The sequence below is a fragment of the Agelaius phoeniceus genome, chromosome 1 (genome assembly GCF_051311805.1).
Source record: "Agelaius phoeniceus isolate bAgePho1 chromosome 1, bAgePho1.hap1, whole genome shotgun sequence".
Lineage (NCBI taxonomy): Eukaryota > Metazoa > Chordata > Aves > Passeriformes > Icteridae > Agelaius > Agelaius phoeniceus.
This window is the reverse complement of record NC_135265.1, coordinates 103,632,210-103,737,738: the sequence shown is the minus strand read 5'-3', so window position 1 is coordinate 103,737,738 and position 105,529 is coordinate 103,632,210. Positions and strand designations below refer to the sequence as shown.

At 38.2% G+C, this 105,529-nt stretch overlaps 1 protein-coding gene across 1 annotated transcript; it reads right to left on the bottom strand.

Annotated features, from left to right (window-relative positions):
• Positions 1–3,504: 3,504 nt before the first annotated feature.
• LAMA1 (laminin subunit alpha 1) lies at positions 3,505–102,497 on the bottom strand. The gene is made up of 63 exons (XM_077184316.1): positions 102,396–102,497; positions 81,772–81,942; positions 81,313–81,425; positions 74,190–74,432; positions 69,089–69,268; positions 66,236–66,325; positions 65,676–65,793; positions 64,426–64,604; positions 62,854–62,959; positions 62,194–62,354; positions 59,184–59,324; positions 58,064–58,237; positions 56,393–56,494; positions 55,474–55,685; positions 54,223–54,334; positions 53,204–53,314; positions 52,312–52,439; positions 51,623–51,709; positions 51,162–51,373; positions 50,555–50,661; positions 49,428–49,608; positions 48,029–48,165; positions 45,161–45,397; positions 43,921–44,064; positions 43,395–43,574; positions 42,601–42,786; positions 42,366–42,493; positions 41,218–41,338; positions 40,921–41,058; positions 39,084–39,205; positions 38,088–38,174; positions 37,650–37,843; positions 36,547–36,689; positions 33,606–33,704; positions 32,513–32,624; positions 32,182–32,344; positions 29,679–29,889; positions 29,333–29,449; positions 29,072–29,235; positions 28,320–28,458; positions 27,027–27,120; positions 25,731–25,847; positions 24,136–24,318; positions 23,713–23,867; positions 21,764–21,907; positions 20,340–20,473; positions 20,015–20,165; positions 19,375–19,499; positions 17,946–18,096; positions 16,697–16,841; positions 15,937–16,078; positions 14,696–14,810; positions 14,336–14,506; positions 13,750–13,901; positions 13,074–13,259; positions 12,467–12,629; positions 11,240–11,352; positions 10,004–10,193; positions 7,889–8,047; positions 6,552–6,705; positions 5,826–5,959; positions 4,526–4,748; positions 3,505–4,067 (listed from the first exon to the last, which is right to left on the bottom strand). The coding sequence occupies exons 1-63, from the start codon at positions 102,481–102,483 to the stop codon at positions 3,907–3,909; spliced, it is 9,300 nt and encodes a 3,099-aa protein (XP_077040431.1). The 5' UTR covers positions 102,484–102,497; the 3' UTR covers positions 3,505–3,906.
• Between the last annotated feature and the right edge of the window lie 3,032 nt (positions 102,498–105,529).

The window sequence follows — 105,529 nt, the reverse complement described above, 5'->3', positions numbered from 1 at the left end:
CAAGTCCTCCAGGTGAACTGGAGGTGAATAAAGTCTGCTGTCCTGCAGAGAAAGCCTGTAACTTGTGATGCTCTGCTGAAGATGTGCAATGAGTATCTGAACCAGAAGCAGATCCTCTAAAATGTGTCAAGTTGATCGTGTTCTCCAGTGGTGGTTAGCTTTCATTGTTAGTGGTCAGTGAAAGAAATCAACATTGAATCAGTAAGTTCACCAGCAACAATAATATCTACAGAGGGCAGATCCTGTCTTCTTTCTTATCTTCCTGATAAAAAATGATAAAAAAACTAGCAACATTTTCTTTAGAACAGCGACATTTTTAACTTGTTTTGGTGCATTTTTTGTTTTGGGTTTTTTTGTTTTGTTTTTTGTAGGTTTTTGTTGTTTTTCTTGTTTGGGTGTTTTTGTTTTGTTTTTCCTTTTTCTTCTTAACACTAAAGGAGAAGCAGTTGCAGCCAGGAAAAAAACAGGACAATTGTATTATAAAATACACTCCTTATTTTGAAAACTATTTATTTTAAGTATACAAGAAATAGTAGGCCCTATGGCTTGTTTATAGGACTAAGCATAAAAGTTTTGTCTTGTGCTTTGCTCCCGATACCCTTTAGGTCCCTCTGTGGCAATGGACAGCTCTTTGTGCTTGTGCTGCCCTTGAATGTCAGCTGTAAAGCAGGACTTGTGCTTTCCATATAAAGGCAACATGAGAATTAGTTGAGTTAAATTCTACTCTCAGATGTAGCCAAACAATTCCCTGAGCAGATCAGGAGTAATGAACATCCATCTGGGAAGAACAAATTCAGCAAAGGCTTTTATATGTGGAAAGTGCTTTGAATATAAAGAGAATCAGATAAATGCTAAGCATCATTGTATCTATAGCCAACTAAAAGGCATTCTGTGACTATACAGAAAGCCTAAACTTTAAGAAAGTAATTTGAAGTGTCATAGCAAATGAGCTAACTTCCTACAATACTTTCTGACAAATACATTGACCTCCATTTTGCCCACTCACTTCACTCTGTGTTCTCAATGGCTGTGCAAGGGAAAGGACAGAGCAGCCCTGTGTTCATGCTGCAACTTGCTCAGCATGTTCTGGACCTCATCAATGTTATTTCTGAAATAGATCTCCCTGCATTCTGTATAGAATACCAGGGGGGTTTGGAAGACTTTTACCACTTCACAACTTAGGAAAGTCAAATATGATGTCATAAAATCCACCCTGTGAGCTGTTGTTTTATGCTGAAACTGCCTATAACTTTGTAAGACATGCATATTAGCAGATGAACTAGATTCTACATAGAGTGGCCAAATACCTCCTGTCTCTGAAAAAGGATGTCAGGATTCTCTTTTGATACAAATGGCCCTAATGACCCATGTGTAGTGGTTAATACTGTTCCACATTAAGTTGTTTTGTATTGTTTTGGTACACTAACTTGATTTATTATGCAGCAGACAAATGGAACAAGCTCAGTGGCATTTTGAAATATGAGGTTTCAACTTTAGGTCTTGTATTTCAAGATGCTGGTGGAGGCATGAGGAATTTTTTTTCTCCTAACAGAAGCTGAAGTCAAAACTAAGTTGCAAGAGGATTGTCACCTAAAAAAAAGGAACATATGTGGAAAGCTGTTAGTAAGAAAGTGGTAGCAAGCAAAGAGAAATTTACTGAAATTCCAAAGATGCCTCAATCATTTATATACTCCATGGTTCTACAAGGACAGCATTTTGCATATCAACACATGGAAAGGGAGTATTGTAAAAAGCAGGTGTTGCAAAACAGACTGGAATACTTTAACCTGTATATGCAGTGAATGTCATTAGAAAGTGTGCGTGTGTGCAAATGTGTCTGTGTCCATGTATAATATTAACTACCTCACTCTGCATTTTCCAGGAAAAATATTTTGGCTTAGACATTTACTATTTAATCTATTATCAATTTCACATTAATGTTGACAAAGTATTTCTTTTTGTATGAGGCAAGATTTGAAATTACAAAAAAAGATCTAGTAAAATGCGTATTTCAGGATATGGATGAAATTTTATCCAAAACATGTTGCCTAAATTATGCTTCTAATGTGAATCTTGTGAGATCAGATGTTGGGGTTAATAGACAATGAATAAAAACACACAGTGTTTCATTTTTATTTTTCAATGGGTTTCTATTCATGTGTGTCTTCTCTGGAAAATAATACAATGCCACTAATCAAAGTGAAGTGTTTGTATGTACGTTTCCCTTACAATCCTCATTATGTTATGTGTTTTGTTGAAGTACGCCATGCAAGTGTATTTGTACAGCAGTGTGTCCACTGTATTGTATCCATGTCAAAAATAAAAACAATACAACAAAGCCAGCTCTTCAAATCTAAGCATGTGTGTTTTGGATAGAAGCAGGGGGCAGAAAAGCAACTTAAAAACTTTTAAAAGCAACTGTGTTGTTACAGCACTTGAACAGCTGTACAGAGGACCACTGTTCTGCCACCCTTGCTGAAGTGGAGAAGCTCTTTGCTCCAGGAGCTCTTCCCTTGGCCTACCTCTATGCAATGCACAAAACAGACTGCTTGGAATCCTGCCTCATTGAAAGCAATAGCTTTGGAGTTTCATTTCAGCCACATCTTTTAAACTAGTGTAAAATGCATAGAGAAAAACTAACATTAGAACAAATCGTACGAATGCATAGTAAAAGCCAAATAAAACTGGAAGGAGCAAACAAAAATACTGCTAGTTCAAAGAGAAAAAAAAAAGGGGAGATGGAAGTAACTTGCAAAGAACTATGTTTATTATAGATGGATATTAAAGTATGAGACACATTTGTCACTGCTCAGTGACCTGGCCAGTTGATGATGGATGTCCTTACTTGTTTGGGATTGAGCACACGTCCCCCAAACCTGGCTCAAGAACAGCTACTGGAAGACTCATTTTTGAAATAGAGGCAAGCGTGGTAAGAAAAAACAAAGATACAATTGCAGGCTGGCCTCAAAACTGCGTCCCAGTGTCCGTAAGAAATACTGCTTTCCAAAGAATGCAATGCAATAGTTTGCATTGCCAAAATGCATAGTTTTTCCCAAGTAAGACCCAAATTGTTTCTTTAGCAGCACATCACTTCACAGGCATCTCTGTGCCATAGAGATGCTGCTTGTCCTAAGCTGATTCCATGAAAGCATAAACAGGAACATAATCCATCTAGACAATGTATCTATAATGAGTGTCAGAAGTAAATGTGGATAGTAAGGCACAAGGAAAAGAAGCTGGAACTGCCCCGTGAAGTGTAACTAAGAAAATTCTATTCATTAAACTCTGAATCTGAGACCTTCAAAATTAGGACTTTAGTCAGTCTCCTGCTCCCTCTGCTGGACTACGTCCACTTACATGTCATATAATCAGAGTCATATAATGACCTAGACTGGAAGAAGCCTTAAAGATTATCTAGTTCCAAGCCCCCTGTAGTGGGCATACTTGTGACTTCTCAGCCTTCCAGCTCTTTTTCTTATAACTAAAATACATGGACAACTGAACTACTTGAAATAATGCAGTTTATTGTAGCTCTATTATGTGGTCGAAAATTATTACCTTCTTACAAAACTGCCAACACACAATAAAATGAAATACTGTCAAGTAATCAACAGAAAACATACTGTAAACACTGATTAATAAAAATTCCCAAAAGAAAAATACCCAAATAATGCCATTAAAATTGTTGTAGAGGTATTTGTTGTTTAAAACCATTTAATTAAAATGCAGACATGGAGCATCTGATTAAAAAAAATAAATGACCTGAGTTGGAAAACAACCAGAAAAATCAAATAGATGCAGGTTCTTATCAGTTCTTCTTTTTGTTACGAAATGAGAATGCAAAATAACAGATCAACCACAAAAAAAACTAAACCCTCTCTCAGTCCAGACGGGCTTTGCTACAGTTCAGTGCTCAGCCCCAGGGCAGGAATGAGGAAATACTCCACGCAGGTCAAAAGCTCTGCTAAAGTCAAAAAATTCTGTATGTTGGCCCCTGTTCAAAACAAGGTTCCTCAAACAGCCACGGAATGAGGTCTTGCTTGTGAGGCAGTTTTGCTTGACATCAGCTGAAAAACAAACATGAAATATGTAAAATCTATTTCCTCCAAACTGAAAAAAAAACCAAAATCCAGGTTATTAAAATTCTCCCCCTCTGAAATGAGAACTAAATCAACACCTGGGGAGCATCGAGTTCCATTCATGTTTGGATGAAGTGTGACATCCCAACCTGGACAGTCATTGCTCTTTTCAGGCATAAGTCATGCACAGCAATAACTTGGCAGAGTTCGCAGAAAGAGTTTTTGCCAGGGGACGTGGAAGATGAGAGGGGAAAAACAGAGGAGAAAGCCACTCTGCATGGATGTTTATGAAGTTAAAATAGAAACTAGCAGAATATGAAGCAACAGCTGAGCTGTACACAGTCACAGTTCCCATGGCAAACCAAAAGGGAGCACATGTTAAGAGTCATTCTTGTGAGAGTGAGCACAGGGGGGACAGGAGGGAAGGGAAATATTATTGTACCTACCAGGATAACCTCCAACATAAATGGGATTGTTTGTATCTGCAGATGTTGACTGGACGTAGGGATTATCAGTGTGAACCAAATTCCCATCAATTATCAGCGAAATGTGATGTTTGCTTTTGTTTGCTTGAAGCTTGTGCCATTTCCCATCACACAAGCTATTTGTGCCTCTTGGTTCGTAGGAAGCTGTTATCCTGCCAGCTCCATTGTTGACATGGAATAAAACCTGTGCAAACAGCCAGATGCCAGTGAAGATATAAAGTAAGAGTACATTAACTAATTTGCCTAGATAAAAGCACAATCACACTGGTGCAGAGATTTCCATTTTAAATGTTTGGCAATACACACAGTTAATGTTTACTTTGATGGGTAGAGCAGATCCTTATTAAAGTGTTTTTTAAAATTTTTAACAATAAGGTCTACCTATGCAATGGTCCATTGATACACTTCACTAGGGATTTCAATGTTTCTTATAAATACAAATCAAGACATTTTTCACAGAACCTGAGACTTCAGATCTGAGAGAATCACTGTATATAACTGAAGAGAAAGAAGAATGGCCTGAAAGCACTTGTCATTGCCAATAAATGCATTTATTTTTTTCATGTATTTATTTTTCAAAGCAGCAGACATTTCCTCAACTCTGTGGTGAGGATTAATATGTAAGTATTACATATTAATACTGGGAAAGTATGTCCCACAGAAACAGTGATATTTAACACTGTGTCCAGCTAGGAAGCTTTGAATAAAAAATGAGCTATTTCTGCAAAAACAAACACTTAAGAGCAATCAAGTGTAATATGTGTGCAATAATTTTTTATGCAAGAGATGACTGGAGAACTATGTATATTGATTGTTAAAAGGTTTATGGAGCATAATGGCCAGTAGAAGTAGAGAATGAGTTAATTGCTCATGAATATTGAAGAAGAGGTTACAAAACAGTGTGCATTGTATATGCAATATTTTTCTCAAGGACAAGGATAGCTTTATGGCAGGAAAAGTATTAAGCAATAAAAAAGATATATATTTGGTCTAAAATACAAGGTATGTAGTACAGGAGGTCAGAGTGGCTGCACACTAACATAAATTGCACTAATTAAAAATCCAAAAAGTTCCAGTGACTTCCGCTAATCGCACATTTTATCATAGGGTGGCAATGAGACAAAGTCTGTCCCGTATTTATTCTGTGGGAAGCTGCCTCCATCACACTTGGCTGGTGCCTATTTCATGCATTCCAAGGGCTCTAGCCTCGCAGTTTCTAACAAGCCCTGTGGCACCAGTGTGCCTGCACAGGGCAGCCTACCTTGCCGTGTACGATTTCCAGCCCAATTGCATCGACCCTGGCGCTGCTGACGCCCAGGAGAACGCCGTGCGCCGCCGTGGTGCGGAACTCCAGGGTGATGTTCACGTCAGACCGCACTTTGTAGCCTTCCCTGACTGAAAATAAAGAGCTTCTAGCAGGACACTTGCAACCCACAGTACAGAGCTAAATATATGCATTACCATTAAATGGTCTAAAAAACTATGCTGCTGGCATGTGACCTTGCAAAACCTTTGGAAAATAAGTTTTCCAAAGTCATAATTCCTGATTTTTACTGGAATAGATAAATTCCCAAATAAGGTGGTTTTTTTTCATTAATTCAGACTTAGTCCATTCTATCTCATCTGTAAGAAACAGTAAAGAGCACAAATGCAATCCTTCATGTTACCTCACAAGTCTTTTGTCTTCATATTCTTTATCAGACCTTAACATGATGAACATGGATATTCTTAGCTAATAAAGATGTAGTTCATTCCTTTTCCAGTGCTAAAACCATTATCTCTTTTATTTGTGCAAGACAGCCCTTTGCAGAAATGACCACTTTTGGATGAATGAAGTGAAAGGACTCAGTTAGAAATCCATATGCAGGGCATGCACTCACTGTGTGAGGAGTCAGTTAATTACACACAGTTCCAGTAAGACCTGAAAGGAGTATGTTTTCATTAATATTAATTCAGTAAGGCACTGTTTTCATTTAAAGACACTTACCAAGAGCAGCAAAGCCACTTCCATCAAAGAAAGTACCATCCTGCACTGTTTCATAGCATTTATTCACAGCAAAGATAGAGACAGGACTCTCGTTGTCCAGTTGTTTGCCATTAATTGTCATGCTACCAATGCAGGCAGGAATACTGTGAGTAACCTAAGCATATGGAGACATAAGAGACAATGTTTATACTAAACTGCTGTGATGCTCTCTTAGGGACTCACCTGGTCTTATTGTAGATAAAATATTATCTGAACAAAACACAGCAGAATCTAAAATACTTAATTAAATTTCTAGTATTACATATAATTATGTAAGGCACATAATGTCTTAGAGTCAAAATCAAATAGTTTAGAAGCAGAATATATACACTGTCTATAAATTCTTCACTGTATAAATTCTATAATATTTAAATATAAATTTAATAAATTTATATTTAAATTATAAATTCTATAATAATTCTTCACTGTACAGGAAGAATTGTATTTGCTTGACTGTGAGCAGGGATACACCCAACAATAAAAACATTCCAAACATGCTTTAGCAAATTAATGAGTAATCAAAATTTTTGTAGGACATTTTGCAAGTTCTCTTCATCAAAAAGATTCATCTGAATCACTCCAGAGGGTGGTTGGGCACTGGAAGAAGTTCCTCAGGGAAGTGGTCACAGCACCAGCCTGACAGAGTTCAAGAAGCATTTGGACAATGCCCTCAGGCACAAGGTGTGACTCTTGGGTGTCCTGTGCAGGACCAGGAGTTGAACTTTGATGATTCTTGAGGATCCCTCCCAAATCAGGACATTCTACAATTCTATGAAAAACATTATCACATCACCGGAATCCTCATTAATATAATGGGCTGCACAAGGAGGAAGGTGACAAAACCTACCCTCCAAAAGCATGTATTAAAAATATGCTTTCATCTAAACACAGCTAAATCCAGTCTTTCAGAGATATTTAAGGCACCTAATTTCTGCTTGAATGCAATAGGAGTCAGGTACCAAAATGTCTGATATTGTAGGTCATGTTTTTACCTTATACTGTGAAAGACAGGAATTAAGATTCTTTATTCAACAAAGAAACAGAATGAAAAAAAAAGTTCTGTTTAGGGCTATTACTAACACACAAGGATATAAGCTGTAGCTGGACTCATTAAGCCACAGAAAGCTAGAAAGATTTATCTGGTAAAGGGTCATTACTTTCCTTGTTGCTTCTTTCCCTAAGTATTTCTTTTTAGCCTGTCAGAGACAGGATGCTGATTTAGATGAGTTTGCTGCACTGTGCTCATTCTGGTCTTGCAAAATGCCAGAGGCACATCCCCCCACCCCAAACCTTCTTACATTCCCAAGATTCTTTGGCACATAGTCTAAGGGGAGTCCTCCCACATAGAGCTTCCCTTCCACGTCCAAGGTGCTACCATCTCCCAGGGCATTGACTGCTACCAGTTCCTGTCCATCCACAATGATTGTGCCTTTTCTTTTAACATATTCCGTCTTTACCTGGAAAAAAGGGAAGCGTGCAAACATAAATGAGTTAGCTAAATTTGTTACCTAGTCATCATTTGCCATAAAAATAAGCAAGACAATTGTTTAGTGGTTCAATTGCTTTGACATTCTGTTCTGAGGCAACCTCTTGAAATTCTTCCTGAGGCTGAGACCATTTCTGAATACAACTGAGCAGTTAAACAGCTTTCTTGCCTTCCCAAGGGCTTACAATGATTTCATAATGTCCTGCCCAAGGTTTTCAGTGTTTTATTATTTCTTTAAATCACCAGTTTATTGCCTTAGGATATGGGCAGGTCACTGAGTTTGCATGCAAGGCATTCTGTGCTGGCCTCCTGCAATTACTGTGCTGCCCAACAGCTGAGACATCTCAGGTCTCTGAAGTGCACATTCCTGTGCTGTCATTTTATGATAGGCAGTGCTACATTGGTTTTGACCAAAAAAGCTTTCCAGTTCTGTGCATCTTGTTCACTTATGTCCTTATGCCTGCCTTGCCCTAAAACAATTACTTACATGTTGCTGAGGGAAGTCAGCTAGCCATTTATTCTTCTCTATTTACTTTTAGCCCCACTCAGAACCATGAGTAGCTTCAACACAGTTTCATGAACATTTGGGCTGGTAAGGGGATAAAGGGGTAAAGCAGGGTGGTATGAGCAGAGGGCGGAGATTGAAAAGAAGTGGTGTTTTTTTTCAGTAGCAATGAATATTAGTTTGCATAGATTGCAGAGGGACTGCAATGATTACCCCCAGATGGGAAGTGGTGTGACTCAGCCTTAATCTCTGAAGTAGGCTGAAGCTCCTGCTTTGTGTCCTGGGTAGTAAAGATAGGTCAGGTCTTGTATGGAATCTGTTCAGCTCTTAAAATGTGGATAGTGTCAGTAGGAGTTTTATGTGAGTATGTGTAATTTTTAAACGTGCAGCTGTAAGTCCTGGAGCATTCTTCCTTTCAGGGTAGGCAGCAGAGCTTAACTGTGATATTTCTGACAGAAGTTCACATTTCCTTTCTTCATGTTAATTTTTGCTGGTTTTTCTTCTTGTGATTATTTATGAAAAGCAAAATAACTCTGCTGATTCCCAAGGGACCTAGGAAAGCTGGCAGCTTTGTGTCATCAATCACTTTGTCCCACAGAAGCCACTTCTTAGAGTGAAGGCTCCACATACGGATAAGGGAGGGGAAACTTAGCAGGATGAAATTGTCATCCTCACCTGCCTTTAGGAAAAGTGATATCTTCAGAGTTACTTCTAAAACTCCTGCAAACATCACAGTCACTTCTCACACAGAAAGCTAGAGCCACTGGCAGGTGGGTTGCTTGGAGGAATTGGGCCAGTAGAGACTGACACAGTCTTTGTGCAGAAGGACCTGAGTGCTATGTGACACCTCCAAGCTGTAGACGTAATTTCTCCTCAACTCTACTTAAGACAAGTCCTCCATTCATTTCAAATGTCCCTCTTTCTCATGTTGCCTCGACCAAGGAAAGGACAGACAGTGCTTCCCTGTTGTCACTAGCTGCTGTGACATGCTCAGGCAATAAGCAGTAAGTGGGAGAAAAGAAAATGCTGCACCCACAAATCTCTGTCACACTGTCACAGACTGAAGTGCAGGTCTTTGGTGGCATAATGCACTGAAAGCTCTCTGTGGAAAAGGTCAGATTTTTTATACCTTTCCATTAAGTACTTCTCTGTTGAAGATGACTGTCACTACACAGCTGGTGAACTATTTAATTCCTAAATAGTTTGAGATACTTGACAGTAGTTGGAAGATGGATTTGGTGTACAATTAATGGCAATTTTAAAAGGAAATAATTATCAAATAAAAGTTTTCTGAATGACTTCATGATTGGGTTAGAACCAGTGTGCTTTTGCAAAACAGAAATTACACAGAAAAGGCAAGAAAAATCCATACCAGTACCTAAAGGGAAGAGAAAATGGAGCACAAGATTGGCAACCACCTACCGTATGCCATTTTCCATCACTGACAACAGCAGGGTGAAGAGCTACTGCTTTTCCTTTGCCTAAATCAAATGAGAAATGGAGCTGTCCCCCATAAAGCTGTAGGGCTGCATAATCAACCTGGTTTTGGTGAGCCATGTAGTAAATCAGGCCACTGGAGGCAAAGGTTCTGAGATTCAGCTGGACGGAAAGTCTAGACAATAAAAATTCAGTGTTACTTAAAGGTATTTCTTCTGCAGTGATGAACAGCTTTTCTGGACACAGAGAACAGCCTGAACCAATTTATTGTTATGAAAGGAGATTTATTATTACAAAGGCCAGAACAGTAGAATTTGGGTTGATTTTAAGAAAGCATGACTTATAATGTATTTCATAACGGAAATCAGTGCTGCACCTGTCAGAAGTAGAAAAAATGCTTGTCAAAGAGTGAGATGAACTGTAAGAGGGACAGGCTCAGCTGTTTGTGACTGCAGGCTTGCTTATTGCCCCAAGAAAGGAACCCATTCCAGGATAACTTTATGGCATCCATTACTATTAGCCAGGCTTGCTGGGATATTATGGGCAGACTGAGAACAGAGGGAGGCTTAAAAGGTAGAGGAGATGAATGAGCCATTTATTATGGAGACACCAGGTTCAGACTACATGGCATCAATCCTCTGCAGTGTTCTTTGCTCAGAAGCTGTAACAGAAGGGCTAGAAGGAAAAAACACTCTTTTCTCAATGCCTGCAGAGACTTCCTGAGCTGAAAGAAGCAAATGCAAGTGACTTGCAGGCTGTGTGATGGGGACCTTGTTGGGAGCCTCTCAAACAAGTAAAAGAGGCAGAGGTGCTATCACACATTAGGTCCCAACAAAATTATTCTTCTCAGTAGTCTTTTCTCCTTCAAGTGCACCTTCAAAGATGGAAGGTGTACTAGCAGAAAATAGAGAGGAGAGGGTGAGATGTCACTTGCATCAGACAAAGGAATGGGAACTGGATGTGAGTTCTGCATGTGGAAAAAGAAATCAAAGTACTTACAGAAGGTAATGTGAGACTGAGGTCTGAGGGGATAAAAATGCAGAATTCTGACCATGAGTTACTAAACCTGGGATATGATACTTTCTTTCATGAGGAGTCCACAGAAACCTGAAGTGAGGACCATGTTCAAAGCTGGCAATCAATCATGAAAACCATCACTGCACTTCTTGCAGCTCAATACAAAATAACACTGTGTGCATGTGTAATTCAGGATACACTCACTTCTTCCTGACAGCAGACTGATTGAAGAGCAGGGTCAAATGGCTGCCTTTGGCAAGTCCAAACTGATGGGCACCTTGAACATGATCAGGCAGCTCATCTTTTGCACAAACTACCTGTTAATGAAAGGAATTTATTAAGTAGGATAGTGTCAGGTTCTGCCCAGCAACTGTTGAATGACAATGTGCCTGCATAAAGCTTTGTAGGAAGCAAAACTAAGCCACAAGAAAACAAAAAAGTACACAGCAAAACATCAATTAACTAACCTCATAATCATTCCAACCTATCTTCAGGCTCAAAAAGAACTGGTTCTAATGATTAAGCTGTATCTTTTTGCAGACAGCATTGACCTTTTCTACTGAGAAATGTTTGTAGTTTGAGACATATTCAATTCACTTTTTGTCATAATTGACAGCCTTTTTGATAACAAATGCTGGAAGTTCAATTTCAGTGTGAAAAATCTTATAAGTTTGGTAGAAATATTTTCCCATTTTATGAGGACACACATTTTTGTTATGATTTGGGGTATGGAGAGCTGAGTGACAGAGCATGAGCCAAAGCTACATTTTAGCTCTAAAAAGGACAACTTATTTCTTTTTATAGTCCCAAGCTGTATGCATGAAATCTTGCTTTCTGTTGCCACAGGAAAATGGTTTCAGGATACTTTGGAAACCCTTCATTATAAAGATGTGCAGCTGCGGGAGGAGAGAAGTAATGCTGCCTTCTCTCTTGGGAACAGGGACTGTGTGAGAGGAAACAGGTGCCATGCAAGCTGCATTCAGACACTGTGTCTCTCTCAAGTGGTTTGTGCCTCCTCTCTGACACAGAGCAGAGACTGCATGTGTGTGACCAACAAAATGTGAATGCAGAACTGCACAACTAATGCAAATCTGCACCAAGTCACGCTGGCAGGAATACACTAAAGATAATAGTTACTGTCAAGTCCTTCTGTTGGGAGATTATCATTCCACTTTTTTTCTCTTTTTTTTTCCTTTCATTATTGTTGCTGCCAGAAGAGTGATAAACCTAACTACTTATACATTCCAAATGGCCAACAGGCTGCTGCAAGGGATAGTATCAGTTTTTCTACAGGAAACAATAATTTCAAATCAACATCCATTGAACCATTCCATACTGAAGAGGAAGCAAATACATGCAATCTATAATTTGATAATTCTCCAGAAAGAAAGGAAAAAAGAGGTGGCAACAGAGCTTTGCTGCAATACATACTTTTTTTGTGTCTGTGAGAGGTCTCAGGGGAACTGGTAAAGCCTGAAGTTCAGGTTGAATCATGATGTCTGATGGCTGTACAGCTGTTTTAGGCTTCTCTGACAGAAAGCAGCTGTCCATATCCACATGCTCATACTTCATGGAAGTGGTAAAATATAAAAGCCTATATTAAAAAAAATATATACATTTTAAGAGGTGCATTTCTGCTTATTTCTGAAGCAGAAGGAGAGTAGTATCAGGAGAAAAGAAAAAAAGTGGCATCTGTGACAAACCAATTGAAAAGCAGCAAATAATCAGTTCATAGAACAACATAAATCTACAATATTTTTGGAAAACCATTTTGTCTGTCACTGAAGATGAAATTTTAGTAGAGAAAGCTGTGCTTTGTGCAGCATCTCCATAAACATTAAAGACATTTTTAATACTATTTAGAAATATAGCTGGTAATACCCATTTTCTGGCTGTTATAATACCCAGATCATGAGTATCATGCATATCTTATGTTAAAAACCAGGCAAACAGAAGCGTCATGGAAGAAATCACAAACTACATTTAACAATCACTCTATATGGTTTCCCAAAACTAGGCAGTTACTCTTCTGACTTACTCCTTGTTAAAAATAAGGTTGCTGATACAGCCATGAAAGGAGCCAGCCAATTTTAGCCCTAAGATGCCCTCTCCTGCTGGAATGCCACCAGCGTAGAAGTTGGAAATATTAATGGGGCTATTTTCTGCTGCTGAGCCAAGCCTCAATTCTGCAGGTTTACTTTCATCCACCTGTACAGTTATGATCCTGAAAAAGATAAAGTAGGGAAAACATTCAACAAGGCCTTAGAGAGTCATTTTCACATGAAAAGCATTCCTATCAGCCTCAAAAACCTCCTCTTCTAATAAATAAAGGTTCCATCACTTTGATAATCATTTCAATATCTTAAAACTGGAAGTCCTTCTTTTGATGACTTTAAAATGTGAAATTTTGTCAAATACCTTTCTAAACTATTTTGATAGCTGTGTATCTTTTTACTAATACTATTTAGTATGCTTTGTACTCAAGTGCCCCAAGCTGTTCTAGAGATTTTGAGAGCTTTTAGCTACACCTCTATCAGTGGCTGTATACTGTATACAATTACCATGTAAATCAGAACATCTGCATTGACAGCAGAAAAACACAGCCCTGATTATCCCACCTAATAAGCTAGCAAAGGCAATTCCTCAGAGAGTGCAGTGAACTGCCAACAACATGCAATAATTAAACAGGTAGTACTCTTTGCAGTCACATGTACCTCTTATTCCGAATTAGGATGACAGAGTGTTCTTGTCCATCACTGTATGTTCCATTAGCAGACTGAAGAACTACTTTCCTAGTACTTGCTCTATCTCCAGCATTAACATGCACTGCAAGATGACCATCAATCAGCATGATGGAAAAGAAGGGCTGTAGATTTAATCAGAGGATTAATTTTTAACTCTAGCTCTATTTTCAAGACACTCATTTAGTGTTTAAATAGAACATACATGGGAAAAATTTACCTCCAAACTTGTTGCAAACTTTTTAATGAAACTCAGACAAGTAGGAATTGTATTGGTCCCTCTCAGAGTGCAAAGCCTTCTAACAGCAAACACAAAAAAAAGCTGGACATTTCTCTGGTCAAACTTATTCTAGGTAAAATGCAGGACTTTTTTTTATACACTCACACCCACACCCACACACTCCTACACTCCTTCTCTTAGAGCAGAAATAGTAAGATTTTCTCTTTGGATTCTAGAAGCTCCAACTCAGATACACAATATATATAGCAAGCTGCCTTGATTTTACAAAATAAAAATGGCATAAATAATCCCCAAAACTTCTTTGTTTCTGGTACTTGCCAAGTGTGCTTGTCTTCGTTGTCGCCTTTCCAGTCCCCTGCTGATCCCAGCAAGGATGATGCCACTGCTGTTCTTTGTAGCAAAAGTCGCCATCAGTTCTGACTCTGGGCTTAAGGACTTTGGTACCAACTCAATATATCCATTTTTCATGATGCTTACACTGTGAATAGGCTATTTCATGAAGAACAGAAGTAATTACTCAATTTATCCATACATAGTGTCAGGTAAAAAAAAAAATCAAATACAGATTAGATTCTCTTAGAATTTTTTAAGATAAATCTGTTACAACTCACTGTAAACACCACTATTCACTATTCTATTAAAACAAAGATCAGATCACAAGACTTTAAAGTCTCCTACCTCCAATACACAGCCTTTTCTTACTCCATATGAATTTCTAAGCAAGTCAAAGGTGGAACGAGATATTTCCAGATTCTTGATGCATCCCACATACATTCTACTATTAAGACCTTTCCTGAAACAAAAAACAAGGCTTTCTTTCCAAGGAGTAGTACTTAGAATCTCCTGGGAGAAAAGATTAATTTCTCTTCAATAAGAAAAGAGAGATCTGTTTTAAAGGATGCAGTCAGTGTGGTGTAAGTGAAAAGAGTTTTAGTTTTCCTCTTAGACACTATATCGAATCTTAAGAAGAATCAAGATAGTGTTGTGCCCAAATTAAAACATACAAGTATGTAATGCTGTGCTGTCAGGTCAGGTAATTTCCCAAAGCTTTAACGTGAATCTTCAGCTGAAAGAAAATGGAGTGTGTAAAAGGGTAACTGTAGCTGTCTACTATGCAGTTTTTTAGTTTTCAAGTCTGGAGGATGCCTGATTTGGTTCCTGGTTTAAGGCTGAGAAATCTAAGGCTATCCTGCCATAATCCCTTAAAGGCTGGAATGCCAGCTAAGATTAACAAGTCTGCACTCTGTAATAACTGTGCAGAGACCAATAATGTACTCGAATTTACGTTATTGTCAAGAGCATGCAGAAAGTTTAATTAGATTTTCTCTTGCCATATTTATCCTTTCACAGTGAAGCCAGTGGAAGAAATGTGACTTTGCAAGTCCAGTACAGACATGCAATACAAAAACCACCCATAAAGTAGAGACATGCTATAAAATATGTATTTGCAATGTTTTCTGTTGATCTGTTCACAGTTGGTTTTCCTCTGTTCCAAGTTACTGAATTACAGGAATTCTGAAGTACAACTTCTATCCTTAAGTGCAGTTTTGCCCATAAATGCCATCTGGAAAACACAAGGCTTGCACAGGTAGAGATCAAAGGAGCATCACTGCAGACAGCAGTGCTGGATGCTTGCCCCAAAGAGCAGGGGAGGCTGCTGTGGCAGCTGCTGTGGTGGAAATCAAAACCAAAATTATTTCTGATTTGAACTGCAGCATCAGACCCACTAGTGGAAAGCACCATATCAGAGTCTGAAGTCAAAGGACAGATGTAAACTACAACTAATCTTCAGAACTTAAAATAAACTAAACTTCAGAATTCACTGTTTTTCTCTAATTTCAGAGGAGATAAGAGTGCGTAGAAGTTTTCCCCTCACCTTAGAAGAGTCTTAGCAAAGGTGCAAAAGTGACACACTTTACCTCAGAGCCCTCGATCTTGGCAGCCCACCAATGAAGATTGGGTCCTTATCAGAGCGGTTCAGGTCTGAGGCAACCCCAGGAGATTCTCCTTGCTTGGTTTCTTTATAATTAAGGTTATATGCATCCATGACTGCCAAAATTCCTGCAAAGAAAAGGGAGTAAAGATCTGGAGAAGAAAATGAATATACATTCTTCCCTTCTGGCAATCTTGTCCATAATAAAGGAAAATGTATTCATTGACTCGGACATGAATGCACAATCTTCTTATTCTTAGAATGAGCAATTTATTGTACTTCCAGCTATTCTGTTAATCTCATTCATTCCTCTCTGTCAAAACCAAATCTGGAGAAGTCTACAGGAAAATAGATACATATGAGAATATGTTATAACTATTAGCACATACGTGTTATTGCCAAAACACAGGCCCCCACAAAACAGTTGTGCTAAGTAATACTAACATGCAGGACAGAAAATGTGATCCGTCATCTATAGACTTGGACAAAAATCTTTCAGTCTTTAAAGATTGTTGGTATGTTTTTTGTGCAGCAGTTTCTACACTACCTGCTCTTTGTGAGATGTGCTAAACTAAGCACAAGATTTACACTGTAGTCCTTCTAAAAGCAAAGTACCCTAGGTGTGGCTGCTGAAGATACTGCATTGGAAGTGATCAAATTTGGTTGCAGTGGTGTTCCCTGCAGCTATCTTAGATATTTGTATTTGTAAGTGTGCAAACACCCAGTCTTGTCAACCTGCAGCCTACCTTGCTTCTTATTCCGATTGAATGAGATTTTATACCACGTTCCATTGTTGTAACGATTTTCTGTTGTAAGAGCAAGGGGTCCTGAACCAAGATCAACAGTCACCCTCAGTTTGCCATCAACAAGCTCAAGGGACAAGAAGTCTCTCTGAGAGGATGAAAAAAAACATCAAAACAAAAATCAGATTACAAACAAACAGATTACATTCCTGGAAATAAAATCTTCCTAAAGAATGCATGCCTGGCAGGTTTGGCCTACTGTGTGGAAAATATTTAGTAACTCTTGTACCTGGACTATTTGTTAGGCTCAACATGCTCATCTTTACTTTATTTAGGAAAATTAGGTTACAAGTACCTCATAAGGATGTATTTTTGTTTTGTTATTACCCTTACTTAAATGCATTGTGAGGTTTGATTACTCAGCAGAAGAATGGTTAAATAACAAAGTCACATTTTCCTGGTTTTGGATGAAGTTGAAAGTAATTTGATTTGACAGCATAATGATCAAACACTATGATGTTCTTCCTGCAAGAAGCGAAGACCATCCTCACAGTGTAAAAAAGACTTTCTGAATTGCATTGAAGGTTCCCCCTCTGAACTGTAAAGCTTAAATAAGATATTATTGTGCAATGTATTCAGGCAGTGAGTATGTACAGCAAATGAATAATGCAGTGACTCTGAAAGAATCTGTACCCAAACAAAGCTTTTCCTTCCTTCAGGAACAGAAAACCACCATCTAAGTATGCAGTAAACTGCATAACATGACAATGAAGGTCTGGTGATGGGTCTGGGTTATATTGCTTTTGCAGGAGTTTTATTTAATTTGTTTCAGTGTACTGAATTCCCATCTTATGGATTTAATTCAATATGGTTTTTCATTATTATATTGTCCTTCTGCAAGCTCAATTCCAAAACATTTTTACATTCTGAAAAGGTTCCTCCAACTGAAAAAACCAGCTTGCTGTCCTTACCGTTTCCTTTTCTATCCTTTAGCTAAGTAATCATTCATTTTAGTCTAAAATACTTTATTTTTATTCAAAAATTTAAATAAATTGTGAAGAATTCTTTTCATTGTTTAATTTTGACCTTAGTTTAGGAGGATATTTGCTCTAATGAGTTGTCCTCTAGGGTTCTTGTCTTTAGTCCTTTAGCGTATGATGCCAATCACAGGTGATGAATTACACAAAAGTAGTAATATGTTCTAATATATGCAAGCTGAATGACAGTTTAGGAATCTGATCCATTTTCTTACAGTGCCATTTGAAGCAAGATAGAGAAGAAGCCCATTTGGTGAAAAGGTACTGAAAGATATTAATATCTGAGTCACTGTTGACCGGAGTGCCTTCTCCACCACCGAGTATCCACTGCCATCAAAATGGAATGAAGTGTCCTCATCCTGTGGGCTACAGAAGCAGAAAACCAGTATAAAAATGTTAACTGAACATTTGTTTTTTCCCAGTTATTTTTATATAAAATATAAGAAAAGTTAGGTCATGGAATAGTTTGGGTTGGGAGGGACCTTAGAGCCCATCCCATTCCACTCCCTGCCACGTGAGGGACACCTTCCACAAGACCAGGCTGCTCAGAGCCCCATCCAGCCTGGCCTTGAACACTTGCAGGAATGGGACATCCACAACTTCTCTGGGCAATGTCTTCCAGCATCTCACCACCCTCACAGTAAAGACTTTCCTCCTAACTTCTAATCTAAACCTACTCTCTTTCAGTTGGAAGCCATTACCCCTTGTCCTGTCACTCCATGCCCCTGTAAATAGTCTCTCTCCATCTCTCTAGCTGGCTCCCTTCAGGTGCTGCTCAGTCAGTGCAGCCTCCAGGCCGTAATTTATAAAGTGTGGGGGAACACTTCAATCCTGATGTAATGAATAACTGAAGGATTCCAGCCAACGGCCACTTTCATTATGCAACCTCACAACACACGATTTAGCCATGGGGAAGGATGCACGCAAGATAAGTGTTCTTCCCTTATATACAAAAATGAAAGCCAAACTCAGTGATTTCCTAAGGGAAAAAAAATTGTAACAGCATACACCCTCTAAATTAACACATGTCATCCATTTCTCAAAATGCTTTGCATAATTGCACTTACAATACATGATCTATTAGCCCCTTTCCCTGCAGTACAAGACTAGTAAAAAATATCTCATACAGTCATGCAGCACCCTCTGCTGTTTCTGCATGAAATATTCTGCAAAGGGAATATGGACAAGCATATTTCTTTTTTATTCCTTAAACATAAAAATAGTAGTCTGCTAAAGGCACCGAGCTCGGTGGCTACAGTTTTGCTATCAATTTTTTTTATATGACTGCTTTACACTATTTCTTACCCTAGGAAAGAATAAATCTGTCTTACAGAAAACTACTGAAAAGCAAAGATTCCACAGTATTTTGGTTCACTGGTAGTCCCTACTTCCCATGCACAGAATAGAGAGCAACAATAAAACTCCTCTGATAAAGTGATTCAAAAATTGAAATTCCATGCAAAGAAGTTATTTGATACCACTGATATATTGAGATTAATGTGCTCAGAACTGTAAGTTAATAATCAGTGAAACACTGCTATTTGTCTGAGCTCCATATGCTTAGTTAACACAAAAATATAATATTACAAATGTAAATTACTCTAAACAAGTTGAAAAAAACCTAAAGAGAGTGAGACAAAATACCTTCCAAAACAGCCATTGCACTTCCCCTCTCTTTCTACGTAGTTCCAAAGACCAATAGATTTGCCATTCAGGGATGCCTCTCCTAGGCACCCTTTAAAATGGGTCACCTTAACAGCAGGTGATTTCTATAAGAAAAGAAATAATTCAGTAATACAATTAATGTTGAATACTCTGAAAATCATGCAGTAAAATTTTTGCTTGGTTGTTTTGCTTGAACTTCAACTTTGTTAGATATAAATCATAATAGGAGAGCAACATGTTTTAGTGTAACTATTAACAATTATAATTGAAATAATGATAGATTAGTACATCAAAAAAGTAAAATAATTATGTCCTTGACCTACTTACACACCCCTCATGGCATGAATAACAATTGCCATGGAAGAAGCAAACAAAACCATTTGATAATGTCTATACATGGTACATGTGCACACAGACTGCTCTGGTTAAACTTTATGCAAAAATTTCCAGGGAAAATTAACTTCAGGATCCAAGAAGACCCTTACAGCATCTCTGCTTTGTGCTTGGAGTACCTGGCATCTCTTAATGAAGTAACCAAATCAAGCAATTACTTCTAACGCAAAAGTATTTCTCAAACATGTTCAAAACAATTAACAGAATGCTCATCTCAGAATTTAACCTTGATTTGCCCTCCAAGTCCTCCAATAAACATTAGGGTTGACTTGTTAACATCCAATATGCTGGCTGTCCCCAGAGAGGTTCCAGATTTAGGTGAAGGCTTCTGATTGGAGTTCATCTCCTCTATGCTGAGTGTACCTGTTTTTCCAAACCTGCCAAATACAAATAAATAGTCTTAGACATCACCAGGCCTAATCAACACATACATACTATTGGCTTCTCCTTCTAAGGACAAGAAAAATCTCATAACTGAAAATGATGAGTGGACATCATCCAAACAGTGGATGCTTTGTGTACACCACTTATGACATTCTCATTTGAATTACCTGGTGGCATGTATTCTGTGCCATTTGTTGTTGTCGATTTGGAAATCAGGATATTCCACTCTTGTTGGTCCAGAGCCCAAATCCCAAAGAAGAGCTACCTTACCACGTCGCATCTCCACTGCCAGGAAGTCTGTCTGAAAAACAGCAGAGCCTATTCTAATTCATGGAATCAAATGTGTATTTTCACCAGCAACATTGAGAAAGTCTTTCCAGATTCATGTCCCCACATCCCAGATTACAGGAGTTGACATTTAGCAAAATCAGGCTTTTCACACACTTCTAATGAGACAAAACTGAATGTCTTATATATATATATATATACACACATACACTTACTAGTCTGTGAAAAAGTACTATCCCATGATAGCGTGCCACAAGGAATTAACAGCTGTGCATTTCTTGGGATTACACAGGGAATGAAACAGAGAGCAATGTGACAGTGAGCCATCACACTCCCCTCCAAGTGGGTCCCCCATGCTCATGAGGGACAGCTTCAAGAATTTTAGCTGTGTTACCAAGCAAATCATCTGATGCACTCCAGCATGCTATATGAAAGTGTCACAGGGGGTGTTACACTCCATGTAGTTAATGCACAACACAGGAAAAGGAAGGGGGAGTTTCAGCACAGGGCCAAGAGGCAGCAGCTAAGGAATCTGGTGCTTCTATTGTCTACCTTTGAAAATCTCTGAAATCATCTAAGGCACGAAAATATTTCCACCCCTATTGAACATGTCTGTCTGCAAGGGGCCTCACTTGGTTACTTAGTTTGAAATCAAGTAGGAAATGTTGGAACCCTAGATGCTGAGAATTTTAAACTTTCTATGCTGAAAGGCACAGACTCGCAAGAGAACACTGTATTTGACCTGAGGCTGTGGAGAAAGTTTCCAAAACTGATTGACAGCACTAAAATTACAAGTGTGTAGTTACTTAGAAGTGTATAATATCACAGAGTAGAAAACTTAGAGTTTGGGGTTTTAGAATATAGAAATAAATATGAAGCAAGATGGAGGTTTTAAGGCAGAGACAAGTTGTTCTTTACCTTCTTCCTCCTTTTTCTTCATGGGTTTGGGTGATGTTTTGTAATTGAACAGAAAAGTCCAGATTGAGGGCATCGAGGGATCAGTTATTAGGTTAAAAGGGAAAATAATCTAAGTATAATTTCTAATTAGATAGTTTAGCCTTAAATGACCTTGTAACAAGAGATAGTTAGCCATTTTTTGCCTTACTAATGAAGGACTACAAAACTCACAGTTGTGAGGCTGTAGCACTGATAAGAAACAATAAACACCTAAGTCAGAACGTGAACTATAGTCTCAAATGCCTTCAATCCTGACCCCAACAAAGGTAAAAAAACAAGCAAAGAAAAAGCATATTTAAAACTTTTGACTACCATCACCTTCAGTAAATGTACCCCAGAAACTTACCTTTCCATTGCTACCCAAGTAGAAAAGGAGGTTATCTGGTTCAGCAGTTTTCACATTGAGTGTTAAGGTGTTGTAATTTGTAGATGAAATTTGGGGTTGATAGGCACGAATGCAATCTCTGTCTGCTGATACTGCAACTTTAATCTGGGGGGAAAAGAAGAAAACAGAATCTAAACAAATTTCAGTGAACACAGCACACTTTTGTGGAGTATTTACTTAGTTTCTGACCAACAAATGCAAACCTTTCGCTGAGATCCTTCCATGCAATCTAAGTATTGCTGGCTGGACTACATTTTTCCAATATTCTAGGTATCTCATAACAAAGAGATTCACAATAGAAAAGCATGAAATCTGTCTCAATACACAAACTCAATTGGGAGATTTGAATCAGTAAACAAACTATTCAAACACCTCAGAAAATAACAGTAAGTCTTGGGGCAGAAGACCATATAGCTGCAGAAAGCCATGTCATAATATCAGAAAATAAAGATACAGAAATTCAAAACGTTTTAAAATAAAGGAAACCATTTCTAGTCTATATGGAGAGATTTTTTTTTTAACAAATTAAAAAGGAGACTGTCTGCAACAATTCAAGTTATTTCAAATTTGTAACAGTTTACACAATATTAAAAATACATTTGTGAATATATGGCAACTTCCACTTTTTAAAGATTAAATAAATAATATTCCTATTGTCATATCCCTAAGACCACTGTTTAGTAAACTGATGAAAAATTGATCTAAGCTAAATGCAACCAAACTTCCAGCAGCTTGGTAGTATAATGACAGAAAATCCATCTTAGCAAGAAAAAAAACCTTAATTCCTTTAACTTCATGGAATATACTTGTAACTACTAAATGCATACAGCACACGTGTGTGCATGCGTGTATCTGGACACAGATACATAAAGTTTCTCTTGTGTAGCAAAAAATTACCAACAAACCAACAAACAAAAAAGACCAAACAAAAATACAAACTAACAACTCAAACTCCCTCAAAACAAAACAAAACCCTTAAACCACCCCCCCCACCTTCCCCCCGCAAACAGAACAAATTCCCCCCAAAATGGAAAAAGGGACTCTGCTAACCCTTCTTTTCACCTTGCCAGGGACTTCTGTGGCTTATGACACCTCAGAAAATACCATTCTCTTTTTTTTTGCAGTGGATTCATTAAGCTTCAGTAGACTGTGACAGAGAAGCAATAACCATATAATTAAGAAGATTTGCAGAAAGAACTGAGTGCCTTTTTTTTTCTTAACCTTACAATAATATATCCACAAGTATGTCCAAGGCATACCAAAAATTACTCATTGTAAAGTAATTTTCATATTTCTCTCACAGTCTAATGAGATCCATAGTACAATTGATTCACTTTTGCTGTCTTTAAGGTAGAAGCAGAGACTTAAAAACAAGTACACTGTCTTAAAGTACTCTGGATACTCAGCTGCTTCTTGCAAAGAACATATGGACATGACAGGCCACAGATGGCAAACTTATTGATAGAATCAACACTCTTGACAAGAAGTTTGTAGTGGTATTTGATGTCATATGGGGCACCCCAGATCAATCTCTAAATAACCTCAAAAATTCACATCTCATACTAAAGAGAATAACAGTACCATCCTCCAGCTTGACTCTTTCTTATCAAAATCTCTCATGACAGTTCTCTGGCATACTATGTTTCATTATTTTTATAGGAAACAGGAGGAAATAGCAGATAAATTACTAGCTGGCTGTTACAACATACTCACAAATGCAAAAACAACCTTGATGCTAAAACCTTAAAATGTTGCCACTATGATTTTAGCATCAGTCAGTGCTCTTTGGACTTCACTGAGACTCAGCAACAACAACCAGGCACCTGGAAAGTAAATTTTAAGCTTCTTATCTCAAACAACCTCCCTGCCAAAAGTGAAAATTCAGTTAAGTCTGGGATGATAGAACTTACAGATGCTGCCTGCTTGCGGGCCTGGCTGATAAGTTCTTTAATTTCAGACAGGTTTCTGTTCAGGTTCTCCTCTAGCATTTTCAAAGGTTTGAGTCTATCCAATAAAAGACTTGCTTGTGCTTCAACTTCTTTAACTTGTTTTTCAGCTGTGAATGCTGTGGAAACATAAAAGAAATGTTGAGGCAGGTTGAAATTGCTAAAATACTTAGCCAGCTTGTGATCATTTTGGTTTCAGCAACTTGTAACATCAGTAAGGGATATACATCCCATGTGAACCCTCTAGAGGACTTTTTTTAAAAGTTAGCATATTTTTACTGAATTAGGAATAAACTCTCAGTCCATCAGACTCTTATTTAATGCCTGTTAAAACTGAATTTTAATACTGCTTCTGCTAGCAGTGACATTGCCACAGAGCAAACTTACCAGCTTTTGATGAATCAGTTATGAGTTCACTTGTTTTCCTCAAAGTGTCATTAACTTGGGACAATGTGGAAGATGTACTCATTAGCTTTTGACTGAACTCCCCAAAGTGACTTAAATCCACCACAGCACTGGTGTTTGCAGACACAGCCAGCTCTTTCACTTCAAGCATGTATCTCCTGGTATCTGAAACACAGTTCCAAGGTTAAAAAACATTCAAAACTTTCATACATTCTTGTGACTAACAAATGCCTGGCTTTGTAACAGCAGCTAAAAACATAGTCAAAATACTAGGAATGCTGTCACTTACATTCCTGTCATAGTAAGAATTTTTTGTTTCTTCGGGGAACTTGATTCTCCCTATCTCATCAGGAAGTTTTTATGAATGCATCAGGCTCTTGGTGTTTAAGTTGCCTAAACGAGTGTTGGTTCCCAGAGACACTTTAGTCTGAGACTGAAGATTTGAATCCTATGCAAAGCTGGTGAGGCAGAAAATCTGTGTATTACACCCTCTTTTTTTGGCTACAATCACCTGTATACTGAGTACATCACCCCCAGTCTCAGCCTGCCCCTTACACCCTCTGTCCACAAGAGTGGAAGAGGCTGCAGCTGGCCAAACAGGGCTGAGTTAGACCCCCAAGGATCCTCCTTCACCACTCTCTACACAGAGAGCAATGCCACACCAACAATCTCTGATCAGGGAAAAAAAAAGAGACAACTTCAAGAATTTTAACAACAAAGCTGAAATCAAACAATGTTAAACTGTGAGTTAAGGAGAACACTCCTGTGATTTTAATGACTTAATTTTCAATGTGTAGCTTTATGATAGATAGCACCCTGAAGTTCATATCCAGTGTAACATGATCACTACTATTACCCTTTAGCATGAATTAGGTCTCTGAACTGTAAAATGGGTATTTTAAGGCTTTGAAGTCAGCATTCTAATCCAGATTCACAGTAGAATCAAACAGCCCTAGCAAGAGGTATTTATCAGCGGTTTTTCTAACTTAAAACACATTATTTAGATTGACTAAATATTTTGGACACTCTTATTCACAGCTTTAAATTTATTTTCTCAATTAGTTTCCATGAGCTTTAGGTCTTGCCTTTATTCAAAATGATGACTGAAAAAAGAGGAATTCTTTCAATTTAGAAAAGCCCAGAAAATAGATTTTAATCAATTAAATGAAGTCTGCATTTACAACAAGAAAACATTTACATGCAAGCTGTAAAATTCATAGATTATTATAAACAGTTTTGAAACAAGCCAGAAAAGTGAAATGTATGAAATGTCTCTGCATGTGGGATTAAACATTCTATAACTTCACTCTCCTTACATATCAGTGCAATTATATTTCTATCAGAGCCCCTCCTGATTCACAGCAATGTGAAATGTGAATCAGACTACAGACCTTATATTATAACCCAATTATGTTTAATGGGTTTACTGAAAAGAATTTAAAATATTTAGGAGGCTAAATGAAGTCTCCAGTATGGATTATTGCTAGGTTTCTGCAATCAGATAATGAACAGGGTTTTATTACAACTGTACTAGAGAGTTCTGTAATAAGGAGAATGTCAATATAAATTTCACTTACTGCTACGCAATGCTCTGAGTATCAACAGAGAATCATTAAGTTGGTTGCCAATTTTATTTGTACTTTCCTGAATCTTTTCTACCTTTTTGTTCAACCCATTCAATCCAACTAGAAGTCCTGTTGAAAGAAATAACATACACATAAGCAAATACCATACAACCCACACAAAACCAAAGAATTCATTTATTTCATCAATGGAGCTTTTTTTTTTCCAACAGAAAGAGCATTTCATAAACAGGAATGCAAAATGAATGCAGTATAAATAGATAAGCTCCTGTGGGCACTGCTCTGTTCAAAGCTACCCTTTTTGGCCAATTTCATGAGACTGAATGGCTACAAACATAGCGAGGAAACAGCTATAAATTAAAATTATTCCCTGATTGTGAACTCTAATATTTTTACAGTGTTCTTCATGTTTTATGTTATCTAACAGGAGCCAAAGAAGTGGCTTTTTTTCCTATATATTTGTGATCTGCTTGCAGAATCCTCTCATTAGAAATGAAAAAATGAAGAATAGAAGGAACAAAAAAGGGTAATTCTGTCCATCTGAATTACATAAAATTTATACATACTTGTAAACCACCAGTATTGCAAGACAACACTATTTTACAGTTACGGTTTATCTTGGTGAAACATTCCCTTTCTGTCCAATTCTGTCAAAAATTTAACTTAGGGTTGGCTTCTGCTCCTACACAAAGCCATTGTTCAAGATGCTTTTGAATTTTCACAGTGTAGACTTCAATGCCTTGCTAGTATCAAGGTTCAGTGCCTTGCCTTGGAGTAATAGAAAAACCAAAAGTATTTTTAAGTTTATGGAGACAAAGAACTTCAGCTTTTTTTTGGTATTTCAGCTGTCCAGCAGTAACAAATAAAAAGGATTAGGATTTAAATATGTCATCTTACATACCTGTGCCATCCATGATTTATTAAATAAAAACAAATGAATGGAATTTTCAAGAATTATGCATTGTCTAGTACATGATCTCTAATGATTTAATTAATAAAGTTTGGAAAAACAGGCATTGCAAGCACTGCTTATAGGTAAATGGGGTATAGTGAAAGCCAAATGTTTAAACGTTTACAGAGAAAAATTTTATTCTTACCTAAAAAATGAAAGTACTATGAGAACCCATAAAATATTAATCTTAATTGCATGATAATATGTACATATTCATATGTATATATGTACCTTAGCTTATGCTCATTAAAAAAAAAAGAAACAGAAAAAAAAAGCAGCACAAAACAGAAAATGGAGAAAAGAAACAGAGGCAGAAATATGAATTCTATGGAACTGACCATCACTTTTTTTCTTCAGATTTTTAGCTTCATTCTGAAATTTGGAGCTAAGCAGTAGAGTTTCTTTTCCCAGAAGGCTGAAAGACTCCTCTGGCTAAAAAACACAAACATTAAGTTGCCACATATGCAAAACAGAAATTCAACTGAAAACATTTAAGTATTTGCAGACACCTACATAAAGTTATTGAATATTCTTGTTATTTATGAGATATTCTATTCATTACGTTATTAAGCATCCATTAGAAATAATACATGTTGTTATCCTTTATTCAAGAATGTGACATTGAGTGGCTTTGTGTTTAATAATAAAAAAAAGATTACTATGAAACAAAACCTACAAAATTTTAGTTTCAATACTGCTAGTGATTGTGTTGTCTTTAAGAAATTCTAATTCCAGACCTAATTCAAAATTTCCAGCCCTGAGCAATTTAAAGTGAGATATTTCAAAATCACAGTCTTAGAGGCATTCTTTTACCTTTCTCCTACTGAAAAAAACTGGAAAAACACCTTGAAGGATTCATGCTGTAGACAGCTTTAATAAGACAGAGTGCTATATAAAAATATACAAGCTCACAAAACAATGTGAATTATTTTGATCCCTGTCATGTAAAAATGCATTCTCATATGTTTGCTTGTGCAGGTATAACGTGAGTGACAAAGAGATATGAGGGAGGAAATAAAATTATAGGAAACTGTTAAGATCAGATTGGGAACTGGTCTGGTCTTTCTAACCTACTGTTTCAGTAACAATCAGATAATCTTTGAAGGCAGAGGGATGGTAGATGAGACACAAACATACATTTGTTATGAAATGTCCTCTACTAAGCAAAGTAGCTGTGGTTGGAAATACCCAGAGAGAAATGGAAGAGGGATAGGTAAAATAAGGAGATCATTGCATAATTCCACAGGTGGAAGGGAGCACTAAAGGTTTGGTAATTTAAGTTCTACAGGAATACATGTCAAATGTCTGATAAAAATCCTCACAGAATCAAGTCCAGTCCAGCTAAACATGCATTAGACATTAAAAAGCAAACAAAACAAAGGGAAAATGGTACTGTGGCAGAGAGAAAAGCAACGTAAGCAGAACTTGAGATGTGGTGTCATTACTGCCTTGGAGTAGTGATTCAGGATACAGTACATACTAGCTGGTGAAACAAAAACAACAGGCTGCCATCAAGGACATGCCTCCATCAAGAAGACTCAAGTTTTCAGCAAATGCAGAAACAATTAGAACAAGTATTCCTAAATGAGAAAGGAGAAGACATAAATTAAAGTACTAAAATTGGTACTTACTAAATCCAAGGGGCCATTCACAACTCTAGATGCATCATCTGCCAAACTTTCTGTTCTTTCAATCACACTTTTAACACTGGAGTGAGTGTAGATAGCAGCAGTTGTATTCAGAGTCACATTTCTTACTCTGGAAAGGTCACTGAAGAAACAATTAACAAGCAATCCTGTTTTCAATCAAGCACTGAGTTCCATATCTTTAATTACAACATGCACATCTTTCCAGAATACACGATGCATTCTGAAAAAATCGAGCACACCTTGCCCAAGGTTGCATAAGGGGCTTTCAATTCATTATTTTGAACTGAAAGACCAAGTTAAAAGGTTTTCAATTACAGGGCTTTTCTCTATTTTGTTAGTTGCTGTTCTGCTTTTTCCATTGCATCTCTATTTTTTTTCTCCTAATTTGTTCCCTTTTGCCTATGTTAATTTTTTCAATTTATAAAGACCCTTAGAACAAACAAATCATATTGCCTAAACAGAACAGAAACAAGCCCCTATCTGAAACTCAAAAACTAAGTACAGACACAGGTTCTAGGAGGAAATTATAAGCATCTGAAATCTCATCTACATTAAATTTTGCTTTATTGAATTTATCTAGCAGTGGTGAGGTCAAGAATTGCTTAATGTTACTCCTACCAAAATTTTATGTTTTCAAAACATGGGCAGGGAATGAGTTTAGTGAGTTAAGCCTCTACGTATTAAATCTGACACTAATGTAAACCTCATAATTTTGTAATTATTGAGTTGATCACCTCTCTAGTGCATCTGCAAGTCTTTGGAACTGGGTGGCATGTTCCTCAGCTCTGTATACCAAGTCAAGCACTCCTCTCACAGACATCTGCATCACCAGCTCATCCACATGATGTCGCAGTTTGGCGTTCCACAGGACCAACCCATCCTGGTGGACTTCCACATTCTGCAAAAAAAAATGTTTCTCTTTTTTTTTTGGTTTTGTTTCACTAGCAAAATAAACTTAAGAATCTCTAAGAGGATGTTAAAACTTTAGGACTTACAAATGTAGAGTTCTCTACATCTTGCGTAAGAACAGCAGCATCACTCAGTAGCACCTCCCCTTCTTTAATGAGCATGGTCGAGACTTCTTCACCTTCCTTTATTTTTAGCTTTTTGTCCTATAGCATAAATCAAGTGTTTTACAGCAGGCTGATAAGCCAGCTATACTGATGAATTCACATAAGATAATACTGTGGTTTTCAAACAGGGGTCTGGTTTCCTTTAAATTTTTAAGGTATCGTATATATTAAAACACTTAAATATGCTTAAAATGTAAAATATCAGCTTTTTAAACACAATCACATATTTGGTATTTCTTATGCAGCAACACTGACTGTCCAATCTTACATTTAACTCTGCCAGGTTGCTGGAGATGAGAGGAAACAAGCGATGGGTCTCATTGATGTTAGCGAGCGCCTCGTTCACCAGGTCCTGGGCATCCTGCAGTCTGCTGTTCTGCTTTGATAAGAATTGGCTGGCATTCATTATCAGTTCAGCAACTTCCTGCTGGGGTTTGAGATACTCTTTCTGAACCTGGGTCAACAATTTTTCTGCAGCTCTGAAAAAGGAGAGGAATCAGAGCTTAGAGAATCAGCAAAGGAGGAACTTAGGCATGGATTTCTTAAGGAGAAAATGGTGTCATGTGAAATTAATTTATATGCATCTTCCTGCTAAAGTCTTCCATTTCTTTCTAGAATAGCATACATGGTGGTTTAGTTATTCATCTTACCACACAAAATTACGACTGCCTGGGGAGAGGACAGTAATACAGTTCATAAACTTTGCTTGTAAGGACTAGAGGGAAAAGGGGTGAGTATGAATCGCTTTTGTTTGGACTTGATTTGGGACATACCTGTCCACATCAAAATCTCAGTGAAACTTTCCTCTGGGAGTACTCTATATCCTAATTTTAGTGATTTATATTTTGAATGTAGGACCAAAACATCATTTACAGGGATTGACATTGGAAAGAAACAAGTAACCAGAACTGAAAGACATATATGCAAGAGTCCAGAAAAGTTTAAATATCAAATAAAAATAAAGAGTCTCATTAAAATGAACACTGATATGAACAATCTCTGCAGTTATATTTTTAATCAGCAACAGAGATTATCAGGCAAATATTAAATTCTCCAAAATCTGTCAGCTGTTAAGTGCTTCAGCCATTCTATTTGGGAATATTTGCATCTTCATTTGAACACTTTCCAGAACTGAAGGAACAGAAATTATAATTATCCTGGAAGTTTATTCCTTCGTTTCTCTTCATTTCAGCACATATGCTGAACATGGCAACTCCTGAAATGGTATTTTTACATAAATGTTTGTCCTTGTTAATCTGAGTGCATATAACATAGATCTTTAGCCAAAGTGAAAGAAACCTACTTTATTTCACAGTTATACACAGCAAAATGCATTCCCATCTTTCTTACTGAATAGCAGATGTGCATTTGCATGTATTTCCTAAAACAAAAAATTCAGAGTCCCTTCAATCAGAAGCCACAGCCTTAAAAAATTACAAGATCTAAAGTATTTTACAAGTCAATAATGGCTTCTGTTTCAGCATAGAGTAAAAACGTTATATTCCAAATTGTCTGGGGCCTTTGCCTTTCATGGCAAATGTGTGGAGACCTCAGTTACAGATGCTGCCTAAAGTACATTATCACAAACTCAGTCCACTGTGACTCATGTGGCAACATCTACTCTCTAAAAAACAGACTAGCAAGCTGCTTATTTAAATAATTTTTGAATTTACAGCTGCATTTCTTAAGAAATTCTGCAGAGCAAACAACCTTATAGAACTTATTAGCTCTCTGCTTCGATCTGTCAAGGGCCCTTATCAGAGAGCTTTCAGAAATTTCAACAGAGACTATAATTGAAAAAGTTAATTTTCAAACACCTTCTATAACAGCTCAAAAGCTGTTGATGTTGAAAGTCAGAACATGCTGTTACTATGGAACAACACATTTGGAGACATATTTGTAGTTCCTAATAAGAATAAATGGTACATTTCTGGTCCATTTTCATGTCTGTATAGTTTCTATACAGTTCTATATTCAGCAGAAGAGTCTACACAAACACTCTATCCTGCTTAATCCAAAGCACTTTATAAAAAAAAAAAAAGTCAAATTTTCAGAAATATTCTACTCTGGTCTAAATCCTGGTCCCTGAAGCCAATGTTAACATTCCTAATGTTTTGGTGTGATATAGCATTTCTGAATTTCTGAAAGTGGAACAAAAGATTTGCTGACTTTTGGAACAGTAATTTTTTTATCTTGCCAAGTCTGGCAATAAGCACTAATAGTGACTATAAAAGCCATTTCAAAATAGCCTTCAACTGGGGACAAATCAAGACAACAGAATACAATCCTAAGTAATGGCTCAGAATGCTCAAAAAATGCTTTTATTTGCAGATCTTTGTGTTACATATTCCAGTGACAATCAATTGTCATGTCCTCACGCAGTCCTGACGTGTCCTGGGCTTGCAATTGACTGAGACAGTTTTCAGCCAAAACCAACACAGAGACGTGTATTAGGGTCAGATCTGAAAGAATCTGAAATCAGTGAGTCTTTTGACTTATTGCAAGGGAATTTTGTATCACATCCAAGTTAACAGCCCTTACTATTGATTTTACAGACTTCTAAAAGACTTTATTATTGATTTGTATCACATGGGATGACCAAGTACCACCAAATCATGTAACTTCAAAGCAAAGTTCACATAGCTCCACCTGGGCTAACTATCATACTGCCACTTATTATGGCAAAATGTTTCTCCAGATATCTCCTCAAAAAAGCAGTGTTGCATGGCAGAGACATATGTGAAATAAAGTTTTTGGTGCAACAGGCTTACTTTAGGACTGTGGTAGCATTATGGTGCTGCTGAGCAAAATCCTTCTTGCGCAATGCATCCAAAAGGGCAGAAATATCATCCTGCAGGCTCTGAGATGTAGCATTTGACAGTGGCAGATCCAGGCCCAGTGTTTCATTTAGTGACAAAGCAACTTCAGCAAGTACTGAGGAGGAGAATAAACAATTTAGTCAAACCATTTAAAAAAAGGAACATATTTGAATCCCCGGTGCAAACTATAGCATTTTCCATGTAGATAGGACTTTAGGAGTTTCAAAGGACATACCCTTACTAAATTTTATAAAGAAATGGAAATATCTTAAAAACAAGATACCTTTGATGGTTGTATGCACTGTGTCAATAAAGCCAGTCAGTTCTTGACTTTTATTCCTGGTTTTCTGAGTCATTGTGTCAAGTTGCTGAGCTTTTTTCAAAAATCTAGTTGTCTAGAATAAAATCAGAGATATTTCACAGTTCTCCTAAAACTCCATTGTACCAAAGATTAACCTGACTCTTGACTATGGTTTTACGCTTATTTTCTTAATACTGAGAATATTTTAGTTTAAGAAAACAATGCTTTTTTGGTAAAGTAAACCTAACTGCTTTCAAATCTCTGATGCTTTCATCCTTGCAGATGCCTTAATTGTGTTTAAAGTTCCAGACTCTCAGATCAGAGTTATCAATTACTTCCATAATCAGTAAGCTGATAATTAGCAAAGCTATTTCTTTAACTAAGTAAATATTATAGAATTTTTTTAGCTACAACTAATGTTTGTTAAGAAAATCACAGTTCTGGATACATCAATATTAATGCAATACAATAATAGCATTCAGTGAAGCACCTGGTTAGATTGTCTATACATGGCCAGAAAATTATAAGAACATTTGGTAAGCAAATGAGATCTAATGGCTGAAGTACTATGGTCTATTTCCTACCTACAATTATTCTTCTGTTAAGACTGGATAAAGAATACAGATGTTATCTATCTTTCCTGTGAGACTTTAGCAGATTTATTTCTCCTGAGACCATTTTAAACATAATACTATGGGTATCAAGGACTTTTTGGTGAACATTCAGCTATGACAGAACTTTTAATTAGCTCCACATATGAAAACCGATGAGAAGAAAATAAATCACTCTCTCCAGTTTTAGGAAATTAAATGAAAACAGTACTAAAAAACTTTTAACTTTAACAGAAACCATGTAAATCTCCTGGACAATATCATAAACCACTATCATTTGCAGAAGATTTCTACAAAGCAATTAACTCCCCTTTTCAGGAAGACTACAGTACGGACTGAATTCTTTCAATGAGCTCTACAGATTTTAGATGATTTCTGAACAAGTTTCTAGCATTACACTATTATGCTATGAAATCTCAAATGATTTCTCCAGATAGGCTAAGAATAAAGAAGCCAGCACCTACCTCTTCATGCAGGTAATCAATTCCACCTGATAAATTCAAAAGATTTTCTTTTGCTGTATCTAACGAGTAAGTTGGGTCTTCTCTAGGAATTATAGACCTCTATAAGAAATGAGAAGTGATAGCTCATTGTAATTTGAAGACTTTGTTGTGGGTCCAGAAAAGTTGGGAAGAAAATAATTATGCACACTATTTAGATTATTTATATGTTTGAAAGGACTGATTTTCAAAGCACACCAGATGACAAAGCAATTACATACATACAGTTCATGCAACACAGTGTACCATCTCTTTAAATAAGCAAGAATCCACCCAGGTTGTATTTTTAATTGAGTAAAAAGGAAGGAAGCAGCAGTTCTGCATTCCTGATTCTCAATTTCTCCACAGTCTGAGCTGCCCAAATAAACTATTTTGAGGAGTTCCAAGGCCCTTCAAATTAAATATTTCATCCAGTCCTACAGCTGCTATCATTTCAGCAGCCGGTCCTATCAGAACAGCTGCACTAGGGTGTATCTGTGAAGATGACCCTGGAGATCAGCAGTCCTGTGGGTCCCTTTGTCAATGAGAAAGAATAATAGGCTGCATTTGCCTTCAAGGTCACCTCAAACCTGCTCCATGCAGCAATAAATAGGTTCATTGTACCCAAATCTATTATATTTGATACAGTCAAGGCCTGCAACAGAATACCACTTCTCTGAAGATGCAAAGACACTTAGGGCATCTCTTACAGGGAGAGTAAGTCTAGCAAAGGTTATTTTTAGATTTTAGATGTTTTAGAGCCAATCATTGTAAATACAATAATAATTTACATATATATATATATATATATATACACACACTGACATATAAGTAAAATCCAATTTTTTTAAAAAATAATACACAAGAGTATCCAGCCTTGTGTCAAATGGAAATTTCAAAGTCTTTTCCTCAGCATGAAAAACAAGTGAAAGAGAAAGCTAAAGCTCTTGAGCCTTAAAGCCCAGCAGATTTCTTTAAAAGCCTAGTTTAAAAAAGCAGGACAGGACAGCAACAAAGTTACTCAGGAGGAGTAAAGCAGGAGGCTTTAACTAGAAAAACAGAACTACTGAAGTCTTCCAATGGACAATCTGATTTGATAATGTTGTCATTACCAAAGGACCCACAGAAAGGTACAAAACAGAGGAAGTAAAGTTCCTGAGCTGCCAGCATGAGGCAGAGGCAACACAGTGAGGGGACAGCCCTTCAGGGAAGATCTGTAATTCACAGAAATAACCTTGGGGATTTTCTGGCCTCCTGCCATGGTTTCTTTGGTACAAGGTAAAAGGCAACATAATCTTTAAATGTCCAGAAAAAGGAGAATACCTTCTTCTAAACAGAGAAAGATTTCAAGACTATCAACTTACCCCCACAATTCAGTTGTTTAAAAAACACCATGGCCCAAATAAATGAAATTTCATGAGTCACAAGAAGTTTTATATCACTTTAAGCACCCCACTTCTAATACAGTGACATCTGGCTTTGATTTAATTTTAATATTGAAAAAATGTATATACTAAAACTTAAAAAGTAAGAAGTAGAAGCTTACTTAACTACTTAAGGTGAACTTACTACAAACTTACAAGAGTTAGGAAAGCTAAACTTACTTAAGAAGTAAATAGAAACTTAAACTGCCCTTATTTTTACCTAAGATTTGACTTTTCTTTGCAATATAGTGCTCAATAAAAACTACATATGAATAATGTTTCCAAGTAAAAGATGATGATGCAGGAGCAAACAAACACAAACTAATTATAGAAAGCAAGTGAATCCTTGAAGTATTACAACAGTTCAGTACATTTATGCTTAGGATATATGGGAAGGGAAGCATAACCGAAGCTTTCAAACTAAAAGGTTAGCAACTAAAATTAAAGGATAAGAGTACCTCTGCTGAAGCATAAACATGTAATTTAATAAAGTTTGCCATCAATTATTGTAACTATTAACATTTAGAAGTACACTGATTGCAACTCAATCTGCCTTATATCTTAAACAGAAGAAATTATAATTCAATATTTTAATTTGCTGAATTTGACAGTGCAAAAAGACTCACATTATTTTGATTTTCCTCTGATACGGTGAAATACAAAGAAGATAGCTTTGTTTCCAACTCAGAGCTTTTCTGCTTGACTATTACTGAGAAGACACCAAGAATTGTGCTTATTTTTAGTAGTCATGAAAAAGGGAGGTTCCTGTTTATCTCTGTTTTTGTGCAGAGGCCACATGAACCTATTTCTCAGCAACAATAAATGACCTTCTGCAGTTGCAAAAAGTGGTATTTCATGCTTTGTTTAAGGGGGGGAGGAGCTGAAGGGAAGTTAGCCCCAAGCAGTCTGAAAGTGTCCAACACTGAAACATTCCACCTGACTTTAGTGTCCTGAGATGAAGGATAGAGTAAAGCACTTGGACTGCCACACAGCCAAAAAGAAAGCAAACTGCTGCACTCCAAGCACCCTTGCAAAGGAAAAGCAGTACATCAATCCAGGGAAGGACCCAGGGAACTCTAGGGAAACCCCCTAAATCTATGCCTTGGCAGCTCTTTAGCAAAGGGACCAAAAAGGGAGAAGACCTGGCCTGCTGTTTCTATTTCACCACTGAAAGTTAATCCCCTTGCTAGCCAGACTTAAGAAGGCACATAATCTACACAAAGCACATACATACAGCACATTCAGAAATTCAATTGGTGATTGAAAAATATATCAATCGATTTATTTAAATGCCAGTGCAACAGATGAAAAGAAACTTATATATTTGGCTGCCTGTATATTTCAACAGCAAACATAATGGTCTTAATCTGGCCTTAATCACTTACACATAATCAAGCTATGAACTTCAGGAGGCCTTCTGTCAAATTACTAGCACCTGTAGGTGGCTGCAAGTTTTGCTTTAAAAGTGACTGAATATTTCTGCTGTTGATGTGTTCATTTACCTTCAGATGTTGTGTTGCATTCTCCAACTCTGACAATATCCCATAGGGCACACGGTCAATGCCAGTGAGGTTCACTGAAAGCATGGCCTCATCGAGATTGTCCAAACTGTTTAATAAAACTCCTGTGCAGTTGTCATCACAAGCTAAATAAAAAATTTAAGGAAGCAGTATTATTATTAAAATGAAGGCAAAAATACTGCACTTTTGATTTAGATAGTATGTGCCTTCATCTTCTGAGTTAGAAGTGATAAAGTATAATAACTCTGAATGTACAGATTTGCAGTCTTGCCTTTCCCTTCTTGCCCAAGAGTGAACTTATTCCAAACACATTCTCCTTAGTTTAGCACACATTAGAGCCCTATTGGTCCTGCTAGCTATTGAGCTGCTTGCTGCATTATAAGCTTATTGAGCCTATTTAGCTTTTTTGCAATAAATCCATGCTGAAGCCACTCAGTTAAACAGGTATGGCAGACAGGAAATTCAAGCCTACAGTCCTGTAATTCCATTTATTTCTCAGATTTTTTTTTTATTTATACAAAATAAAACCAGAGTTCTAAATCCCGATTCATTACAGAAGCAGATTGCTGTACTAGATGTGCCTTTCTGCTACTTACACTCCCATAAAGAATTATAAGAGTAATTATTGGGGGAATATGACTTATTATTGGTGGAGAATGCCTATAAACCTGGCATAATTCCAAAAGCATTATTACAGAAACCTCACATCCAAAGGGTCAATGACATAGGAATTCAGGATTTTTCAATAAATAAGATATTATATGGTCAGCAAAATTCTTGAAATTATCTTTCCTTAAACTTGTTTAAGGCAGTTTAAGGATTAACTGCTTGGCTGATGTTATGATCTCTACTGTAGTTTCCTCTGCATTCACAGAATGGCTGAGGTTGGACGAGACCTCCAGAGAACACCTTCTCCAGACCTCTCTGTTTTACAGAAATAATAAGTTGTTAGGGTTTCTTTCCTTCACAGAGAGAACAGGGCCTGACATCATATAAACCCATCCAAGGAATAACCATGTGCACATAAACACCACTGGAGCAGACCACAGCCCCTTGGGAAAGCAAGCAATTTGAAAAGCACCTACAGACACACTCGTCCTCCAGCAGAAGGTGCCTGGGCTCACACTCCTGGCAGAGCTGTCCCGTCACCCCCGGCTTGCAGAGGCACTGCCCGGTGGCACTGTCGCAATTCCCATGAACGGAACCGCCCGGATTGCACTGGCACACACGGCAGCTGCCACCAGGGAGCTGCGGGGCACCGTAGTAGCCAGGGGAGCACCTACAGGGAGGAATGGCACACTGAACATCATGGAGTATTCATCATGACATCAGATGCTACATGTACTGACAGCTTGGGGTTGTTATGAATAGTTCAACAGAAACTAGCAAATCACTCCAAGTCCTTGAGCACTCATTTATACACTTATTTATGAACACTGAATAATCTGAGTGCACATATGGCTCATATTAACCAAACTGTTCTGGGGAGTTGGGAATAAATTGGAACATCATGTGTAACTCACCTTTCACAGTACTGTCCTTCATATCCTGGGAGACAGGCATCACAGTGGTAATCATGAGCACCTTTCAGGACACAAGTGGGACTAAAACTAGGGGAAGGATAAACAAATACCTGCTATCATATAATACCATACAAAGACAGATAACACCCTCAGCCACGGGTTAAATACTGTAAGCAACCTTCTGTTTAATCTGATTGCATTTCTCTTGAATTTGTACTTTAAATTAGTTAAGTTTGGTTGCCCAATGCAGCTCCATTACTGCAGAACATGCTAGAGCCCATTATGGCCTTCCTTTGAAAAGGTAAGACAATGTAAAATGGATGCTCTATGATATGGCTAATGCATGTATTTAATTGAGGCTGGCATGAAGACACAAGAATTGCTAGACTCTCATTCTGACTCAATTATACAAAAGCAAACAACAAATATGCTTCTTAAGCTTCTGAAAAAAACCAGCCTGTTCAGCATTTTGTCTTTCAAAATACAATGTTAACTGCTCCTCTACCAAACAAGCAGATGTATAAATTTCAGACAAAAGAGTGTTTGTTCTTCCCCATGGACTGATCTCATGAAAAGTTCCTGAATTGAGTGGGGATGGCTTGAATCTTTGTAAATACAAAAGTAGTGTTCTCTGAATGAAGAAGGAGACTCACATTTGATACTAAACAATGTCACAGGAACTTAGTCAACTATCAATAAAACAGTCTATGTGTCTGTTATAGTCTTAGAGAAAAAAATTACTCATCTATCACCTAATATTTTATTTTAAAATTTCATACAGTTCAGTTTAGTTTCATACTAATACAGCTCAGAATGCAAGCTCCATTTACTAAATAAGAATAGGCAGCATTCAAATGTATAAAAATTAAGAACATCTAACAGTAACCAACCCCTACTGCCATAGTGTAGGAGGAGCAGAAGGAGTAGGAGGTTGGACAAACAACACAAGAAATGGGAATGGTAAAATGTGCACTGGATTTAGTAAGTCCTGGTTACCTGATAGGGTTGGCTCTGGGACAGGCACAAGGAGAGCAGTCACTGGCAGATCCAGTTACTTTCCCATAGTAGCCTGGGGCACAAGCACTGCAGTAATCACCAACTGTGTTATCTCTGCAGTTCTGAGACAAAAAATTCAGATGGTTTAAAACAACAAGAAACAACAGGAATAACTTTATCTACTTTATCAATACATGTGTACAGATTCCAACAATGATCTCTGCATGTCACTACTCCCTGGTCAAAATTCTCTGAGTGAAAAAACTTTTTATGCAAGCAGAATATGCCAGCATATTTTCTCTTATGTGAATGCCCCTTCAGGCAGGCTGACCTAATTTCTTTTTTAAATTTCCATAAAGTCTATGTATTTTTGCTACTATTAATCAATTCAGGTCAGGACATCACAGTACAAAACAAGAAATCCTAAAAAAACCCCAAAACAAAAAATCCAAACAAAAGAAACAAACAAACAAAAAGGACAAATTAAACAGAATACCTAGCTTTTCTGTTTCAGTACTTCAGCAAATGCTGAGGACTATCCGAAGTTAGGATTAGCAGACACTGCATTTTATTTGTCAAGAGCACTTATGAATAACCAGTGCTGTTAATATTAAAACACTAAATTGGTATTATAAACAATTTAACTGACTAGTCTCCCAAGTGAACAAAAATATTTTTCTGCTTCCCCCCCACTTTTTTTTCTTTTAACCTTTCTTTTTTCTTATTCTGTATTTCATATACCTGCTGGTGAGTATTTTAGGTTGGTTGGTGAGGTAAACAGTAGCAATGCAACCTCCTATTTTATGGGAGCAGCAGTCAGGTGAAAAACAACTCTCTTGCCTACACCACTCAGCTGGAAATGTCTGAGCAGTAATCCCAAAACACAGATGACTTGCTAACCCTCAACAAGAAACTAAGAGGAAGAATGATGAATATTCACCTCTGTGAAAGACCTATGCATCTTAGCCTTGCAAAAGTGAGAACTTTAGTTCTTACTCATGAGATACATACTTTTGTACAAACCCGAAAGCAAAAGAATGGCTTAGAAATGCCTGAAGGACTAAGGAAACTCACTTAAAAACTAACTTCAAGAATGAATTCAGCAGAAGTTGACTTTGAACTAACCCAGTCACCACTGGAAAAATAAAGCTGCTGGGGGAAAATAATTGGAAAAAAAATACTAAGCAATGCCAGGGAATGGATTTAATATGTCTTATTTGGTTAGCTGAGAATTTGCTGTCCATAGCCTGTCAGACCATAAGAGAGAGGAAATGTGTTAGTCATATGTGACCCCTCTTTGCAACCTTTGGGATAAAATGAGAAAAGTGAGCAAATCAACTTAGCTGAGGCATATTCCTACAATACTGTAGTCTCTGTGCTTAAAAAAAAAAAAAAAAAGCCTCATTTAAAGCTGCCCAGAGGATTCTTTTCCTGAGAAAGAATTTATCTTTGATTTAAGTCTGTGGTGCAGTATGGCTTACGGCATCCTTTATTTATTTTTTTTTTGTGTGCCTAAGCAGACCTTGTCCAGAAGCCCAAAAAGTCTCACAGAAAAACAGACAAATTCAACCAATATAGAAATAATATTAAAATTAAAATTAAAACTAAAATAATGAATGATTTTGAGTATGTTAATGCCCCCAAATCTTCCTAATTTTACTGAATGGACCATAAGGGAAACTATTCAGATTTGCCATTTTTCAGAGTTGTAGGGGGGAAAAAAAATCACATTTTATCCAAGTAGTACAGCTGTATACTTCTCCTAAAAACTCCTTGGACAGGTCACTGCTATTTCACTCAGGTGAAATCAATAGAAGAATGTGTAAGATGTACATACCAAGCACTTCCCAGTGTCAGGATCACAGGTTTCACTGTGGTTGTTGCACTGACATGGCACACAAGGTGCTAGCAGAGTGTGAGGCTCTCTTACATTGAGTTCTGTATGCCTTCCCCTGTAGTATCCTGGAGCACAGCTCTAGTTGTAAGAGGAGTAAAATAAAATTTTAAAGAAATTATCACAGTTATCAACGGCAACAACAATTTTATAAAGCAATAAAGTGGGGTTTTTTGGGTTTTTTTAATTTTTTTTTCTTCACACTATTAGACATACAAAAAAGATTCAAGGGTTCAGTACCTGACAGGACAATCCAGTGTAACCAGCAGGACACCTACATTGCTCTACAAGATGAGCTGGAGGTCTGCCTAGATGCATTTCTTCAAACCTGACTGCAATTTCCATTGAGATATTTGCAATTCTACAAGATAAATGCATAAGAGAGTATGAACATCTTAGGAGGCATGAAAACAAGATCCAAAAACATTTTCAGGCTTCAAGGTCAGGGCTATAATACATAATCTTCTATAATGCCCCATGCAAACATCTCAAAACCTGAAGATTTTTTTACTTTTTTATGAAATTAAAGAATCTACAACCAAACACATCAGAAATTATTAAAAGTAATAAAAGCTGATCCCTCCTCTCTCAGTCTGGAAAACTTCCCAAACCCACCATGCAAGCATATGTAATTCTTCCTTATCAGAAATATTAGACAACTACATTTGTCTTGCGCCACAATTTTGGACAGAGCTAACAAAAAGCTCTGTCCAAAACTGAGGGCATGTGAATCAAAAATAACACAAAATCTGGAGGTAGAATCAGACTTCTTCAGAGCTGTGAAGACATAGAGACATTGGGTTTTCATTGGATGCACTTTGCTTGTCTTGTTTGTTTCCAGATTGACAGATGAAATGATGATATCTTATCCCCTCCCTCACATTAGTAACAGTTCTCGACAAAATGGTAATAAAATGCTACTATTCTTAGGTAGGACTATTTTATTGCCATTGCTCAGAGTGTTTCAAGCTACAGGAGACATCTAGATTGATGTAAACCCAAGAACTCAGGGTTCAACTGAAAAAAGAAACAGAAAATTCAACATCCATAAAAATAAGATGGAAAAGGAATATTTTAGAAAATATAAATTATTTAACTATATCATCAGTCCTGCAGAACAGTGTGTCAGCCTGTTCTCCTTTGTGTGTTTTGCTATCACAGTAAACAGCAGAGTCATTTAGTGCTTCACAAAAGATAATTCAAGAGGGATTTTGCTGCAATTAAAAGTCATAATTTTTTTTTTGTCAGAGGAAGAGCAGAAGTCATAAATAGGAAATTGTAAATTTCTCTGAGGTAAGTCTTTACTGTACAGCTCAGTTGGGGCTATTTGTAAATTAAATTACAGTAAATGCAATACAATAAATAAATGCAGTCAGAGGTTGCTTTACCTGCTTTGCTGTAATCCTTGGCCATAAGCTGCCTTGATAAGGATGTATTCAACATTGCTGAGCACAGACATGAAGTCAGAACGTAAGACAGGCTCATCAGACACAGAGTTAAAATACTTCCAAGAATCCTAGGGAAAGATAATACATTTATTATTATTATTTATTTATTATTAAAACCAGGAACATTCATGTTTACTTCAAGGTAATGCTGTGTTCCTGCTGTGTTTTGGCTTACCTCCTTCATTTCTACTTCCTTGTCAGTTCTTATTCCATTTTCTGGAGAAGGGATGTCGACATAGATGACCAGCTTGCTGGTGTGACCTCCTTTCATTAGAATCTGTGGCTCAAAATTTGAGGTTCCAAAGCCATCCAAAGCATAAAAGGCAACAGTATATCTCAGCTTCCCTCCATAGGCCATGAGCTGTTTGGATTAAAAATTATTACTGTTATTTATTCTAAGGTCTGAGCTACGAGTTGAAAATATCTTAAAATCATCTGTAGACTGGAAAACTGCCAGTCCATTGAAGAATTGGCAATAAAACATGAAAATTGACTTAAACTCTGTGGCTTTTCCATCAAGGTTAAATACATATTTCTAAAAAGCAGTCTTAGTTTCTTTACCTAGAACCTCTCAAGGTGTGCGCTCAATTTACATTCAAATCGTAAGCAACAGAGATTCCATGATCTATATACTGATTCTAGCATCAAGGTTGAAATTTTTTTTATGTTTCTAAAATGACACCAAATATATCATTTTTTCCCCCCCACAGAATCTGTGAAGTAATTAAATATGGGTGTTACCAATTTACAGGATCAAGAAAAATCTTGGTAGGAAAGGGTAATGTAAATATATTGTTTGTGCTTGCTATATGTGAGTTCTATCACTGAATAATTACAATATTATGACCTACAAGAATAGAACTAACATAGAAATATGTTATGAAGATAAAGTTACTATTCTAAAGTAAAGGAGTGTCTATCAGACAACAAGGTTATCTACAAAGCATTCCAATTATGTAACGGTCTTACCTGGTCTCCCTGAAACTGCTCTGGCAACTTCCAGTAAAATGTTTCTGTATTTAAGTATTTTCTGACTATGGCAGCATCCAATAAAACATCAGGAAATTGTGAAAATACTCCTTCCACTGTTCCAGTCAGGTTACTTTGAGCTACTATGTGCAGAATAGTCTGATTTGGAGTTAATGTTATCTGCAACACAAAGAGCAAAAGATTCATTCAACAAATATCCTGTTAACAATTTTAGCTGCTTTGAAACAGTCAATAGTCCATCTTAAGAGTAATAAATGCCCAACCCAAAAAACTGGAAAACACACTTGATATTTACTTTTTTAAGAAGTGAAGAGAGAAACACAAGGTTCCAGAAATAAGAGTATGACCATTTACCACTTGCTTTCTTTTCTGTTCAGACCTGTGACACTGACCCCATAAGCCAGTCAGGACACTCAGCCTGGTCCATTAAATGTGCACACCAGCGTGGTACCTAACATGAGGAGAACAGCAAATTGTCTCTGTGTGATTGTATTGCTTTACTTACAGGGATTCTCACATGGTCTTCTAGTTCTGAACAAGATGTGGACAACCCAAAACAGAAGCATGGAGTACATCCTAGTGCATTGTTAGCAGACAGACCAAAAGTACCAGGTTTACACTCACTGCATTGTAGACCAAAAACATTTTCCTGGAGGACATTAAAAAAAAAAAAGTAACAGTACACTCATAATGCCTCTCTATCTAAATGAAAGATTATTATTTTTTGAAGAAATCTTAGTTGTTACATAAACTACATAGCAGAATATCAATTATTGTATGCAATCTGTTTTACTGTGCAATACATTACTTTTTTCTTTATCTTCCAATGCTGTTTTGCTTTCTTTCTTAAAAAAAAAAAAAAACCAAAAACAAAAAACACACACACAAAACTCCCCACAAACAACCACAGAACATTTAAGTTAAGCTCATATATTTGACTGTCTATCAAAAATTAGCAGCTATGTCTTTCAACTCAAGACAGAATTTCCTCCCAAACGTGCAACTGGAAAATGAGCTCTAAAAGCCAAATAAACTGCTCAGTATGAATAGGAATCAAGGGATCTATTCCCAAGTGTCTATTTTTGCACTCAATTCCCAATTGGTGAGCTGAACCTCAAGAAACACCCAAAACTACAGTCACTGCCCAATGGTACCTTTAACCAGAGATTGGACAGACACTATGAAGGCATAAATTTGTTGTCTTGAAGTAAGTTTTCTATCAGTCAGTCTTTCAAAAAATGATTCCCATCTTTTCAGAAAAATCCATATATGTGTTTTTAATGTTTCCTCCCCTATATACAAGAATATCAGAGTTCACTATTAGCAATATATCTGAGTTATTCTTAAGCACTGTCTTTGGTTCCAGCAAAGGAAATTAATTCGAACTCGCAACATAAACGTATTTCAAAAAACACTGAGATTCTCCCATTCATATTTATTGGTTTCTTCCTACCATTATAATTTGAATTTTCAAAAAAGCAGGCTGCATCATCTAACTAATGTGTTGTTCCCTTACCTAATAAAACCAAATGTGTACAAACAGAAAAACTTCAATGGTTTTGAATTTTTCCTGACTAATAGTAAGATCTGTCACAGGAAATTCTTTAGCAATGATCTAGGTGTACTCATAAATGATGGAGATTGCCTTTTGAAGTCCTTTCAGGCCTGTATCTTCCCTGACTTCAATGCAATCAATGTCTAGAAAGGACCAATGCTTTCCTAGAAGGGGCAGAATGACTCGGTACCTTGCAGGTGCAGACACCAGTTTCTTCTTCACAACCACAAACTCCTTCGGTGCCATTACACGTCTCCGCTTTGGTTCCACTCAAATCACAGTCACAGGCAACACAGTCCGGGTAGTCCCTGTAGCCCAAGGCACACCTGGAACAGTCTCGTCCTCCAAATTCAGTTTTGCACTGGCATTGGCCTGTCAACACATCGCACTGGAGACTGGCTGAACCAGCACTGCTACAGTTGCAAGCCTTAGTGGAAGAAAAGAAAGGTTAATAAATAGCAGATCTTTTAAAAAAATTTCTTACAGGAGAAACAGCACAGTAAATTAAAAAATGACCCTTAAAACTCAGTGTTTGTCAACAAATACTGTACAATAATAAAAGGGAAGAAATTCCACACAGAAATGAGGTTGTTTGGTTTGGTTTTTAGCAAAGAACTGCATTTCCAATAAACAGTGGATGGCAAAAAGTTAAATAAACAGTGGATGGCAAAACCAACTTTGTTGGTTCCCAAATAAGGGTTGGGAACCAAAGGAGTTGAAGGAATCTGTTCCAGAAAACAAAAATATATCCAAAATACTTAATTTACAGTACTAGTAATTGAGTACAGCAAGTAAATAAAATAATGTTGTATAAATTCTGAATGAAAGAAATCTGTATCATCATTTTATAAATATGACAGAAAGGAAAATCTTAAAACTAACATTCTGTTAAGATTTCAAGAAGCATTAATAGCTTCTGCATCATGCTCAAGCTAATTTTACTATTTGATGAAGAACCAAGAATCTCATTGCATCCCAAAGGTGGGAAGCTCAACATGCAGTTGCAACTCAGTACTGAAGGAAAACTGTTTCCTGGCAGAATGCATCCTTCATTATGCAATCAGTAATATGAACCTGGTATTACAAACGTGCAAAGTGGGTGTACTTTATTTGTCATTTTTTTTTTAAGCAGTTTGGATTAGCCTTCACTCTTAATTTCTTATCTGTGGTTACTTCACAAATGCAGTTTTGGTCTGTGGTTATTTCTAATTGAACAGGCAAAAAGTACATTCAATCTATCACTATCTACTGAGCATTTTCCCTGAGTTATTTTGCTCATCAGCTCTCTGTGAGATGAAAAGCCTTTACCTTGCCAAGTCCTGCATGCCAAGACCCACAAGTTCCAGAAGAATTACTGTCTATACTTTTGCATTCCTCACAATTTTGCTGGTTACCCATGGCACTCTTTGTATTAATAAGTTTTTACTCCAGCACCAGGTACTATAATACCTAGTTTAATACACTTTATGGTCACACAGGTTGACAACTTCAGCTCTCAAGTATCAGTAAAGGTCCACAGCTCTGAACATCAAACTCTAAGTTAGTAATAATTTACATGTGTTCAATCTCTAGCTACTTGTGACAAAGATAAATAAAGACTCTAAGGTACAATGCACTGTAATCTAAACAAGACTACAGCTCTGCTACACTACTGCACCCAGAAATGGATACTAAATATCAAGAAAACCTCTAGAAACAGAGCCAGATGAAGTAACCACATATGCATTCCGTGTTGCAAAACCAGACAGTCTGGGCTTCTCAGCATCTCCCCCATTTTATCCATGTAGAGAGCACACAAAGAGTCTCTCCTGGATTTGCCAGAAGACAATGCTCCTCATCTTAAACTACCACATCTGACTATTCAGCATAGGGTATATCCCGCTGTTGGGACTATTATCTGGAGATCATGTTACTGTTTGTTGCATCAAGAAGTGATCTAAAATACATTATAATATTTCACATTTATTACTGTGATGTTGCAACAAAATAGGAATGATAAATAACCTAGAAGAACTAATCAACTGCATATTTAATTGCACCTGATCATTGGCAAGTGTTGTGGAATCACCCTATGAAATTAACACCTCAAAAGAAATGCAGAAGGACCAGCACATTGTATTTGCAGAATGTTAGGTAAGAATGACAGTAAGCTGACAGCTAACAAAGCCGTGTTTTAAAGACCAGTTGCCAACTATGTTACTATAAATCACTAAGATGGTTAACTCTGCAGACTTATTAGGACTACTTTATCATCCTTACTCTAAAAAATTAAAGAGAGAAAAAGGATACCAATTTGGCTGACACTTAAATACTTACTGCATGTAATGACAGACCTTGTCAAGTTGATTGTATTTGTGGTTTCTCCACTGAAGTTATCCATTACATTCATGTAATTGAGGCTTTTTAAAATCTCAACATTTATAAAATAGTTTGAACCTATGCCATACCTGACAGGAATTTACTGCATGAACCTAAAGGCATAAAAGGATGCTGTTCCTTGGATCTGCACTGACTTGGCACTTTATTGCTTAATCATAACAATTAAGCTGAGATAATGGGAGCTACCAATGTTCCATCCATGAAACATTAACTACATTACACCATTTAAATTATAAATTTTCAAAAAAAATGCCTGCAGTAACTTTCAAGACACTTCCAATATTCTTAAATCCGTAATACTATCACTTACTGATTTGCACAGAAACTATGTTACCAGTTGCCCCTTGCTGTGCTGCTATAAATCTGGTTTAGTATCGCCATTTAAACACCTAAATGTTAGAATACACACCTCACAAATTCTGTGTGAACTATGCACCTATCCAGAATAAGCACTCTGATAATATTTTCAAAGACAGCCCTCTTAGAAGGTTGCTCAATAAACATTGTGCCACCTGTTGTTTTGCTGTTTTTTGTTTTAGTGTGAGCATGTTGCATTAACATTGAGACAGAATAAAGATCATGGTTCTCAAAAAAAGAGTCCATTTCTGACATTTGTATAAGGCAAATTGTTTTTAACAATTTTTTGAAAAGCCATGGCTTTTCACCCAGCCTACCATACCTTGCAACCAAGTTTAGGAGAGAGTCCCCAGTAATTTTCTTCACAGAGTTCACACTTTTGCCCCTGAGTGTGAGGGGGACAAATGCATTGGCCAGAATCAGCATTACAGTTGTTTTGAGTATGGGCACAGTCACAGGCTGCAAGAGAAACAGGACCAAATGTTAATTTTATCCACACTTTACTACAGAGAAGAAATTCCAAGACCAACAATAGTCTTACTTTTCTTATGCAGTGCATTTGTCTGTTCCACTAGGAACTCCTTGCCATCTCTAATCACTGAGAAACAAATCATGACCGCAGTGACATTTCATCTTTTTACTGGAAGCCCATTATTGCTAATTGACTTAGCCTATTTGGTGTTTCAGAAAGCAGAGCAGCACTTTCACAGGGGAATCAACAAGACTAAATAAATTTACTTTTGGAGTAGCGTACATTTGAGGAAAACTTTTCTATTACAGAGGACACAAAACTCATCAGGAGATAAACTAATGTTTTCAAGCAGGTGAAAGGGTTAATACTCAAGAATTGAATAATAGAGATGGATAATTATTTTTATAATAACTCACTACTGCAGGATGTACTTGGCTATTTAAGAAACAAAATACTATTCCAGTTAAAAAGCAGAATTTCAGTGAAGTGATTTTAATAATCTTTTTGTTAACATTTAAGTATTTTCCAATAATGAAATGGTTAAAGGCACCCAAGGGATCTTTGATCCTTAGTACAGACAAATTATATTCATTTCAAAACAATCTTATCACAATCTCATTGCATATTTCATTTTAATGGACTGTTTGAGGCATGAAAAAAGTGATTTTGTCTGACTGGAGAAAAGGCAGGCATTCCTTTAGCTATACAGTATTGAAAAGGGCATCTTATTAACATGAAAAATTTGGTTTTGATGGCATGTTCTCCTTTTAGATGAACAATTTCTTCCTTATCATGACTAAAAATTGCATATGTCCAGGTGATGATGGGAAAACAGAGCCAATGACTTCATATCAAAGTATGAAACACATATTTAAGATTTAAATGAAAAAAAAAAAAGTAAAAATCTTTAGGCATAGATCTTCACTTTCCCAACTGCAGAAAAAAAGGTTTCATTCTCTTTGAAGGACTGAAGGGTTTTGTAATAAAGAGACAAAGGAGCCATTGAGGATGTAATATTTCTCTCATGCACTCTTTATGAGTTATTTCATAGTCACCACCTTTTACAAGGAGCCACAGAGTAAGCAAAGAAATGTTTTGTTCCCTAGCTTAATCAAAGTATTAGTAGACCTTCCTACAGATTCTTCTGTATTGTCATCACAACAAGTGACCTTTGCCAGAGTTCAACCTACAATATATTGCTGAAAGAAATTCCAGACAAACTCTGGCAGGATCATGGATTAGAGCTTACGTGTGCAGCCACCATCCTGGAATGCGTAAAAGCCATGAGCACAGCGATCACACTTCTCTCCAGCCACTCCTGGCACACAGTGACACTGCCCCTGGTCATTGCAGTCCTTGGACACTGAGCCAAACTGACTGCAGTTGCAGGGAACACAGCCAAGCCCAGTAAGCAGCCCATAATACCCATTCTGTTGGAAAAGAAATAAATAGATTTGTCCCGTTTCATAAATTTTTGAAAATACTACAATATACACTCTTGTTTTCTCTTGTTTACTCCCCACGATGTCTGACCTGCATGAATCTTGGCCAGCACTGTGTGACTGCTGTGGAAAGACTCCCTGGCATTATGTCTTCACTGCTGCCAGCTATAAAGCAATATGCCCTTGGGTGAAAAACTCAACCCTGAAATGCTCTCATGGTCCTTAATCTCACAAGCAAGACACTATGTTTTGAAGCCTGATGTTATTCTAATTTAAAGACTTGCATGAGGTGAGGGTGGGCTGTGCTGATCAAGCACAGATAACTGTGACTGTGAATGAAAGCCTAGAACAGGGCAGGTCAGTGACTCAGTATATCTGTGTGCTCAATGTCATTCAGCTGGGCTGGCACAAAAGGCAGTAACTGGGCACAGATTTCCTGCTCTGGTCTCTGATGTAGTTCTACACTTAGCATAGACTGGAAGCTGCTGGTTTGTATCACCAGTGAATATCTGCATGTTGCTATAACAGGCCTGCCTTTCAGCTGAATCCCTTGTTGGCATTCAGCCATGATGTATGTATTATCACCAGCCACATTTCTTCAGGTATTCCCAACTCAGACTTCATTTTACAGAAGCACAGCTCTAAGATCCCTTCAGGTTTGTTAAGTGTTTGGTTTGGCTTTTGACTGCACACTGTCAGCACCAGCCTGTACAGCCCTGTGCAGGAGGGTGCTGAGTCAATTACATAGCTTCACATCTGCAAGGAGTACATGCAGAGCAATTTTCAGCCACAAATACTTCGGTCTCCACTCCACAGGCCCCTCTCCCCCAAACCTATTTGCTGCTATTCTCTGTATCTGCTCAAATCACAATCTATAGATAAAGAGGAAGATAAGAAAATCTATACACTAGCAACAGGCAATATATCTGCTTACCAAGCATTTATCACATCTTTCTCCAATTACATTTGATTTACAGGAGCAGACACCTGTCTCATGGTGACAAGTACTTGAAAGGGAACCATTCACGTGGCAGGCACAGGCTTGTGTTCAGACAAAAAGAAACCAAGTTTAAAAATTAGTCATGTGTATCTACAGGCATTCATTATTATACAGAATTCAAAATCTGGTATATGATGTGTTTCATCTGTTTATATCCCACAGATGCTAATATACCATAGAAATGCCTGCACATTTGGGCCAAAACTTAAACCAAAACAAAACACCTCTGAATAGCTGTATTAGAAAAGTTTTCTTCTTCCAGCCCTATATGTGACATTCAGAAGTGGGAAATGTGTCCAGCATATCACTGGAGGGATAGTGTTATGCAAGCCATTAAGTTCCAGGGATACCAAGTGTCAAACCCTAACATAATACCCCTCCCTCAGCCTAACCCAACCCCAGTTTTCAACCTGCACTTGCCAACTCACAACTTGAAGGTTAACTCTTTCAGCAAAGGTGCACATGTCCCCATCCATTTTGCACATGAACACTACATTTTTGTGTTCTTTAAGTGTTGAAAGTAATAAAAATAACAACTTACGATGACAGTTTTTTTCAATCACTGCATCCCCATAATAGCCATCAGCACACTTTTCACAGTGGTCACCTGCTGTGTTCCCCAGACATTTCAGGCACTGTCCTGTGAAGGGATCACAGTGGCCCTCTTCTTGAGGGTTTACATTGCCATTGCATTCACAAGGAGCACACAACTGTCCAGCCATAAGAGGATTCCCATAGTAACCATTAGCACACCTGCATCAGAGTTTAAAAACTTTGTCAGCTGGAGTGTGGACATGTCATACACTCTCCTCACTGAAGGGAGTTTTTCCTGTTAAATTTTAATCTAAAGTGTCTCTGTATTACAATGAAAGACCAAATAAGAAGGAAAATGTTATTAGGAATGTTCTGTACATGTGGTATGAACAATACAAGGAAGATAGGATGAGGAACACCTAGTGATGGCAATGATACAGATGTTTCACCCAAAATTAGTGTACATACCTTTCACACTGAGAACCAGTATAGCCTGGAAGACATTTGTCACAGACAATTCCACCTTCTTCACTCAGCTGGCAAGTGGGACTGAAACTATTAACAAAATTTATGACAGTTGGTATCAATGCACAGAATCACAAGACTTCTGCAAACATTCAATATCCACCTTTCCTTGCACCTAGCTATAAAAACACACAATTGCAATTTTTTCCTCATTTATCAATGCTTTTAACATTATAATGTGTCAAAATAACTGTATAATTTTAAAAAACTCTTGGGTTTTTTTTGTATTTTATAAACAAGATTTTAAAACTTCCTAAAAACTTGGTTTTCATTCTAGCAAAGCAGTACAATTGCTGTACTGAGTTACTTTTTTTCAGATGCAACACTTCTGTCCTTCTACTGTTTTCTGAAAAAACAAGGAAAATAACCATGGTTTTGGTGCAAAGTTCAAGGACAGGTTGAATTATTACTTTCATCCACCATGCAAAATCATACCAGTTCACTCAGCCTGTCTTAGCCTAGTCTATATATTTAGACTGCCTCAAAAAAGAATGTTTCTATGAAATGTATGCAAAGAAAGATGAAGAAAAAAAATTCCTTTTCTTTCTCCTTCAGATGTCATGATATTTTTCTTTTTCTCACTTTCTGTTTTTGCTGAAGATGCAAAAGACAGCCTTGCATAAGAAGCTTACTTGTTTGCAGCAGAACTGAGAGGACATGCACAGGGCCGGCAGTCCTCAGATGTTCCTTGGGATGGATTTCCATAGAAGCCAGGCAAGCACTGATCACAGAAAGGTCCTGTTGTGTTGTGTTGACAAGCCTGTGAGACATGGAAAAAATCTTTTTGTATTTTCTCTTGATGGTTTTTCGGCCCCTGAGGGATTCCTACAGCAGTCTGCATGCAGCATGACATCCAAGGAAGCCATCCTTCAAGCCATGAAGAACTGCCTAGAACTCTGAAAATAAGTGGTTTGGGTTTTTTTTTTCTGAGTTATAACAATCCTGATTGGTTTTTCCTACATTTTAGAATATACTTTATGAAACCAGCCACATTACGTATACACATACTTAAATGTATTTCACATATTGCATACATTTGCAGTAACAAACTTATATAGTTTTTACTGGTGTTTAGCCATTTTATTCCAGTAACCTCTAATTTTCAGAAGAGATCTGAGAGCTAAATTTTCTCTTCACAAGGTAATGTGCAATTTCCACTGGTGTTAGTCATGGAAGATGCACATGTATCTGAAAACAGATATTCACCACTTAAATTTGTTCTTTTCAGGAATGTGCAGCAACCAAAATCAAGATGTTTATCAGCCAGTATATGACGACATATTTGTATTAGTTCTGACTATGCCCCACTTGAAATGATAAACTAAAACAAATTGTTTATTGGAAAACACAAGAATGGAGTCTTGAAACATACTCTGAACTAAACAATGAAAACCAACAAAAATAAACACTTGGTAACCACAGCTTGAAATTATGCACACTGTAAACTTGTCTCCTACAGTCAAAATGCTCTCTTAACTCCTAAATAGGTACTTAAAATGCAGAACACTTTGAAGGATGACTTACAAAGCAAACACCGTGAATGTCACACTCAGTTGCATGCCCATTGCACTTGCAGGGCTGACAAATGCCTCCAAAGAGTATTCCATCCACACGGTAGTACCCAGGCAGACAGGACTGAAGAGGAATGAAGGGAGAAAAAGCAGTAGCATTATGTGTGCTGAAAATACACATCAAAACTTTTTCAAAGAGTGCACTTCCGACCACCCACCATCCAACCCTTTCACACTGTGGTAACTGAATGCTCTTTCAACCCTATTGATGTCACTGTAGCTCTTTTCAAGTCGTTGTTTTTTTACTTGCACTGGATAAAGAGGATAAGAATTAACTCCATAAAACTTTGATTCATCCCTTTGTTCCCTGGAGGCATGAAAGTTAACTTTTGTGTGTTTTAATATGTGAAATTCGTTATTATGGGACAATAGAAAAGATATTCTACCACCTCTGCAGAATCATTAACAATGCTAGAGCAAAATTTCAGTATTTTCATACTGAAATTATTTGCCAAAATAATTCCTGCTATTCTGCAGTAGGACTGTGCCTCTCTAAATCTTCTATTTACAGATACAGAAAACACCAGCTTGCACAATGCATTTCACCCTTGTGGGCTCTTCCAAAAGCTAGCATTTCTCCCTGCTAAGGTTTCTCATTGCCTCCATAAACTTAATGGCACATAATAGGAATAAACTGCACATGCTCCAGCTCCAGAAAAAGCACTATTAATGAGTAGGGTAAGCTCAAAATAGCTTCACAGAGCTTTAACAGCTGCTCCCTCTGAAACACTGATATTCTGAAGCACATCATCATATTTTAGTGCCATGAAAATAATTCAATAAATAAGTTTAAAATCCTGTTTAGAGTATCTGAAAGAAAATACCTTCGGGATTGCATAAAGTATAGTAGGCAGCAATTCACCACAGAACATACACTTTAATGGCAGTTTAATTAAAGGCAGCCTACCTTTAAGCCTAGATCCTTCACAATAAGAGATAATTTTGTACACACAAAACACTGTAAGAGGTTACCTCGCAGGATAATCCTGTGTAACCCTGAGGACATTCACAGAATTCCACATCTGGAGCTGAAGAAAGATCTATAACATTTGCACTTGCAGTATCCAGGGTCACAGAGTCCAGCCTAGGGTTAAGGAAGAAAACATCACATCATTTGTTTCCCCAGACTTGATCTTCAGGAGGACAGTTTCCTTCTGGGGAGGTAACACTACTGAGCACTGCTCCCTGGCAGGGACAATGGAAGAACAGGCACAAATCTCTTTTCCAAGAAGTCTGTGATCATATTCTTATCACAGCATTTCCAGATGTCTCTTGTTATCATTATTGTTACTGGAAGAGACAACCTCCTCAGCCACAGGAGGGTGTCTTACACATTTTTGTAAGAAATCTTTACAAACATTCCATAAAGACAAACACACTATCCCTAAATGAACATAAATTTCACCAGAGTGGTGTGGGTGCACAAAGCAAATTTGGTATCAGTTCCTATTTTATTGACACAAAATGCTACCAAATGACAGAATATTCACAGAATATTTTGAGTTGAAAGGGATCATCAAGTCCAGCTCTTAAATAAATGGCTCATTTGGGGATTTGAATCCATAACTTTAGTGTTATTAGTACCATGCTCTAACTAGGGAATGACGTAGAAAATTGTCAGTGAGTGTAAGGAAATTAAGTAAATGATGAAGCTGACTCCCTTGAGAGCAACACAACTTTATTCCTGTATCTTGGAGAAGAGGTGAAACAAAGATCTGTAAGGTCTCACACAGATACTGCAAATGCTGCTTTGAGACTATGGAATGATCAGCTAATCCATTGCAGTCTTATTTTCCTATTAAGGACTCCCTTAGAGATGAGTCTCAATAACAGCCACAAACAAGCATCAAAAGAAATTAAAATCAATGTCCTTATTGATAGGTTTTCAATAGTCAGTGATGGATTAACTTGCCACATACCCAAATAAGCATACTGCAGGGAGTTCTGGAGGCATTTCCCCCTAAAAAGCAGCCATTGTAATGAGACTTTTATGCACTACTATTTTAAAGCAGAAGACAACATCTCTGCTATCAGATATCTTTAAAATCAAATGTCCCTTACCCCACACTCTATATGACTGGTCCTAAGAAAATTCAATAAACAACATTTTTTCTAGAAACTATTAACATCAAACTTCAGGAATACTGCCACTAAGAATCATGATTCATATGCAGAAAAATAATAGAAGTATATAGACTAACTTGAATATTTTATCTCACTTACCTGTACACAGCCTTTTTGGCAATGTTGTAGTTGGCCCTGATCAGAAGATGGGTCACATTTGCCAGAACAGTCATCAACATTTCTCGGTCTATTGCCTTTTTTGTATTAAACTCTATGAAATTGTCTGCTACAAGTCTCACTGAATTAGAATACTCCTCATATGGCTGTAATGACAAGCCCGCTGCTCTTGTACTCAGAATCTGCCCATTACCCTGAAATTGAAGGACAAGGGAAAACATTCTGCATATTTGCATGTAATTTTTATTAAGCAATAACATTTAGTGTCAAATACACATCCATGTAACACAGAGAAGAAGCAATCAAAATAAATTCTTTGCATTAAGAAAAAGTAAGTAAAAGGTCAACATTTTCTGTGGCTTTGAGACCACAACACCATTCTCTCATGGTTTAGAGACTTCAGAATTCTTTTGTAAAAGAATAAATTAAATTGCAAAAATCTAATACCTCTAGGAAACAGAATTTCCTTTCTTCTTTGTTCTATTGCTTAATACATATAAAAAAATTATGGTTTTGGAGATGCCTGGATTCAGTATAGAGCCTTACTTTTTAACTGCACTATAAATCTAGAGAAGTAAGCAATCAGCAAACACACTCACCTTTTTCATAGGCATAAGTCTTTCCAGTTTATTGCAGTTTGTTTTGTAAACACAGCTTTGTACATTTGGTAATAAACAACTCACCCACATACATACAGATTAAATTCTAGGTATTAAGCATTTAAAACTAGTATGGTATGGATTAGATAATCAGAGAAATGAGTAGTAATAAAATTTTGACAGTGACATTTAAAGGACTTAAAACTGACAAAACTACTAGTATAGAAATATTATTTTATTTTTTAACCCCTTTGTAGATTCTTAATAACATTTGAATAGTAACAAGCTGAAAAAAACCCCACCTGAATGATGACATCCACACTAGACACTATATCACTGTCCACGGTCTCCATTGGAATGTCATAAGATACTGTATACTTCAAGTCTCCACTAAAAGCTGTGAGCTGAAATAAAAAAGCAAAGTCTTAACAACACTACAACCTCCAGCCAACACAAAGAAATTACATGGGTCAGTACCACCTCCAAATTATATGACAGTTTTAGGCTTACAAATACCACTTTACAGAAAAAGTTTAACATGCCATGAGTGTCAGCACAGGAACAAGAGTTGGCGTGTTGCTGTGCAGGTGGTGAGAGCTGGCTCAAGGCTCTACAGGTGATTCAGATAAGTGCCCTCATTCAGTGAAACACTAACAGGACTCTGAACAGACAGCTGAGATGTACACTATCATCCTAGCCAAGGGGCACAGCATTGTGGGAGATTTTCACATTCCATACACCACCTTTCAGTGTCCTTAGCCCCTCAGCTGCTGCTGACTACTAAAAGCAAGTTAACCAACAGCAAAACCTATAATAAATGAATAAGAAATCAGAATTTGAGTAAGTGTTGCCCTGTGCAAAATCTGCTCCTTAATGTTACACTTCTTACACTTGTTTTCATTTATTGTGTCACTATACTAATAATAAACACAGCTGCATGGGCAGAGAGAGTGGACTGAAAATAATTACAGGTAAGGCTTCAAGGATCTCCTGTGCTCACCACTGGTGAGGCCACTGCTGGAGTTCTGACTCCAGTTCTGGGCCTCCCAGTACTAGAGAGAGGTGGACATACTGGAAAGAGTCCAGCAAAGGGCCACTAAATGATTAAGAGCTGAAGCATCTTTCATATGAGGAAAGACCAAGAGTAGCAGGACTGTCCCACCTACAAAAGGCTCAGAGAGATCTTATCTATATATTCAAACTCCTTAAAAGAGGGTGCAAAGAGGCTGGACCTTGGCTCTTTTCAGTGGTGCCCAGTGCCAGGAAAACAGGCAATGACCACAACCTGAAATACAGGAGGTTCCTGCTGGACATCAGGAAACATTTATTGTGAGGGTGCCCAAGCAGTGGCACAGGTTGCTCAGAAAAGTTGTGGAGTCTCCATCCTTAGAGATACTCAGAAGCAGCTCTTTGATTATGGTACTGGTTAACCTGTTCCAGGTGTCCCTACTTGAGGACAGAGCTGAAGCAAGATGACCCCCAGAGGTCCCTTCCAACCTCAACTATTCTGTGATTCTGCTGCAAAAACTAGGAGACCCAGAGCTTTAGCTAGTAAACAGGGAAAAAATTAGAGACTAGTTATTTGGAAACAGATGATGGCCAAGGAGCAGAGATTTTAATGGTTCCATCTACTGTTATTGGACAAGGCATTAAGGGTGTAAGTTTTGGGATAGGAATCAAATGCTTGGGAAATGTGAGCATATAAGTCAGTAACAGTAAAGAGAAATTATACTGTGTCAAGGATAGGCAGGGAAGGAAGTGGAGAGATGGATGAATTCAAAGTGCAAAAAGAGGGTACTGGGAATGTCTGAACAGGAACATCCTGATTTAAAAAGCAGAGCTACAGTGAAAAGTTTGGTAATACTGAGCTTTATGTGCAAGCTTTAATTACAGAAATTATATATTTAGAACAACAGGTTATGGTTAAGACAGAGAACCTATAAAGGAGTTTTGACACTTAGGTAGGTACTTACTTTATTTCCTAGATATGCCTCAGGTGCTGACCAGTAATAAGTATTTTTCAGTACTTTCACAGCCTCAGTGTTGTTAATACTTATTTGATGGGGTCCATCAAATTGGCTTCGCTGAGGCTGCACACTGCTTGCCTTGTACAGGTCAGTAATAAGCCATCCAGTCATGTCTGAAATCTGCAAGAGTAGTAATATTAATGAAAGTTGGGCAGTTGTGTCACTGAGAAAGCATTCACCTCTTCCTAGATAGTCATTCAAACTGATGGATCTAGAGCACTTCCATTAGCCAAGTCTGACACCCAAAACATGCAAATTTGCCACTTCAGACTAGGATGGTCTCCAGGTCTCTATTTGAGTTTGATTTTCATCCTTCCAACAAAATGAACATTACACCAATGCAGCTCCCTGAGACAGAAACACAGAATTTCAAAGGCTTCAAGGCCACTTGTCCCCATTTATAGATAGGGCTGAGCTGGAGAAAAGCAAAAACTACAGTCCCAGAAGAGAGGCCAAGATGAGAGAACTTTGTTCTTCTCACAGAGAGAGTTTTATTCAATCATCTTAGAATTTCAGTCAATTCAATATGTTTTCCTGCCTTTTTGTTGCACACAAAGCAGGAGACCAAAGTGTAGCTAGCTCTGCAAAGATACATAAGGAATTTAGTGGGAAAAGAGTGGCCCCAAAGCCCATAACTCAAGAACTGTTTAATCAGAAAACAATTATATTTATAAACAGTGTTTGCTAAGAAAGAGTATTGGCCATATTGCCAGAGGTCCAATAGCCTTGTCCATTTGGTATAAGAGCAAGGAAACAGGTTTGGGTTTATCTCTTCAGCATGAAAAGGAACTTTAACAGTCAGAAAAAAAGTAAATTTTTCCAATGCATTATTGCAGCCTTCACTACCTAATGATTCTGATATGACTGCAAGCTAGCAGGGCCATAGACTGCACTGGGATGAGTTACTGACTACCTCAGAGCTGCCCAATGATACTGATCCATTCCTCTGTAAGGAGACACACACCAGAATTTGAAGCTAACTTGGGCACGTGTCAAAGAGAAATATAGTACATTTTTGAGCTGCTTGAAGAAAGAATATTAGGTCATGGACATAACATTTACATACCTGACTGATAGGCCATGTAAGACTGTCACAGACGTCAGAAACACCAAAGCAAAAACACTCTGTGCAGCCCTGAGGATTTCTTTCTTGCAAATTGTAGAATCCTGGTTTACAGAGATCACAGTTTTCACCTTCTACATTTTCCTGTCAAAGGCATATAACATTTGGATCACATCAGCATTATTATGGTAACAAATACCATGGATTAGGTGGGATTTAGGCATAACAGCATTCAGAAGGTTGTAAAAGAAAACACATTTCAGCACAGCAGGATTATTGAATAAGACTCAGAGCTTAAAACTGAAACTGATTGGAAAAATTCATCAGAATTTGCCAGTTCATCAAAATCTAAACAAGCCCCAGCAAGGGTTCTATTGTAGTAAAATTTCAACACACATGCAGGGTTTGAAAAGTTTCTGTCAGCTTGCCAGTCTACTTCTCTTGTAGCTTGACTTTGTAGATTGCTCTGGAGAAAGATCTCACGTTTTCTGAATTCAGATTACCTTTCAGATATCTCACCATATAGAATCCAGAAAGTTCACCTGTAAAGCCAGGCTCTAGGAGCCACCTCAGCCAGCTTCAAGACAATAGTTTCTCAGCCATCTCTCAATATTTATGCTGTGATGTCCACTACTGCTGCCACCTCTTCCTGGAAGAGCAACACACTATGATAGCTGGCAACTCCTCCACCCAATATGCTCTGGCTAAGGTCCAGAAACTCCTGCTCCAGAAGTAGAGATGCTGCACTCCTTTAGCTCCTTTCATTGGTATTCTGCCATGCAAATTGGGTAGTTCAGAACATACAGCTATAAACATCTTTCGAAGCAGAATTTACAGGGAAAAAAAATCCAAAACGGTGCACCCAATATTCTATTCTCGTAAAATTTGTGCAGCAAATACGGGGCTATTTCTTTAAAAAAGTTTAGACAATTGCTGCTGACAAACAAACCAGCAGAGAAAATATTTGATAAATACCCACAAAGCTGTGTAAATAGCAGATCTCCATGGGCATCTTCACATACTAAGATACGAACATTTCCTACTGCAAGAGACAAGATTCTTATAATGTCCCAGCTTCATATCAGGACAAGACCTGAACACACACCACTCTTCAATCCCAACCTTTTGTTTCAATTATGGGAAAACTCCACTAAAAAGGCAAAAATAACTTTACAGAACACCTCACAAAGTTCTCTAATACATATGGTTAGGACACTAAGACTGCAAGTATCCTATGAAGATCAACCATCTTACTGTTTTGAGGAGGCCTATACAAGCTCTGCATTGTCACGTGAAATGCAAAGCCTGTGGACCAAAGTCTGATTCCAGAAGCAGTTACCAGGGTACCTTCACGTCAGTCACAAGAATCACTCCAGATTGCAGACTTAGATCAGATCTCATCCTATGGAGTGTATTTCAGGCTTACCAGAGAGAAATCTGAGACTTCCAACTGTCTTTCCTTCTGGAACAGTGTTTGGCATGTCAAGATTACATAAAACCTCTCTACACAGCCAGATTATGTCTTTTTGTAAGCAAAGTACAACCTGTGTTTGCAAAGCATATTAAAAATTTATGATCTCCAGTTCTGACTCAAAGGTTGAGGATGGCTGCTTCTATTTGCTCATATGCAAACTTGGGAAAAATCTCAGGTAAAGTGCCCCCTGAGATAATGAGAACTAAAAATCTTGAATTTTTACAGGAATACTATTTGTATGCTCTTTTGAACTTTTTTATTTCTCAGTCTTCAGAATGGATTTGGATCAAACATTTCACTGTCTAACAGTATTAGACAGAAATTATTTATTTCTTAATGAAAAATAAAAATCTTACCCAGTGACTAGAACTCAAGAGCTGTGTTTCAGGAAAGATCAAATATCACAAAATGCACTATATAAAAGAAGAATAGAGTCTGCAAAGACTTAGAAATCCTGTTTCCTTCATTTGCTATTTGGAGCGCACAACTTTTCTCCTTTCATCTTCGTAGGTGGTCTGCTGGCTGGGACACTCTTTTTGATCTGGCCTAAAAATTCTGTATACCAGGCTCATGCCCACAGTAGCACTGAAAAGGGGCAGTTTCTAGTCCAGTTCATAACAAAATTTTCACTGGTTAGCTGCATTGGCAGATACAGTGTCACCCTAACTCAAAATCAGGCACTTCTCTCCTTTTGCATATTTAAATTGGCAATTGGAGCCATTTTGTTCTTCCAGAGTCTTGTTATTTAAATAGGTTTGATTTTTGGATCATATAAATTATGCTGAAGGACTAAATTTTCAGAAAAATTGTCAAACAAACCATGTTATCTTTGGCTCCTGTTCACTATCATATTTGGTAAGAAATACATAAACTACTCCAACATTTGGTTCAGAAAATTGAGTAATTTCTTTAAATATTAACACAGTTTTTCAATAAAATTCAGTGGAATCTACAGCTGCAAGAAATTTTAAGAGGTTTGGATATTTACCAAAAAATAAAATGCTGCAAAACTGCTCTTTTTAAACATTTTTATGGTTTATATTGTGTAATTGAATAATTAAACCTTCATTAATAATTAAATATTTCATACATATGTCTAGTGCATGTGTTCCAATAGTTCTTTCCAAATGCCTGCTCTTTCTTTACACAAAGCAGATGTTTTAAACACAACATTTGTTTACAAGCAATCAGTGTCTTTGAAGAGAAATATCAGCTCATTTCTAAAACCAAACCCAGCTAGGCATTCTCACTCTATGACTGCCTCACACATGTACAGATTTTATTTCATTTTAATGTCAGTCTGGCCAATTATTATAGCAAATGTTGTATCAGTCACATACAGAACTACACAACATAAATTACCATACTTTTCAGTACAGAGAATAATTAGTAGTTTTGAGTTCTAGGCTGTCAGGTGTACACCAGGTTACATCTTATAAAGGAAGTGATATCCCCAGTAAATGAAGTAATTTCACTATTAAAAAGGAGTTAATAAACCACAGATTCCATGTTGAACAAAAATGGAAGTTTAGTACTCACTTTGCAGAGACAAGGCTCCGTGCATGGATCTTCATTGATGCTACCAACCAGGCTGCAGTTGCAACGCAGGCAGTTCGGGTAGCCCCGATACCCAAATGCGCAGCGATCACATTTCTCTCCTGCATAACCCTCCCTGCACTGACACTGGCCTGGCCAAGTGCCTTGAATAGCAAAAGTAGAGGGGGGAGAAAAAAAAAAAATCAGAGCAGGCAATAGGCTGGATTCAGTATGTCTCAGAGGGTACGAAAAATTTAGCATTCATTTTTTATTACACTCCATGCCATATTCTGCAGACACTTGGCACAAGGTCAGTCTCACCATCTATTTTTCACATTTAAAGAATGAAATGCACAGAAATTGCAGCAAAATGAATTTTGTTACAGCTGTAACAGCATTCACAAACAGTGTTAGATCTCAACACCTCACATTGTTTTACACAGCAGGAGCCCACAATCCCCACAGGAGAACACATTCAGGGACCTGACATACCTTAAAATCATGAAATTATGTTATGCCCCAGCCTCACCTTCCCAAAGATTTACCAGTGTTTTGAAGTGGTATCTAAAAGGCAGCTATTCAAGGGTAGATAGTGTTCCCTCAACTTCAATGACCTCCAGCCAGACTGGAAGTTCAGGGAAAAGGCACTTGCTGTTTCCTTACCACGCTGGGAGTCAGAATGGTGCTCATCTTTAACACAGACAGAACTCAGAGAGCCAAAGGGGTCGCAGTCACAGGGATAGCAGGGGTGATCCTCATAGGGAGAAACCTGTAAAATAAAAGTTCACTGCCAAATTCTCAAATTTTTAACTGGGAACAGTAAAGTTACATCTGTTTCCTGTCTTCAATCACCAAAGCTAAAATGAATAAAGACTGGAAAAAGATAATATGGGGCAATAGATAAAGGGACTAGTCTAACTTTAGCAAGCAGAAGGATCAGGGGATTGCAGTCTACAAAAAGCTTAAATGTGGGAACAAAAGTTGATCTTCAATAGCACAAAGATATAGTAACTGCTAATGGCTGGAAGCTGAAGTCTGACACATTCAGCATAATACTTTTTTATTTTAAGTAACAGCAATTAACCACTGTGAAGGTTTGCCAAAAGATATGGAAATGTTTAAGACAAGTGTGGATGCTTTTTGCAAAGACATTCTGGTTCAAAGAGGAAGGAAATTAAAGAAATCCTTGGCTCTGTGTTCAATGGAAGGACAGCTTATCTATTAATAAAGACCCATTCTGAGTTCATGATCTATAAATCTCTTAAATATAAGGCAGGGAAAATCATATGGCAAGATTTTGTTTTTTTGCAGGGAAAGCTGTCCTTTGAGGTGCTTCAGCTCTAAAGCAAACTAGTAATGACCTCACATTTAATGGCTATGAGTTGATCAAAGACCTTTCTTCAATGATTTTTACAGCAGCTCTGAGACACAATTTACTTCTTTGGATAAGCTGTACCTGCTGTATGCCCATACTCCTATGGACTCATCCTTGCCCTCTGCACCAATTTATGCCAGATTTTTAAAGTATGGGTTTTTCAAAATATGCATGAACCTACCAAAGCAAGACCATGTGAAGTAGAAATTTAGTTCAGTCTCATTATACAGAGACCTCTAACACTGCAGTTATATGCAATGCTAAGTTACATAAGTTCATATGTTTAACTTTGTCAGCCACATCTTAACAAATGTCTCGTAGAGTTTATGCCCTTTATCCAAAGAGTGACACTGGAAAGTACATTCAGAGCACAAGTTCTGCAACAATCATATCAAGAAGAGCATTTGTTGCAACTTCTTATCAGCCAAAAGATTTTGATCCTTGAGCCAGGTCCTTTTTAATGCTGGTTGAAATGGGCTGATAGAGGATGGTGCACAATTTTGGCATTTTTGAAGACAGTGAAACTTTAGTACTTTGGACCTTTTTAGAGCTTTACCCACAGGAGAAATGGACTTCCTATCAGAACATGTACATTTCCACACTATCAAGGATATCAAATGTAGTTTTCACAGCATTTTCTTCTCCAACATGTTGACGTGCCCTCCTACACAACTGGACAAGCATTTTGGTTTTTTCTGAAAGTTTTGGCATTAAGTCATTTACCAAAAAAAAACCCTCTATAGTTCTTAGCTATTCTGCAACTTATAAAAAACCAATATATTAATCACAATCAGCTAAAATAGGCATGATACCTTGTTATAATTCACCAAAACATTAGAATGGTATTTTCTAAATCTTACTTTATGTGGTCTAAAATATCCATCAGCACACATTTCACAGTTGATCCCAGTAGTATGTTGAGTACAGTTTAAACACACACCACCTCCTATAAACTGGCCATGAATATCCATGCTTCTTTTCTGGTCTGCAATACTCTGGTTGTAATAGCAATCTTCTGCTTTGTTATGACAGTTACATTCTGAGAAGGAACGGAAAAGAAATAATTTTTTTTTTCTTATTCACAATGTGTAACATTTCCTAGAATACTGACATTTTTCAAAGTTTAAAATGTAAGTAGAAGAACCCATGAATTGGCCTCAAAAGTGTGCTTTCCCCCTTTAACATGCCATGTGCTTCATCAGATATAATACACTATATTTCTTAGCAAGTAAGCAAATTTCAAAACCACTGTTATCATTTTAACAGCACTGTTTTTAGTACTATTCTGTATATCCTACTAAGACAATCTTGTCAGCACTGTTGTCAACAGTGATGTGTGCAATTAGCAATAACTGTTCCTTCTTCTGTCCTCTGCCTTACAGATGAAAAGCTGGCTAATTCTTCTCTTATTTGTATTAGAGACAAAATCTGAGAAGTCAAAGTACTTAAGTATAAATTTTATTAAGTTTAAAGAGTGGTATTATGACTTGTGCAAAGATTTCAATTAAAAACATTTCTTTTCCATCTGGAACTTTAAATTTTATCCAATAGGTTCTTAATTGTCTGCAGCTTGTGCTATGCATTAGTAATGTGAGGTGAGAAAATGCACCAACTAGCCCTAGGATCACATTCAGCCCTACTGGCACAGCCTAAGTCAATCTATCAGACGATCTGAAGCATAATTGCCATTAAGGAGTTTCTTTCAAAACATTTGCTATGAGAACAAAGTTCTTCATCTGACAAAATTTATGATCAATTGATGAAGTTTGCACTTCAAGTAGCTAACAAAATGATTGATGCAAATCTGCTAGTTTCTACAGGAGTACAATAAATCCCCAAGTCCCTTTGAAAAAGAGATTCTGGGAGCTATACTACATGACAACTCCACTAGCCAAGGAGTTACACTGAACAGATTATTGAAAACCATCTGAACATTTATGATTAGAAGTAGGTTCTCTACCTCTGAACAATCCCATGAAAACAGTTCATAGTTTGTGCCTTCTTCTGGGGAATTAGTAACATACTAAAATTACAGATCTGTATGAATTCAACCTCAAACAAGAAAACAGTAAGGCTTCATGAAACTACCTAAATGCCTGTGCCTACTTACTCTCACATTTGTTCCCAGCAGAAAGGGTTCCTGGTCTCCATGGTTTCTGGTGATAGCCAGGACAGCACTTGTTACAGCTCTCTCCACATGTATTGTGTTCACATTGGCACTGCAGTTTCTAAGAAAAAAATCCACTTTCTTGAAATATTTTTTAATGTACAACCTAATCAATTTTGCCAAAAGTCTGCTCAGTATCAATCTTACTTCAAAAAATGGCATGACCCACAAATACCCCACAAGTGGCTCTACCATGGTACACCAACTACTAGGAAATAGCCTTTCCAGAACAGGAGGGGCAAATCTCCTGTGCTGCAAGACAGACTATGTCTTGAGCCCCTCGAATTGTTTTAATTCAATGCCAAGAAGAGTTAACTTCAAGAAAGATACACTACAAAACCCAGATATGCTTCCTCTGAAAAAAAAAGAAGAATATAGCAAATAATTTGTATGCATCATAAGATCTATTTTAGCTTCCTCTTTCTCATTCTCCTTAGGAATTTTTTTTGTTGTTATTTTAATTTGAAAAGTTGTTTTGCAAAAATAATGAGATTAAAGAATACCTTTGTGATTTCATCCAAAGGGCAGCTACGAGCATGGCCATAACATATACACATGCCACCAACGGAGATGTCCTTTATTGAATAGTAGTACTACAAAAAAACAAAGATGAGAAAGGTATGAATAAAAGACATTTACACCTATTTACATTTCCCTGCCCTACTCTGCAAAACAAAATGTCAGCATTAAACTGCTTTGTGTAAATAAAAGAAATACTTGAAACTATTTGCCATTTGGGAAAAACTTCCATTTTTGCAGGTTTTATTTTTCCCTATTGGGTATGAAAAACGAACTGGCTTTTAACTTTTAGGTATGTATGTAAAATTCCTCAGCTTTGAGAAAGACCACCAAATGTGACCTCAACCGAAATGTACTTGCAAAAAAAAAATCCAACTTTTTTCACTTTACAAGAAGCCATAAAGCATAAAAAATTGCTGAATTTTAGAGTCAGTCTGGGGACTAAGAGTATGCTTCCTTAAAATGGGAACTATCCCTCCCCTAAAACCACTTTGCACACTCATTTCCAGACCAGCTCTTTGCAACTACTGTGTAGCCAGTGAAATATTCTATCCAAACTCTTAGCTTAAAAATTGCAGATACAGCAGAATACTATCCATTAATATTGCCAGGTGGTGAGCAGAATCAACATACATAAGGAAAGGATTTAATTTTCAAGGCAAAGAGGAGGCAGGAAATGACCATCTGGGTTCAGTTACAGCTGCAGTATCAACAAGGTTGGCCTGTTTGTATCCTGGGAAGTTTGTACTACAGGGGAATGAAAAAGAAACTCTTTTTGAGGATACTTCTAAGGGAAGAGTTCAATGCTCTCAGACCTAGCAACCCTAATGTCAGCTGGTTCAGGAAGAGAGGTAGCCCTGGGTGGTCAGACATGCTGACTCCTGGACTGTTATTTCTTTGAAGGCTCTTGGACTTGGAGCAAACTATCTTCTTTGATTTCATACTTATTTTTTTATGGTCTTAAATTTCTTATGTGCACTATTTTGGGAGGATTTTTAATGTTATCGGCTTGAACTACAAAATTCGTTCAGGGACTAACCATGAACAGTAAATCCTAAACTACAAAGAAGGAGGTTCAGGCTGAGAAAGGAAGAGGACAATAGCAGAATTTAATTTCTCACTGTATTCCCTACTACATCTCTGTCTTATTTTCTGCCAGTGTACAGCTCACAGCAGCTGTGTGCAGCTTGGAATTGAATGAGCAACCAGTGATAATCAAAGGCTACAGACAGAAATAAATAAAGAGAACGCAGAAATAAAGGTCCTGTTGAACACTCAGAATCTGAATTGGCCATTTTTCAAGACTATGTACAGGAAACTAAACATAATTGGTATCAACAACCATAGCAAAGTCTTCAAAGCCAATAAAAACAGCATCCAAAAAGCTGGAAGTGGTTATCTTTGTTGCAGCTGGTTGCACAACAAAGTGAGACTCAAGGTGAGACATCAGGATTTGGGAAGCCTGGCCAATATGTGCAGTTCTTCATGTAAAATTGTGCTAAGCAGTGTTAGGTGGAGAAGTAATAAGCCCTGGATTGCACAACTGTATATGTTACAAAACCAGTGGCAGTGCTTGGCCTCAAAATTCTTGTTTCCCAGCTGTATGTTTGTATGCTTCCATGTCAAACTTTTCCTTTTGGGGTGTATGTCTTGATATGCCAATACTATCAATAGATCTACGTATCAACCAGCTTGCTCTGTGGGAACATCTCACCTCTCGGGCTGTGCAATTCCCTATTGCCAAGTAAGGCACAGCTGGAGCAGCTCTCCAATACTCTGCTCTTGCAGTCTCCATGCTAGCAATTCCCATTGACAGAAAATGCAAACCATCCAGATTTTACACTTTACAATGCTGCAGTTGAATGGACACCTTGAAAGCACCCATGAATCCCTGACCAAATCCAAGTTCCTTCCTCCCTTCTGTGCTCAGCTATCCAGGTAGCACAAGGATTGCCTGTATCAGAGGAGCCACAAACAGCAAGAATCCCATTGCCACACAAGGAAGAGTTGCTTGCAGATGTTTTTCAGGAAAAGGAGCTACAAAGGAAAGGGAAGGAGGAAACACTTCTCATGTTCTCCTGTCCTCATCAGAAATCCTACTTTCACAGAAAAACTTGAAGTCTCCGAAGTGTTAACCTATGAGACATGGGCAAATTAAGATCATAATGGCAAGATACAAAACAGAAATCCTTTTCCAGCAGAAAAACTGTTGAGATTTCCAATGTTAAATTTGTGTGAGAACCTGAAGAAATCAGCCCAAGTGCTTGGGGCTCAGTTTCCACAGTTTCAGTATCAAACCTGGAAATCAGTTAATGCTCTCAGAATTCTACAGAAACATTTTATGTTAATTAATGAGCTCCAAAACAATTGATTATAACAGCTTTTAAAAAATGAAGACATGAAAATTCACAATAGCAATGTTTTCAAGTAATTATGTTTATGGACCACAGCACTAGGTCCTGAAATCCATGATACACCACAGAAAGTACTGCGGTGGCATCAAGCACAACCACAAAAGTCATCTCCATCAGCCAAACCACAATTTGCATTTTGATGATAAAGCATTATAAACACTGGTCGTAGCACAAATCATTCACACAAACAAATAAATTAAAACAAAAACTATCTTGAAAATTGAAAAAATATTTAGCTTTTTTCTAAAAGCTGTTTGTGACAAGATATTGTTGTTAATGGTGTCAAAGGCAAGGCAAGAATTATTTAAAACCTATTAACGCCACTCTGAATGACAAGAATTAAGTATTTCTCCTTCTCAAATAGGTCAGAATAGACTCTCCCATCAAGCTATACTGAATACCATTTATGAATAATCAGCTTACCCTTCTGGTAACAATGGGGTCTAGTTCCTTAGGATCATTATGGCTGAGAGTCATGAGGTCAGCATTCAGAGTTCTAATACGCTGCAGTCGCAGGCGAATGTATCGTGCAGAAGTAAATTCCAACAGTTTCTGCGAAGGATCATCAGCACTAGGCCTACCATTGATCAGTGAGGTGTGAATCTGGAAAGAAAGGCTGACTTAGTCACAAACATTGCAATTCACTTACCACAACAAACATTAGTCTGAGAATCAAAACCACAGAACTTAATCTTGTTTCCCAACAACTCAGGATGGTGATGTGTTAGATTACCTAGAGTTCTTTACATTTCCCCATTGTCTATCTGCAGGTAAAATTCCTGCTGCCTGAGTCACACTGTTCTGAAACCACCATTATCAACTCATCATGGTCCCAAGTATCCCGGGCTTTTGTGGAGATAAAATAAGGAGAAAAACCAAGGTGCAGTATCAAGGTGAGTCCCTAGGTCCTGCAGTCTTCCTTCCTCTCCCTCACTGAGATAGAGTATGTAACTCTGGCCATAAGCTCAATTTTGTCCTTACAGATTTCTTCTCTGCAAATAGAAAGATCTTATTACAAAGCACAATCTGGTCCACATTCTCAATCTGGGGTCATTAATCCTACACCTAGCAGTGACAGGGCTGTACAATCAGCAAGAAGTACTCAGTGATAAGACATGCAGTGGGAAACCCAACACAGACGAGAACTGAAAGCAAGTTGTCAACACAAACCCACTCATTTGACCTGCATCTTTCTTGCACAATTCCAGCTGGCCCCATTAAGATGACTTTAGGTGTGAAACTGCACAGCTTTTTCTGGCCACAGCCCCTTTCTTCTTTCCAAAGCTACTTAGGAACATACAAGGATATAGTCCCCTATGACCACACAGTCTCTGCTCCATTTTATGTAAAAAACAGAAAAACAAGACCCAACCCTACAGACAATGAACAAGTATTCAACAGTTCACCTGGTGTCCATAACAAACAAAGGGTCAAGTTTTGGGCTTGTCAGATGCATTTCAGAGTGTAGGATATATTCTCATTTATGAAGAGTAATTTTCTCTCATAAACTACTCTTGAATTTATAGTTTCAGCTTTGTCCAGTACTGTCAAATTGTTCCCCTGAAAATATTCCTACATGTTATAGATTTTTTTAAATTATTATTCTAAAAAAAAAAAATCTTAATTATCTAATAGAGATAGGGGCTGCCTAGGGAGTAACTGTGCTATTTAAAAGACATACAAACAGACTGGTAATGGAGGTCACATTCCCAAAATTATAATTTTGACATTTATTGATTAGCACCATTCCTTCTTAATATTCTAACATAGCGTGTTCAAAGATTTCTACTTTTCTGATAGCCCATCCATTTTTTTAACTGCAGAATAACAGTTATGATAACCAAAATCTTTCCCAGGTCTCATCCTGCAAATTTGTACCACCTGATATAATATTCAGCTCTCATAGAAATACAGAGAATTCTTCTAGTCCATTTACTTTGCTAAAGCAGGATTTATTAGAGTTTTTTTTTTTTGGATGTTTAACCAACCCATTTTCAAAGACCAGTGTTGGTGCTGACTTTACAACCTTCCAAGGCAATGTACTTCAGGCCTATCCAGCTTTATTGTTAGAAATGCTCCTAATCTCTAAACCATGTTTTTCCTTGTTGCAATTTCAGAACTCTTCCTGGATCCTGTCATAGACATGCAGAAATCGTTTTTCCTCTTTTGTACCCATGTTTTATGCAACTGAAGACTGAACATGCCCACCACATCTCAGTCTGTTCTCTTCAGGCAAATTGGTTGTGCAATATTCATTCCGAAGTTATGTTTTCTGCTGGGAATCACAAGGCAGAATTGTTGGTCAAATATTCAAATATCACTGTTCTCCTTTTACTGAAAAAATTTACACATATATACTCAACTATAGATGAGCACAACTTCAGCATGGGGCACAATATCCTACTCTCATCTACTTTTCAGTACAGACATAGAATTTGCTGGGCTTGCTGCAATACTTTGATTTCCTCAGCAAAGACAGCAGGATCCAACCATGGCACTGGAATTTATAACACACTGTGTTTGCTTTTTATCACTTAGACACCAGACATTTAAAGATCCAGAAATGCCTGTCCCAACCAATTGGCCACATGGCACATGCCGCTTCATTCTACATTGTCTTTCCTGCCTAATATATACTCTCACTTCTCAAAAGTAGTGCCTTCAAGTGATGAAATTTAAATTATGACTCACTTTTTTACTCTCAAGTTTAAAGCTTGAACAGTAGAAATTCTACTGTCTAGAAATTCTGAGTAGAAACTCTGTAACAATACACTTAAATCTTTATAGGGACTGTAGAGGAATCTTAACAAACAGAAAAAGAGAGAAACAGAAAAGATACTGACTAAGATACTAAAGAAGAAATGCCATGATTCTCCTTGCACACTGCTACATTTGTCTAATATATTGCTTATATAAGCTTATACAAACTGATATTTCTCTATTATGTATTTTTGGCTTACCTGTCTTTCATAATTCAAGACCATTTTCAAACAACTGCAATTTAAGCCTTGCAATTCATCATGAGTCATAAACTGATTGTGTAAATTGCCAAAAGCAGATCTTCAAGCAGTATAAATCAGGCAAACAACAGAACTTACAGTCAAGCAGCTCTATCTTTTCAAACCTGAGAAAAATCTAGCAGCCAAACTGGCAAAATGTCACATTTGGCAAAAAAATGTTATTAATGACATCCATATTTAAATATGTGGTCTCTTTATGCTAACAGTTATTTCACATCAAGACACTCCAAGCTGATGGCAGAAAACTGGGATGTTAGCAAATGCTGGATACAAGGCAGGCATTTACAGAGATCAGCTGGTTTGCAGGGCCATTCTTAAGTGCAACAGATTGGCTAGAACAAATTACAAAGCTCTAAATACATATATTTTCCTTAGAGTTCCAAGATTCACTAATGCAGGTTGTGAAATACTCTGTGCAGGCAATGTTCCTGTCTGACAGACAATCCAGCTACAAAGGAGGAGCCCTTCCTTTGTGAATGACAGCTTTTATGCATGTGTCTTTATCTGCTGGAGGGCAGGAAGGCTCCTCAGAGGGATCTGGACTGGCTGGATTGCTGGGCTGAGGCCAATTGGATGAAGTTCAACAAGGTCAAGTGCTGAGTCCTGCCCTTGGGTCACAACAGCCCCAGGCAGTGCTACACGCTGGGGCAGAGTGACTGGAAAGCTGCCCAGCAGAAAAGATCCTGGCGTGCTGGCTGACAGCAGCTGAACCTGAGCCAGCTGTGCCCAGGTGGCCAAGAAGGCCAATGACATCCTGGGCTGTGTCAGCAGCAGTGTGGCCAGCAGGACCAGAGCAGTGATTGTCCCCCTGTAGTCAGCACTGGTGAGGCTGTACCCCAAATCCTGTGCTCGCTTCTGGGCCCCTCAATCCAGGAAGGACATTGAGGGGCTGGAGTGTGTCCAGAGAAGGGCAGCAGAGCTGGTGAAGGGTCTGGAGCACAAGTTCTATGGGGAGCAGCTGAGGGAGCTGGGTGTGTTCAGCCTGGAGAAAAGGAGGCTCAGGGGTGACCTTATCACCCCCTAACCTGGCAGGAGACTGTAGCCAGATGAGGGTCGGCCTGTTCTCTCAGGCATCAAGTGATAGAAGAAGAGGAAATAGCCTCAAATTGTTCAAGGGAGTTTTAGATGAGAAACTAGGAAAGTTTTTTGCATAGAAACGGTTGTCAAGCATTGGAGAAGGCTGCCTAGGGAAGTAATGGAGTCACCATCCCTGGAGGGACATGAAGATGTGTTACTTTAAGAACATGGTTTAGGGGTGAAGTTGGCAATGCTGAACCTTGGTCCTTATTAGTAGGACTAATAGTTGGACTCAATGACCTTAAAAGTTTTTCCAACCTAAAAGATTCTGAGATTCTCCATAAAGTCAGAAATTTAATTCTTCCAATTTTTTGTGTTATGTTTTTCCATCACCACACTCAGAAAAAAAACAGTGTTTTGATAGTTTAGCCCAATTAATTATGTGTACCATCAGGGAAAAAAGAATTAGAAAAAAATGTAACTAAATTGAATTTCTGGCATCCCTGGAGCTGGAGTTGTATGGCCTACTAAATGTACATTACAAGCAGCACTGTTCCTATACAGTCAGTAAGGGTTTTCTGGTTAATTGTATGGAGAGCCAGGTTTAGGTTCCTTTGTTCCATCTGATCTGTCAGTTTTATGTTGATTTTATATTGATCACATGCTCACAACATTGCAATAAACATTGAATTAAAGTAAGAGTGACTTTACTGAATTTCACTGGTTTTTTTTCTTGCTGTTAGTTTTAATTTTATGTGAATGTCTACATACAGTCCAATCCTTTTTTTAACCAAGAAATAAAAACATATTGATTTCTATGAAGCTAGGAGTTACTAGCACCCTCCATGGGATAACACCACACTTATTATCACAGTCATACATTATAGCATTCACGATGGAATAACCACTGGTTTTAATGTATCATTTCATTGTGTGGCTGTCTCTCCATAATAAATTACACAAGTACCATGAATAGAGTTTACTAAAAGAAAGAACAACAGCAAGACTGCACAACTCGTAGCCCTTTTAATTATGCTGCATCCTTGAAACAATGCCAAGGCTTGTTTAGGAGTTCCAGCTGTGCAGAGCACTTCAACAGTGTTAGCTGCTTTATCTCACACAACCAGGTGTTCCTAACACAGGAGTTTTCTCTACTAAATGAAAAAACTGGCAGAACACAGAGCCTCTGTTATAGTTTTTCGGGATAAAGGAACTAATAATTCACAGCTAATTGCTACCATCAAATTATATGGAAAGAGAGAACAAAGAGTTTAGTAATGGGAACACATAGAACCAAAGACACATTTCATCCCATGATTTAGAAGTTTGCTATACTATATGATATAAAGATAATGTTACTAAAAAAGAATAGCAGATGACCTGATAGTTCTGAGGGTGATAAACTCTGTAACTGCAGTTCAAATATTTTCAAATTGTTATCACTCCATGTCCTTAATCACAAACTGCAACTACAAAAACAAAGATACCTCTCCATGTTCCAGGGGAACTAGTCTGGAATAATAGGAGGTGCAGATCACTTCATCATCCCTCTTGTAAGTTGGCGGCCCAATTCTTGGTGTGATGTTGTAACGAGTTAAACATTCGGTATCACTAATTGCATAGTACTGCCATGGCCTGAACTCCATGCCATCTATGGAGCGTTCCAAAATCCAGTTTCCAGGTCGTGGAGCATTAGCGGCTTTGATGATGACATATGCAACTTGAAAGACCTGAAAAAAATGCAAGAAAATTTTAACACTTCATTGTACTGTAAAACACCACCAGAAACCAACTGGGTAATAAATTTCAATTTTCAAAGCAGTATACAGTTTGCCTGGGCAGAGGGTAAAATTTGGTAAAGTAACGCTGGATAAATTTTTTGCACAGATGCTTGACTAGAGGTCCATCTAATTGTGTCCAGGACATCCGTTCGTGCTGATGTAATAGCTGAAAGCTATATCTATACTGCACATCTCAGGATTAGATGGGTATAACAATCTGTGGGAAATGTTTAGCTTTTCTGAACCACTGACAGCATCAAAAAAGTAGGGTTTGGTTGGGTTTTGTTATTTGTTTTTTTGTGCTTGGTTGGTTGTTTTTGTGAGGTTTTTTATAGATATAGAGCAAAAAGCTCCTTGGTTTACAATGTAGCAGGGAATGTGATCTTCTCTGTAAGAACATTTCTGAAAAACTTTTTATACCCTATGTTGAAAGCCTCCTTGCATTACAATTTCATCCTTTATTGAAGTTATTTCAGCAGACTACTTACAGTCACTGCTAAAAATATACGGAGACAAATAAGCTGAATGTGACAAAAATGACCATGATAAAAGAGCTAATATTCTTAAGTAACATTGAGATGTATGTGAGCTATGCAGCTATCTTGACTATTTTTCTAACAACCCAAAGTGAAATCCCCATGAGCACAACAGGACTGTTCAGCACTTCTGTGAGTAGGTAGGGCAGGAATTAAGCTCATACCACCTTTTAAATTACTTTGTCATGCAGCCAGATAACCTGAACTGGCCCCCAACTCATGACAGCATCAGACATGAACACTGAAGAGCATTTACTGCAAAGCCACCATGTTCTCCCTTACCCAGTACCTGCTACATCACCCCACTCAAAAAGGCTGCATTTGCAAACTCATAACACTTCTGTACAGGAGTTTAATGTTTCATATACACTGGAGTAACAAGCAGGTTTAGATGAAAGAAAGCTCTGTATTATTCAGCCATCTCAGAGAAATGTATTTCCACTTGAGCAGGCTGCTATTATCATCATAATTCCTGCCTGCATGTGCACTGTTAATACTGTGTTGAGCTCCAATCTGGCTGCAATCAGTTCTTTCATACACTATAAATTTAAATTTTTAGGACTTTTTTTTTTTTTTTGCAATGCAGATTAAAGCCAGGGCAAGAACAATACTTGCCACATGAGAGCAGGTTTTGATTTTGCCAAATGGGGAAATAAAGTCACAAAAATAAATAGTAACTGTGTTGTGGATGCAATTCAGGAAATTACTTTTGAAACAAAACATTATTTAGGTGAACAAAGCTTTGATTAGGAGATCTTGCACACATGAGAAGAAAAAAAAAAGGTGATATTTATCTTCCATTGATTTACTACATATAATATCTTTTAAAAAGTAAAACAATCTTACTGTTCTTTAAATCAGACAATTTAAACTACAATGTTTATTTAGTCTGACTTTCTTTACAGGCAATTCAGATTTATCCTGTTAAAATCAGTCAGACACAAACAGAACATTTCTAGTTGTTGCAATAAATATAAAAATTTACAGAAAATCAGGATTTTACTTTTCAGCAATGCAAGCAGATACAGGCAACAGGAGAAGCCAACTCACTCTTTAGTCAGTCTTAGAAATAAAATTTCTCTGGGGTCTGTGAATCTTTTGTTGTTTCACATAACCTTAAAATCTGATCAAAGTTAAATGAATATCAAGAATTATAATCCAGCTTCCATGAAGAGAGGAATGCCTTTTAAATAAAACCTACATCATGCCAACAATCTCCAGCTGAAAAATAAAAGCCAAAATACATGGTTTTAAAGGAACAAAGTACACCATTTGGGCAGACTTCAAACCAAACAACTATATTTCCTACAGACAACCTGGATTTCATTGACTCAGTTAGTGGTATGGAGTTTTGCACTCAGTTACAACCAAGCAGAGTCTTGTGTATCATCATTTCAGAACCCAAAACCTGAAGACACTTGTATGTGACAGGAGTTGCTTGTATGGGTATTTTCTCCATCACACATGGGAACATCACAAAACTATTAAAACTAGAAAAGTTTTATTGACTGGGCTTAGAAACAGCTATGCACTTCCAAGTTTCTTTGAAGTCAGTAATATTTCTCAAATGCATAAAAGATGCAAGACTGGAACCCAAACCTTTTTCAAATACCCTGGTAAAAAAATCTCCCTCAAAAACTCTCATATGTCCTTTATTTTTTTTCCCCATTCTGCTTGCTGTCATCAACTAAACTGCTTTCCTACTTATTACACAGTTGGCTGAACAACAAATGATCTACTTTTGATTACTTTGAGATTTTTCAAGACCCATTATAGTCTGCAGCTGATGTGGCTAGTTTTAAATCCAGTTCTAACTAGTAACAATGAGCTATCCTTCATCATGAACTAACTGCTGCAGTAAAAGGTATTTACAAGATTATGCAAGTTAAACTTATTTTAAATACCAAGTTCCTTGGTGAGGGGGGAGTGGAGGGAAAAGACAGTCAAATATTAACATTTTCACAGCAACTGTGCACAAATTCAATGCACAATTCAAAAAATTAAATCTCCTCTCAACTCTTCCATTTACACATAGCTCACAGGTATCCCATTTTACTTCACAGGCAAATTGACAGGATAATGAATAACAACAACTTCATGAAAATTTGTCAGTACCTGAAAATAATATAGCTTAAATAAATAAAAAAAGGATTTTGTATAAATGCTCTCAGACTTGAGAAATCACAAGACAGCTTACCAGGACGACCTATATTCTCAGGGATTATGTTTCCCAGCAAGGGAATGAAGCTGGACAAAGGGACCAAGGTGTCCACAGGGTCCACAGATGTTTTAAGGAATATCTGTAATAGACCTCCTATCTCACAGACTCTGCAACCCATAATAGGTCAAGAAATCCATGTGATGAAAACTGATTTTCCTTTGAGCACTTTTTAAAAGAATCTTTTATAAGACTTTTATAAGTTCTTCAAGTTTGAACATCAATGGCAGTTTCTTACCACTTTCCACATTCATTCAGTGCCCACCAACCAGCCATGCGATAAACCTGAGCAAGAGCTAATGATTTGTATACTTTAATTTGACTGTATAACTTTCTCAGAACTAATTGCCTTATTGAACTACAAGGGTAAAAAGGCAAGTCAGAGCAAGTTAGCAGTTCCCAAGCCATATATTAAAAGTGCCATTTTAGAGGCATTTCAATCCTGATTTTTAAGATCAACCAAATAAACTTCTACTAAAAAACCTTTTTCATAGCTGCAATGCCAACAAAACAAGAAATTTCTGCTTTAATTAGACTTTCTAAAAAACTTTGTTTCCCTGAATGCTGATCCAGCAACACCAAATGCATCATTCTTGAGTACTCTCAGAGTGGGAGACTAGATGAAGGGATGTTTATCAGCTTATATTGTTTACAGAAATATCTTTTTAAGAGTTAAAGACAGCTTCATCTTCTTTGACACTGTGAAGAAGATTTGTTTGCAATATTTTTCTCTGATGATTCTGTGACATTAAAAGTGCAAAATACACTAAATCCAGAAAAACTTCTAGTCTCATTAATTATTTTTTCTTCAAGATTTTGATTCATTATGTGCAAACATTAATTTGGAATTGAAGGGAAATTCATTTTACTCAAGAATTTTATTGTAAGAATATACAGATGAACACCCTGAATGTTGCATCATCAGTCTTACAAGGCCACAAAAGGCTTTTAAGAAAGCTTGCCACATACAATAAATCAGCATTTGTCCTGTAAAATCAACAAAATACCATTTTTTGACATCAGCAAACCATGCATCTTTACAGAAACCTGTTCTTGCCCGTTGATTTCAAGATAAAAGCTCTAGAAAAATAATTTTATAATATTTACATTTTTTTTTACTTTGTAATAGCAGAAACTACAAATTACTCCTACATCAGCCTCCAAGTGGTAATCCAGTACTCATAGAATATTCATAAGTTATGACTTAATCAGAAGTGGAGCTGTTTTTTCAACTCAGCTTAATACTATGGGTCTTCCAAGAAGAACTAGTCTTGTTTTGCAATTCAAGAACTTTTTGATATACCAACATCTGCCTTTCTGCTACACTGAGGATACGGAGTTCATTTAAATACCTTTAAAAGTCCAAAGCATGGTAATAAAACTGAGGTAAGTAGTCTTTGTTTAATGGTGTCAGAGTAGTATTTTACAGCTGGATCAATCACACCAGTAAAATGTATCATAGCCAGGATTTATTAGAATTGTAATTTCACAGTGCAACTGCCCAGAGGAGTCAAACTCAGACAAAAATTGCTGTTTTTATAGAAAACCACTGCTGTGCATTTTATTTCTGTAGAACTACCAGTGTAGGAAGCACAAGGTCATAAATCAAATCTTAGTGTCTTGTACATCAATCCTACACCTCATTGCTACACTGCTCTTTCCTCAGTTCTGGATCATTGCCATACATTTAATGGAAAGGGGGAGGAGGAGGCAGCGGTGTAGGGCGTGGGAAGGAAAGGCTATCATACATGTGGGTCCTGGAAAGACTGAAAGGCACACTAGAGTAAATGTACCTAGCTGTCAGGATGTATATGAGCTAGAAAATCATAACATAAGCACTCACTATCCTTATAAAATGCTATATTAGCTACAAATAGCACAGATTCTGCAAAGGAGAAAGATAAAAACAGCAATTTCAATGCCGATTTAATTAGATAGACTTCTTTTCTTACTGAGATCCCATCAAACTACTCTGTAGTACAGCTGGTTTTAGACTAAATAGACTAAGAACAAGGTAGAATATTAGCTAAAAGAACATCCTCTATTCCATTCAACTTGAAACCAAGAGATGAATAGTCATAGAGGTTCACCTAAGAAGACTGGATTGGAGTCAGTGTTCACCAGCTACGGGAATCTTCCCCATATTTGCCAGCCAAGGGTATGTTTCCACACTTACCAACCCAATTGCTTGGATTATATCTCTAAACTGTGCCTTGGTAATAATCCCAAGAAGCTCTTAGTCCTAGAACTTCTGATAATTGCACAAAAAACCCACCCATAAATAATGACAGGATTTTTAACATCACAAAAAGGTGTGAATATATTCTATACTCTGGCAAGGAAAGTTGATGTACTTGTTTGCTTTAATATGGTACTTGACAGATTTAATGCACAATGCTTGAAATGCAAACGAAATGTATCAATGATCAAATTATACTGAACACTGGTACTGACTTTCAGGAATATTTCTACAGGTCCTATTTAAAGTAATTCTGAAAAAATGTATGAAGTAAACGATTGCTAAAATCACTAAGGTCCTTCATATGCTTTTCTTTTGTGTTTTCTTTACTTGTGCTGACTCGTTTCAAGTAAGCACACCAAGTCAGCTCTAATAACTCACTGACTTCAAGCAATCTCTATTAACCAAATCCTTTCTCACAGAGCAGTAATTTACATTCAGTTTGCATAGCCCTAGATGCCTTCTCTCTCTCAAACCCTCTAGGGAAAACAGAAGAAAGGCCCCTTAGGGGAAACTTTTCAAATCAAATTAGTGAAACTGAGCATGGGTCAGGAGAGGAAAGATATGTATTTGTTGAAACCTCAACAGCACTGTGACTGAAGAACAAATGATTCAGAGTGCAGCTCAGCTGGTCTGTTTCCAAAGTGAAATTGTTCTAGGAGGATAAAAACTAAGGCATCCCCTCCTCCTCCTTCATTTTTCCTCCTGTTTGTCCATTTACAAACCAAATACAAAGTTAACTCTTCCAACAACACTAACATCCTATCCAAACCTTCTGTCACTGACAAAAGACACCCTGTGATCATTATCCTAACAGTTCTGCTTTCTAATTAAAGAGCAAACTAGGCATCTGCTTAATCTATGCTTTATTGGAAAACATCAAAGTAAAACCCACTGTTTTAATCTTTAAAATTACTTTTAAGCAGGGTCTAGAAATCCTGAAGAAGCTTTTTACCAATTCTACACCTCAAGTAAGCATTTCTTAGTAAGTAATAAAGCTGCTTCTTCCAGAGTTGGGAGGTAACACCATATTAATAAGGAATTGTTGAGCTATGATTTTTAAACAACTTAGGTAGGCCAGCACATAGATCTGTTCAAAGCAAAACAACCAGAAAAAGCAAGAAAAATTAACCTTTTCACCAATTACTTTATCTATTCTTGGAGCAGGGTAGGAGAGTTCTGATTCTCGTGTCTAGCAGAGAAACTTATAAATTAGCAAATGCCCTGTACAGTTTAGCATGCTCCTGCCTAAGAATGATAAATCCCTCCAAGTTTGGCCTTACAGAGTGGCCAAAACAGGGGAAACAACTTTTGCCCAGACAGTTCCAGACTCCCCAGGGTCACAAATCACTGTTTCAGAAATTCAAACTCCAGCTCTGCAGAACAGCAGACAGCAAAAGTTCTTAGAAGATATAGTTTAGAACATGTTTTTCCAGTGCTCCTCCCAACAAGATGATGATCGGAATCAGTCAGATGCATCCTCACATATAAGATATGTGCTTTGTCCAATACCCTGAAAATATTCCTGTTTAAAAATAAGTTCTTGAAAACACAGACTTCAAGTAACTTTTAAGAAATAAAAGGTGGAGGAAAACAATATCATAGGAGTGCTGGGGGAAAGACAGAAGCCTGGGGGAAAGACAGAAGGTTAGGCAGAGGAAAGTTACCAAGACAAAGGAATTGGTACAGATGGAATTGGTTACCAAGACAGAAAGAACACAGATGATAGTTTTTACTAAAAACTGTTTTTGTTTAATCTAAACAAAGAGCTGCAATCAATTTGTATTGGCTTGTATCCTACATCCATTTAATGATACTCCCATAAATGTTACTCACCTGCCTTAAATCCAAGGTGATGGTGACCCAGTGGTATTGCCTTCCATTCTGAATGCTGGGACTCTGCCACCAGTTATTGGTACCATCGATGGCACTGGAAATTGGGTGCTGCTCTGTTTCAAAGCAAAAAAATTAAACATCTCTTGAAAATAAATCTCACTGAGCTCTTCTGACCCAGCACATTTGTTTCACACAAAGAACAATCTCTTCCTGTCATAAAGAAGTAAAGGCTGAAATCTGCCCCCAGACAAAAAGGTTGTCACTGGATCTTACAGTGCTCAGTGGTGATACACGGCGCTCACACTTTGTCAGCCTTTTGCTCCAAGGTAATTGCACTCACAGAGTAGACAGACTAAAACCAAAACATATTTGACTCCAATACACTCTATATTCAAGGGGAAGGGTTAAAAAAAGACAAAACTCATGAAACAAACAAAATCCAAAACATGTGAAGCTTGCCTTTGGGATTGGCACTGTGACTGTCACAAACGCGGCACTGGGCGTTGCGCAGGGGCCGTCCGGGGACGTGCTCCACCAGTTTGCAGAACATCTCCGGTCCCTTCTCTCCACAGGTGGCATTGGTGGAGATGTGAGCATTGCTGGCCAGGTTCAAAATGGCAGGAAACAGGCCTTGAAAGAAATAAGGTTTATCAGCCGCATTGTAAGGCATGCAAAGTTGACACCCTGACAGCAGTATCCCTGTTATTTCACTCCACATTTGGATGCTTTATACTGAGGAACACAGGAGTTTGCCAACCAACTCTCCCAGTTACTAAACCTTCCCTTGCACAGTGAATTGATCAAACCCTGGGGGACAACTGGCCCACTGTCAGAATCAAAGAGGGCGTATAGAGCACACACTCAGCTGGTGTGGAAATCAGCATTTTACACAAGCTCTTTGCAGCAGCAGCACCACTGGCCTGAACAGGACACACCAGACTTGAAAAATTTAAGGACTGAACTTTAGAACTTTGCTACAGGCTTCTTCTGCAGTCTCTGTAAAGTCTAAGGGATATTTTGCTTGCCACTTATTAATCTTTATACAAACACTTCAGTGTACTTTCAAATAGTTTTGCTTTTCTGCACTGGAATAACGTAACAACAGACTAAATTTCAAGATTACAGTTACCAGACCAGAAATCCTGCTCTTTTTCGAAAAGGAGTAATGTTTTACTTTGGTTTGGAGGCTGCTGATAAAATTTCTAGAATACTGTCTGTGACAGAAGTTAAGCACAGTTTCTCAATCAGCTTCCAGCTGTCCCTCATGAGCTAAAAGCTTTTATTTCTTGCATGGTTATGGTGTAACAAAGATACTCCATTTCCACTCATAAGTAACTCTGAAAAAGAAGCAATTTTGGAAAGAGGAGTCCTGTCTTTAGAGATTAAATCCAGTGGGCTAAAATCAAATCTAGAGAGTAGGTATGGCACATGAAAAATGCCACATGAATTGCTTGTGTTGCAATAGTACGGTATTACAATCATTTGGCTTCTGTTAAAAGGAAATCTGAAAAAACCAAAAATCAAGCCAGATTTGTGAAAACATATTCCTATTCCACTAGTAAAACTGCATGAATTCTTTTACTTCATTATACACAATATACATCAAAAGAGACTGCAATATTAAAGTTTTGCTTTCCTTAGCTGCCTATACATATAAATATCTCAAAGGCGGGTGCCAAGAGGAGGGTTCCAAGCTCTTTTCAGCACTCTTCAGCAACAGGACAAGGAGTGATGGCCATAGACTAAAACAGAAGTTTCACCTCAGCATAAGGAAGAACTTCTTCACACTGAGGGTGGCAGTGCAATGAACAGGCTGCCCAGAGGGGTTATGGAGTCTCCCTCTGGAGACACACAAAACCCACCTGAACAAGTTCCTGTGTTATATGTTCATGGTGACCCTGCCTTGGCAGTGTCATAGGACCAAATGGCCTCCAAAAGTCCCTTCCAACCCTAACAATTCTGTGATTCAACAAGGCTACATTCAATATTCCTTTCAAGCACCTTTGGCCAGTAATTGTATTACCTTAGAAACCCTGGAGACAAGTTTGTGTTATTTAAGACTTGCCTTCAGCTACTGAAAATTTGGCTAAATTCTAACCCTCTGCACCACTGTATGAATAACTAACTGTGTATTTTCAATTGTGCTATACTTGAAATTTAATAGGAGAGAGATGGAGCTTTGTATTTTTTTGAATCCCGACTTCATTTATGTTAAATCCAGACTAGGTCAGATGCCTTGTTCTCATTACACCTAAATCTGATGCAGATGAGGATGCTGAAGACATCCTAATGACTACTCTAGTGAGGCTCTTCTGCCAGTAAGATATTTTCTGCACAGGCTTCTCTCACCTTGTGGAGTATGTGCGCAGTGCATCTCCAGATGTAAAGCTGGAGCCAAAGAAAAAATGCTGCCTCTGTTTTCCTACTCCACAAGAATGCTCAGTGGTTGAAGAGGGTACCTTTTTTAACACTGCTCTCCAATGATATGAAATCTTTCTTATTCAGTATTAATTATTGTTCATGCAGGGGTCTACCAGCCTGTCTTCAAGAGCTATCCATTACTTCCCAGGTCACCCATGACCTTCAGTCACATTATACAATAGCCCTGCCATTTCTTTCCATTTGCTACAGTGAAATAATTTGTCTCCAACAACCGCCAGTCAACAGACTTGTGCCAAAGGAATAGCAACACTATTTTCTGGGTCCCACAGACATAAAAATAGAGCACTTCAATCCAAGTGAGTTGCACTGGAGATTTGCCCCAGGACACAAATGAAAACCAAGAGGTTGTTAGCATTGTCCCGCAAAGTACTGCATCTCTTCAAATCCTAGTTGAATATGTTCACCTCTGAATCTCTTTCCCACAATTCAATTTTAAGGCAAACTGCAGAGGTGCAGCCACTGATTTCAGGAAAGATCAAGAATAGTGTTGGAGATGATTTATTAGGAAACAATAAGCATCTGTAACAAATGAAATTGAAAAAACATAAATTTCAAATAAATTAGTTGCATCTTCAAAGAACATTGCTCCCCTTGATTCTTTTACTAAGGAGAGCCAGGTACTTAGAGTCAGGAATTCAAAAGCTCTTAGATGCTGCTCTGCCAACCTCCCTTCTCCCTCACTTCTTCACCCTCCCCCAGCCCCCAAAAAAACAGGAAACCAAGCATCTGCTAAGATATTTTTATGCCTTGTAGGAAGCAGTAGGTATGATAAAGATGATCAACCAAAGAATCAGTCACATAAGTGAGCCATTTATAGATAAACAGGGGCCTGTCATCATATCTTGGTGTTTAATGCAAGTGGCTGTAACTGACATAAAACTCCATCAGAAGATAATAGATTTCATTAAACTGAAACTTTAGCAATGATATTTGCATTTTTAAGGCCATCACAATATCATTTAGTCTTTAGGAAAGGACCTCTGAGACCATCAAGTCTAACCTCTAACTGATTACCACATTGTGGACCATGACACCAAGTGCCACACAGAATGAATACCTTGAATACCTCCAGGGACAGTGACTCCACCACTTCCCTGGGCTGTTCATTTCCCATGTTTAACAACTATTCCCATGAAGAAATTCTGATCCTGAGGTCAAACCTGAATCTCCCCAGGCACAGCTTAAGGGTATGTCCCTTCATTCTATTACTTGTTGCCTGGGAGAATAGATCCTCACCTGGCAACACCCTCCTTTTCAGGTAGTTACAGAGAGTGATAAAGCCCCTCCTGAGCCTCCTTTCCTCCAGGCTAAACAACCCCAGCCCTCTCAGTCCCTCCTCATAGGACTTACCCTCTAGACCCTTCACTCATTTAACTTTCAAGGTTTTCTTTCTAAAGTACAGCACAAATGACAGATTAAACTGGATTTATTAAATTATTCCCACTAGAAAGGAAGGCAAGTGCTCCATGCAAAAGCATGGGAATTACTGCTCAGCATTTTGCAAGAGACTACGGTGGTCCTGAGAAAGGCTGGAAGAATTTTTAAACTAAACTCATTTACTTCTAACTGCTGGCCAGCTCTTTTCATGGTAAGGTGAACTCTTTCATTATTTTCCAGCTACTCAGATGCTCGTTTGCCTCAAACCAGAGATTTGCACACACCCCAATGCCAGAAAATGAAGTGTGTAGATGTTAATTTGACCTTGAGAAAGAATAACAATTGGTTCTCTACCGCTCAGCACAAAAAGCTAAGCACAATGTTTTCATTAGAAGTTCAAACAAGTTGCTCTCATTTGTAAGGACTTGGTTTTAGCCAGATGCATGACTAAAACTCAATAAGGGAGAACTGAAAATATGAGTGGGTATTGTCAGAATTATGTCATTCAGAGCTTTCCTAGAGAGACAAAAGACCTCAAGCTCAGAGGAAATGGAGGGAATTACATTCCTACTAAGGCGACCTGCAATGTGGACAGTGCAGAATTTGTCGCATCCACATTCTACATTAATCAATCCGTCAAGAAATGACAAGTAATTATGAAGTTAGAGGGATTTGTTGTACAGCTAGCAGGCAGACCTTATGGTGAAGGACATAGCATCAGCGTTTCAGCAAAACTTAGGAAAAAGTCCTGCTCATAATGAAGCCAGTTGTAACATTTTCAAATGATGAACAGTTGGTCAGCATGCAGAATGCCAGGGGAAAAGGAGACAGGCAAAAAGCTTTAAGGTGGTTGAGGCAATTTCTATTTTATGTGCTTCAATATGCCTATTGACTTGGATTCCTCAAAGTAACAGGGATAGGTGGAGCATGCAGCTTATTGGTGCAGATACAAAGTACTGATAATTCATGCAGGTATTGCTTAAGTAAAAGACATCTCTAGCCAGGACAGCTATCCTTCTATTGTAAAGTTAATGGTCAAGCATACAGCCTACATTTCTTTGGGAATTATTCTACTTTAAACCAGATTATACAGAAGTCCTCAGAAGCTCCTCGTTGCTGATGTAAATATCACCATCTTTCCTGGGGACTCAAGTTAATTCTTTGTGGGTTTGTAAGCTTTATCTTTGTTACATATATAGAAGTTCTCACCATTTCAAGGATTTGGGACATTTGCAGGATTCTGGTAATTCTAACTGCCGTCAACGCATATTTCTGGCTTCATTCTGGATACACCTGATTTACAGCACACAAGCAGATCACAGCAATTATAATCATTCCATAGTACTGTGCAATGAGTCTGACATATCTAGGCTTACTGGGCATTTTGTCCTGCTCAGATATCATGACCATGTAGAGCAGCATCAGTGCAGTCTACTCTCCATGCTCCACAGATCCATCATTAAATGCAAATATGGAAATCATATGCATTTGTGTGCCATCTATCGAAGGCTTTTTAGACATTCTTTTTTCCCTTCTATTTAAGTTTTCTCGATGTAGGATCTTTGGCTGCATTTTATACAGCTATATCTGAACGAAACTCCAATTGCATTTTCTGATTAATGATTTTGTTCAATCAGAAAACTAATAATATTTAATCACTGGGTTTTGGGTAGAAGATAAGTGGATTTGTGCATTTTGGCAAAACACATGCATGATCTGTGGTTTTGACCATGTTTAACTGTATGAATCCTCACAGTGTGACAGGGTAAAACTACTTATTACAAACGGTATGTGAAGGAAGACAGTCCCAAGAATAAAAATCTTCCCTGAAGAGGCATAGCTGATTAAAATAATTTCTTTTACAAACTGCTGCACAAACAGAAGCATGCACATGAGAGTTCTATTCTACATGGGCTTCACTACACCACCAAATATATTCAAAAGCACAATAAAGATAATACATTTTGGTATGAAGGTCAACGCAGTAAGGATGGCAAAACTCTTACAGAAATATCACGTTTAAGACAGCTTCTTCCTGAATCCAGATTCACTGATCTGTCTGATATTTCTAGAAAGCTAACTAAATTAGGGAGGTGTTTCTTGGGGTTCTTTTTAAAAGAAGACAAACTAATGGGAAATGAACACAAAAGATTATATGAAGCAAGCCAAGGACTGAGTTCAGAAAGTTTTCTGGATTGCTCATCAGTGTATACAATGAGGACTCTAAACCAGACTTCAGTGAGCAACATCGAGACATTCAGCGATGCCAACAGCCTGATTGCTCTCCAAGTATTTTGGCTTTTTTTGTGCTGAGTGTAATAAAGCAGTAATTTGCAAGTGAACAAAGTAGATCTGACTTAAAAACATAAAGAGCTGATGTGTTCAGTAACAATGAGCTTTTATTGTGTAATTTTTCAGAACACAGAAATACTTGAAGGGGTCTAATCTCATTTGCAAGTTAGCATTTTTTAAAAATGTAAAGGCAATCAGCAGCTCATAACAAGCTGGGAATGATGAAGTTTGCTCACAAGCAACAGATTCTCCCTTCACTGAAAACATACACAGAGTACACAGTTCAGAATAGTTTGATGCACTTCAGGAGAACCAAATAGACTAAAGACAAAATGTAATAAAATGTCACAGTATTAGAATGTATAGAATATGTAATAGCATTACACACAGAAGTTGAGGTCACATTCTTGGTAACATTCTCAGACTGTTTTCAATAGCACAGATTTAATTTAGTTGTTCTGTTTTATTCAAGTTTTGGATTAAATGAGTTTACTAAATAAAAACCCTGGAACTATGAGGCTTGGGTTCAGATTCCTAGCCTGCTCAATAGATTTACCCTCATTATATTTTACCAACAAGTGCCCCTAGTTTAACCTTCTCTATACACTTTCATCAGAATTCTACCCTGTAATCACATCAAATATCTAGGCTGGTTTCCCTAAAATAAATGGGCTGAAATTGTTAACTTCCAACTACAGGAATTAAGATACTAATTCTCTGTTCTTACAGTCAGCAAGAAATGTGGGTTTACCACTCAACCTGCCTTATAATCCACTTTGTGGAGACATTGCCTAAAGTGTGTTAGCTGCAGCATTAGCCCACTTGAAAAGCTGAAAGCTTCACCACAGTTTACACAGTAAGGTTAGGTAGCAAGCCACTAGTTAAAAATTATTTTGAAACTCATCACTCCTGTTTTTGTAGCTCAACAGAGAGGAGAATTTCTGCTAGCAAAACATCAAGTTCACAGGATTTAACTATGTAATATGTTTAGGGTTTTTTAGAAGAACATCTGTAAATTTTAATTTGTCATATTTAAATAAAACTACTTCAGTATTAAAAGAAACCTCTACCATGACAGAGCATTATCTTTTCCTAAAACCTATTCTCTATTTCTTCTCATGCTATAGAGCAAAGCTAATGAATCAATCACAGAAATACTAGATAGTGAAGATTACATTTATTTAATTTAATCAGCTTTTAATGTAAGAACACACTAAGTTTGTCTGTTCTCAAGAGCTTCCAACGAGGCTATTCCTCAACATCCTTGACAAGTCTATTCTGACATTTTATTACTTTAAAAGTTACAAATTTTCAGTCCTCTTTGCTGCATTCATCATCAGTCATGATCTTGATTACAACTTTTGTTTACCTGAGCTGTTATCACACAGCCTTTTCCAGACTATGTAAACAATCCTCTCAATCTTTCTACAGTCCATCTTCTAAACTTCTTATCCTTTGAATTCTTGGCAGCTTGCATTTTTCCAACAGTCTGGATCCTCAGACCACATCAGCGCCAACTGGAGTAGAATAACTTCTTAAACTCTTGACAGTTTTGTTAACACACATGAGAATAAGTTTTGTATTTTTTCCAGGTACTGCTGCTCTGCTTGCATTGCACACCAAGGTAAGTAAAAGATCCTGGTCTGTTGAAGCATACTCCACATCAGACCCTGGATGAGTTCAGGTTATCTGTAAAACAGATTACTTTGCAGCCATTTGCTGAACACTCAACCACTTGCTTTCAGAACAGTCTGCTGATTATTTTACAGCTCTGATCCACTCAAGCTTTTGCAAAACTCACTGAAGCAATCCAACTGGAGCCCCAGAAAAAAGGACAACAAAACAAGTTCATTACACCAGTTAATGTGACAAAAAACATTCTGTTTGAACTCTACAAGCTGTTAGAGCACAAACAAGCTACAGAGGACGAAACCTTGCCCCTTCTTCTAAATGCAAAGTCTTCTCTGCCAAATATTTTTTTCTGCAGCTGCTTATGTGCACTCAGCATTATTAATGAGGGCCATAATGCAGACAGGCTACTACAGCAAAAGCATTTTACCTACTGTGGTCTCCTTTAGGCTAGATGATGTGCTAATTAGTATTGTGTGCTCAGAAATGTATTGAAAATAATTACAACGCTGCAAATTAATAAAGTTAATAAAGTCATAACACTACAGATTAATAAAATTCCATGAAACTCAGACTGGAACCAAAGTAAGCAAAAGTTTTCTCAGTCAAGAATGAACACCAGCTGCACTTTTCTCCCACAACTAGTTTCCTCAATATAGTTTGTGAAGGTTAAGGAGCAAGTGTCTGGCATAACTTACATGTCTTCCTTAAAATTCCCAAGCACCAGCATATAGCCAGGCTGATGGGCCCAATCTAACAGAATTTGAACAAGGTTTTAAAAAAGTGCTTTTTCTTTTCCAAAGGAAAACCTGGGTTCTAAAAAAAACTATTTAAATTTCAAAGTGTATGAAGCATGCTATATACAAAATTATTGGAAAACTAAGGAGAGAATAAGGCTGCAAAGACATGGTCAGGGTGCAGATGCTTGAAACTGAAGAAGTTCAAGTTTTCAGCCCCAACCAGACATTCCTATAAATGTGCTTCCTTGTTTCCCAAAGGAGTGCACATCATCTTTGACAGCCTGAGCAGAGAAAACACTGATGAATTCAATAGGTTTCATAGATTACATCCCAACCCTGAATGTGGTTCCCAGTATTATGGCTTGGTCCTTTCACAGATTTCAGGGATTTGAGGAAAAAAAAATTAGTTCCTGGGGAAAAATAAAAAAATCTATCACAGGTATTTCTAGTTGACAGTAACTTACTGCCAACTTACTTCCTTCAATGTTGACAGTAACTTACTGCTTATTTCGATCAGCACAAACTAAGGGGTAGTGGAATAAAAAAAAACTAGATTTCATGCTACTTTTCAGCATCAGACAGTACAACTTGATATGAAAGGTAAGTCATTTTGAGTATTCTATCATGCATTTCCAAACTATAATCATATTTCTTCTGTCAAGTCATGTCTTGCAAGTATTGATTTTTTGTATGCTGTTGGCCAGTTCAAGAATCTGCCCAGAAATTGTCACAGCATTTACACCAAAGCAAAAGAGCCACAAGTTGACAGATGGGCAGGCTGCCAAGGAACAACAAACCTGCCAGACCATGAAATTAGTTCTTTCTTGTTCACCCAAAGCTTTTTCCACACGTTGAGGAGTCTGCATCATTGTGCTTGTTGGTTTGGGGGTTGTTCTTTCTTTTACCGGTACACTAGCTTTTTTTCTGAAGTCATCAGTTGGGAACAATCTTTGCTCAAACCTGAAGTAAATACAAGCCACAGCTATTAAAGACTTCAGTGTCTTGTCAGTTTTGCTTATATGCTGCCTAAGACATAGTATTAGCTTAGAGCAACATAACAGAAGCACTGGCAGTGTGACTGGCATGTCAAAGACTAGGGACCTCAGTCGCTTGTCACTTATGATGTGCCCCAATACCAACAAAACAAAACATTTTTGTTCTTACTGATGTAGGATCCATAGCAGACTTCCCTCATGCCTCCTTAATATGATTCCTTAAATAATATCTCCCCCTGAACTTCTTTTCTATCACCAGTTTTCAACCTGAAGCAACTGTCTAGTGAATGAAAATCCTCTTGGGTTTAATCCTAATTAAATTTGCCTGTATAAATGTGCAGCTTCAGTCTGCACACCAAATCATTCATTATAATAAAAAGGAACTTATGATCCAAGTATCTATTAGCTGTCTTCTGATTCTAAACTTCCATTTATCACTAGCAAACTCTGGGAGACCTGAGCTTGAGAAGAATTTTAAAGGCTTAGAGGTCCCACTCGCTTTGGTACTGTGACTCAGTACCACAACCAAACAAAAAGTTACTGCTTTTTGCCCTGTGCAAACACTAAGAAGGTTAAAACAGTCAGAAATGCCCTTGAGACAGTTGGCATCACCTTGTGATCATAAATGAAGTAGGTGCACTACAAAGGAAGTCTGAAATGTATTTTTCACTTAGTGAAAGTTTGTTAATAACTACCTGTACACAAATCCAAACTTTATTTCATTTTCTTAATTAAAAAAAAAAGATTTGTCACTTCCTTAATGTTAGAAATTGCAGCTGTGTTAGATGAAGCTAAATTTCTATTTAAATTAAGTAGAATTTTTCCATTTATTAACAAAAACTATTTCAAGTTCAAGAGGTTTTGGCATCTCAGAACTACCAGCTCTCCTGTTTTCAGGCACAGAAGAAAAATGTTTTCATTCCAACAGGCACAAAACCATTATCAGGGCATATACAGCCCTGTATCAGTGCCAGATCTTCCTGGGTAGAAGGAAGCACATTTCCTCCAGCTTGAATGGACTTGAAAGGATTTGCAACTGTGTAACCCCAAGGACATGCAAAGCTTGGTCATTCCCCGATCTCTACTGACAAGATTTAGCAATCTCTAATTTTCAAGATTAATTGGGAAAAACCTATTGGGGTATTTTTTGCAATTTTTTAAAATTTTATTTCAGTAGTAACCAACTGTTTGACATGATAGAGGTAGCTTTCTGCTCTTTGTAAAAAGTAAAATATATCTTGCTACTATTTTTTTCCTAGGCGTTTTACTCTAGGCAACAAAGTAAAACTGCAAATCACCATGCTTTGTTTGGTCTTGCATCTGCTGGTCTCCAGGCACACAGTTTAACAAATGTACAGGGCACAAACTGCAACTATTGAAAAAAATTCATACCCAGTCAATTGTTGCACATTTTTTATGCTTCAAACTCTCACCACGTGCAACTTCTTATTTCATTATTTGAAATGAAATTCAAAAGCATTTGTGTCACTTGGGTTAAATTCCTGAAAAAGTGTAATTTTAAGTACCCAAAAAAGAAGGGGGAAACAGAAAACAATATTTTAACAAGTTCTCTTCTGTACTGCCATTAATACTCAAGAACTCAGCCAGTCGCATGGAATTTTAATCAAGTGTTCTGAAAGTATTTTGCCTTTGGCCTGAAAACAAGAATGATGCATTTCAGCCCAAAGCACAATTTTTAAGGAAAATTCTTACATACTGAGAGTTCAAGTAGTTTAATTTAAAATTCAGCAATGTTTTCAGTGACACTAAAATAATAGCAAGGCACAGTTGGATCCTGCCTGAAACACCCCAAACATTTTTTGCTGATGACTGTGGGAAACAGAGCAACAAGGGTAGAGCTGCAGAGTGGGCAGCTTATTTCCCATTGTCCTTAAGAACTGAAAAGATAAGGGGGGCTGCTCAAATTTTAGAGATTGTATCATCTGTCAATACTCTGTGGTATACAAAAAGGGTTTCCCTCCTTGGGGCAAACGTCCTGACCTCTTCCCTGCCACCGTACCACCAAGAATCCCTTTCTGACCCTCTTTCCCTATCACTCCTGCAGGGCTCTCAGCCTACCAGAAACAGCCAAACTTGGATGTGTCTATTACCACTATTAGCCATGGCAGCACGGCAACAAGCAGATCTTTCCACCAAGTACCCACAGCAAAGTTTCTGAGCAACCTGACACATCACAGGAGCTGAACACCAGCATGGAAACCTCTGACCCACACCAAGATACCACTGAACAGAGCTGTACATCAGCAGCTGTGTTTGGTACCTCTTGCTTCATTGCTGCCTTTAGGTCACATCCTACTGCTGATCACTGTGGAAAGATACTCAATTCCTCTGGAAGTTCCCCATCCCATCACACACATCTCTTTCTCATTGCCTGCCAAGGGTTGCCTCCACCACACCACTGAAAACCTGCACTGCATTTTGAAGAATCATTTCTTCAATTAGAAACATCCCCATTACAATGTTATCAAATGTGCATAAAGCAAGCTGTCCCCAGTGTGACCACTCCCAAGTAAAGTGTGGTCATCCAAGGACGGACTGCGCATTTGCTGCATGCCTTTAGAATTGATGAACTTGCTCTGGAGAACATTGGCACACTGTAAACCAACTTCAAGGAAGATGAATTGGGATAGGTCTGGAAATTACTTAATTCCTGCAACTTTTAGTTTAAAATTCATGTTTACATCTAAAGACAGCTTTAGTATCAAACACACATTTTTGCATTAGCAAAAAAATGTGTGGTTCCTAAAATTCTAATCAAGTTGTAGTGAGATTTATTGATAATATCTAAATAACCTAGCTACATATAAAAAGAAAAAACAAACACAGAGACACTTAGCAGATTTGCTTTCCATCTATACAAACATTTTCTTTATGCTGTAAGAGCTATATTATCAATTTAACTACTCTGACAATTAAAAGAGACACACAAAATGAATGCATTAGTTAGCAGCTACTGAGGGAATGAAGAACTGTGAGTAGATGTAATGTAAAATCACAGCAACTGTCCCCAAGCCAGTGAAGCAGATTTAATCCTTCAGTTTGCCATCAAATTTTTTATCTCTTCAGCATATTTTAAAGGGCGCTTTCTAGTTGAAGGCATTGAGCACACATTTCAGAGACTACAAACTAAAGTAAATAAATAGAATCCTAGAAATTTCAACAGCATATATTTCACAACCCTAATTTAAACCAGGGTATCCACAGATCTTGACAATTCAAAGAACCTTCACATCAAACTTCTGTTATCTAGCCCTTCTCAGCCAATAAAGTAGAAACAGCCTAATCTTCAGAGGCATTGGCACAATGTTACAAGCCTTTTCTGCCTTCCTGTCCTATGCACAAAAGACAGCACAGCAAAGGAAAGTAAAATATATGAATGGTGAGGCATGGAGAATAGCATAACACACTTTAGCTATTCATGCATTTGAATAAAACCAGACAGGAAAATGCAGTGGAATCTCTGCCATAGTTTTATCGGTAGTGGAGCACTTTCAGGAGCTGGATTTCTCACTTCTGTAAAGAAAGAGCCAGAAACAGAGAAGATGGAATTCAGTTAACTGGTTTTTAAAGTACAAGCCCACTGCTGGTGCTAGACCCTCCCAATTCACTCACTGTCTAGATAGCCCTAAGTGGATCAGGAGTCCCCCAAGGAGTCAGTGAAGCCTGGCTGCACACCATCCAGCCTGGCAGCAGCTCTGCCTGGGTAGGGAGCATCAGAAGCGGAGTCAGGCTCCCCAGCCTGCCCAACACCTTGTGTGCTTCCTGCAAATCTCACTCTGCCAGCATCCTCAAAAAAATAAGGGATAACTTGGATCCCTGCTTCAATGCTCCCCAGCAAGGCTGCACCCAGCCACAATCAAATTGCACTGGATGTCTCAGTTGCTACTGGGCTTTTTTCCTCTCCTTCCCACACAAATATTTCTTTACACACATCTTTGGGTTTTGTGACAGAAGGCAAAATTCCAGTCATGCTTTCAAAAAACCTGATAAAAGCAATCAATACTTATCTAAGTTACCATCAATGACAGCCCCAATTCACATTTATGCTCAATGACTGAATTCCAATGTTTTTTACAGTCAGTGAGACCTACCCCACTGATTTGCAGAGTTAGGATTTTGCTATTAAAAACTTCTTGCTTCATCAGGTCCACAAGAAAAAATACTAATCAAAGAACTAAATCAAGGCTAGAGAAGTTATTTTGAATTACCTGCACAGATTCTGCACTGTCCTCTCACACTCTCAGCAAATAAAAGTTATGGAAATACAGTTAACAAGGTAATGGACATCAGCCTATTTTCAAGGTCATTTTTGAGCAAGCAGCAATAAAAAATGCAGGCAGAGCCAAGGAGAAAAAACAAGTTTCCACTTTGGGAAGACCATTTCTTAAACTTAAAGCTTTTTAAGCTTTATTTTCATGCGGGAATCAAGATGGGGGTTGAGTCCCGCAGCACAATAAATGAGTTCACAGAAAGGAATTACATTATGCTTGCAAAACAACTTTCAAATCTGAATCTTTAATCTAAAAGAATTGGTTAGGGAATATCTCTGACAGAGTTGTTACTGTATCGAATGACAGTTCAAAAAAAAAAAATCAGCAAAAGCTAACAAGTTAAAGATGACATAACAGAAGGAATTTATTGCTGAAGGCTGACATCTACTCTGCTTACACAAAGCAGCAGTGGGATCTTCTCGGCCTTTGCCTGGTGGGAAAAGCCCAGAAATGACAAGGAAAAAACCAACCGTGTCAGCCCATCGACCCACATTAGCTGCTGCCTTACAAAGCCTGCCAAGTCGAACTTGGGGAAAGGGCAGTGGGTGAAAATGCCTGCCATGAATCCACCTCCTTTCCAATGGCTCTCTGAGCTCACATGGCCACTAGAACAGTTGTGATTTTCCAGAGATACTTAAAAGGAAATAAAAGAAAAAATCAGGTTTTCAGGTAAAAGCTAAGCATTCTGTCTCTATGTTTTGCCCTGCACTTCTTAGGAATTGGAACTGCTGCTTCACATCAGAAAGAAAAGTTAAAATTATGTGCATCTATAATATTTGCTATTAGAATACTGAGAGTTAGTTTCTAGTCTTAAAATTTTATGTTTTCCTATTTTCAGATTGTTATTTATCTCTACTGTAATTACAAAAGAAATCGTCCAGTTTTCCTGTAAAATTGTTATGTATATAGCTTTTAATACTCAAAAATGTGTATAAAATAATTATTTTCAGGGGAAAAGCAGCTTTTCCAGCTTCTAAAAAAGAGCATAGAATGACTGAGAAATCATTGAAGTCCTTAAATAGCAAAAGTAACTAAGAAAGAATAAGCACAGCTATATCTAGCCTTATTTTTGCTCTGACACACAAGCAAATGAAGCAGTGGCCTCAAATCTCAAAGACAGAGGGCTGTACCCATATCTGCAAGCTCAGAGGCACAGTACAGAGACTCAGATGTCACTTAAGTACCTAAAAGCATAAATAAAAAAGTTTGACTGATGCGCTCCTAAGGTTTACACCAACTAACAAATCACAATTCCTGCAAGCTGACCTAACTAATCTTGCCTTGCAAAACTTTTGCCACACACTGTTCCTCTGTTTGGTCAGGAAGGGATATCTGCAGGACAGAAAAAAAAAAAAGAAAAAAACAAAAAAAAAAAAAGTAGGGGGCAGCAACAAACCCCACCTGAAGACCTTTTCTGAGACTGATGCAAATACCAACAACTGATTAACATACACTGATAGCCCTAAACTTCTAGAGATGCATTTTCTAAGCCCTCAGGGAATGGGGAAAATATTTACGACAGACAAATATTTTTTTATCTTAATCTTCAATCTAACTTAGAATGCTTTCATGGGATTTTTCTCTGTCACATACCTTTGTACTCCAAGAAAAAAGAAAATGGTCTGTGGCTTGTTGGTGATTTTGCAAAATAAATCAGGGAACAAAACACATAGCAGATTTTAAATTTAGGGCTTTTATCAACACCAAGCACATTTTCCCCACAGAATGTCCATGATGTTCCTTCCAGACTACCAGAAAAAAACTTTTTTCTTCTTCTCCCCCAACCACAAGTCAGGTCTCAATCAGCAAAATTTGTCCCTAATTGAGATCAATTACTTTTTTACACTACATATTCCTTATAATTAGATAAAACCTCATTTCTACTTAATAAAAGTTTCAAAATATATTTGTGTTGCTTATCATTAACTTAGGGAACCTTGTAACTTTAAGACAATAGTATCCACAAAATCAGCATTCCTGAGGACAAGCAATGTGGCCTCTGTTTGAGGTGACATCATCAACAGGCCATCTAATATTGACCTTTTTAGATTGTTATATAGAATAAAGTCCACTACATTAAGGCTTTGACAGTCAAATGAATTCAGAGGAAACAAAAGCCAAGAGCTCCAGAATTACATCTACTCTTCCACAGTTTTGCTGAGGTGCACCAAGGCCAAGAGAGATGTGACTGCTGCAGCTCCATGTTCCCAGGCCCAGCCACTAGTAAAGCTGAGCAAGTATTCCCAACAGGCACATATAGAGCCACACACATAATGCAATGGATATACGCAAATAGGTATGGCATATTCACAAAGACAGAAATGCACAAATGCAACCACCACCAATGGTTTCATCCTGTTCCCTGCTCCAGGGAAAAACATGGATTCATACACAGAGATGGATTTCTTCAATGCCCATCCACAATGTGGATTTCTTAAATACCCAAAGCTGGAGACTCACTGCATCCAGTAACTGTGCTCCCCCACACCCAAGGTCTCCCCGCTGCTGGCATCTGGCACATGAGCCCCAGGGGCCCAGAGGTGCATCCCAGGCACTGAGGCACAAACTGCCCTGCACACACACCAGCCCCATCACACACACACTCACTCTATGGATCCCCACACACTCACTCTTTGCTCAACCACTTTGATCCCTGCATCTTTGGCCCTTCCTCCATTCATCCCAAAATTAGTCCTGTGCAATCCCAAAATGTTCTTCCCATATATCCCAGGATGGGTCCCATACCCCTGCTGACTGCCACCATCCCCATCCTGTGAGCTCTCAAGAGCTGCTCCCATAACACACCACTGGCTGTCAGAGAGCCCTGGCAGGGGCTCACTTCTCTGGGTTCATTATTTATGTTGCTCCACCTTGATCTTGTGTTGATTTGTGGGTGGACATGAGACTTCTCACAAAACCTAAGAACTTAAATAAGAGTGTAGTCAGCTAATAAGCATCTTGGGGCCCTGCTACTTAGCCCACCCTAAGACACAAGAGATGTTCAGGTTCACTGTAACTGAGATTTCCAACCCTGAAGAAAAAGTGGAAACTTAAGCCAAGTATACCACTGTACCCAATTTTGCCAAAAATTAAGAAGTTTTTACCTTACCACAATGTTAAGTGATTCTGCCTCAAATTCCTGTCATATTTTTAGTTCACTGGTCTCCTGCCTCACACTGCAAGCTGCAAACAGCACTGCTTTTAAGTTTTCCAAAAGCCTCAAGGAACTTGAAGTTTCTTTTAGTGTTCTCTTATCAGGAAACAATATCCACATCGGTGGAAACACAGGAGAAATGTTAAAGGAAAATATTTAGAAGCAAAGGCAAACTTGGCAGGGAATATAAACTTTCTCATTTTCTAGAACAGTTAACTCTGTTGCAGATGTTGGGGAAAAAACTGATTTTTAAGACTGATGGCAACAAGGTCTATTCAAGCCACTAGCATACAGGAACCCAAGATGTAGTATTGTGAAGCACTTAAGATACTTTTTCACCTCATACAGAAAACAATTGTGAATACAACATCCAAGTCATCTTGAAACTCCAGAAAAACTTCCTCCAAGCACATTCTGGAAGTCTGTCTCTCTGTTTTAAAAGTGTCAGAAGAAACTATTTCACTGCACGGAACACCTTTGAATGCATGAGGTTGTAGTGAGGCAGCTGAGACTGTAAGATCCACCTACCCAGGCTCACAGACTAACAGCCAAATCTACAACACCCCAAACTTCTGTCAAATCCTGTAACTCCTACAATTAAAGTACATCACTACTTGAGGTGGAACTCGCCACCCTGAATTAGGCACCAGAGAGCCCTTCTTCACTAGGTGGTGAAGGGTGAGTGGTACCCATGAGTGGTGCCAGACTTGAGTAATCTAGTAAAAAGCAACTAAAGACTAAAACAGCAAACAAACAAACAAATCCCAGCAGACACTGGTACAATAAGAGTTTCTCCTGAAGTCAAACACATTATTGCCGCTTGTGGCAAGTAAATAAAAGAGAGGGAGGCCTGGATTTATTTCTCCTTACATTTTGAGCACTGTAATGATCCGACTGAAGCATCAGCTTTTTGTCCTTCTGGAAGGAAACTTGCCATCTTGGCTGTACAGTAGCTCCTTTTCAAAGAGAGGTCTGGAGAGATTTCACACACTCCTCCTCTGCATTACCTGTCACAGCAACTTGGTAATACAGCACTCTATTCAGAGATTGGAGATGTGGGTTCAAACCATCTCAAACTAAGGAGATTAACATAAATCTCCCACTGCCTGGGAATGAGCTCTAACAATATAATTTATATCACTTATGTTTCAGCAAAAAAATGTGGTTGCTAACCATAATGTCATAATTTGTATATTAGCCATAGCCTAAGAGTACTTACTAAACCAGATCCTTGAAGCAAAGCAGGTCTGAAGCCCAAAGGGTGGCAGGCATATGAAATTCCTATGTTCATCTCTGCCCAGATGGAGCACCTTCCCATGGCCATTCAGTTCCCTGAGCACCAGCACTTATCCAAAACCCCAGGCAGGAACAGAGCAGGCTACTTCAGCATACCAGCTTACACAAACAAACTGAGATGCAGCTGAGGAAATATTTAGTCTACAACTACAGCCTTCCAAGTTAACACTACCACAGGTTTACAGTAGCAAGATTTTTTTTTTTTAATTACAGAAAAAAATATCACCTGGCAGTGGCAGAGTCAAATTTATGAAATACAGGCAATAGTGATAAAAATTATTAACTGATTTTCCTTTCTACTTTGAAGACATGTATCACTTAACTCCAGTATAATAAAGAATGCATTCCAACCGAGCAAAGCTGCTATAACACGCCTCCGAAATGGCTTTTTTGCTTCTGACATAAAATAATTCCTCTGTATCTAGACACTGAGTTACATGCTTCATGAAGAGTTACTCCATTAGTGAATACAAAAGACTCAACAGAAAATGCAAACCAAACTTTTCATCATGATAGGAACACTTTAACAAAACACCTGTAATTAAAATTCCAACTAAATTTTATAGCTATGTAGATATTAATCTTTAGGCTGAGAGAATCAATCATTAACTTTGAAAGCTGTTCAGTGCAGTGGCTTCAGTACTGTGTGTTTCTTTTCCTTAAAATGGACTTCAGCACTTTCTGACAGACCCTTGCAGCTGTGGTACCCCCCCTGTCATTTGCTGACAGGACAAAAGCAAAACTGAACAGAAAAACAAGAAATGCTTTGAGTTTTACCACAGCCCTCTCCACCGCCATGCCAAGATACCTTTTCCCCAAACTTCTCTTGACAACTGCTCTGAGAAACCTTTCCATCCTCACTTCAAAATGTATTTTTACCTCAACAAGATGCTTACAATTCTGAGCTTAAGTTGTTTACTTTCTGTAAAAGCAACATTGCTACTCTAATCTGCATCACATTCTTCACATTGTTTTAGGATCAGTTATCTTGAATTGTGGCTTTTGTAAGGCAGTTCACCACCAGGGGGGTTGAAACTCACAGCTTCCTCGGATGATCTGTGCTCTCACGCTGAGAAAAAAAATTCTATCAACTTAATCTAATAGGAGGAATGGTCTCTCGACCTGATCTTTCAACTAGAAAAACGTAATTATGAATTTAAATATTCCCAGGAGGGACGGCTTAGAAGCAATGAAATATATTGGTAGCTTCAATCACTGACATAAAAAGCAAGTATTTTATCCAGATGCCTCTAGCACCCGTGGGCTGCTATATAAAAGCAGCACATTACTGCAGTGAGATCACTGCAAATGTCAATGAAAAAATCAAAAATGGTATTCGCTCTTGTCACCAATACATGACAAGCTTCAGGAAAATTCCTAACTTTTACACTGCGTGTTATCATATATATTCAAATAGGAATTAGTATTGAATTAAGGTTATTTGATGTAAGATGGTACCTTAAAAAAAAACTAAAAAGCAAAATTTATATCACTTTGTCTAGCATTTCATTTGTTTCTACAACTGAATTTTCATAAGCCAAGTAAAGCATATTTATTTTCAAGCTGAGACATATGGCCTCTGTAATTTACTTGGGCTTGATTTTGTCCTTTTTACCTAGGGGTTATTTTGTACACACAATTATATTAATAAACACTGGCTTTTACTGCAGCCTGTAAACATCCAGATGCTAATCTCTCACCCTATATCCATCTCAAACACCCTACTTCACTATAAAGAAAACAAGTCATGCATCTGCACAACATATGCCTTCCAACCATTTTCCATTCAAGATTTTTTTTTTGGTTTTTAATAGAGACCCAATGGGACTGGGGATTCATGTGCAGGGAGTAGGGATCGGCAGAAATTCTGTGGTGAACTCCAGCAGCAGCTGACCCAAGGCGAAGGTGAGAGCATCTGGTGTCTACCAGCGCTTCCCATCACGACCCAGCACACCGCAGAGTCAATCACTGTAAACCCAGCCACAGAGTGAGCCGATGTGCTCAGCAACTTGGGTCTCACCAGGACAACCCCAGTTACGGCACTTGGAACAAAGAGGATGCGTGTGACGAAGTCATTGGCAGGGTAAGAACTCGGCGCGGAGCGTTCCGGTGTCCCGGCCGCAACGCACCGGCCGGCCCACGTGCAATAAAAAAAAAGAAAACTTTCGTAAATTGTCCCCATTACTTCTTCATGCTACCTCTGCCCGGAAAGTGGTTCGGGACTCTTCTCGCTCCTTATAACAGAGCTTAATGTGGTTTGTATTACCGACGGCGTGCAGCATCCTTCGGGGCTCCGGCTCCTCTCATTCCCCAGAGATGGACCCCCAGGACAGCGGCCCGGACCCGGCTCTGACCCCATCTCCCGCCGGGACAGAGGCTCGGCCAGGGGCTCCCTGCGCCGCCGCAGCCCCTGGCCCAGGAGCGGCGGGGTCGCCCCCTCCTCCCCCGGGTCTCTGCCGCTCCACAGCGTCTCCCACAAAGGGAATGGGCGGCCCCGGAGGCGGCCGGGCGGAGTGGCCCCCGCCGCCGAGGGAGGAGAAAGGACTTCAGGGAAGTGGGGGAGGGCGGCTGCAAAACGTGGAGACGGGGGAAGAGAGCAGGGATAAAAGAGATGGGGGAGGCCGTCGGGAAGCGTGCGGTCGGCACTGCCGGACCCCAGCCCGCCTCCCACAGCGGGCTGCCTCCGCCGCCCAACGCGGCCCCTGCAGCGGCCGTGCCCGGCGGGACGGGGACACTGCCGAGGCTGCCCCAGCCCCGCGGGAGCCAAAGGCTGCCACGGGACGCGGCGGGCGGCTGCAGACCCCCGCAGGCACTGCTCTGCTTTGCATTAAGCTGCTCGCCCCCCGCACCCCCGTTCTGCGCTCACCTCGGGGCTGGCCCTGCCCCGGCACGCACAGCAGCGAAGTCGCCGCCAGCAGTGCCAGCAGCAGCCGCCACCGTCCGCCGCTGCCCATCGCTGATGCCGCCGCTGGAGGGACGCTGCCCGCCCCGCCGAGCCCGCCCGCCTTATATGTGCTCCCCCGCCGCCCCCGGCCCGCCCCGCCCCGCACCACCGGGGGCTCGCTCGCACACCCCCCTTCACACACACACCTCCTCACACAGCCCCCTCACATACACTCCTCCTCACAGATCCCCCTTCACACACACACCCCTCCTCACACAGCCCCCTCACATACACCCCTCCTCACAGATCCCCCTTCACACAGCCCCCTCACATACACCGCTCCTCACAGATCCCCCTTCACACACACACCTCCTCACACAACCCCCTCACATACACCGCTCCTCACAGATCCCCCTTCACAAACCCCTCCTTCACACACCCCCCCCTTCACACACACACTGTCCCCTCCTCACACACACACACGCACTTTTCACACACACACTGTCCCCTCCTCACAAACACACACGCGCTTTTCACACACACTGTCCCCACTCCTCGCACACATGCTGTCCCTTTCTCACACACACAGTCCCCTCCTCACACACACACACGCGCCCTTTTCACACACACTGTCCCCACTGCTCGCACACACGCTGTCCCCTCCTCACACACGCACACGCGCTTTTCACACACACTGTCCCCACTCCTCGCACACACACTGTCCCCTCCTCACACACACACTGTCCCCTCCTCACACACACGCTGTCCCTTTCTCACACACGCTGTCCCCTCCTCACACGCTCACACGCTCGGTACCCCGCGCCCCGCACCGCGCGTCTCCAGCCCCGCAAAACCTCCCCCGAGGCACTCGCGGTCCCGACCGCATCTTGCGGGTGATGCGTGGGGTGCGGCGAGCCCAAGCCCCGTGCCTAAAAAGTTCAGGAAAGCCGTAGTTGTCGAACCGAGGATTTTTTTGCAAGGAAGAGGAGGAAGGGAAAGATGAGTGTGAGAAATAACAAGGTAAAAGTGTGGGAAAGGAGAGATTCAACATGCAACCTTTCCATGTGGCTGATATTTTCACGTGTTAATAAAGAAATAAATAAATATCTGTTAAGGCTTTCCTTTTAAACTTCTCATCCCCACCTTTGAAACTTCGTTCCCGCGCTGATACTTTTCCAGCCCCTGTTCCACATAACCACAACAAATCAGCCATGTTTGTAAATTAAATGAGTTCTCAGCTGCTAAACTATGAAGCTGATTACTTTTTTGTCCCATAGGAAATCTTTGCAGGTTTTTGATAATCAGCTACCTTAAGAAACTAGCATAAAACCTAGCAAAAAGGTTGTAGAGATTTCTTGAGATAGACACATTTATTTGGTGCTTCGGGAAAGTTCATCTTCATTAGGCTTTACTGCTTTAAGGTTTGTCAGGTCACAGAGCTTATATCTACATTACTCCTTAATGAGTATTTCAAGGAGGGTGCAGCAGGGAACACTTTCCTGGGAAAAGAACTCTCTGCCAAAAATCGGTTAAGGCAGGGGAATTTGAGTCAACAGATACCATTTCTCAAATGCGAATTCCCTCTTTTTTTAAGAAAAAAAATATGTTTGTTTAAAAAATGCTGTTTATTTTTTAGGAAAACCTAGTGCTCCTCTCTGTGTTATTGCATCAAAAACTATATTTCAGAATACAAAAATATGTGTGAGTTGCATGAGCAGAGTTAGGCTGCAATCTTTCAAATTGTGGGCAGCTCTTTTGCAGAGTTTGGACTTCAGCTTGGTTGACTGGAGATTTTTTTTTTTTTTTTTTGATTGATCAAGGAAGTCAGGGAAGTCAGGAAACTAAGGAAAATAATAGTGAGTTACATATTTTACATAAAAGCAATTTCGTATTGTGTAACTCAGAGTTATGAGTTATACTTGAGAAAGTATAGCAATGTTTATATTCAAAACATAGACAAAGAGAAATATCTATGGGTCAAGGAGATATAAAATGAAAAATTTCTGTCATAAAACCTTATCAAAGGCCTTCAAGCCTGCAAATAAATAACACTCCACATCTGTCCCTTCCAACAGATCCATTCTTTGCTCACACCAGGAACTTCTTAAATTTCAGGACAGGCAAGGAGGAGCAAAGCAAAACATCTGTGGAGAGAAAAGTCAACAAATTTCAAGAGCCAAAGTGTCGTTTGGTCTAAAATCATAGAGGTCAGGTTAAGGAATCCTCTGTGCAGGATCATAAGCACCAGTTGGGAGCCAAGTACAAAGGAAGGGGAAAGAGGGAGCATCTGCGCAACATAAAATCTGCCAGTTTACAGCTTTATGATCAGTTTAACCATTTCTTCAAGTAACAGCAATCTGAAGAGCACTCTGTTGCAACCATGCAATGATAAATGCCAGTTTATTATTACATGTATTTATCCTCATCAGAATATTACACAAGAGCTATGAAATGTAAATTGAGATCCCTCTCTGGACTTTATCATCTGAGTTGATTATTATAGTTTCACTAAACATCTGTATACAACTAAAAAAAATTGCCATCTAATTAGTTTGCAGGAGGATATCACTGTTGTTCAGTGCCTACTGTAATAATTTCCTAAGAAAAGGGATTCTTCTGAAATTTCACTTCAGTATATACATTCTTGGAGGATTACAATGTTTTCTATTGCTCCTTTCCCCCAGTTCATTGCTGGTATTACAAAGTACCAGGCAATCAGAATGGTCCTCATTGCAAGATACGGCACCATTAATATAATTTTTTCCTAGCATAGGTTTCTAATGAGCTTTGACAATTATGAGGAGAGATGAGAATCTCAGCTTCTTAAGCAAGTGTAACTTCATGTTTACCCTAAATGAATGCAACAGGTATTCCAAGAAGAAGATTAGAAATTTCTTAGTCTTTGACAAACTAACCCAATGAGAAAATGGAATGCTGTGGTACAGGTAAGACCACGAATGAGTGAAGAAATGCAAGAATGAAAGTGTTTTAGAGCCCTTTTGTGCATGTTTATACATTCCCCAAAAACCATCTGCGCAAACTGAGACTCTGAATGCTACTATATCATATATACATAACACAGCTAGTAGAACTACACATTCAAATAGCACAGGAAG

What these genes read in the sequence shown, in the direction of transcription:
- LAMA1 (XM_077184316.1), bottom strand. Translation starts at nt 102,483, where the DNA reads ATGGGCAGCGGCGGACGGTGGCGGCTGCTGCTGGCACTGCTGGCGGCG. An exon ending in CGGAGCCTTGTCTCTGCAAA is followed by an intron (nt 59,325 to 62,193) that starts GTGAGTACTAAA and finishes TGCCTTTGACAG; the next exon opens with GAAAATGTAGAAGGTGAAAA. An exon ending in TGAATGGCCCCTTGGATTTA is followed by an intron (nt 27,121 to 28,319) that starts GTAAGTACCAAT and finishes TGTGTTTTTTAG; the next exon opens with CCAGAGGAGTCTTTCAGCCT.